Genomic DNA, 144,179 nt, shown 5'->3' with positions numbered 1-144,179 from the left:
GTATTAGCCGAGGCTGAGCAATTTAAGGTCATGCAGTGAGGTTCGAGGCTAACCAGTTTAGGGTCCTGTAGTATGGACCGAGGAGCGTAGTTTAGAGTCATGAAATATTGAGCGAGGTTGAGCAGTTTAGGGTCATCCAGTATGGTCCGAGGCTGAGCAGTATAGGGTCATGCAGTATTGATGGAGGCGGAGCAGTTTAGGGTCATTCAGTCTGGAATGATGCTGAGAAGTTTAGGGTCATCCAGTATGGACTGAGGTTGAGCAGTTTAGGGTCATGCAGTATGGACCTAGGCGGTGGCTGAGCTTTATTGGGTCATGCAGTATTGACTGAGGATGAGCAAATTTTGGTCATGCAGTGTGGATCGAGGCTGAGCAGTTAGAAGTCAAGCAATATGAACCAAGAGCGAGCAGTTTTGGGTCATTCAGTTTGGACCGAGGTTAAACAGTTTAGGGTCACATACTGTGGACGACACTGAGTAGTTTGGGGTCATGCAATATGGACCGAGACAGAGTAGTTCTGGGTCATGCATTATGGGCCGAGGCTGAAAAGTTTAGGGTCATTGAGTATGGACCGAGACTGAGCAGTTTAGGGCCTTGTAGTATGGACCGAGACAAAGCAATATAGGGTCATGCAGTATGAACCGAGGCTAACCAGTTTAGGGTCATGCAATATACACCGAGCTTGAGAAGTTTAGGGTCCCGAAGTATGGAACAAGGTAGAGCAGTTGAGGTTCATACAGTATGGACACAGGCTGAGCACTTTAGGGTCATGCAGTACAGACTGAGGCTGAGAAATTTTGGGTCATGCAATACAGACCGAGGCCGAGCAGTTTAGGGTTATGCGATATGAACCGAGGCTAAGCAGTTTGGGGTCATGTAGTATGGACCGAGGCTGAGCAGTTTAGGGTCATGCTGTACGGGTCAAGGTAGAGCAGTTTAGGGTCATGCAGTATGGGCCGAGGCTGACATGTTTAGGGGCATGCAACATGCACCAAGGCAAAGGAGTTTAGGGTCCCGTAGATGGGAATGAGGTGGAGTGGTTGGGTTTCATGCAGTATGGACCGAGGCTGAGCAAATTAGGGACATTCCGTACGGACCGAGGCTGAGCAGTTTAGGGTCATGCAGTATGGGCCGAGGCAGAGCAGTTTTGGGTCATGCAGTATGGACCGAGGCTAAGTAGTATAGGGTCATTCATTTGGGCTCGCGGCTGAACTATAATGGGCCATGCAGTATGTACCGAGGCTGTGCAGTTTAGGGTCCTGCGGTGTGGAAGGATGTAGAGCAGTTCTGGGTCATGAAGTACGGATCGAGACTGAGCTGTTTAGGGTCATACGGTATGGACCGCGGCTTAGCTATATAGGGTCATGCAGTATGGACCGAGGCAGCGCAGTTTAGGGTCATGCAGTATGGATAGCAACTAAGCAGTTTAGGGTTATGCAGTTTGGAACGAGGTGAAGAAGTTTTGGATCATGCAGTATGGATCGAGGTCAACTAGTATAGGGTGATGTAGTATGGACCAATGCTTAGCAAGTTAGGGTCATGCTGTATGGACCTATGCTGAGCTATTTAGGGTTAGGTAGTACGGACCGAGGCCCACCAATTTTGGGTCATCAAGTATGGACCGAGGCTGAGAAGTTTAGGGTCACGTAGAATGGACGAGGCTGAGCAGTTTAGGGTCATGCAATGTGGACCGAGACTAAGCAGTTATGGGTCATGCACTATCGACCGAGGCTGATCAGTTTAGGGTCATTGAGTATGGACCGAGGCATAACAGTTTAAGGTCATGGAGTACGGTCCGAGACAGAGCAATTTAGGGTCTTACAGTATGGACTGAGGCTGACCTGTTTAGGGTCATTCAATATGCATCGAGGCTGAGAAGTTTCCCGCAGAATGGAACGAGGTAGGGCAGTTGAGGTTCATACAGTATGGACTGAGGTTGAGCAGTTTAGGGTCATGCAGTACGGATCGAGGCTGAGCAATTTTTGGTCATGCAGTACAGACCAAAGCCGAGCAGTTTGAGGTTATGCAATATGAATCGAGGCTGAGCTGTTTAGGGTCATGCAGTACGGATCGATGCTGAGCAGTTCAAGGTCAAGCTATACTGACCGAGGCAGAGCAGTTTAGGGTCATGCCGTATGGACCGAGGCTAACCAGTTTAGGGTCATGCAACATGCACCGAGGCCGAGCAGTTTAGGGTCGCACAGTATGGAACGAGGTAGAGCAGATGAGCTTCATGCAATATGGACCGAGGCTGAGTTGTTTTGGGTCATTCAGTACGGATTGAGGATGAGCAGATTAGGGTCATGTAGTACGGACTGAGGCTGAGTAGGTTAGGGTCATGCGGTATGGACCGAGGCTGAGGAGGTTAGGGTCATGCAGAATGGATCGAGGCAGAGTAGTTTGGGGTGATGTTGTATGGATCGAGGCTGAGTAGTTTTGAGTCAAACAGTATTGACCGAGTCTGAGGGGTTTAGGCTCATCCAGTATGGACCGAGGCTGAGTAGTTTAGGGTCAAACGATATGAACAAGGGCTGAGCAGTTTTGGGTCATTCAGTATGGACCGAGGCTGAAGACTTTAACGTCACATAGTATGTAGGAGGCAGAGCATATTAGGGTCATGCAGAATGGACCGAGGTTGATCAGTTTAGGGTCATTGAGTATTGACCGAGGCTGAGCCATTGGCATCTAGCAGTATGTACTGAGGCTGATAGGGTCATGCAATATGTACCAAGACTGAGCAGTTTAGGATCCCTCATTAAGGACCGAGGTAGAGCAGTTGAGGTTCATGCAGTATGGACCAAGGCTGAGCAGTTTATGGTCATGCAGTACGGATCGATGCTGAGCAGTTTAGGGTCATGCACTATGGACAGCGGCTGGGCTGTATAGGGTCATGCAGTATGGACCGAAGCTGAGGAGTTATGGGTCATACGGTACGGACCAAAGCTGAGGAGTCTTGGGTCATGTTGTATGGATCGAGGCTAAACAGTTTAGGGTTATGCAATATGAACCGTTGGTTAGCAGTTTTGGGTCGTGCAGTATGGACCAAGGCTGAGCCTTTTTGGGTCATGCAGTACGGAACGAGGTAGAGTAGTTTAGGGTCATGCAGTGTGGACCGAGGCTGATCAGATTAGGTTCATGCAATATGCATCCCGTAGTATGGAACGAGGTAGAGCAGTTGAGGTTCATGCAGTATGGATCGAGGCTGAATGGTTTAGAGCCATGCCGTGCGGACCCAGGCTAAGCAGTTTAGGATCATGCAGTATGAACCGCAGCTGAGCAGTTGAGGTTCATGCAGTACTAACCGATCTTGAGCTGTTTAGCTTCATTCATTACGGACTGCGACTGAACTGTAATGGGTCATGCAGTATGTATCGAGGCTCAATAGTTTAGGGTCTTGCAGTATGGAACAAGGTAGAGCAGTTATGGGTCATGAAGTTCGGACTGAGTCTGAGCTGTTTAGGGTCGTGCGGTATGGACCGCGGCTGATCTATATAGGGTCATGCAGTATGGACTGAGGCAGGGCAGAGTATGGATAGTGACTAAGATGTTTATGGTCATGCTGTATGGACCGAGGTGAAGAAGTTTGCGATCATTCAGAATCGACTAAGGCCGAGCAAGATAGGGTCATGTAGTATGGAATGATGCTTCGCAGTTTAGGGTCATGCTGCATGGACCTATGCTGAGAAGTTTAGGGTTAGACAGTACGGACCCAGGTTGAGCAGTTTTGGGTCATCCAGTATGGATCTAGGCTGAGCAGCTTAGGGTAGTGAAGTATGGACCGAGGCTGAGAAGTTTAGGGTCCTACAGTAAGGGCCCAGGCTGACAAGTTTAAGATCACGTAGTACGGACCGAGGCTGCAAAGTATAGGGTCATGCGGTATGGAATGACGCTGAGCAGTTTCGGGTCATGCAGTATGGACGGCGGTTGAGCTGTTTAGGGTCATTTAGTAGGGAACGATGCTGAGCAGTTTAGGGTCATCCATTATGGATCGAGATTGAGTAGTTTTGGGTCATGCAGTATGGACCTACGCTGTGCAGATTAGTGTCATGCAGTAAGGACTGAGGCTGAGCTGTATGGAGTCATGCAGTATTGATCGAGGCTGAGCAGATTTTGGTCAGGCAGTATGGACCTAGGCTAAGCTACTTATGGTCTAGTAAAATGAACCGAGGCTGAGCAGTTCTGGGTCATTCAGAATGGACCGAGGCTGAACAGTTTAAGGTCACACAATATGGACGAGATTGAGCAGTTTAGGGTGACACAGTATGGACTAAGGTTTAGCATTTTAGGGTCATGCAGTATGGACCGAGGCAAACCAGGTTTTGGTGATGCAGTAAGGAATGAGGCTGAGCAGTTTCGGGTCATGTAGTATGCATCAAGGCTGAGCAGTTCAGGGTCGTTATGTATGGAACGAGCCGCAGCAGTTGAGGTTCATACAGTATGAAACGAGGCTGAGCAGTTTAGGGTCATGCAATATGGACCGCGGCTGAGCTGTAATGGGTCATGCAGTATGGACAAAGGCTGGGCATTTTAGGGTCATGCAGTATCGATCGAGCCTGAGTAGTTTAGTGTCTAATAGTATGCACCGAGGTAGAGATGTTTAGGGTCCTACAGTATGGAACGTGCCAGAGGAGTTCAGGGTCATGCAGTACGGACTGAGACTAAGCTATTTAGGGTCATGCATTACGGACTGTGACTGAGCTATATAGGGTCATACAATATGGACCGAGGCAAGGCAGTTAGGGTTATGCAGTATGGTCAGCGATTAAGCAGTATTTGGTCATGCAAAATGGATCGAGGCCGAGTCATATAGGGTGATGCAGTAAGGACCGATGCTTAGAAGTTTAGGGTAATGCTGTATGGATTTATGCTGAGCAGTTAAGGTTAGGTAGTATGGATCGAGGCTGAGCAGCTTAGACATGAAGTATGGACAAGGCTGAGCAGTTTAGGGACTTGCAGTATGGGCCCAGGCTGACAAGTTTAGGGTCACGAGGAACGTACTGAGGCTATGCAGTTTAGGGTCATGTAGTATGGACCGAGACAGAGCAGTTTACAGTCTTGCAGTGTGGACCGAGGCTGAGCAATTTAGGGTCATGTTGTAAGGATTGAGGCTAAGCAGTTTTAGGTTATGCAGTATGGATCGAGGCTAAGCATTTTAGAGCCATGCAGTATTTACAGAGGCTGAGCAATTTAGGGTCATGCGATAAGGTTCGAGGTTAAGCAATTAGGGTCCTGCAGTATGGACTGAGGCAAAGTAGTTTAGGGTCATGCAATATGGACCGAGGCTGAGCAGTTCAGGGTCATGTAGTATGGACCGAGGCTGAGCAGTATAGGGTCATCCAGTATGGACGGAGGCTGAGCGTTTTAGGGTCATTTAGTATGGAATGATGCTTAGCTGTTTAAGGTCATCTAGTACGGACCGAGGTTGAGCAGTTTAAGGTCATGTAATATGGACCTAGGGTGAGCAGTTTAGTGTCATGCAGTATGGAGGCCATCTGAGCTGTATTAGGTGATGCAGTATTGACCGAGGCTGAGCAGTATAGGGTCATGCAGTATGGACCGATCATGAGCAGTTTAGGGTCATGCAGTATGGAAAGAGGCTGAGAGGTTTAGGGTCATACAGTACGGATCGAGGCTGAGCAGTTAAGGGTTGATGGAGGTTGACCAGTTTAAGGTCATGCAGTATGGACCGAGGCTGAGAAGTTTATGGTCATGCAGTTTGGACCGTGCCTGAGCTGTATAGGGTCATGCATTATTGATCGAGGTTGAGCAGTCTTTTGTCATGCATTACAGACTGACACTGAGCAGTTTAGGGTTATGCAATATGAACCGATGCTGAGCAGTTCAGGGCCATGCAGTATGTACCGCGGCTGAGAGGTACAGGGTCATGTAGTATGGATCGAGGCAGAGTAGTTTAGCGTCACGCTATATGCACCACGGCGGAGCAGTTTAGAGTCATGCAATTTGGACCGAGGCTGAGAAATTTAAGCTCATCCAGTATGGACTGAGGTTGAGCAGTTTTGGGTCATCCAGTATGGAACGAGGTTGAGCATCTTAGGGTCATGACGTATGGACCGAGGCTGAGCAGTTTAGGGTCCTGCAGTATGGGTCTAGGCTGACCAGTTTAGGGTCACGCAAAATAGACCAAGGCTGCACATTTTGGGGTCATGCACTATTAACCGAGGCTGAGCAGTTTTCGGTCATGCAGTATGGAGGTCGTACAGTATGGACCTAGGCAGAGCATTTTCGCATCCTGCAGTATGGACTGAGGCTAAACAGTTTTGTATCATGCAATATGGACGAGCTGAGATGTTTCGGGTTGTGCAATATTGATTGAGGCCGAGCAGTTTAGGGTAATATAGTATGGACCGAGGCTGATCCGTTTACGGTCATTGAGTATGGTCCGAAGCTGAGCGATTTAGGTTCATAGAGTATGGACCGAGGCAGAGCAGTCTAGGATCAAGCAGTATGGATCGAGGCTGACCAGTTTAGGGTCATGCAGTAAGCATCGAGGCTGGGCAATTTAGGGTCATGCAGTATGAAACGAGGCAAAGCAGTTGAGGTTCATGCGGTATGGACTGAGGCTGAGGCATTAAGGGTCACGCGGTATGAACCGCTGTTTAGTATAGGGTCATGCAGTATGGACAGAGGCTCAGCAGTGTTGGGTTATGCAGTATTGACTGAGGTTAAGCAGTTTACGGTCATGCAGTATTGACCGAAGCTGAGTAGTTGAGGGTCATGCAGTATGCACTGAGTCTGAGAAGTTTTGGGTCCTGCAATAGGGATTGGGGCTGAGCAGTTTAGGTTCCTATAGTACGGAGCTAGACAGAGGCGTTTAGGGTAGTGCAACATGGTCAAAGGCTATTCAGTTTCTAGTCGTGAAGTATGGACCGAGGCTGAGCAGTATATGATTGTGCAATATTAACTTAGGTTGAGAAGCTTAGGGTCATGTATTAAGGACTGAGGCTGAGCAGTTTAGGCTCATCCAGTAAGAACTGAGGCCGAACAGTTTTGGGTCATGTAGTATGGACCGAGGGTGAGCAGCTTAGGATCATAATGTATGGAACGAGGCTGAGCGGTTTAGCGTGTTGCAGTATGGACCCAGGCTGACAAGTATTGGGTCACACAGTACTGACTTAAGCTATGCAGTTTAGGGTCATGCCGTATGGACCGAGGCTGAGCAGTTTACAGTCTTGCGATGTGGACTGATGCAAGAAGTTTAGTATGGACAAAGGCTGGGCAGTTTTAGGTCATGCATTATGGACTGAGGCTAAGGAGTTTTGGGTCCTACAGTATGGATCGAGGCAAAGTAGTTTAGGGTCAAGCGATATGGGCCGAGGCTGTGTAGGTTAGGGTCATGCAGTATAGATCGAGGCTGCACAGTACAGGGTCATGCAGTATGAATGGAGGTTGAGGAGTTTGGGATCGTGCAGTATGGAACGAGGCTGAGCAGTCTAGGGTCATCCAGTACGGTTACAGGTTGAGCACTTTAGGGTCATGCAGTATGGACCGAGATTGATCAGTTTAGTGTCGTGCAGTATGGACTATAGCTGAGCTACTTTTGGTCATGCAGTATGGATTAAGGCTGAGCAGTTTTGGGTCATGCTGTAGGGATCGAGGCTGAGCAGTTTAGGGTCCAGCATTATGAACCGAGGCCGGGTAGTTTTGGGTCATGCAGTGTGGACCGAGGCTGAGGAGTTTGAGGTCATGTAGTACGGATCGAGGCTAAGAAGTTTAAGGTCATGCAGTATGGACTGAGGCTGAGCAGTTGAGGTTCATGTAGTATGGATCGAGGATGAGCTGTTTAGGCTCATTCGGTATGGACCGAGGCTAAGCAGTTTTGGGTCATGGAGTATGGATCGAGGCTGAGCAGTTTAGGGTCATTCAATATGAACAGAGGTTGAGCAGTATAGGGTCATACAATATGGACCGAGGCTGAGTAGTTTAGTGTCATTCCGTATGGATCGAGGCTGAGTAGTTTAGGGTCACACAGTTTGGAGGAGGCTAAGCAGTTTAGGCTCATGCAGTATGAACAAAAGCTGAGAAGTTTAGGGCCATGTAGAATGGACCTAGGCTGAGCAGTTATAGGTAATGCAATATGAACCAAGGCTGAGCAGTGTAGGGTCATGCATTATGGACCGGGGCTGAGGAGTTTAGTGTCATGCAGTATAGACTGAGGCTGAGCAGTTTAGGGGCATGCAGTATGCACTGAGGCTGAGCTATTCTGGCTCATCCTGTATGGACCGAGGCCGACATGTTTTGGGTCATCCAGTATGCACCGAGGCTTAGCAGCCTAAGGTCATGAAGTATGGATCGAGGTTGAGCAATTTAAAGTCATGCAGTATGGACCTAGGCTAGGCAGTTTAGTGTCACGCTGTACGAACCAAGGCTGAACAGTTTAGAGTCATGAAGTGTGGACGGAGGCTGAGTCATTTACGGTCTTTCAGTGTGGACCGAGGTCGAGAAGTTTACAGTCATGTAGTATGGACCGAGGGTGAGAAGGTATTGATCAAGGCTAAGAAGTTTAGGGTCATGCAGTATTATTTAGGGTCATGCAGTATGGACTGAGACTGAGCAGTTTAGGGTCACGCAGTATGGACTAAGGCTGAGAAGTTGAGCATCATGCAGTACGGACTGAACCAGTGTTGTTTAGGGTCATGTAATATTGACCGAGGCTGAGCAATATAGAATCATGCAGTCAGGACGGAGGCTGAGCAGTTTAGGGTTATGCAGTATAGAAGGAGGCTGAGCTATTTAGGGTCATCCAATATGGACCGAGGTTTAGCATTTTAGTGTCATGCACTATGGATCGAGGCTGAGCAGTTTTGGGTCATGTAGTATCTATGCTGAGCAGTTTCGGGCCATGTAGTGTAGACCGAGGCTGAGCAGTTCAGCATCATGCAGTTTGGACCGTGGCTGCATAGTTTAGCATCATTCAGTACAGACCGAGGCTGCACAGTTTAGGGTCATGTAGTATGGGCCGAGGCTGAGAAGTTTATAGTCTTTCAATGTGGATCGAGGCTGAGAAGTTTAGGGCCATATAGTATGGACCGAGGGTCAGCAGTTTTGGGTCATGCAGTATGGACCGAGGCCAAGATGTTTAGGGTCATGCCGTAATGTACCGAGGATGAGTAGTTTAGGGTCATGCAGTATGGACTGATACTGAGTAGTTTAGGGTCATGCAGTATGAACTGAGGCTGAGCAGTTTAGGGTTATGCAGTGTGGACCGAGGAAGAGTAGTTTAGGGTCATTGGAATATGGACCGAAGCTGAGCAGTTTAGGGTCATGCAGTAAGGACCGAGGCTGAGCAGTATAGCATCATGCAGTAAGGACTAAGGATGAGCAGTTTAGGGTCATACAGTATGGACCGAGGCTGAGCAGTTTAGGGGCATACAATATGGACTTAATCTCAGCAGTATAGGGTCATGTAGTTTAGATCGACACTGAGTGGTTTAGCCTCATGCAGTATGGACCGAGGCTGCACAATTTACCGTCATTCAGTATTGACCAAAGCTTAACAGTTTAGGGTCATTCAGTATGGACCAAGGCGGAACAGTTTAGGGTCAAGCAGTATACATCGAGGCTGAGCAGTTTCAGGTCATGCACTATGTACCGAGGCTGAGCAGTTTAGGGTCATGCACTACAGTCCGAGGCTGAGCCATTTACGCTCATCTTGTGTGGACCGAAGTTGAGCAGGTTTGGGCCAAGAAGTATGGATCGAGGTTGAGTAAATTACAGTGATGCATTATGCATGGAGGCTGAGTAGTTTAGGGTCATGCATTAGGGACTAAGGTGAAGGAGTTCGCAAGATCGAGACTGAGGAGTTGAGGGTCATGCAGTATGGACCAAGGCTGAGACGTTTAGGGTCATGCAGTATGGACCGAGACTGAGCAGTATAGGGTCATGCGGTATCGTCCTAAGTTTAGTAACTTTGGGTCATGCAATATGTACGGAGGCTGAGCAATTTTAGAACATGCAGTACGAACCGAGGCTGAGCTGTTTAAGGTCATGCAGTACGGATCGAGGCTGAGCAGTTTAGGGTCATGTAGTACGGATCGCGGCTGAGTAGCTTAGGGTCATGAAGTACGGATCGAGGTTGAGCTGTTTGGGCTCATCTAGTATGGACCGCGACCAAGAAGTTTCGGGTCATCCAGTAAGGATTGAGGATGAGTAGCTTAGGGTCATGAAGTTAGGACCAAGGCTAAAGAGTTTGCGGTCTTTTAGTACCGACAGAGGCTGAGACATTTAGGGTCATGTAGAATGGATTGAGCGTGTTCCTTTTTTGGTCATGTAGTATGGACCGAAGCTAACCAGTTTAGGGTCATGCAGTATTGAGCGAGGCTGAGCAGTTTCAGGTCATGCAGTATGAACCATGGCTAAGCAGTTTAAGGTCCTGAAGTATGGATCGAGGCATAATAGTACGCAATATGGATCGAGTCTAAGAAGTTTAGGGTCATGCAGTATGGACCAAGGCTATGCAGTATAAGGTCATGCAGTATGGACCGTGTATGAGCAGTTTCGAGACATGCAGTATGGAATGAGGCTGAGAAGTTTAGAGTCCTGCAGTATGGATCGAGGCAGAGTAGTTTAGGGTCAAGCAATATGGACTGAGGCTAAGCAGTTTAAGGTCATGAAGCATTGACTGAGGCTGAGTAGTATTGGGTCATGCAGTATGGACTGAGGCGGAGCGGTTTAGGGTCATGCAGTACGAACTTAAGCTGAGCAGTTTGGGGTCATGCAGTATAGACCGAGACTGGGCAATATAGCATCACGCAGTATGGACCAAGGCGAAGCAGTTTAGTGTCATTTAGTATGGACCGTGGCTGAACAGTTTAGGTGCATGAAGCATGGACCGAAGCAGAGCAGTTTAGAGTCAAGCAGTATGGATCGAGGCTGAGCAGCTTAGGGGCATACAGTATGGACTTAAGCTCAGTATAGGGTCATGCAGTTTGGATCGACACTGAGCGGTTTAGCCTCATGCAGTATGGACCGAGGCTGCACAATTTACCGTCATTCATTATGGACCAAAGCTGAACAGTTTAGGGTCATTCAGTATGGACCAAGGCTGAGCAGTTTAGGGTCAAGCAATATACATCGAGGCTGAGCAGTTTCTGGTCATGCTGTATGGGCCGAGGCTGAGAAGTTTAGGGTCTTGCAGTATAGTTCGAGGATGAGCCATTTACGCTCATCTTGTGTGAACCGACGCTGAGCGGGCATGAGTCAAGAAGTTTGGACCGAGGCTAAGTAACTTACAGTGATACATTATGCACCAAGGCTGAGTAGTTTAGGGTCATGCATTAGAGACTAAGGCAAAGGAGTTTACATGCAGTATAGATCGAGACTGAGCAGTTGAGGGTCATGCAGTATGGACCAAGGCTGAGTCGTTTACGGTCATGCAGTATGGATCGTGACTGAGCAGTATAGGGTCATGCAGTATCGTCCTATGTTTAGCAGCTTCGGGTCATGCAGTATGTACCGAGGTTGAGCAGTTTTGGAACATGCATTACGAACCGAGGTTGAGTTGTCTATGGTCATGCAGTACGGACCGAGGCTGAGCAATTTAGGGTCATGCAGTACGGATCGAGGCTGAGCAGCTTAGGGTCACGAAGTATGAATCGAGGTTGAGCTGTTTGGGCTCATCTATTATGGACCGAGACCAAGACGTTTCTGGTGATCCAGTACGGACTGAGGTCGAGCAGTTTAGGGTCATGAGGTTAAGACCGAGGTTGAGGAGTTTACGCACTTTTATTACTGATAGAGGCTGAGACATTTAGGGTCATGTAGAATGGATTGAGGGTGTGCCTTTTTTGGTCATGCAGTATGGACCGAAGCTAACCAGTTTCGGGTCATGCAGTATTGAGCGAGGCTGAGAAGTTTCGGGTCTTGCAGTATGAACTGAGGCTAAGTAGTTTAAGGTCCTGAAGTATGGATCGAGGCATAATAGTATGCAACATGGATCGAGTCTAAGAAGTTTAGGGTCATGTAGTATGGACCAAGACTATGCAGTATAGGGTCATGCAGTATGGACCAAGGCTGAGCAGTTTAGGGACATGCAGTATGGAATGAGGCTGAGAAGTTTAGAGTCCTGCAGTATGGAGCTAGGCAGAGTAGTTTAAGGTTAAGCAATATGGACCGAGGCTGAGTAGTTTAAGGTCATGCAGTATTGATTGAGGCTGAGTAGTATTGGGTCATGCAGTATGGATCGAGGCTGAGTAGTTTAGGGTCATGTAGTATGGAATGAGGCTGAGAAGTTTAGGGTAATCCAGTATGGACTGAGGTTTAGCATTTTAGGGTCATGCAGAATGGACCGAGGCAGAGTGGTTTAGGGTCATGCAGTGCGGACTTAAGCTGAGCAGTTTAGGGTCATGCAGTACAGACCGAGACTGAGCAGTATAGCATCATGCAGTATGGACCAAGGCGAAGCCGTTTAGTATCATTCGGTATGGAGGCTGAACAGTTTAGGGTCATGAAGCATGGACCGAGGCAGAGTAGTTTAGGGTCAAGCAGTATGGACCGAGGCTGAGCAGTTTCGGGTCATGAAGTATGCATCGAGGCTGAGCAGTTTGGGGACCTTCAGTATGGAATGAGGCAAGGCAGTTGAGGTTCATACAGTATGGACCAAGGCTGAGCAGCTTAAGGTCACACAATATGGACCACAGCTGAGCTGCAATGGACCATGCAGTACGGACCGATACTGAGCTTTTTAGGGTCACACTATATGGACAGCGGCTGAGCTATATAGGTTCATGCAGTGTGGACCAAGCCAGAGAAGTATAGTGTTATGCATAATAGACTATGACAAAGCAGTTTACGGCCATGCAGTATGGACTGAGGTGAAGAAGTTTGGGATCATGCAGTATGGACTGAGGCCGAGCAGTATAAGGTAATGTAGTATTGACCGATGCTGAGTCGTTTAGGATCATGTTGTACGGACCTATGCTGAGTAGTTTAGGGTTATGCAGTAGGGACCGAGGCTGAGCTGTTTAAGGTCATGCAGTATGGGCCGCGGCTGAGTAGTATAGGCTCATCCAGTAAGGATCGAAGCTGAGCAGTTTTGGGTCAAGCAGTATGGACCGAGGCTGAGCAGTTTAGGGTTATGTAATATGAACTGAGGCTGAGCAGTTTTGGGTCAAGCATTATGGACCTAGGCTAATACGTTTAATAGAATGAGAAGTTTAGGGTCTTGCAGTATAGTCTGAGGCTGAGCAGTATAGGAGCAGGCTATAAGGATCGAGGTTGAGCAGCATAAGGTCATGCAGTATGGATCAATGTTGAACACTTCAGGGTCATGCAGTGTGGACCTATGCTGAGCAATTTAGGGTCATGCAGTATGAATAGAGGCAGAGCATTTTAGGGTCATGCATTATGGATCGAGTCTGAGCTATTTAGGATCATGCAGTATGGACGGAGGCTGAGCAGTTTAGGATCATGCAGTTCGGATCGAGGCTGAGTTGTTTAGGCTCATTCAGTATGGATCGAAGCTGAGCAATTTTGGGTGAAGTAGTATGGACCAAGACTGAGGAGTTTAGTGTCATGCTGTATAGATCGAGGATGAGCAATTTGGTGACATGTAGTATGAACCGAGCCTGAGCAGTTTAGGGTCATGCAGTATGGACTGAGGCTGAGCAGTATAGGGTCACGTAGTGTGGACCTAAGCTGAGCAGTTTAGGGGCATGCAGTATGGACCGAGGCTGAGCATTTTAGCTTCATCCAGTATGGACCGAGGTTGAGCAGTTTAGGGTCTTGCAGAACAGACCGAGGCAGAGATGTTTAAGGTCATGCAGTATGGACCAAGGCAAGGCAGTATAGGGTCATGTGGTATGGACATTCATGAAGCAGTTTAAAGTCATGCAGTTTGGACGAGGTTGTATGGACCTATGTTGAGTAGTTTAGGGTTAGGCAGTAGGGACTGAGGTTGACCAGTGTAGGGTCATGCAGTATGGACCGAGGCTGAACAGTTTAGGCTCATCCAGTATGAACCGAAGCTGAGCAGTTTTGGGTCTAGCAGTATGGATCGAGGCTGAGCAATATAGGGTCATGCAATATGAACAGAGGCTGAGCAGTTTAAGGTCATGCATTATTGACCTAGGCTAAGGAGTTTAGGGTCATGCAGTATAGACTGAGCAGTTTAGGGTCACGTAGTATGGTTCGAGTCCGAGCAATTTAGGGTTAGGCTATACTGATCGAGGCTGAGCAGCATAGGGTCATGTAGTATGGATAGATGCTAAGCATATCACATGCAGTGTGGACCTAAGCTGAGTAATTTAGCGTCATGTAGTCTGAACCGAGGCTAAGCAGTCTAGGTGCATGCATTATGGACCAAGTCTAAGCTGTTTAAGATCATGCAATATGGACCGAGGCTGAGCAGTTTAGATCATGCAGTTCGGATCGACGCTGAGTTGTCTAGGGTTGTACAGTATGGATTGAGGCTAAGATGTTTGGGACATGAAGTATGGACTGAGGCTGAAAAGTTTAGGGTCATGCAGTATGGACCGAGGCTGAGCAGTTTAGGGTCATGCAGTATGGACCGAGGTCGAGCAGTATAGGATCATGCAGTATGGACTGATCTTGAGCAGTTTAGGGTCATGCAGTTTGGAAAGAGGCTGAGCCATTTAGGGTCATGCAGTATGGACCGAGGCAGAGCAATAAAGGGTCATCCAGTAAGGACCGAGCTTGAGCAGTTTAGGGTCATACAGTATGGACCGAGTCTGAGATGTTAAAGGTCATGCAGTATGGACCGCAACTGAGCAGTATAGGGTCATGCAGTATGGACTGTTGCTGAGTCGTTTTGGGTCATGCAGTAAGGACCGAGGCAAAGTAGTTTAGAGTCTCGCAATATGGACTAAGGTTGAGCAGTTTAGGGTCATGTAATACGAACTGCGGCTGAGCAGTATAGGGTCATGCAATATGGACGAAGGCTGAGCAATTTAGGGTCATTCAATATGGAACGATACTGAGCAGTTTAGGGTCATCTAGTTTGGATCGAGGTTGATCAGCTTAGCGTCATGCAGTATGGACCTAGGCTGAGCAGTTTAGTGTCATGCAGTATGGATTGTGGCTGAGTTGTATTAGGTCATGCAATATTGACCGATAGATTAGGGTCATGCAGTATGAACTAAGGCTGAGGACTTTAGGGTCATGTAGTATGGATCGAGGCTGAGCAATTTCGAGTGATGCAGTATGGACTGAGGCTGAGCAATTTAGGGTCATGCAGCATGGACCTAGGCTGAGATGTTTAGGCTCATCCAGTATGCATCGAAGCTGAGCTGTTTGGGGTCATGCAGTACCGACCGACGCCGAGCAGTTTAGTGTCATACAATATGAACAGAGGTTGAGCAGTTCAGAGTCATGCAGTATGGACATAAGCTGAGCAGTATAGGGTCATGTAGTATGACCCAGGGTGAGTTGTTTAGGGTCACGCAGTACAGACGAGGCTGCACAGTTTAGGGTCATGACGTACGGACCGAGGCTGAGAAGTTTACGATCTTCCAGTGTGGACAGAGGCTGAGACGTTTAGGACCATGTAGAATGGACCGAGGGTGAACAATTTTGGGTCATGCTCTATAGACTGAGGTTAAGCAGTTTACGGTCATGTAGTATTTATCGGGGCTGTGTAGTTTAGGGTCATGCAGTTTGCACCGAGGCTGAGTAGACCGAGGTAGAGCAGTTTAGTGTCATGCAATATGAACCGAGGCTGAGCAGTTCAGAGTCATGCAGTATGGACTTAAGCTAAGCAGTACAGGGTCATGTAGTATGGACCCAAGCTGAGTTGTTTAGGGTCACACAATACGGACTGAGGCCGCATAGTTTAAGGTCATGACATATGGACCGAGGCTGAGAAGTTTACCATCTTCCAATGTGGGCCAAGGCTGAGAAGTTTAGGACCATGTAGAATTGACCGAGGGTGAGCAGTTTTGAGTCATGCTGTATGGACAGAGGCTAAGCAGTTTAGAGTCATGCAATATTCACCGAGGCTATGCAGTTTAAAGTCATGTAGTATGCACCGAGGCTAAGATGTTTAGGGTCATGCTGTATGGACCGAGTCTTAGCTATTGTATAAGGTCATGCAGTATGGACCTAGGCCGAGCAATTTAGGGTCATGCAGTATGGAACGAGGCTAAGCATTTTCAGGTCATCTTGTACGCACCGAGGTTGAGCAGTTTTGGGTCCTGCAGTATGGACCGAGGCTGAGCAGTTTAGGGTCATGCAGTATGGACTACAGTAGAGCTCTATTCGGTCATGAGGTGTAGACTGACGCTAAGCAGTTTTGGGTCATGCAGTATGGATCGAGGCTGAGCAGTTTAGTGTCAAGCAATATTAACCGAGGACAAGTAGTTTAAGGCCAACCAATATGGACGGAGGCTGAGGAGTATAGGGTCTACACTATGGATCATGGTAGAGCAGTTTAGGGTCATGCAGTATGGACTGAGGAGCAGTTGAGGCTCATCCAGTATGGACTGAGGTTGAGCAGTTTAGGGTCATGCCGTATGGACCGAGGCTGAGCAATATAGGGTCATGCAGTATGGACCGATCCTACGCAGTTTAGGGTCATGTAGTATGGAAAGTTGTTGCGCTATTTATAGTCATGCAGTATGGATCCAGGCTGAGCAGCAAAGGGTAATCCAATAAGGATCGAGGTTGAGCAGTTTATTGTGATGTAGTATGGACCGAGGCTGAGATGTTTATGGTCATGCAGTATGGAGCGCGACTGAGCTATATAGGGTCATGCAGTATGGACCGAGGCTGAGCAGTTTTGGGTCGTGCAGTTTAGGGTTATGCAATATGAACGGAGTCTGAGATGTTGAGGGTCATGTAGTACGGACCGAGACTGAGCTAGTTATGGTCACACAGTATGGACCGCGGCTGAGCTTTATAGCGTCTCGCAGTATTTTTCAAGGCTGAGAAGTTTAGGGTCACGCAGTACGGACCGAGGGTGAGCAGTTTAGGATCATGCAGGGATTGAGGGATAGTAGTTTAAGGTCATGTTGTATGGACCGAGGCTGAGTAGTTTAGGGTCATGCAGTATGGACCGAGAATGAGCAGTTTAGGTACATCCAGTATGGACCGAGGCCGAGAAGTTTTGGGTCATCTAGCATGGGCCGAGGCTACGCATCTTAAGGTCATGAAGTACGGACCGAGGCTGAACCATTTAGGGTTCTGCAGTACAGACCAATGCTAAGCAATTTACGGTCCTACAGTGTGGACCCAAGCATGTAGTTAAGGGTCATGCAATACGGACCAAGGCTGTGCAATTTAGGGTCATGCAGTATGGATCGAGGCTGAGCAGTTTACGGTCTTGCAGTGTGGACTATGGCTGAGCAGATTAGGGTCTTGTCGTATTGACCGAGGGTGAGCAATTTCGGATCATGCAGTATGGACCGAGAATAAGCAGTCTAGGGTCATGCAGTATTGGCCGAGGCTGAGTAGTTTAGGGTCATGCAGTATGGACCGAGGTTAGGCAGGTCTTGGTCATGCAATATCGACTGAGGCTAAACAGTGTCAAGTCAAGCAATTTGAGCCGAGGCTGAGCAGTTTAGGGTCATGCAGTACGAACTGAGGGTGAGCTGTTGAGGTTCATGCAGTATGGACTGAGGCTGTGCTTTTATGCTCATCCAGTATGGATCGAGGCTGAGCAGTTTTGAGACATGCAATACGGATCGAGGCTGAGCAGTTTAGGGTCATGCAATATGATCAAGGTTGAGCAGTATAGGGTCATGCGATATGGGCTGAGGTTGAGCAGTTTAGTGTCATTCAGTATGGACCGAGGCTGAACAGTTTTTGGTCACACAGTATGGATGAGGCTAAGCGGTTTAGGTCATGTAGTATGGGTCATGTAGTTTGGAAAAAGGCTGAGCAGTTTTGGAATACACAGTACGGACCGAGGTTGAGCAGTCAAGGGTAATGCAATATGAACAGAACCTGTGCAGTTTAAGGTCATGCATTACGAACCGGGACTGAGGCCTTTAGGGTCATGCAGTATGGACCGAGGCTGAGCAGTTTTGGGGCATGCAGTATGGATCGAGGCTGAGCTGTTTAGGCTCATGCAGTATGGATCGAGACCGGGACATTTTTGGTCATCATGTATGGACCGAGGCTGAGCAACCTAGGGTCATGAAGTATGGACCGAGGCTGAGCTGTTTAGAGTCATGCAGTATGGATCGAGGATGAGCAGTTTAGGGTCACGCAGAATGGATCGAGGCTGCACAGTTTAGGGTCATGAAGTATGGATCGAGGCTGAGACGTTTATGGCTTTTCAGTGTGGGCTGAGGCCGAGAAGTTTACAGTCATGTAGTATGGACTGAGGGTGAGCAGTTTTGGGTCATGCAGTATGGATCAAGGCTAAGCAGTTTAGGGTCATGCAGTATTAACTGAGGCTGAGTAGTTTGCAGTCATGCAGTATGGACCGCAGTCGAGCAGTTTGCGATCATGCAGTATGGACTAAGGCTGAGCAGTTTAACATCTTGCAGTATGGATTGAGCCAGAGTTGTTTAGGGTCATGTAATATGGACGGAGGCTGAGCAGTATAGGGTCATGCAGTAAGGGCTTAGGCTGAGCAGTTTAGGGTCATGCAGTATGGAACGAGGCTGAGCTGTTTACGGTCATCCAGTATGGACCGAGGTTTGGCATTTTAGGGTCATGCACGATGGACTGAGGCTGTGCAGTTTCGGGTCATGCAAGATGGACTTAAGCTGAGAAGTTTAGGGTCGGTCATGCAGTGTAGACCGAGGCTGAGCAGTTTAGCGTCAAGCGGTTTGGATCGAGGCAGCGCTGTTTAACGTCATTCAATACGGACCGAGGCTGCACAGTTTAGAGTCATGCAGTATGGACTAAGGCTGAGAAGTTTATGGTCCTTCAACGGGGACAGGTTAAGAAGTTTATGGTCTAAGCAATTTAGGGTCATGCAGTATTGACTGAGGTTGAGCAGTTTAGGGTCATGCAGTATTGACCGAGGCTGAGCAGTTTAGGGTCATGCAGCATGGACTGAGGCTGAGTAGTTTAGGATCATGCAGTATGGATTGAGGCTGAGTAATATAGGGTTCTGCAGTATGGACAGAGGCAGAGTAGTTTAGGGTCATGCGATATTGACAGAGGCTGAGCAGTTTCGGATCATACGGTATGGAACATGCAGTATGGACTGAGGCTGAGCAGTTTAGGATCATGCAACATGGAACGAGGCTGAGTTGTTTCGGGTCATAAGTATGGACCGAGGTTTCTCAATTTAGCAGTATAAACCGAGGCAGAGCAGTTTTTAGGCACGCAGTATGGACTGTAGCTCAGCAGTTTAGGGTCATGCAGTTTAGATCGACGCTGAGAGGTTTAGCGTCAAGCAGTATGGACTGAGGTTATGCAGTTTAGCGAGTTCAGTATTGACCAAGGCAGAACAGTTTAGGTCATGCAGTATGGACCGAGGCAGAGTAGTTTAGGCTTATGCTGTATGGATCGAGGCTGAGTAGCTTCGGGTCAAGCAGCATGGACCGAGGCTGAGTTGTTTAGGGTCGTGCACTACGGTCGGAGGCTGAGCAGTTTAGGCTTATCCTGTATCAATTTAATTTTAGAAGGTTTGGGTCAAGCAGTATGGACCAAGGCTGAGCAGTTTAGGGTGATGCATTATGCATCGAGGCTGAGTATTTTAGGATCATGCATTAAAGACCGAGGCTGAGGAGTCTAGGGTCATGCAGTATAGATCGAGACTGAGTAGTTGACGGTCATGCAATGTGTACCAAGGCTGAGACGTTTAGGGTCATGCAGTATGGATTGAGGCTGAGCAGTATAGGGTCATACAGTATCGGCCTAAGTTGAGCAGCTTAGGATCATGCAGTATGGACTGAGGCTGAGAAATTTTGAAAAATGTAGTACGGATCGAGGCTGAGATGTTTCGGGTCATGCAGTATGGACCGAGTCTGAGCAGTTTAGCGTCATACAGTAAGGACCGAGGCTGAACAATTTAGCGTCATTCAGTAAGGAATGAGGTTGAAAAGTTTAGGGTCATGCAGTATGGACCGAGGCGGAGTAGTTTAGGGCCATGCAATATGGCTTAAGGCTGAGGAGTTTAGGGCCATGCAGTATGAACCGAGGCTGACCAGTTTAAGGTCATTGAGCAAGGATTGCGGCTGAGCAGTTTACGGTCATGTAGTATGAAAAAACGGTAGAGCAGTTTAGTGTCTCATTCAATATGGACCGAGGTTGGACAGTTTAGGGTCATGCAGTATTCATCGAGGCTGAGCAGTTTAGGGTCCTGCAGTATGTAAGGAGGTAGAGCAGTTGAGCCTCATGCAGTATAGACCGAGGCCAAGCAGTTTAGGGTCATGCAGTGTGGACTGCGGCTGAGCTGTATAGGGTCATCCACTATGGACCAAGGCTGAGCATTTTTTGGCTATGTAATATGGATCGAGGCTAAGAAGATTAGAGTCATGTAGTATTGACCAAGGCTGAGCAGTTAAGGGTCATGCGGTATAGACTGACGCTAAGCAGTTTGGGTCATGCAACATGGAACGAGGTTGAGCAGTTTAGGTTCATGCAGTATGAATCGAGGCTGATCAGTTTAGGGTCATGCAGTATGGACTGCGGCTGAGTTGTATTGGGTCATGCATTTTGGACCGAGATTGAGGTGTTTAGCATCATGCAGTATGGATCGAGACTGAGAAGTTTAGGGTCATGCAGTATGAACCTTTGCTAAGTAGTTTAGTGTCAGGCAGTATGTACCGAGGCTGAGCAGTATGGACTTAAGCTGAGCAGTTTAGGGTCATGCAGTATGGACCGAGGCTGAGCAGTTTGGCTTCATTTCTATGTGGACCGAGGTTGAACAGTTTAGGGTAGTGCAGCATGGACTGGGGCTCAGTAGTTTAGGGGCAAGCAATATGGACTGAGGCTGAGCAGTATAGTGTCATACTACTTTGACATAGGCAGCGTAGTTTAGGGTCATTGAGTTGGAGTCGAGGCCGAGCAGTTCACGGTCTTGCAGTGTGGATCGAGGGAGACACATTTAGGGTCATGCAGTATGTACCGAGGCTAACTAGTTTTGCGGTATGAAACAAGGCAGCGCAATTCGAGGTCATGCAGTATGGACATAGGCAGAGCTGTTCAGGGTCTTGCAGTATGGACTGCAGCTAAGCTGTATAAGGTCATGTAGTATGGGCTGAGGTTGGGCAGTTTAGGGTCATACAGTATGGACTGCAGCGGAGCAGTAAAGGGTCATGTAGTATAGACAAAGGAGAAGACGTTTGGGATCATGCCGTATGGATCGAGGCCGAGAAATTTAGGGTCATGCAGTACAGGCCGATGCTAAGCAGTTTAGGGTCATGTTGTATGGGCCCATGCTGAGAAGTTTTGGGTCAGGCAGTATGGACCGAGGGTGAGCAGTTTAGGGTCATGCAGTTTGGACCATGGATGAGTAGTTTAGGCTCATCCAGTATGGATCGAAGCTGAGCAGTTTTGACTTAAGTAGTATGGACCGACCTTGAGAAGTTAAGGGTCACGCAGTACGGATTGTGGCAGAGCTGTATTGGGTCATGCAATGTAGACCAAGGCTGAGCAGTTTGGGTCATGCATTATGGACCGAGGCTGAGCAGTTTAGGGCCAAGCAATATGAACCGTGGCCGAGCAGTTTAGGGTCATGCAGTATGGACCAAGGCTTAGGAGTTTAGGGTCATGCAATATGGATCAAGGCTGAGCAGTTTAGGGTCATGTAGTGTGGACTGAGGCTGAGCAATTTACGGTCATGCTGTATGAACCGAGGCTGGGCAGTTTAGGCTCATCCAGTATGAACCGAGGCTTAGTAGTTTTGGGTCATGCAATATGGACTTAGGCTGAGCAGTTTAGGGTCATGCAATATGAATCCAGACTGAGCAGTTTTGGGTCATGCAGTATGGACTTAAGCTGAACATTTTACAGTCATGCAGTATGGACTAACGCTGATCAGTATACAGTAATGAAGTATGGACTAAGACCGAGTCTGAGAAGGTTAGCATCATTCAATATGAACCAAGGCTGAACAATATATGATCATGTAGCATGGACCGAGGCAGAGTAGTTTATGGTCATGCAGTGTGGATCGTGGCTGAGCAATTTAGGGCCACGCGGTATGCATCGAGGATGAGCAGTTTAGGATCATGCAGTGTGGACCAAGGCTGAGTAGTTTAAGGTCATCCATTACGGTCCGTGGCTGAGCTGTATAAGGTCATGCAGTATGGACCGAGGCTGAGCAGTTTAGTGTCATGCAATATGGAACTATGCTGAGTAGTTTAGGGTCAGGCAGTATGGACCGAGGCTTTGCAGTTTAGGGTCCTGAAGTACGGACCGAGGCTTTGCAGTTTAGGGTCCTGAAGTACGGACCGAGGCTGAGTTGTTTAGGCTCATCCAGTATGAACCGAAGCTGAACAAATTTGGGTCAAGCAGTGTGGACCAAGGCTGAGGAGTTTAGTGTCAAGCGGTATAGATCGAGGATGAACAATTTGGTATCATGCAGTATGAACAGAGCCTGAGCAGTTTAGGGTCATGCAGTATGGACTGAGGCTGAGCAGTATAGGGTTAAGTAGTATGGATCTAGGCTAAGCAGTTTAGGGTCATGTAATATGGACAGAGGCTGAGCATTTTAGCTTCATCCAGTATCGATCGAGGCTAAACTGTTTAGGGTCGTGCTGTATGGATCGAGCTTGAGCAGTTTACGGTCAAGCAATATGAACCAAGGCCGAGCATTTCGGGTCATGCAAAATGGACAGAGGCTGAGGAGTTTAGGGTCATCCAGTATGTATCGAGGCTGAGCAGTTTATCATCTTACAGTATGGATCGAGTCTGAGCAGGTTAGCATCATTCAGTATAAACCAAGGAAGAACAGTTTAAGGTCATGTAGTATGGACTGAGGTAGAGTAGTTTAGGTCAATGTAGTATGTACCGAGGTGGAGCAATTTAGCGTCCTGCAGTATGGAACGAGGCTGAGCAGTTGAGGTTCATGCAATGTTGACCGATGCTGAGCAGTTTAGGTTCATGCACTATGGATCGCGGCTGAGCTGTATAGGGTCATGCCGTATGGACCGAGGATGAGGAGTTTAGGGTAATGCAGTGTGGACCTTTGCTAAGCAGTTTAGTGTCAGGCAGTATGTATCGAGGTTGAGTAGTTTAGCGTCATGCAGTACGGACAGAGGCTGAGCAATTTAGGATCATTCAGTATGGACCGAGGCTGAGCAGTTTTGGGTCAAGCATTATGGATCGAGAGTGAGGGGATCAAGGTCACATAGTATAGATAAAGGATGACCAGTTTGGTGTCACACAGTGTCGTCCGAGGGTGAGCAGTTTAAGGTTTTGGTTCAAGCAGTATGGACCGAGGCTGAGCAGTTTTGGGTCATGCAGTATGGACCAAGGCTGAGCAGTTTAGGGTCAACAACCATGAACTGAGGCCGAGCAGTTTAGGGTCCTGTAGTATGGACTGAGGCGGACCAGTTTAGGGTCATGTTATATGAACCGAGGCTGAGCAGTTTAGGCTCAGCCAGTATGGACCAAGGCTTAGCAGTTTTTTGTCATGCAGTATGGACTGAGGATGAGCAGTTTAGGGTCATGCAATATGAATCATGACTGAGTAGTTTAGGGTCATGCAGTATGGACTTAAGCTAAACTTCTAAGGGTCATGGAGTACGGACTGAGGGTGAACAGTTTAGCATCAAGCATTATGGACCGAGTTTGAGCAAGATAGGCTCATTCAGTATGGACCAAGGTTGAACAGTTTAGGGTCATGCAGTATGGACGGAGGAAGAGTAGTTTAAGGTCATGAAGTATGGACCGAGGCTGAGCGGTTTAGGGTCATATGGTAAGAATCGAGGCTGAGCAGTTTAGGGTCCTGCAGTGTGGAACGAGGCAGAGCAGTTGCGGTTCAAGCAGTTTTGGGTCAAGCAGTACGGACCAAGGCAGAGGAGTTTAGGGTCATGCAGTATAGATCGAGGATGAGCAATTTAGTGTCCTGCAGTATGGACTGAGCCTGAACAGTTTATGGTCATGCAGTATGGACTGAGGCTAAGCTGTGTAGGGTCGTGTAGTGTGGACTTATGCTGAGCAGTTTAGGGTCATGCAGTATGGACCGTGGCTAAGCAGTTTAGCTTCATCCAGTATGGACCGAGGCTGAACTGTTGAGGGTCGTGCTGTATGGACCGACCCTGAGCAATTTACGGGCAAGAATTATGGATCGAGGCCAAGCAATTTAGGGTCATGCAGTATGGATCAAGGCTGCAGAGTTTAGGGTCTTGTTGTATGGATCGAGGATGAGCAGTTTAGGGTCATGCAGTATGTAGTGCGGCTGAGCAGTTTAGGGTCATGCAGTATGGGCCGAGGCTAAGCAGTTTATGCTCATCCAGTTTGGACCGAGACTTAGCTATCTTGGGTCATGCAGTATGGACTGAGGCTGAGAAGTTTAGGGTCGTACAATATGAACCGAGGGTTAGCAGCTTAGGGCATGCAATATGGACTTAAGCTGAGCAGTTTAGGGTCATGCAATTTGGACTTCAGCTGAGCAGCTTAGGGTCATGTAGTATGGATCGAGGCTGAGCAGTTTAGCACCATAAGTTATGGACCGAGTCTGAGCAAGATAGCATCATTCAGTATGGACCAAGGCAGAACAGTTTAGGGTCATGCAGTATGGACCAAGGAGAACCAGTTCAGGTTAATGTAGTATGGACCAAGGATGAGCAGTTTAGGGTCCGGCGGTATGGAATGAGGCTGAGTGCTTGAGGTTCATGCAGTGGAGACCAAGGCTGAGCCGTTTACGGTCATGCACTGCGGACCGCAGCTAAGTTGCATAGGGTCATGCCGTATGGACCGAGGCTGAGCAATTGTGGGTGATGCAGTTTGGACCGAGGAAGAGTAGTTTAGGGTCTTGAAATATGGACCGAGGCCAAGTAGTTTAGGGTCATACGGTAAGCATCGAGGCTGAGCAGTTCAGGGTCGTGCAGTGTGGAACGAGGCAGAGCAGTTGAGGTTCAAGCAGTTTTGGGTCAAGCAGTATGAACCAAGGCGGAGGAGTTTAGGGTCATGCGGTATAGATCGAGGATGAGCAATTGGTTGTCCTGCGGTATGGACCGAGCCTGAGTAGTTTAGGGTCATGCAATACGGACTGAGGCTAAGGTTTATAGGGTCATGTAGTATGGACCTAAGCTGAGCAGTTTAGGGTCATGCTGTATGGATCGAGGCTAAGCAGTTTAGCTTCATCTAGTATGGACCGAGGCTGAACTGTTTAGCGTCGTGCCGTATGGATCGAGCCTGAGCAATTTTCTGTCAAGAATTACAAACCGAAGCAGAGCAGTTTAGGGACATGCAGTATGGATCAAGGCTGCAGAGTTTAGGGTCATGTTGTATGGATCGAGGATGAGCAGTTTTGGGTCATGCAGTATGGACTGCGGCTGAGCAGTTTAGGGTCATGTAGTATGGACCGAGGCTAAGCTGTTTAAGTCGAGTTTTGACCTAGGATTAGCTATTTTAGGTCATGCAGTATGGATCGAGGCTGAGGAGTTTAGGGTCGTAAAATATGAACTGATGGTTAACAGTTTAGGGTCATGCAATATGGACTTACGCTGAGCAGTTTAGGGTCATGCATAAGGATCGAGGCTGAGCAGTTTAGCATCATGCAGTATGGACCGAGTATGAGTAGGTTAGCATCATTAAGTATGGACTAAGGCAAAACAGTTTAGGGTCATGCAGTTTGGACCAAGAAGAAGTAGTTTAGGTTAGTGTAGTATGGACCGAGGCTGAGTCGTTTAAGGTCTTGCAGTATGGAATGCGACTGATTAGTTGAGGTTCATGCAGTGTGGACGAGGCTAAACAGTTTACGGTCATGCACTGTGGACCGCGGCTGAGCTGCATAGAGTCACGCAGTATGACCAAGGCTGAGTAGTATGGACCTTCTCTTAGCAGTTTAGTGTCAGGCAGTATGTACAGAGGCTGAGCAGTTTTGGCTCTAGTAGTATGGACCGAGACTGAAGGGACGATGGTCATGCAGTATGGATTAAGGATGAGCAGTTTGGTGTCATGTAGTATGGACCGAGACTGACTAGTTTAGGGTCATGCAGTTTGGACTAAGGCTAAGCAGTATAGGGTCATGCAGTATGAACTTAAGCTGAGTAGTTTAGGGTCATGCAATATGGACCAAGGCTGAGCAGTTTAGAGTCATACTACTTTGACAGAGGCAGAGCAGTTTAGGGTCATTGAGTATGAACTAAGGCTGAGTAGTTCAGGGTCATGCAGTAGGGATCGAGGCAGAGCAATTTAGGGTCATGCATTATGGACAAGGCTGAGCAGTTTCGGGTTATCCAGTATGTACCATGGCTGAGTAGTTTAGGGTCCTGCAGTATGGGCAAAGGTGTAGAACTTTGGGAACATGTGGTACGGACCGCGGCTGAGACGTTTAGGGTCATGTTGTATGGGCTACTGAGCAGTTTTGGGTCAAGCAGTATGGACCGAGGCTGTGCAGTTTAGGGTCATGCAGTAAGGACCATGGATGAGCAGTTTAGGCTCATCCAGTATGGATCAAAGTTGAGCAGTTTTGGGTCAAGCCGTATGGACCGAGGCTGAGCTGCATAGGGGTCAACAAATATGAACCGAGGCTGAGTAGTTTAGACTCATGCATTATGGACCGATGTTAAGCACTTTAGGATGATACAATATGGACTTAAGTTGAGTAGTTTAGGGTTTTGCAATATCGACCGAGGCTTAACAGTTTAGCGTCATGTAGTTTTAACTGAGGCTTAGCATTTTAGCGTCATCCAGTATGGACTGAGGCTGAAGAGTTGAGGGCCAGGCAGTATGGACCGAGGCTGAGCAGTTTAGGGTCATGAAGTTTGGACCGAGGCTGAGCAGTTTAGGGTCGGACAGTATGCATCGACACTGAGCAGTTTAGGGTTCTACAGTATGGAAAGAGAGTGGGCAGTTCAGGGGCATGTAGTATGGACCGCGGCTGAGCAGTTTCGGGTCATGTAGTATGGATCACCATGTAGAAGTTTGGGATTAGGCAGTACTAACCGAGGCCGAGCTGTTTAGGGTCATGTAGTATGAACTGATGCTGAGAAGTTTAGGGTCATGTCGTAGGGGCCAATGCTAAGCTTTTTAGGGTCAGACAGTATGGACCGACGCTGAGCAAGTTAAAGTCATGCAATATGGACTAAGGCTGAGCAATTTAGGGTCATGCAGTATGACCAAGGCTGAGAAGTTTAGGCTCATACAATATGAACCGAGGCTGAGAAGTTTAGGCTCATGTTGTATACATCGAGGCTAAGTAGCTTAGGGTCATGCAGTATGGTCTGAGGATAAGCAGTTTAGGGTCATACAGTATAGACCGAGGTTGAACAGTATAGAGTCATGCAATATGGATCGATGCTAAGCACTTTAGGGTCATGCAGTATGCACCTAAGCTGAGCAGTTTTAGGTCATATAGTATGGATCGAGGGTGAGTAGTTTGGCGTTGTACAGTATTTACCGAGGTCGAGTAGTTTAGAATCATTTAGTATGGACGGAGACTGAACAGTTTAGGGCCATGCAGTATTGACCGAGGCTGAGTAGTTTAGGGCCATGCAGTATTGATCAGGGGTGAAAGGTTTATGGTCATGCTGTGTGGATCAAGGCTGAGACATTTAGGGTCATGCAATATAGACTGAGGCTAAGCATTTTAGGGTCATGTTGTATGGATTGAGGCTGAACAATTTAGGGTCAATGATAATGGACTGAGGCTAAGCAGTTTAGGGTCACGCTAAATGAATCGAGGCAGAGCAGTTTAGAGTCATGCAGTATGCAAGGAGGCTGAACAGTTTAGGGTCATGCAGTATGCACCGAGTCTGAGCAGTCTAGGGTTATGTAGTATGGAACGAGTAAGAGCAGTTAAGGGTCATGCAGTATGGACCGAAGTTGAGCTTTATGGATCACGCAGTAAGGACCGAGGCTGGGTAGTTTAGGGTCAACCAGTATGGACCGCAACAGAGCAGTTTAGGGTCATGTAGTATGGACCGAGGTGAAGAAGTATGGGATCATGCAGTACGGACCAAGGCCACGCAGTTTAGGGTCATGCAGTATGGGCCGATGCTAAGAAGTTTAGGGTCATGCACTATGGGCCTATTGAGCAGTTTAGGGTTAGGCAATATGGACCGAGGCGGAGTAGTTTAAAGTCATGCAGTATGGACCGTGGCTGGGCAGTTTAGGCTCATCCAGTATGGATCGAAGCTGAGTAGATTTGGGTCAAGCAGTATGGACCAAGGTTGAGCAGTTTACAATCATGCAATATGGACCGAGGCTGAGGAGTTTAGGGTAATGTTGTCTACATCTAGCTGAGAAGTTTAGGGTCATGCAATACGAGCAGAGGCTGAGCAGTTTAGGGTCACGCATTATGGACCGAGGTTGAGGAGTTTAGGGTCATGCTGTATACATCGAGGCTGAGCAGTGTAGGGTCATGCATTATGGTCCGAGGCTGAACAATTTAAGGTCATACAATATGGACCATGGCTGAGAAGTACAGGGTCATGCAGTATGGATCGACGCAGAGGAGTTTTGGTTCATGCAGTTTAAGGCCCTGTAGTATGGAATGAGACAAAGCAGTTCAAGGTCTTAAAGTATGGACCGAGGGTGAGCTATTCAATGTCATGCAGTTTGCATCCGCAGTATAAGGTCATGCAGTAAGAACTGAGACTTGACAGTTTAGGGTCATGCAGTATAGACCGCGGCTGAGAAGTTTAGGGTCATGCAGTATGAACCGAGGTCAAGAAGTTTGGGTTCATGCAATACGGATCGAGGCCGAGCAGTTTAGGGTCATGCAGTATGGACCGATGCTGAGAAGTTTAGGGTCATGCACTATGGGCCTATGCTGAGCAGTTAGGTTCAGGTAGTATGGACTGAGGCTGAGCAGTTTAAAGTCATGCAGTATGAACCATGGCTGAGCAGTTTAGGCTCATCCAGAATGGATCGAAGCTGACCAGTTTTAGGTCAAGCAGTATGGACCGAGGCTATGCAATTTAAGGTCATGCACTATGAACTGAGGCTGAGCAGTTTAGGGTTATGCATTATGGACCGAGGCTGAGAAGTCTAGGGTCAGGTTGTACACATCAAGGCTGAGCAATTTTGGGTCAAGCAGTATGGTCCGACACTAAGCTGTTTACAGAATGGATCGAAGCTAAGCAGCATAGGGTCATGCAGTATTTAGGGTCATCAAGTACGGACCGGGGCTGAGAAGTTTCGGGTCATTCAGTATGGACTGAGGCTGAGGAGTTTAGGGTCTTGTAGTATGGACAGAGCCAGACCAGTTGGGGTCATGCAGTATCAACCGAGGCTGAGCAGTTTAGTATCATGCAGTATTGTCCGAGGCTGAGCGTTTTAGGGTCATACAGTATGGACCGAGGTCGACCAGTATGGGGTCATGCAGTATGGATCGATGCTAAACACTTTAGGGTCATGCATTATGCACTTAAGCTGAGCAGTTTAGGGTCAGGCAATATGGACCGAGGCTGAGCAGTTTAGCATCGTGCAGTATGGACTGAGGCTGAGCAGTTTAGCATCATGTAGTAAGGACAGAGGTTGAATAGTTTAGGGCCATTTAGTTTTGACCGAGGCTGAGAAGTTTAGGGTCATGCAATATGAACCGAGCCTGAGCAGTTTAGGGTCATGTAATACGGACCGAGGCTTAGCATCATAGGGTGGTTGTGAATGGGCCGAGGCTCAACAGTTTAGCTTCATCCAGTATGGACCAAGACAAAGAAGTTTAGGGTCATGCAGTATGGACTGAGGCTAAGAAGTTTAGGGTCATGCTGTATGAACCGAGGCTAAGCAGTTTAGATTCATGAAGTATGGACCGCGGCTGAACTGTATAGGGTCATGGAGTATGGACCGAGGCTAAGCAATTTAGGCTCATGCAGTATAGACCGAGCTTGAGCAATTTACGGTCATGCACTATGAACTAAGGCCGAGCAGTTTTGAGTCATGAATTATGGACTGAGGCTTAGGAGTTTAGGGCCATGCTGTATATATCAAGGCGGAGCAGTTTAGGATCATGCAGTATGGACCATGGCTGACCAATTTAGGGTCACTCTTTATGGACCAACGTTGAGCAGTATAGGATCATTCAGTATGGATCGATGCTAAGCACATTAGGGTCATGCAGAATGGACCGAGATTGAGCAGTTTAGGGTCATGCCGTATGGACCTTGGCTGAGCTATATAGGGTCAGGCAGTATGGACCGAGGGTGAGCCATTTGGGGTCATGCATTATCGATCGAGGTTGAGCGATTGAGGGTTAGGCAGTATGGACCTATGCTGAGCAGTTTAGGTTAGGCAGTATGGATCGAGGTTGAGTAAGTTTGGGTCATGCAGTACAGGCCGAGGCTATGCAATTTAGGCTCATCCAGTATGGACCAAAGTTTAGTAGTTTTGGGTCAATCAGTATGGACCGAGCATGAGCAATTTAGGTTCATGTATTATGGACCGAGCATATAGATCATGGTTGAGCAGTTTATGCAGTACGTACCGAGGCTGAGCAGTATAGGATCATGTAGTATGGATTGAGGCAGAGCAGTATAGGGTCATTCAGTATGGACCAAAGCTGAGCAGCGTAGGTTCATGCAGTATGGACAGTGGCTGAGCAGTATAGCATCATCTTGTACGGACCAAGGCTGAAATGTTTAGGGACATGCAGCATGGACCGAGTCTAAGAAGTTTAGGGTCATGCAATATGGATAAGAAATGAGCACTTTAGGGTCATTGAGAATGAACTGAGGCTGAGTCTTGCAGTATGGATCGAGGCAGAGCAGTTTATGGTCATGCAGTACGGATCGAGGCTGAGAAGTTTAGGGTAATGCAGTATGCACCGAGGCTGACCAATTTTGGGTCATGCAGTATGGACCGAGGCTAAGCAATTTAGGGTTCTACATTATGGACCTAGGCATAGAAGTTTAGGGTCACACTGTATGTACTGAGGCTGACCTGTTTCAGGTGATGCAGTATGGGCCAAGGTTGAGCAGTTTAGGGTCATGCAGTATGGACTGAGCTTGAGTAGTTTTGGGTAATGCCGTATTGATTGAGGCTAAGCAGTTTACACCCATGCAGAATGGACCTAGGCTGAGCAGTATAGAGTCATGCAGAATGACTAAGGCTGAGCACTTTAGGGTCACGCAGTATGGATCGAGGCTGAGCAGTTTAGGGTCATGCCATATGGGCTGAAGCTGAGCTGTTTAGGATGATGAAGTATTCAGCGAGGTGGTGCCGTTTAGGATCATGCAGTATGGATCGAGGCTGAGAAGTTTGGGGCTATATATTATGGACCGAGGCTGAGTAGTTTCGGGTCATCCACTATGGATCGACGTTGAGCAGTTTTAGGTCATGTAGTATGGACTGAGGCTAAGAAATTTAGGGTCCTACATTATGGACCCAAGCATAGAAGTTTAGGGTCACACTGTATGTACCGAGCCTGACCTGTTTCAGGTCATGCAGTATGGGCCAAGGTTGAGCAGTTTAGGGTCATGCAGTATGGACTGAGGTTGAGTAGTTTTAAGTAATGCTGTATTGATCGAGGCTGAGGAGTTTACACCCATGCAGAATGGACCGAGGCTGAGCAGTATAGAGTCATGCAGAATGACCGAGGCTGAGCAGTTTAGGGTCATGCAGTATGGATCGAGGCTAAGAAGTTTAGGGTCATGCCATATGGGCCGAAGCTGAGCTGTTTAGGATGATGAAGTAGTGACCGAGGTGGAGCTGTTTAGGATCATGCAGTATGGATCGAGGCTGAGCAGTTTGGGGCTATATATTATGGGCCGAGGCTGAGTAGTTCCGGGTCATCCACTATGGACCGATGTTGAGCAGTTTCGGGTCATGTAGTATGGATCGAGGCAGAGCAATTTGAGGTCATGTAGTATGGAACGAGGCTGATCAGTATAAGGTCGCTTAGTATGGACTGAGGTTGAGCAGTTTAGGGTCATGCAGTATGGATCGAGGCTGAGCCGTTTAGGGTCATGTAGTTTGGACAAGGCTGAGCAGTTTAGCATCATGTATTATGGATTGAGGTTGAGGAGTTCAACGTCATCCAGTATGGATCAAGGCTGTATGTACCATGGCTAAGCAGTTTGGGTCAAGCAGTTAGGACCATGATTGAGTAGTTTAGGGTCATGTAGTAAGGATTCGAGCTCAGCCGTATAGAGTCAAGCAGTATCGATCGATGCTAACTACTTTAGGGTCATGCAGTATGGACCTACGATAAGCAATTGAGGGTCAGGTCGTGTGGACCAAGGATGAGCAGTTAAGCATCATGCAGTATGGACCGAGGCTGAGGACTTTAGGGTCATGCAATGTGGATCAAGGTTTAGCATTGTAGGGACATGCAGAATGGACCGATCGGAGCAGTTTAGGGTCATGCAATACGGACTTAAGCTGAGAAATTTAAGGTCATGCAGTATGGACCAAGGCTGAATAGTTTAGCATCATGCAGTAAGGACCGAGGCTGAGCAGTATAGGGTCAAGCAGTATGGATCGATGCTAACTACTTTAGGGTCATGCAGTATGGACTTAAGCTGCGCAGTTGAGGGTCAGGCAGTCTGGATCGAGGATGAACAGTTTAGCATCATGCAGTGTGGACCGAGGCTGAGCAGTTTAGGGTCATGCGAAATGGACCAAGGCTGAGTAGTTTAGGGTCATGTAGTATGGTCTAAGGCTGAGCAGTTTAGGGTCATTGAGTATGGGCCGAGGCTGAGTAGTTTGGGTTTATGCAGTATGTACTGAGGCAAAGCAGTTTAGAGTCATGAAGTTTGGATCGAGGCTGAACAATTTACGGCCATGCAGTATGCATCGAGAATGAGCAGTTTAGGGTCTTGTAGTATGGAACGAGGCAGAGCAATTTAGGGTCTTGCAATATAAACCGAGGCTGTGCAGTTTAAGGTCAGGCATTACGGACTGAGGCTGAGGAGTTTAGTGTCGTGAAGTATAGATTGAGGCTGCATAGTTTAGGGTCATGAAGTATGGACCACTGCTGAGCAGTTTAGGGTCATTAGGTATGGACCGAGGTGGAGTAGTTTTGGATTGTGCAGTATGAATCGATGGTGTCCACTTTTGGGTCATGCTATGTGGGGCTAAGCTGAGAAGTTTAGGGTTATGTAGTATGGACCGAGGCTGAGTAGTTTAGGGTCATGTAGTATGTACTGCGGCTGAGCTTTTTATGGTCATGCAGTATGGACCAAGACTGAGCAGTTTAGGGTCATGCGGAATGGACCGAGGCAGAGCAGTTTAGCGTTATGCAGTATGGACAGAGGTTGAGCAGTTTAGGGTCATGCAGTATCGACCGAGACAACAGATTTGGGGCATGCGGTATGGACCGAGGCTGAGTAATTTAGGGTCATGCAGTATGGAACAAGATTGAGCAGTTTAAGGTCATCCAGTTTGGACTGAGGTTGAGAAGTTTAGGATCATGTAGTATGGACCAAGGCAGAGCAGCTTAGTGTCATGTTTTATGGACCACGACTCAGCTGTATTGGGGCATAGAAGTTAAGGGTCATAATAGTTTAAGGTCATGCAGTTTGTACCGAGGCAGAAATTTTTAGGGTCATGCTGTATGGACCGAGGTCAAGTAGTTTAAGGTCATGCAGTATGGTCCGAGGCTGACTAGTCTTGGGTAATATGGTATAGTTTAGGATCATGTCATATTTACCGAGGCTGAGCTGTTTAGGATCATGCAGTATGGACTGGGGCTGAGCAGTTTATGATGATGTAGTATGGACCATGGCTGAGCAGTTTAGGGATGTACAGCATGGATTGAGGCTGAGTAATTGAGGGTCTTGTACTATGGACCAAGGTTGAACAGCATAAGGCCATGCAGTATAGACCGATGTTGAGAGGTTTAGTGCCATGCTGTATGGATTTAGGCTGAGGAGTTTAGGGTCATGCAATATGGAACAAGGCTAAGCAGTTTAGGGTCTTCCGGTATGAACCAAGGTTGAGCAGTTTCAGGTCAGGCAGTATAGACCATAGCTTAGCAGTTTAGCATTATGCAGCACGGACAGAGGCTGAGCAGTTTAGCATCATTCTGTATGGACTAAGGCTGAACAGTTTAGGGTCATGCAGTGTGGACCGAGGCTGAGCAGTTAAGGGGCCGGCAATATGGATCGAGGCTGAACAGTTTAGGGTCATGTAGTATGGAACGAGGCTGAGCAGTTTAGGGTCCTTGAGTATGGACCGAGGCCGAGTAGTTTAGAGTCATGCAGTATGGACCAAGAAAAAGCAGTCTAGGGTCATGCAGTATGCACCAAGGCTGAGCAGTTTAAGCTCATGCAGTATGGACCACGACAGAGCTGTATAGGGTCATGTAGTATGGACCGAGGTTGAGCAGTTTAGGGTCATGCAGTATAGATTGAAGCTGAGGAATTTGGGGTTCTGCAATACGAATTGAGGCTGAGCAGTTTAGGGTCATGCATTATGGACAAAGGTTGAGGAGTTTAACGTCATGAAGTATAGATCAAGGCTGAGCAGTTTAGGGTCAAACAATACGGACTGCGGCTGACCAGTTTAGGGTCATGCAGTACGGACCAAGGCAGAGCAGTATAAGATAACGTTGTATGGATCGATGCTAAGCACTTTAGGGTCATGCAGTATGGACCTAAGATGAGAATTTTAGGTTCATGCAGTATGGACCGAGGCTAAGCAGTTTCGGGTAATGCGGTGTGGAACGAAGCTAAGCAGTTTAGGGTCAGGCAGTATGGATCGAGGCGAAGCAGTTTGGGATAATGCAGTATGGACCGAGGCTGGGCAATCTGGTGTCCTGCAATATGGATCAAGGCTGAGCAGTTTAGGGTCATGCATGATGGTACCAGGTTGAGCAAGTTGTGGTCCCGTAGTATGGACTTAAGCATAGCAGTTTAGGGTCACACAGTATATATCGAGGCTTAGAAGATTAGAGTCATGCAGTATGGGCCAAGGATGAAAAGGTTAGGGCCATGTAGTATGGACCGAGGCGGAGCAGTTTAGGGTCAAGAAGTATGGACCGAGGCTGAGCAGTAAAGGATCATGCAATATGGATCGATGCTCAGCACTATAGGGCCATGCAGTATGGACCTAAGCTGAGATGTTCAAGGTCATGCAGTATGGACGGAGGTTGAGAAGTTTCGGGTCATGCAGTATGGACCGAGGCTAAGCAATTTAGGTCATAGAGTATGGACCGAGGCGCAGCAGTTTGAGATCATGCAGTATGGATCGAGGCTGAGCAATCTAGGGTTATACGGTGTGAACCAAGGCGGAGCAGTTTAGGGTCATGCAGTATGGAACGAGGCTAAGCGGTTTAGGGTCCTGTAGTATGGACCCAGGCAGAGCAGTTTAAGGTTATGCAGTATGTACCGTAGCTGAGAGGTTTAGGGTAGTGCAGTACGGACCGAGGATGAGCAATATAGGGTCATGCAGTAGGGACTGAGGCTGAGAAGTTTAGGGTCATGTTGTATAGATCGAGGCTGAGCAGTATTGGGCCTAACAGTATGGCCCAATGTTGAGCGGTTTAGGGTCATGCAGTGTACACCGAGACTGAGCATTTTAGGGTCAAGAAGGATGGAACGAGGCGGTGGAGTTTAGGTCATTCCGTTTGGAATGTGGTTGAGCAGTTTTGCGTTATACAATATGGATCGAGGGTGTGCAGTTTGGGGTCATGAAGTATGGAATGAGGCTGAGCAGTTTACGGTCATCTATTATGGACCAAGGTTGGGCAGTTTAGAGTCATGCAGTGTGGACCGAGGCTCAGCAGTTTAGGGTCATGCAGTATGGATCGAGGCGAAGAAGTTTGGGATCACGCAGTATTGATTGAGGTTGAGCGGTTTAGAGTCAAGCAATATGGACTGAGGCTGAGCAGTTTAGGGTCATGCAGTATTGAATGAGGTTGAGCAGTTTGTGGCTTAGTAGTATGGGCCCAGCATAGCCATTTATGGTCACGCAGTATGTACCGAGGCAGAAAAGTTTAGGGTCATGCAGTATGGGCCGTAGATGAGAAGTTTAGGGTCATGCGGTATGGATCGAGGCTGAGAGATTTAGGGGCAAGCAGTATGGACCGAGGCTGAGCCGTATAGGACTGAGGCTGCGTAGTTTAGGGTTATGTAGTATGGGCCGAGGTTAAGACGTTTCAAGGCAGGTAATATGGATCGAGGCTGAGCAATTTAGGGTCATGTACTATGGACTGAGGCTGAGCAGTATAGGGTCATACAGTATGGACCGATGTTGAGCAGTTTAGCGTCTTGTAGTATGGACCAAGACAGAGCAGTATAAGCTCATGCAGTATGGACTAAGGTAGAGTAGTTTAGGTCTTGTAGTATGGACCACGGCTGAGGTATATAGGGTCATGCAGTATGGACCGAGGCCGAGCAGTGTAGGGTCATGCAGTATGGATCGAGGCAGAGGCGTTTAGGGCGATGTAATATAGATTGGGGTTGAGCAGTTCTGGGTCATGCTGTATAGACCAAGGCTGAGAAGTTTAAGGTCATAAAGTATGGACCGAAGCTGAACAATATAGGATCATGCACTATGGATCGATGTTGAGCACTTTAGGGTCATGTAGTGTGGAAAAAAGCTAAGCAATTTACGTTCGTGCAGTATGTACCGAGGCTAAGCAGTTTAGGATGAAGCAGTATGGATCACGGCAGAGCTGTATAAGGTCATGCAGTATGGATCGAGCATGAGTAGTTTAGGGTCATGCAGTATGAACTGAGGCTGAGCAGTTTACGTTCATGAAGTATGGACTAAGGCGAAGCAGTTTGGGATCAAGCAGGCTGGATCGAGGCCGAGCAGTTTTGTGTCTGTAGTATGGATCAAGGCAGAGTAGTTTACAAACATGCATTATGGAGTAGTTTACGGTTTTGCAGTATGGTCCCAGGCATAGTAGTTTAGGGTCATGCAATATGTACGGAGGCTGAGCAGTTTAGAGTCATGCAGAATGGACCGAGGCTGAGCGGTTTAGGGTCATGTAGTGTGGACTAACGAAGAGCAGTTTAGGGTATGCCGTATGTACTGCTGCTGAGCAGTTTAGGGTCATGTATTATGAACTGAGGCTGAGCAGTATAGGATCATGTAGTATGGACCAAGGCTAATAGTTTCGGGTTGTGCTGTAGGGAACGCCGCTAAAACGTTTAGGGTCATGCAGTATGGACTGAGGTGAACCAGTTTGGGATCATGTAGTATGGACCGAGGCTGAGTAGTCTGGGATCATGTAGTATGGAAGCAGTTTAGGGTCATGCTGTATGGAACAAGGATGAGCAGTTTAGGGTCTCGTAGTATGGACCTTGGCAGAGCTGTTTAGGGTCACTCGGTATGTACTAATGCTGAGATGTTTAAGGTTATGTAGTACGAACCGAGGATGAGCAATTTAGGGTCATGAAGTATGGACCGAGGTTTAGCAGCTTAGGGTCATGAAGTATGGATCGAGGCTGAGTAGTATTAGGCCATGCACTATGGACCGATGTTGAGCAGTTTAGGGTCATGATGTATACACTGAGGCTGAGCAGTTTAGGGCCATGCAGGATGGAACGAGGTAGTGCAATATAGGGTCATTCGTTAGGAACAAGTTTGAGCAGTTTCGGGTCATGCATTATGGACCGGAGCTGAGGAGTCTAGGGTCATGCAGTATAGAACAAGGCTGAGTAGTTTGGGGACATTTATTATTGATCAAGGTTGAGCAGTTTAGGGTCATGCTATATGGACTAAGGCTGAGCAATTTAGGGTCATGTAGTATAGCCCATGGCTGAGCTGTATAGGGTAATGCAGTGTGGACCTAGGGCTAGCAGTTTAGAGTCATGCAGTATGGACGACGGCGCAGCAATTTAGGATCATGCAATATGAACCGAGGCCGAGAAGTTTAAGGACATGCATTATCGATAGAAGCTGAGGTGTTTACGGTTGTGGAGTACGGACCACGGCTGAGCAGTTTAGGGTGAGGAAGTGTGGACCAAGGCAGAGCAGTTTTTGATCGTGCAGTAATGATCGAGGTTGAGAAGTATAGCATCATGAAGAATGGACTGCGGTTCAGCTGTATATGGTCATGCAGTATGGGCCGAGGATGAGAAGTATAGGGTCACGAAGTATGGATTGAGGTTAAGCTGTTTAGGGTCATGCAGTATGGACCGAGGCGAAGTAGTTTGGGATCATGCAATACGGACCGAGGCTGAGGAGTCTAAAGCCACGCAGCATGGACCGAGGTTGAGTTGTTTAGGGCCGTACAATATAGACCGAGGCTGAACAGTTGAGGGTTATGCAGTATGGACCGAGGCTAAGCAATTTAGGGTCAAGTAGTATGGACCGAGGCTGAGCGGCTTAGGGTCATGTAGTATGGACCTAAGCTGATATGTTCGGTGTCATGCAGTATGGCCCGAGGGTGAGCAGTATCGGGTCATGCAGTATGGACCGAGGCTAAGATGTTTAGAGTCATGCAGTATGGACCACAGTGAACCTGTATGGGATCATGTAGTATGGACCGAGGCTGAGCAGTCAACGGTCATGCAGTATGGATCGAGGCTGAGGAGTTTAGGGTCAGGCAGTATGGAACGAGGCTGAGCAGTTTAGGGTCCTGTAGTATGGACCCAGGCACAGTAGTTTAGGGTCACGCAGTACGCACCGAGGCTGAGAAGTTTAGGGTCATGCAGTAGGGACCGAGGCTAAGCAGTCTAGGGTCATGCAATATGGACCGAGGCTGAGCAGTTTAGGGTCATGCAGTATGGATCGATGTTGAGCACTTTAGGGTCATGCAGTGTGGACCAAAGCTGAGCTGTTTAGGTTCATGCAACTTGTACCGAAGCTGAGCCGTTTAGGATCATGCAGTATTGACCGTGGCTGAGCTGTATAGGGTCATGCAGTATGGACCGAGGCTGAGTAGTTTAGGGTCATGCAATATGGACAGAGGCGAAGTTGTTCGGGTTCATGCAGTCTGGGTTTTGCGTCATGCAATACAGACCGAGGCTAAGCAGTTTACAGACATGCATTAAGGACCGAGGCTGAGCAGTTTATGGTTCTGCAGTATGGACCCAGGCATAGTAGTTTAGGGTCACGCAATATGTACTGAGGCGGAGCAGTTTAGATTCATGCAGAATGGACTGAGGCTGAGCAGTTTAGGGTCCTGAAGTATGGACCGAGGCAAAGGAGTTAAGGGCGATGCAGTATAGATCGGGGTTGAGCAGTTTTGGATCATGCAGTATGGACCACGAGTGAGAAGTTTGAGGTCATAAAGTTTGGATCGAAGCCGAACAATATAGGATCATGTTGTAAGGATCGATGTTGAGCACTTTAAGGTAATGTAGTGTGGACCAAAGCTGCGTTGTTTAAGTTCTTGCAATTTGTATCAAGGCTGAGCAGTTTAGGATCATCCAGTATGGACCATGGCAGAGCTGTATAGGGTCATGCAAAATGGACCGAGCATAAGAAGTTAAGGGTCATGCTGTATATGGTCATGCAGTATCGATCGAGGATGAGCAGTTTAGGGTCACGCAGTATGTACTGAGGTTAAGCTATTTAGGGTCATGCAGTATGGACCGAGGCAAAGCAGTTTTGGATCACGCAGTATAGACCGAGGCTGAGCAATCTAGGGCCATGTAGTATGGACGGAGGTTGAGCTGTTTGGGGCTGTACAATATAGACCGAGGCTGAGCAGTTTAGGATTATGCAGTATGGGCCGAGGTTAAGTAATTTAGGGCCAGGCAGTAGGGACCGAGGCTGAGCGGTTTTGGGTCAGGCAGTATGGACCATGGCTGAGCAGTATAAGGCTATGCAGTATGGACCGATGTTGAGCCGTTTAGGGTCTTACAGTATGGACCGAGGCTAAGTAGTCTAGGTTCATGCAATATGGACCGAGGCTGAGCAGTTTAGGGTAATGCAGTATGGATCGATGCTGAGCACTTTAGGGTCATGCATTGTGGACAAAAGCTGAGCTGTTTAGGTTCATGCAATTTGTACCGAGGCTGAGCCGTTTAGGATCATGCTGTATTGACCGTGGTTGAGCTGTATAAGGTCATGCAATATGGACCGAGCATGAGAAGGTTAGGGTCATGCAGTATGGACCAAGGCTGAGTAGTTTAGGGTCATGCAATATGGACCGAGGCGAAGCCGTTCGAGTTCATGCAGTCTGGGTTTTGGGTCATGCAATACAGACCGAGGCTAAGCAGTTTACAGCCATGCATTAAGGACCAAGGTTGAGCAGTTTACGGTTCTGCAGTATGGACCCAGGCATAGTAGTTTAGGGTCACGCAATATGTATTGAGGCTGAACAGTTTAGATTCATACAGAATGGACTGAGGCTGAGCAGTTTAGGGTTCTGTAGTATGGACCGAGGCAAAGGAGTTTAGGGCGATGCAGTCTAGATCGGGGTTGAGCAGTTTTGGATCATGCAGTATGGACCACCAGTGAGAAGTTTGAGGTCATAAAGTTTGGATCGAAGCTGAACAATATAGGATCATGTAGTATGGATCGATGTTGAGCACTTTAGGGTCATGTAGTGTGGACCAAAGCTGCGTTGTTTAGATTCTAGCAATTTGTATCAAGGCTGAGCAGTTTAGGATCATCCAGTATGGACCATGGGAGAGCTGTATAAGGTCATGCAAAATGGACCGGGCACAAGAAGTTAAGGGTCATGCAGTATGGACAGAGGCTGAGAAGTTTAGGGTCATGCAGTATGGACCGAGGCGAAGTTGTTCGGGTTCTTGCAGTCTGGACCGAGGTCGAGCAGTTGTGGGTCATGGAGTACGGACCAAGGTTGAGAAGTTTACAGACATGCATTATGGACCGAGGCTGAGCAGTTTACGGTTCTACAGTATGGACCCAGGCATGGGAGTTTAGGGTCACACAAAATGTACTGTGGCTGAGCAGTTTAGAGTCATGCAGAATGGACTGAGGCTGAGCTGTTTAGGGTCACGTAGTATGGACTGACGAAGAGCAGTTTAGGGTATGGTGTATGTACTGCAGCTGAGCAGTTTAGGGTCATGCAGTATGGACCGAGGCTGAGCAGCATAGGATCATGCAGTATGGACCGATGCTGAGCACTTTAGGGTCATGCAGTATGGAGCGGAGCTGAGCAGTTTCGGGTCATGCAGTGGGGATCGAGGCTAGGAAGTTTAGGGTCATGCAGTATGGACTGAGGTGAACCAGTTTGGGATCATGCAGTATGGACCGAGGCTGAGATGTCTGGGGTCATGCAGTATGGAAGCAGTTTAGGGTCATGCTGTATGGAAAGAGGCTGAGCAGTTAGGGTTCTGTAGTATGGACCCAGGCAGAGCAGTTTACGGTAACTCAGTATGTATAGAGGCTGAGAAGTTTAGGGTCATGCAGTACGGACCGAGGATGAGTAGTTTAGGGTCATGCAGTATGGACCAAGGTTTAGCAGCTTAGCGTCATGCAGTACGGATCGAGCCCAAGTAGTATTGGGCCGTGCAATATGGACCGTTGTTGTGCAGCTTAGGGTCAAGTAGTATACACCGAGACTGAGCAGTTTAGGGGCATGCAGAATGGAACGAGGTAGTGCAATATAGGGTCATTCGTTTGGAATGAGGTTGAGTTGTTTCGAGTCAAGTATTGTGGACCGAGGCTGAGGAGTTTGGGGTCATGCAGTATGGAACAAGGCTGAGTACTTTAGGGTCATCTATTATGGACCAAGGTTGAGCAGTTTAGGGTCATGCTATACGGACTAAGGCTGAGCAGATTAGGGTCATGTAGTAAGGCTCTCGGCTGAGCTGTATAGGGTCATGCAGTGTGGACCTAGGGCAGCAGTTTAGGGTCATGCAGTATGGACGAAGGCACAGAAATTTTGGGTCAAGCAATATGAACCAAGGCCAAGTAGTTTAGGGATATGCATTATCGATCGAGGCTGAGGTGTTTAGGGTCGTGTAGCATGGACCACGGCTGCGAAGTTTTGGGCGAGGAAGTATCGACCAAGGCAGAGAAGTATGGGATCATGCAGTATTGATCGAGGCTGAGAAGTTTAGCATCATGTAGAATGGACATCGGTTGAGCTGTATATGGTCATGCAGTATCTACCGAGGATGAGCAGTTTAGGGTCACGCAGTATGTACTGAGGTTAAGCTATTTAGGTTCATGCAATATGGACCGAGGCAAAGCAGTTTTGGATCATGCAGTATAGACCGAGGCTGAGCAATCTAGGGCCATGTAGTATGGACCGAGGTTGAGCTGTTTGGGGCTACACAATATGGACCGAGGTTGAGCTGTTTAGGATTATGCAGTATGGGTCGAGGCTAAGCAATTTTGGGCCAGGCAGTATGGACCGAGGCTGAGCAGTTTAGGGTCATGCAGTATGGACCGAGGCAGAGTAGTATAGGGCTATGCGGTATGGAACGATGTTGAGCAGTTTAGGGTCTTGCAGTACGGACTGAGACTGAGTAGTTTAGGGTCATGCAATATGGACCGAGGTTGAGTAGTTTTGGGTCTTGTAGTATGGACCACGGCTGAGTTAAATAGGGTCATGCAGCATGGATCGAGGCTGGGCAGTGTAGGGTAATGGCTTATGGAGCGAGGCAGAGGAGTTTAGGGAAATGAAACATAGATCGAGACTAAGCAGTTTAGGGTCATGCAGTATGGACCAAGGCTGATTTAAGGTCATAAAGTACGGATCGAAGCTGAACAATATAAGATCATGCAGTATGGATAGATGCTAAGCACCTTAGGGTCATGCAGTTTGGACAAAAGCTGAGCAGTTTAGGTTCATGCAATACGGACCAAGGCTGAGAAGTTTACGATCATGTAGTATGGACTGCGGCTGAGTTGTATATGGTCATGCATTATGGACCATCCCTGAACTGTTTAGGGTCGTGCAGTATAGACCGACATTGAGTAAATTAGGGTCATAAAGTAAGGACCGAGGTGAAGCAGTTTGGGATCATGCAGTCTAGATCGAGGCCGAGCAATTTTGGGTCATGCAGTATAGACCGAGGCTGAGCAGTTTACGAACAAGCATTATGAAATGAGGATGAGCAATTTACGGTTCTGTTGTACGAACCCAGGCATAATAGTTTAGGGTCACCCAATATGTACCGAGGCTGAGCAGTTTAGAGTCATGTAGAATGGATCGAGGCTGAGCTGTTTAGGGTCATGCAGTATGGACCGACAAAGAGCAGTTTAGGGTATGTCGTAAGTCTTGTGGCTATGCAGTTTAGTGTCATGCAGTATGGACCGAGGCTAAACAATATAGGATCATTCAGTATGGATCGATGTTGAGCACTTTAGGGTCCTACAGTATGGACCTAAGCTGAGATGTTCAGTGTCATCAATTATGGCCCGAGGCTGAGCAGTTTCGGGTCTTGCAGTATGGACAGAGGCAAAGATGGTTAGGGTCATGCAGTATGGACGGAGGTGAACCTGTTTGGGATCATGCTGTATGGATTGAGGCTTAGCAGTCTAGGGTCATGCAGTATGGATCGAGGCTGACGAGTCTAGGGTCGTGCAGTATGGAACGAGGCTGAGCAGTCTAGGTGGATCGAGGCTGAGGAGTTTAGGGTCGTGCAGTATGGAACGAGGCAAAGCAGTTAAGGGTCACGCAGTATGCACTGAGGCTGAGAAGTTTAGGGTCATGCAATATGGATCGAGGCTAAGCAGTCTAGGGTCATGCAATATGGACCGAGGTTGAGCAGTTTAGGGCCATGCAGTATGGATCGATGCTGAGCAGTTTAGGGTCATGCACTGCGGACCAAAGCTGAGCAGTTTAGTTTCATACAATTTGTATCGAGGCTGAGAAGTTTAGGATCATGCAAGATGGACCGTGGCTGAGCTGTATTGGGTAATGCAATATGGATCGAGGCTGAGCCATTTAGGATCATGCAGTATGGATCGAGGAGAAGCAGTTTGGGATCATGCTGTCAGGATCGAGGTCGAGCAATTTTGGGTCATGCAGTACTGATCGAGGCTGAGTAGTTTACGGACATGCATTATGGACAGCGGCTAAGCAGTTTATGGTTCTGCAGTATGGACCCAGGCATAATAGTTTAGGGTCACGCAATATGTATCGAGGCTGAGCAGTTTAGAGCCATGCATAATGGATCGAGGTTGAGCGATTTAGGGTCATGCAGTATGGACCGACGAAGAGCAGTTCAGGGTATGCCGTATGTACTACGGCTGAGCTGTTTAGGATCATGTTGTACGAACCAACGATGAGCAGTTTAAGGTCTTATAGTATGGACCGCAGCTGAGTTATATTGGGTCATGTAGTATGGACTGAGGCCGAGCAGTGTAGGGTCATACAGTATGGACCAAGGTAGAGGCGTTTAGGGCGATGCAGTATAGATTAGGGCTGAAACGTTTCGGGTCATGCAGTATGTACCAAGGGTGAGCAGTTTGAGGTCATGGAGTGTGGACCGAGGCTGAGCAGTATAGGATCATGCTGTATGGATCGATGCTGAGCACTTTAGGGTCATGTAGTATGGACCTAAGAAGAGATATTTAACGTCATGTAGTATGGACCGAGGCTGAGCAGTTTCGGGTCATGCAGTACAGACCGAGGCTAAGCAGTATAGGGTCATGCAGGATGGACTGAGGCTAACAGTTTGGGATCATGCGGAATGGACCGAGGCTAAGCTGTCTAGGGTCATGAAGTATTGACTGAGGCTGAGCAGTTTAGGATCATGCTGTATGGAACGAGGCTGAGAGTTTTGGGTCCTGTTGTATGGACCTAGGCGAAGCAGTTTTGGGCCACACTATATGTATCCAGGCTGAGAAGTTTAGGATCATGCAGTACGGACCGAGGATGAGTAGTTTATGGTCAAGCAATACGGACCGAGGCTGAGCAGTTTAGGGTCATGCAGTATGGATCGAGGCTGAGTAGTAATGGGCCATGCAATATGGACCGATGTTGAGCTTATGTTGATCTTTTTAGGGTCATGCAGTATACATCGAGACTTAATAGTTTAGGGTTAGGCATGATGGAACGAGGCAGTGCAATTTAGGGTCATTCCGTTTGGAAAGAGGTTGAGCAGTTTCGGGTCATGCAGTATGGATCGAGGCTGAGTAGTTTAGGGTCATCCATTATGGAACGAGGATAAGCAATTTAGGGTCATCTATTATGGACAAGGGTTGAGCAGTTTAGGGTCGTGCAGTATGGACTGCGGCTGAGCAGTTTTCAGTAAGGAAGTATGGACTAAGGCAGACCTGTATTGGATCATGCAATATGGATCGTTGCTAGCACTTTAGGGTCATGCTCAATGGACCTAAGCTGAGAAGTTTAGGGTCCTGCAGTATTGATCGAGGCTGAGCAGTTTTTTGTCATGCAGAATGGACCACGGCTGAGCCGTATATGGTCACGCAGTATGGACTTGAACGAGGTTAAGCTATTTATGGTCATGCAGTATGGACTGAGGTGAAGAACTTTGGGATCATGCAGTATGCATCGAGGCTAAGAAGTCTAGGGTCATGCTGTATGGACCGAGGCTAAGCTGTTTAGGGTCATACAGTATGGATCGAGGCTGAGGAATTTCGGGTTACGTAGTAAGGACCGTGGCTAAGCAGTTTAGTGTCAGGCAGTTTGGACCGAGGCTGAGCAGTTTAGGGTCATGTAGTAGGGATCGATGTTGAGCAGTTTAGGGTCATGCAATATGGATCTAGGCCGAGCATTCTACGGTCATGCAGTATGGATCGAGGCAAAGGAGTTTACTACGATGCAGTATAGATCGAGACTGAGAAGTTTAGAGCCATGCAGTATGGACCAAGGCTAAGCAGTTTAAGGTAATAAAGTATGGACCGAAGCTGAACAATATAGGATCATGCAGTATGGATCGTTGCTAAGCACCTTAAGGTCTTGTAGTGCGGCCCAATGCTGAGCAGTTTAGGTTCATGTAGTTTGGACAGAGGCTGCGGAGTTTAGGATCATGCAGTATGGACCGCGGCTGAGCTGCATAGGGTCATGCAGTATGGACCAAGCCTGAGCAGTTTAGGGTCATGCAGTATGGACCGAGGCTGAGCAGTTAGAGTCATGCAGTAAGGACCGAGGCGAAGCAGTTTGGGATCATGCAGTCTGGACCGAGGCCAAGCAGTTTTGGGTATGCAATATGGACCAAGGCTGAGCAGCTTACAGACATGTTTTCTTGACCGAGGCTGAGCAGTTTACGGTTTTGAAGTATGTACCCAGGCACAGTAGTTTAGGGTCACGCAATATGTATCGAGGCAGAGCAGTTTAGAGTCATGCAGAATGGATCGAGGCTGAGCTATTTAGGGTCATGCAGTATGGACCGACGAAGAGCAGTTTAGGGTAGGCCATATGTACTACGGCAGAGCAGTTAAGGGTCATGCAGTATGAATCGAGGTAGAGCAATAGAGGATAATGCAGTTTGGATTGATGCTGAGCACTTTTGGGTCCTGCAAAATGGACCTAATCAGAGATGTTCAGGGTCTTACAACATGGACCGAGGCTGCGTAGTTTCACGTCATACAATATGGACCGAGCCTAAGCTATTTAGGGTCATGCAGTATGGACGGAGGTGAACCAGTTTCGGATCATGCAGTATGGACCGAGGCTGAGCAGTTTAGGGTCATGCAGTATGGATCGAGGCTGAGCTGTTTAGGGTCCTGTTATATGTAACGGGACTGAGCAGTTTAGGGTCCTGTACTTTGGACCCAGGCAGAGCAGTTTAGGGTCACACAGTATGTACCGAGGCAAAAATATTTAGGGTCACGCAGTACGGACAGAGGTTGAGCAGCTTAGGGTCATGTAGTATGGAGCGAGGCTGAGCAGTTTAGGGTCACGCAGTATGGATCGAGGCTGAGCAGTATTGGGGCATGCAATATGGACCGATGTTGAGCAGTTTAGGGTCATGCCGTATACAGCGAGACTGAGCAATTTTGGGTCATGCAGGATGGAACAACGCCGTGCAGTTTGGGGTCATTCCGTTTGGAATGAGGTTGAGTAGTTTTGGGTCATGCAGCATGGACCGAGACTGAGCAGTTTAGGGTCGTGCAGTATGGAACGAAGCTGAGCAGTTTTGGGTCATCTATTATGGACCAAAGCTGAGAAGTTTAGGATCATGTGGTATGGACCGAGGCTAAACAGTATAGGGTCATGCAGTATGGACTGAGTCAAAGCAGTTTGGGATCATGCAGTATGGTTTGAGGCTGAGCAGTCTAGGGTAACGCAATATGGACCGAGGCTGAGCAGTTTAGGGTCTTGCAGTATGGATTGATGTTGAGCAGTTTGGGTCTTACAGTATGGAAAGAGACTGGGCAGTTTAAGTTCATGCAGTATGGAACGAGGCTGAACAGTTTAGGGTCTTCCAGTATGGAACGAGGTTGAGCAGTTTTGAGTCATGCAGTATGTAGCGAGGCTGAGCAGTTTAGGTTCATGCAGTATGGAACGCGGTAGAGCCGTTTATGGTCATCCATTACGAACCGAGGTTGAGCAGTTTAGGGTCAAGCAGTACGGACCATGGCTGAGCCATTTAGGGTCATGTATTATGCACCGTGGCTGAGCTGTACAGGCTCATGCAATACAGACCAAGGCCGAGCAGTTTAGGGTCATGTAGTATGGACCGAGGTGGAGCAATTTATGGTGATGCAATATGAACTGAGGCCGAGAAGTTTAGGGTCCTTCATTATGGACCGAGGTAGAGGAGGTTAGCATGATGCAGTATAGCTGGAGGCGGAGCAGTTTAGTGTCATGCAGTATGTAACAAGGCTGAGCAGTTTAAGGTCATAAAGTATGGAGCTATGCCGAACTGTATAAGATCATACAGTATGGATCGATGCTGATCACTTTAGGGTCATGCAGTATCGACCAAAGCTGAGCAGTTTAGGGTTATGCAGTATTGATCGAGGCTGAGCAGTTTAGGATCATGCAGTTTGGAACGCGGCTGATCTGTTTAGGGTCAAGCAGTATGGACCGCGGTTGAGTTGTTTAGGGTCATGCTGTATGGATCGAGGCTGAGCAGGTTAGGGTCATGCAGTATGGACGGAGGCTGAGCAGTTTATGGTCATGCATTATGTACCGTGGCTGAGCAGTTTACGATCCTACAGTGTGGACCCAGGCATAGTAGTTTAGGGTCACGCAATACATACCGAGGCTAAACAGTTTAGGGTTTTACAGGTTGGACCGAGGCTGAGTTGTTTTGGGTATTGCAGTATTGACCAAGGCTGAGCAGTTTACACTAATGTGGAATGGACTAAGGCTGAGCAGTATAGAGACATGCATGATGGACCGCAACTGAGCTGTTTAGGGTCCTGCAGTATGGATCGAGGAAGAGCAGTTTAGGGACCTTCCATATGTACCGAGTCTGAGCTATTTAGGGTCATGAAGTATGGACCGAGGCTGAGCAATTTTTGATCTGTAGTATGGACCGAGACTGGGCAGTTTAGGGCTGTACAGTATGGACTGTGGCTGAAAAGTATAGGGTCATGCAGTATGGATCAAGGATGAGCAATTTAGGGTCATGCAGTATTGCCCAATGTTGAGCAGTTTAGTGTCATACAGTATGGACGGAGGCTGAACAGTTTAGGGTCATGCAGAATGGAATGAGGGTGAGCGGTTTAGGGTCATCCAGTAAGGACTGAGTTTGAGCAGTTTCAACTCATGAAGTATGGACCGAGGCTGGGCGGTTTAGGATCATGCAGTATGGACCGAGGCTAAGAAGTATAGGGTCATGCAGAATGGATCGATGCTGAGTACTTTAGGGTCATGCAGTATGCACCCAAGCTGCGTAGGTTTGCATCTTACGGCATGGACGGAGGCTGAGTAGTTTAGGGTCACACAGTATGGGTCGAGGCTGAGTAACTTAACATCATGTGGTATGGACCGAGGCTTAGAGGTTTAGTGTCATCCAGTATGGATAGAGGTTGAACAGTTTAGGGCCATGCGGTACGAACCGAGGCTATCGTGTTTAAGGTCATGCAGTATGGACCAAGGCAGAGCAGTGTAGGGTCATGTAATATGGACCAGGGCTGAGAAGTTTAGCATCATTGAGTAAGGACCGAGGCTGAGGTGTTTAGGGTCATGCAGTATGGACCGAGGCAAAGCAGCTTAGGGTCATGTAGTATGGACCGAGGCTGAGCAATTTAGGGTCATGTAGTACGCACCGAGGTTGAGAAGTTTAAAGTCTTGCACTATGGACCACGACTGAGGTTTATATGGTTATGTAGTATGGACCGAGGCTGAACAGTTTAGGGTCATGCAGTATGGACTGAGGCAGAGCAGCTTAAGGCAGAACCCAGACTGAGCAGTTTAGGGTGACGTAGCATGTATCGAGGTTGAGCATTTTAGTGTCATGTTGTGGGGACCGAGGATGAGTAGTTTAAGGTCATACTTTATGGACCGAGGCTGAGCAGTTTTTTGTAATGCAGTATTGACCTAGGCTTAACAGTTTACACTCATGCAGTATGTACCAAGGCTGAGAAGTTTAGAGTCCTGCAGAAAAGATCGATGTTCAGCGGTTTAGGGTCATGCAGTATAGACAAAGGCTGAGCAGTTTAGGGTCATGCCGTAAGGTCCGAAGCGTAGCTTTTAGGATCATGCAGTAAGGATTGAGACAAAGCAAATTAGGTTCATGAAGTATGGACCGAGGCTGAGTAGTTCACGGCTGTACTGTATGGACCGAGGCTGAGCAGTTTAGGTTCATGCAGTATAGACCGAGGCTGAGCAATTTTTGGTCAGGCAGTATGGACTGAGAATGAGCAGTTTAGGGTCATGTAGTATGGATCGAGACTGAGCAATTTTGGGTCATGCAGTATGGAATGAGGCTGAGCAGTTTAGGGTCTTCCAGTATGGACCGAGGTTGGGCAATTTCGGGTCATACAGTATGGATTGAGGCTAGGCAGTTTAGGGTCACGCAGTATGGAATGAGGCTGAGAAGTTTAGGGTCATCTAATATGGATCGAGGTTAAATAGTGTAGGGTCATGCAGTATGGACCAAGGCTGAGCAGTTAAGAATTATGTAGTATGGACCAAGGCTGAGCAGTTAAGAATCATGTAGTATGGACCACGACTGAGCTGTATAGGGCCATGCAGTATAGAATGAGGCTGAATAGTTTAGTGTCATGCAGTGTGGACCGAGGTTGAGCAGTATAGGATCATGCAATATGTACCAAGACTGAGCAGGTTTGGTTATTGCAGTACTAACAGAGGCTGCTCAGTTTACGCTCATGCAGTACTGACCGAGGCTTAGTAGTTTAGAGTCATGTAGAAAGCACCGATGTTAAGCTGTTTAGGGTGATGTAGTACAGACCGAGACCGAGGCTGAGCAGTTTAGGGTCATGCCGTATGGATCGAGGCTGAGCGTTTAGGATCATGCTGTACGAACTGAGGCTGAGCAGTTTAGGATCATGCAATATGGACTGAGGCTGAGCAGTTTAGGATCATGCAATATGGACTGAGGCTGAGCGGTTTAAGGCCGTACAGTATGTATCGAGGTGGAACAGTTTCATGCAGTGTGGACCGAGGCTGAGCAGTCTAGGGTCATGCAGTATGGACCGAGGCTGAGCTGTTTAGGGTCATGTAGTATCGACCGAGGCTGAGAAGTATAGGGTCATGCAGTATGGATCCATGTTGAGCAGTTTAGAGTCATTCAGTATAGGACCGAGACTGAGTAGTTCAGGGTCATCCAGTATGGAATGAGGCTGAGCAGTTTAAGGTCATCTAGTACAGACCGAGGTAGCTGTTTCGGGTCATGCAATATGGTCCGAAGCTGAGAAGTTTACGGTCATGCTGTATGAATGAGGATGAGAAGTTTAGAGTCATCTTGTTTGGAAAGAGGTTGAACAGTTTTAGGTCATGCAGTATGGACTAAAGGTGAGCAGTTTAGGGTCATGTAGTATGGACCACGACTGAGCTGTATATAATCATGCAGTAAGGATCGGGGTCGAGCAGTTTAGGGTCATGCTGTATGGACAGAGATGGACCAATCTAGGTTCATGCAATATGAACCGAGGCCAAGCTGTTTAGGGTCATGCATTAAGGACTGAGGCTGAGGTGTTTAGGGCGATGCAGTGTGGATCGAGGCTGAGCAGTTTAGGATCATGCAGTATGGACCAAGGCTAAGCAGTTTAGGGTCATGCAGTATTGATCGAGGCTAAGCAGTATAGGATCTTGCAGTATGGATCGACGTTGAGCACTTTAGGGTCATGCAGTATGGACCAAAGCTGAGTGGTATAGGGTCTTGCAGTTTGGACTGAGGCTGAGCAGTTTAGGGTTATCCAGTATGGCCCACGGCAGAGCAGTTTAGGGTCACGCATTACATACCATGGCTGAGATGTTTAGGATCATGTAGTATGGATCAAGGAAGAGCAGTTTATCATGCAGTATGGACCGAGGCTAAGTTGTTTTTGATAATGCAGTATTGACCTAGGCTGAGAAGTTTATGCTCATGAAGAATGAATCGAGACTGAGCAGTTTAGAGTCAAGCCGAATGGACAGAGGTAGAGCTGTCTAGGGTCATGCAATATGGACCGAGCCTGAGCAGTTTGAAGTCATGCCGTACAGACTGAGGCTGAGCTGTTTAGTGCCATACAGCGTGGACCGAGGCCGAGCTATTTAAAATCATGCAATGTGGATCGAGGTTGAGCAATTTAGGGCTGTACAATATGGACCGAGACTAAGCAGTTTAGGTTCATGCAGTATGGACCGAGGCTGAGCTGTGGTCATGAAGTATGGACCGAGGCTCAGCAATTAAGGGTCATGCAGTGTAGACCGAGGTTGAGCAGTTTAGGATCATACAGTATGGACCGAGTATGAGAAAATTTAAAGCCATTCAGTATGGATCGAGACTAAGTTGTCTTTTGTAATGCAGTACTGACCGAGGCTGAGCAGTTTATGCTCATGCAGTACGAACCGAGGCTGAGCAGTTTAGAGTCATGCAAAATGGACTGAGGCTTAGCAATTTAGCAGTATGGACCGAGGCAGAGCAGTTTAGGGTCATGTCGTACGGACCAAGGCAGAGCTGTCAATGATCAAGCAATACGGACCGCGGCTGAGCAGTTTAAGATCATGCAATATGGACCGAGGTTGAGAAGTTTAGGGCTGTACAGTACGGACCGAGGCTGAGTAATTTAGGGTCATGTAGTATGGATCTAGGCTGAGCAGTTTTTGGTCATGCAGTATGGACCGAGGCTAACTAATTAAGGGTCATGCAATATGGACCGAGGCTGAGTAGTTTACGATCATGCAGAATGGACCAAGGCAGAGCAGCTTAGGACGTTACAGTTGGAACGAGAATGAGCAGCTTAGGGTCATGTAATATGTACCGAGGCTGAGAGGGTTTTGGTCATGGAGTATGGACTGAGGCTGAACACTTATTGATCATGCAGTACGAACCAAGGCTGAGCAGTTTTTAGTTATACAGTATGGACCGAGGCTGACTAATTAAGGGTCATGCAATATGGACCGAGGCTGAGAAGTTGAGGCTGAGCTATTGAGAGCCATTCAGTATGGACCGATGTTGAAGAGTTTAGGGTTATCTAGTATGGGCTGAGGCTGAGCAATTTTGGGTCAGGCAATTTGGATTGAGGCTGAGCAGTTTAATGTCATGCAGCATGGATCGAGGCTGAGCAGTTTAGCATCATCTAGTATGGACCGAGGCAGAAGAGTATAGGGCCATGCAGTATGGACCGAGGCTGAGCAGTTTGGGTCAAGCAGTATGAACCGAGGTTAAGCAGTTTAGGGTCATGCAATTTGAGCCGATGTTGAGTAGTTTAGGGTCATGCATTATGAATCGAGGATGAGGGGTTTTGGGTCATGTAGTATAGATCGAGGCTGAGCAGTTTACGGTCATGCAGTATGGATTGAGTCTACACAGTTTAGCGTCCTACAGTATGGCCCGAGGCAGAGTAGTTTAGGGTCCTGCAATATGGACCGAGGCAGAGCAGTTTAGGGTCATGCAAGATGGACCAAGGCTGACAATGTAGGGCAATGTTGTATGGACCGAGGGTGAGCAGTTTAGGGTCATGTGGTATGGAACGAGACTGAGCAGTTTAGGGTCATCCAGTATGGATCGAGGTTGAGCAGTTTCAGGTCAGGCAGTATGGAATTTGGCTAAGTAATTTAGGGTGATACAGTATCGAAAGAGGTTGAGCAGTTTAGGGTCTTCCAGAATGGATCAAGGTTAAGCAGTATGGGCTGAGGCTGAGCAGTTTAAGGTCATGTAGTATGGATCGAGACTGAGCAGTTTAGTGTCATGCAGTATGGATCGAGGATGAGCTATTTAGCGACATCCTGTATGGACCGAGGTTGAACAATTTCTAGCCATGCAGTATGGATGGAGGCTGAGTAGTTTAGGTCAATCAGTGGCAACCGAGGCTGAGCAGTTTAGGGTCGTGCAATATGAACGGAGGTTGAGTAGTTTAGGGTCTTGCATTATAGATCAAGGACGAGGAGTTTTGGGTCATGCAGTATAGATCGAGGCTGAGCAGTTTATGGTTATGCAGTATGGACCTAGGCTGAGCAATTTAGGGTCATGCAGTATGGATCGTGGTTGAGCTGTATAGGGTCTTGCATCATGGATCAATGCTGAGTACTTTAGAGTCAAGCCTTATGGACCTAAGCTTAGCAGTTTAGGGACATTCAGTATGGACCGAGGCAGAGCAGTTTAGGACTGTACAGTATGGACCGAGTCTGAGCAGTTTATTGTCATGCAGCATAGATCGAGGCTGAGCAGTATAGGGTCATGTAGTTTGGATCGATGTTGAGAAGTTTAGTGTCATGCAGTATGGACCGAGGTTGAGAAGTTTAAGGTCATGTAGTGCGGAATGAGGCTGAGCTATTTAGGTTGTTCCAGTAAGGACCGAGGTTGAGGGGTTTAGGGTCATGCAGTATGGACTGAGGCTGAGCAGGTTTGGGTCATGCAGTGTGGACCGAGGCTGAGCCGTTTAACGTCATGCAGTATGTATCAAGGCTGAGCCATTTTGTGTCATCCAGTATGGACCGAGGCTGAAGAGTTTTGAGCCACACAGTATGAACTAGGGATGAGCAGTTTGGATCAAGCAGTATGGATCGAGGATGAGCAGTTTAGGGCCATGCATTATGGATCGAGGCTGAGGGGGTTTGGGTCTTGCAGTAGACAGCGAGGCTGAGCAGTTTAGGGTTATGCAGTACGGACTGACTCAGTTTAGGGTCCTCCATTATGGCCCGAGGCTGAGTTGTTTAGGGTCGTGCAATAAGGACCGCGGCTACGCAGTTTAGGGAAATGCAAGATGGACCGAGGCTGAGCAGTGTAGGGTCATGCAATATGGACAGAGGGTGAGTAGTTTAGTGTCATGTATTATGGAACAAGACTGAGCAGTTTAGGGTCATCTAATATGGACCGAGGCTGAGCAGTTTAGGGTTCTGCAGTACAGACCCAAGCATAGTAGTTTAGGGTCACGCAATACATACCAAGGCTGAGCAGTTTAGGGTCATGCAGTATGGACAGAGGATGAGCAGTTTAGGGTCATGTAGTATAGACTGATGCTGAGTTGTTTTGGGTAATGCAGTATTAACCAAGGCTGAGCAGTTTTACGTTAATGCATTATGGACCGAGGCTGAGCAGTATAGAGTCCTGCAGAATGGATTGCGGCTGAGCTGTTTAGGGTCATGTAGTATGGACCAAGGAAGAGCAGTTTAGGGTCATGTCGTATGTACTGAGTCTGAGTTGTTTAGGATCATGAAGTATGGACCGAGGCTGAGCAGTTTTTGATCTTGCAGTATGGATCGAGACTGGGTAGTTTAGGGCTGTACAGTATGGATTGAGGCTGAGCAGTATAGGGTCATGCAGTATGGACCTAGGCGGAGCAATTTTAGGTCATGCAGTATGGCACAATGTTGAGCAGTTTACTGTCAGTTAGTATGGACCGAGGCCGAGCAGTTTCGTGTGATGCTGTGTGGACCGAGGAAGAGCAGTTGAGGGTCATACAGTATGGACGGAGGCTGAGCAGTTTTTTGTAATGCAGTATTGACCTAAGCTCAACAGTTTACACTCACGCAGTATGTACCGTGGCTGAGAAGTTTGGAATCTTACATATAGGACCGATGCTAAGCTGTTTAGGGTCATGCAGTATGGACCAAGGCTGAGCAGTTTAGGGTGATGCCGTATGGTCCGAGGCTTAGCTTTTAGGATCATGCAGTAAGGATTGAGACTGAGTAAATTAGGATCATGCAGTATGGACCGAGGCTGAGCAGTTCAGGGCCGTACAGTACGGACAGAGGCTGAGCAATTTAGGTTCATGCAGTATGGATTGAGGCTGAACGATTTTGGGTCATGCAGTATGGACCGAGAATGAGCAGTTTAGGGTCATGCAGCATGGACCGAGACAGAGCAATTTTCGGTCATGCAGTATGGAACGAGGCTGAGCAGTTTAGGGTCATCCAATATGGACCGAGGTTGGGCAGTTTCGGGTCATACAGTATGGAAAAAGGCTGAGAAGTTTAGGGTCACGTAGTACGGAAAGGGGCTGAGAAGTTTAGGGTCATCCAGTATGGATCGAGGTTAAGCAGTGCAGGGTCATGCAATATGGACCAAAGCTGAGCAGTTTAGGGTCATGTAGTATGGACCGCGGTTGAGATGTATAAGGTCACGCAATATGGAAAGAGGCAGAATAGTTTAGTGTCATGCAGTGTGGATCGAGGTTGAGCAGTATAGGATCATGCAATATGGACCGTGACAGAGCAGGTTTGGTTCTTGCAGTATTGACCGAGGCTAATCAGTTTATGCTTATGCAGTATGGACCGAGGCTTAGTAGTTTAGAGTCATGTGGAAACGACCGATGCTGAGCTGTTTAGGGTCATGCAGTATGGACCGAGGCTAAGCAGTTTAGGGTCATGCCATATGGATTGAGGCTGAGCGTTTAGGATCATGCTGTATGGACTAAGGATGAACAGTTTAGGATCGTGCAGTATGGACTGAGGCTGAGCTGTTTAAGGCTGTACAGTATGTACTGAGGAGGACCAGTTTAGGGTCATGCAGTATTGACCGAGGCTGAGCAGTCTAGGGTCACGCAATATGGACCGATGCTGAGCAGTTTAGGGTCACGAATTATTGATCGAGGCTGAGCTGTATAAGGTCATGCGGTATGGACCGATGTTGAGCAGTTTAGAGTCATGCAATATGGACTGAGACTGAGCAGTTTAGGGTCATGCAGTAAGGAACGAGGCTTAGTAGTTTAGGGTCATCTAGTATGGACCAAGGTAAAGAATTTTTGGGTCATGCAATATGGACCGAAGCTTAATAGTTTAGGGTCAAGTTGTATGGAACGAGGATGAGAAGTTTAAAGTAATCCAGTATGCACCGAGGTTGAGCAGTTTAGGGTCATGGAGTATGGTCCAATCGTGACAAGTTTAGGGTCATGTAGTATGGACCAGAGCTGAGCTGTATAAGGTCTTGTAGTGTTGACCGAGGCTGAGCAGTTTAGGGTAATGTTGTGTGGACAGAAATGGAGCAATATAGGTTCATGCAATATGAACCGAGGCCGACCCGTTTAGGTGCATGGATTATGAACCGAGGCTGAGGAGTTTATGAGGATGTAGTAGAGATCGAGGCTGAGAAGTTTAGGGTCATGCAGTATGGACCAAGGTTGAGCAGTTTAAGGTCATGTAGTATGGACTGTGGTTGAGCAGTATAGGATCATGCAGTATGGATCGATGCTGAGCACTCTAGGGACATGCAGTATGGACCAAAGCTGAGTTGTATAGGGTCTTGCAGTATGGATCGAGGCTGAGAAGTTTAGGGTTATCCAGTATGGACCGTGGCAGAGTAGTTTAGGGACACGCATAACATATCATGGTTGAGAAGTTTAGGACCATGCAGTATGGACCGAGGATGAGAATTTTCGGGTCATGAAGTATGGACTAAGGCTAAGTTATTTTTGTTAATGCAGTATTGACCGAGGTTGAGAAGTTTATGCTCGTGTACTATGAACCGAGACTAAGTAGTTTAGAGTCAGGCAGAATGAACCGAGGCTGAGCTGTCTAGAGTCATGGAGTATGGACCGAGGCTGAGCAGTTAAGGATCATGCAGTATCGACCGAGGCTGAGCAGTTTAGGGCTATACAGTTGAATCGATGCTGAGCAGTTTAGGGTTCTGTAGTATGGACCGAGGCTGAGCAGTTTTTGGTCATGCAATATGGACCGAGGCTGAACACTTAAGGGTCATGCAGTATGGACCAAGGATGAGCAGTATTGGCTCATGTAGTATGGAACGAGGCTGAGCAGTTGAGGGTCATCCATTAGGGACCGAGGTTGAGGAGTTTAGGGTCATGCAATATGAACTGAGGCTGAGCAGTTTTGTGTCGTGCAATTTGGACTGAGGCTGAGCAGTTTAATGTCATGGGGTATGGATCAAGGCTAAGCAGTTTAGCATCATCCAGTACGGACCGAGGCTGAAGCGTTTCGAGCCAAGCAATATGGACCGAGGCTGAGCAGTATGGGTTAAGTAGTATGGACCGAGGGTGAGCAGTTTAGGGTCATGCAATATGAACCAATGTTGAGTAGTTTTGGGTCGTGCATTATGGATCGAGGCTGAGGGGTTTTTGGTCATGCAGTATAGATCAAGGCTAGGCATTTTAGAGTCATGCAGTATGGATGTAGTCTAAGTAGTTTAGGGGCCTGCAGAATGGCCCAAGGCAGAGTAGTTAAAGGTCATGCAATATGGACCGAGGCTGAGCAGTTTAGGGTCATGCAAGATGGACCGAGGCTGAACAGTGTATGGTCATGCTGTATGGACCGAGGGTTAGCCGTTTAGGGTCTTGTAGTATGGAACGAGGCTGAGTAGTTTGGCGTCATCCAGTATGGACTGAGGTTGAGAAGTTTCGGGTAAGGCATGATGGAATTTGGCTAAGCAGTTTAGGGTGATGCAGTATGGAAAGAGGTTGAGAAGTTTAGCATCCAGTATGGATCGAGGTTAAGCAGTATGGACTGAGGCTGAGCCATCAAAGGTCATGTAGTATGGACCGAGGCTGAGCAGTTTTGCGTCATGCAATATGTATCAAGGATGAGCTGTTTAGCGTTATTCTGTATGGATCGAGCTTGAACAGTTTATGGCCATTCAGTATGGACGGAGGCGGAGCAGTTTAGGTCAATTAGTATGGACCGAGGCTGTGCAGTTTAGGGTCTTGCAATATGGATCGAGGTTGAGTAGTTTCAGGTCTTGCATTATGGATCGAGAATGAAGCGTTTCGGGCCGTGCAGTATAGATCGAGGCTGAGCTGTTTATGGTTATGCAGTATGGAACGAGGCTGAGCACTTTAGGGTCACACAGTGTGGACCGTGGCTGAGCTATATAGGGTCTTGCAGTATGGATCAATGTTGAGTACTTTAGGGTCATGCCATAGGGACCTAAGCTTAGATGTTTAGGGTCATTCACTGTGGATCAAGGTAGAGCAGTTTAGGACTGTATAGTATGGAGCAATTGAGGGTCATGCAGTTTGGAGCGAGGCTGAGCAGTATTGAAAAGTTTAGTGTCATGCAGTGTGGATCGAGGCTGAGCAATTTAAGGTCATGCAGTATGGACCGATGTTGAAAAGTTTAGTGTCATGCAGTATGAATCGAGGCTGAGCAATTTAAGGTCATGCAGTAGGGAACGAGGCTGAGCTGTTTAGGGTCTTTCAGTATGGACCGAGGTTGAGGAGTTTAGGGTCATGCAGTATAGACCGAGGCTGAGCGGGTTTTGGTCATGCAGTGTGGACCGAGGCTGAGCAATTTAACGTCATGCAGTATGGATCGAGGCTGAGAAATTTAGTGTCATCTCGTATGGACCGAGGCTGAAGTGTTTTGGGCCACATAGCATGCACCGAGGCCGAGTAGTTTTGGTCAAGCAGTATGGACCGAGGATGAGCAGTTTAGGGTCATGCATTATGAATCGAGGTCGAACAGTTTAGTGCCATGCGATATGGACTGAGGTTGAGCAGTTTGGGCCAATCAGTAGGGACCGAGGTTGAGCAGTTTAGGTTCATGCAATATGAACCGAGGTTGAGTAGTTTAGGATCTTCCATTATTGATCGAGGCTGAGGAGTTTCAGGTCATGCAGTATGGATCGAGGCTGAGCAGTTTATGGTCATGCAGTATGGACCTAGGTTGAGCAGTTTAGGGTCATGAAGCATGGACCGTGGCTGAGCTGTATAGGGTCATACAGTATGGACCAATGCTAACTACTTTTTGGTCCTGCACTCTTGACCTAAGTTTAGAAGTTTAGGGTCATGCATTATGGACCGAGGCCGAGAAGCTTAGGGTTGTAACTGATGGACCGAGGCTGAGCAGTTTATGATCATGCAATATGGACCGAGCTTGAGCAATTATGGGGCATGCAGTATGGACCGAGGCTGAGAAGTATAGGGTCATGCAGTATGGACAAATGTTGAGAGGTTTAGTGCCATGCAGTATGGACTGAGGCTGAGCAGTTTAAGGTCATGCAGTATGGAATGAGGATAAGCTATTTAGGGTCATCCAGTACGGATCGGGGTTGAGGCATTTAGGATAATGCAGTATGGTGCGAGGCTAAGCAGTTTAAGGTCATGCAGTATGGAACGAGGCTGAGCAGTTGAACGTCAAGCAGTATGGATCGAGGCTGAGCTGTTTAGCATCAATCAGTATGGACCGAGGCTGAAGAGATTACGGCCATGCAGTTTTGACCGAGGCTGAGCAGCTTGGGTCAAGCAGTATGGCTCGAAGATGAGTATTTTAGGGTCATGCACTATGGATTAAGGCTGAGGGGTTTTGGTTCATGTCTTATAAATCGAGGCTGAGAAGTTTAGGGTCATGCAGTATGGACTAAATGTAAGCAATTTAGGGTCCTGCTATATGGCGCGAGGCAGAGTTGTTTAGGGTCATGTACTATGGACCGAGGCTGAGTAGTTTAGGGTCATGCGAGATCGACCGAGGTTGAGCAGTGTAGGGTCGCGCAGTATGGACCGAGGCTGAGCAATTTAGGGTCAGGTGTTATGGAACGAGACTGAGCAGTTTAAGGTCATCTAGTGTGGACCGAGGTTGAGCAGTTTCAGGTCAAGCAGTAGGGACCTTGACTTAGCAGTCTAGGGTGATGCAGTATGGAAAGAGCTTGAGAAGTATAGGGTCATTCAGTAGGGTTCGAGGTTGAGCAGTGAGGGCCGAGGCTGAGCAGTTTAGAGTCATGTAGTATGGACCGAGGCTGAGCAGTTTAGCATGATGCAGTATGAATCGCGGAGGAGTTGTTTACCATCATCCTGTATGGACAGAGTTTTAACAGTTTAGGTCCTTGCAGTATGGATCGAGGTTGAGCAGTTTGGGTTTATCAGTATGGGCCAAGGCTGAGAAGTTTAGGGTCATGCAATATGAACCGAGGTTGAGTAGTTTAGGGTCTTCCATTATGGATCAAGGCTGAGGAGTTTCGGGTCATGCAGTATAAATCTAGGGTGAGCAGTTTATGGTCATGCAGTATGGACCGTGGCTGAGCTATATAGGGTCTTGTAGTGTGGATCAATGTCAAGTACTTTAAGGGCATGCACTATGGACCTAAGCTTCGCAATTAAGGGTCATGCATTATGGACCAAGGAAGAGATGTTTAGGGCTGTACAGTATGGACCGAGGCTGAGCAGTTTATGGTCATGCAGTATGGACTGAGGCTGAGCAATTAAGGGTCATGCAGTATGGACCAAGGTTGAGCAAAATAGGGTCATGCAGTATGGACCGATGTTGAGTAATTTAGTGTCATGCAGTACAGACCGAGGTAAAGCAGTTTAAGGTCATGCAGTATGGACTGAGGCTGAGCTGTTTAGGTTCATCCATTATGGATCGAGGTTGAGGAGTTTACGGTCATGCAATATGGTCTGAGGCTGAGCAGTTTAGGGTCATGTAGTATGGACCGAGGCTGAGCAGTTTAACGTCATGCAGTATGGATCGAGGCTGAGCAGTTTATCGTCATCTAGTATGGATCGAGGCTGAAGAGAATAGGGTCATGTAGTATGGACCGAGGCAGAGCAGTTTGGGTCAAGCAGTATGAATCGAACATGAGAAGTTTGGGGTCTTACATTATGGATCGAGGCTGAGGGGTTTTAGGTCATGTAGTATAGATCGAGGTTGAGCAGTTTAGGGTCATGCAGTATGGACTGAGTCTATGCAGTTTAGGGTCCTACAGTATGCTCTGAGGCAGAGCTGTTTAGGGTCACGTAATATGGACTGAGGTGGAGCAGTTTAGGGTCATGCAAGATCAATTGAGGCTGAGCAGTGTAGGGTCGTGCAGTAAGGGTCGAGGGTGAGCAGTTTAGGGTGGTCATGTATTACGGATAGAGACTGAGCAGTTTAGGGTCATACAGTATGGACCGAGGTTGAGCAATTTTAGGTTAGGCAGTATGGACCTAGACGGAGCAGTTTAAGGTGATGCAGTACGAAAAGAGGTTGAGCAGTATAGGGTCAACCAGTGTGGACCGAGGATGACCAGTAGGGACCAAGGCTGAGCAGTTTAGGGTCGTGTAGTATGGACCGACGTTGATCCATTTAGGGTCATGCAGTATGAATAAAAAATGAGCTGTTTAGAGTCATACTGTATGGACCGAAGGTTGAACAGTTTAGGGCCATGCAGTATGGACTGAGGCTGAGCAGTTTTGTTTAGTCTATAAGGACCAAGTCTAAGCATTTTAAGGTCATGCAATATGAACAGAGGTTGAGATGTTTAGGGTCTTGCATCATGGATCGAGGCTAAGGAGTTTAGAGTCATGCAGTATAGATCGAGGCTGAAGAGTTTATGGTAATGTAGTATCGACCGAGGCTGAGTAGTTTAGGGTCATGCAGTATGGACCGTCGATCAGCTATATAGGGTATTGCAGTTTGAGCCAATGCAGAGTAATTTAGGGTCATGCAGTATGGACCTAAGCAAAGCAGTTTAGCGCCATGCATGGTGGACCAAGGCAGAGCAATTTAGGCTGTACAAGATGGACCTAGGCTGAACACTTTATGGTCATGCAGTATGGATCAAGGCAGAGCTATCAAAGGTCATGCAGTATGGACGGAGGCTGAGCAGTCTAGGGTCATCCAGTATAAACCGATGTTGAGCTGTTTAGCGTCATGCAATATGGACCGAGGTTGAGCAGTTTAAGGTCATGCAGTGTGGAACGAGGCTGAGCTGTTTACGGTCATCTAGTACGAACCAAGGTTGATAAGTTATACAGTATGGACCGAGGTTGAGCACTTTAACGTCATACAGTATGGATCAAGGTTGAGCTATTTATCGTTATCCAGTATGGACCGAGGCTAAAGAGTTTAGAGGCACACAGTATGGACCGAGGCCGAACAGTTTGGGTCAAGCAGCATGGACTGAGGATGAGCAGTTTAGGGTCATGCATTATGGATCAAGACCGAGGGGTTTTGGATCAGGTAGTATAGATTGAGGCTGAGCAGTTTAGGGTCATGCAGTATGGACTGAGTCTAAGCAGTTTAGGGTCCTGCAGTATGGCCCGAGGCAGAGTAGTTTAGGTTCATGTAATATGGACCGAGGCTGAGCAGCTTAAGGTCATGTAAGATGGACAGAGGCTGAGTATTGGAGGGTCGTGCAGTATGGACCGAGGGTGAGCTGTTTAGGGTCATGTAGTATGGAATGCGACCTAAAGGTTTAGGGTCATCCAGTATGGACCGAGGTTGAACTGTTTCGGGTTAGGCAGTATGGACCTAGATTGAACAGTTTAGGGTCATGCAGTATAAAAAGAGGCTGAGGAGTTTATGGTTATCCAGTATGGACCAAGGTTGAGCAGTATGGACCAAGGAGTATGGAATGAGGCTGAGCAGTGTAACATCATGCAGTATGGATCGGGGATGAGCAGTTTAGCGTCATCCCGTATGGACCGAGGTTGACCAGTTTAGGGCCATGCAGTGTGGACCGAGGCTAAGCGGTTTGGGCCAAGCAGTATGGACCGAGGCTGAACAGTTCAGGGTCATGCAATATGAATCGAGGTTGAGTAGTTTAGGATCTTGCTTTAAGGATCGAGACAGAGGAGTTTTGGGTCATGCAGTATAGATCACGGCTGAGCAGTTTAGGGTCATGCAATATGGACTGAGGCTGCGTAGTTTAGGGTCATGCAGTATGGATCGGGGTCGACTCATACAGGGTCTTGTAGTATGGACCGAGGCCGTGCAGTTTAGGGATGTACAATATGGACCGAGGCTGAGCAGTTTAGGGTCATGCAGTATTGACCGAGGCTGAGCAGTTTATGATCAGCAGTATGGACCGATGTTGAGAAGTTTAGTGTCATGTAGTGTGGACTGAGGTTGAGCAGTTTATGGCCATGCAGTATGGAACGAGGCCGAGCTGTTTAGGGTCATCCAGTATGGTACGAGACTGAACAGTTTGGGGTCATGTAGTATGGAAAGAGGCTAAGCAATTTCGGGTCATGCAGTATGGACCGAGGTTGGGCAGTATATGGTCATGCAGTATGGACTGAGGCTAAGGAGTTTAGGGTCCTGCAGTATGGACCAAGGCTAACCTTTTTAACGTCACGCTGTAAAATCGTGGCAGAGCAGTTTAGCATCATTTAGTATGGACCAAGGTTGAGCAGTTTGGGTTAAACAGTATGGACCGAGGCTAAGCACTTTTGGGTCATGCCATATGAACCGAGGTTGAGTAGTTTGGGGTCATGCATTATGGATTGGGGCTGAGGAGTTTAAAGTCATGCTATGTAGATAGAGGCTGAGCAATTTAGGGTCATGCAGTATGGACCGAGACTGAGCAGTTTAGGGTCATGCAGTATGGACCGAGGCATAGCAGTACTGGGTTTTGCAGTATGGATCGATGTTGAGTACTTTACAGTCACGTAGTGTGGACTTAAGCTGAGGAGTATTTTGTCATGCAGTATGGATAAAGACTGTGCAGTTTAGCTTCATGCCGTACGTACCGAGGCTACGCAGTTTAGCATCATCTAGTATGGACAGAGGCTGAACAGTTTAGGGTCATGCAGTATGGACCGAGGCTGAGCTGTTTAGAGTCATGTAATATGGATCGCAGCCGATCAGTTTAGGGTCATGTAGTATGGACGAGGTGAGGAGTTTAGGGTCATTAAGTATGGACCGAGGCTGAGCAGTTTAGGGCCAGGCAGTATGCACCGAGGCAAAGCAGTTACGGTCATGCAAAATGGATAGAGGCTGAGCAGTTTAAGGTCAAGCAGTATGCACTGAGGCAGAGCAGTTTAAAGTCAAGTACTATTGACCGTGGATGAGCACTTTAGGGTCATGCATTATGGATCATGGCTGAGGGGTTTTGAATCATGCAGTATAGATCGAGGCTGAGCAGTTTAGGGTCATGCAGTATGGACTGAGTTTAAGAAGTTTAGGGTCCTGCAGTATGGCCCGAGGTAGAGTAGTGTAGGGTCATGTAATATGGACCGAGGCTGAGCAGTTTCAGGGCATACAAGATGGACCGAGGCTGAGCAGTGTAGGTTCGTGCAGTATGGATCAAGGGTGAGCTGTTTAGGGTCATGCAATATGGAACCCGACCTAGCAGTTTAAGGTCATCTAGTATGGACCGAGGTTCAACAGTTTCGGGTTAGGCAATATGGACCTAGACTGAACAGTTTAGGGTCATGTAGTATGGAAAGACGTTAAGGATTTTAGGGTCATCCTGTATGGACTGAGGTTGAGCAATATGGACAAAGGCTGAGCAGTTTAGGGTCATGTAGTGTGGATAAAGACTGACCAGTTTAACGTCCTGCAGTATGGATCGGGGATGAGCAGTTTAGCATCATCCTGTATGGACCGAGGTTGAGCAGTTTAGGGCCATGCAGTATGAAACAAGGCTGAGCTGTTTAGGGTCATCCAGTATGATACGAGACTGAACAGTTTAGGGTGGTATAGTATGGAACGAGGCTAAGCAATTTTGGGTCATGCAGTATGGACCGAGGTTGGGCAGTATATGGTCCTGCAGTATGGACTGAGGCTGAGGAGTTTAGGGTCATGCAGTATGGACCAAGGCTAAGCTTTTTAACGTCACGTCGTAAATCGTGGCAGAGTAGTTTAGCATCATCTAGTATGGACTGAGGCTGAGCAGTTTGGGTCAAACAGTATGGACCGAGGCTAAACACTTTTGAGTCATGCCATATGAACTGAGGTTGAGTATCTTGGGGTCAAGCGTTATGGATAGAGGCTGAGGAGTTTAGAGTCATGCTGTGTAGATCGAGGCTGAGAAGTTTAGGGTCATGGAGTACAGACCGAGGGTGAGCAGTTTAGGGTCATGCAGTATGGACTGATATGCAGTATGGATCGATGTTGAGTACTTTACAGTCACGTAGTGTGGACCTAAGCTGAGCAGTATCTTGTCATGTAGTATGGATAGTGGCTGTGCAGTTTAGCTTCATGCAGTACGTAACGAGGCTAAGCAGTTTAGCATCATCCAGTGTGGACCGAGGCTGAACAGTTTTGGGTCATGCAGTATGGACTTGGGTTAGCTGTTTAGGGTCATGTAATATGGACCGAAGACGATCAGTTTAGGGTCATGTAGTATGGACCGAGGCCGAGGAGTTTAGGGTCATTGAGTATGGACTGAGGCTGAGCAGTTTAGGGTCCTGCAGTATGCACCGAGGCAAAGCAGTTTAGGGTCATGCAGAATGGACCGAGGCTGAGCGGTTTAGGGTCAAGCAGTATGCATTGAGGCTGAGCAGTTTAAAGTCAATTAGTATTGACCAAGCATGAGCACTTTAGGGTCATGCATTATGGATCAAGGCTGAGGGGTTTTGGATCATGCAGTATAGATCGAGGCTGAGCAGTTTAGGGTCATGCAGTATGGACTGAGTCTAAGCAGTTTAGGGTCCTGGAGTATGGCCCCAGGCAGAGTAGTTTATGGTCATGTACTATGGACAGAGGCTAAGTAGTTTCAGGGCATACAAGATGGACCTAGGCTGAGCACTGTAGGGTCGTGCAGTACGGACCGAGGGTGAGCTATTTAGAGCCATGTAGTATGGAACCCGGTCGAGCAGTTTCGGGTTAGGCAGTATGGACCGAGGTTGAGCAGTTTCGGGTTAGGCAGTATGGACCTAGATTGAACAATTTAAGGTCATGCAGTATGGAAAGAGGCTGAGGTGTTTAGGGTCATCCTGTATGGACCGAGGTTGAGCAGTATGGACAAAGGCTGAGCAGTTTAGGGTCATGTAGTATGGATCGAGGCTGACTAGTTTAGCGTCCTGCAGTATGGATCCGGGATGAGCAGTTTAGCGTCATCCTGTATGGACCGAAGTTGAACAGTTTAGGGCCATGCAGTATGGACCGAGGCTAAGCAGTTTGGGCCAAGCAGTATGGACCGATGTTGAGCAGTTTAGGGTCAAGCAATATGAATCGAGGTTGAGTAGTTTAGGGTCTTGCATTAAGGATGAGACTGAGGAGTTTCGAGTCATGTAGTATAGATCAAGGCTGAGCAGTTTTGGGTCATGCAGTATGGACTGAGGCTGAGTAGTTTAGGGTCGTGCAGTATGGATCAGAGTTGACTTGTATACGGTCTTGTAGTATGGATCGAGGCAGAGCAGTTTAACGACGTACAATATGGACCACGGCTGAGTAGTTTCGGGGCATGCAGTACAGACCGAGGCTAAGCAGTTTATGGTCATGCAATATGGGCCGATGTTTAGAAGTTTAGTCGCATGTAGTATGGATCGAGGTTGAGCAGTTTAGGGCCATGCAGTATAGAACGAGGCTGAGTTGTTTAGGGTCATCCAGTATGGACCTAGACTAAATAGTTTAAGGGTCATGCAGTATGGAACGAGGCTGAGCAATTTCGAGTCATCCAGTATGGACCGAGGTTGGGCAGTATAAGGTCAGGCAGTATGGGCCGAGGTTGACGAGTTTAGGGTCATGCAGTATTGACCAAGGCTAAGCTTTTTAACGTCACGCAGTAAAATCGAGGCAAACCACTTTAGCGTCATCCAGTATGGACCGAGGTTGAGCAATTTGGGTCAAACAGTATGGATCGACGCTAAACGCTTTTGGGTCATGCCATATGAACCGAGGTTGAGTAGTTTAGGCTCATGCATTATGGATCGAGGCTGAGGAGTCTAGAGTCATGCAGTACAGATCGAGGCTTAGCAGTTTAGGGTCATGCAGTGTGGAACGAGGGTGAGCAGTTTTGGGTCATGCAGTATGGATCTAGGCTAAGCAGTATAGGGTCATGCAGTATGGATCGATGTTGAGTACTTTAGGGTTATGCAGTGTGGACCTAAGCTGAGCAATTTTTTGTCGTGCAGTATGGATAGAGGCTGTGCAGTTTAGCTTGATGCAGTATGTAACGAGGCTAAGCAGTTTAGAGTCATCCAGTATGTACCGGGGCTGAACAGTTTAGGGCTATGCAGTATGGACCGAGGCTGAGCTGTTTAGGGTCCTGCAATATGGACCGAAGTTGATCAGTTTTGGGTCATGTAGTATGGACCGAGGCTGAGGCGTTTAGGGTAATTCAGTATGGACCGAGCCTGAGTAATTTAGGGTCATGCAGTATGCATCGAGGCAAAGCAGTTTAGAGTCATGCAGAATGGACCGAGGCTGAGAAGTTTAGGGTCAAGCAGTGTGCACTGGGGCTGAGTAGTTTAAAGTCATGCAGTATGGACCGTAGCGAAGCTGTATAGGTCATGCCGTGTTGAAAAAGACTGAGCAGTTTTGGGTCATGCATTATGGACTGAGGCTGAGCAGTATAGCATCACGCAGTATTTACTGAGGCTGAGCAGTCTAGGGTCCACAGTGTGGACCAAGGATGAGCAGTTTAGGGTCATGCACTATTAACCGGGCCTGAGCAGTTTAGGGTAATTTAGTATTGATCGAGGCTATGTTGTTTACGCTCATGGAGTATAGAGTGAGGCTAAGCAGTTTATAGTCATGCAGAATGGATCGATGCTGAGCTGTTTAGAGTCATGCAGTATGGACCGAGGCTGAACCGTTTAGGGTCGTGCAGTATGGACCGAGGCTGAGCTTTTAGGATCATGAAGAATGGATCGAGCCTGAGCAGTTTATGGTCATGCAGTATGGACCGAGGCTGAGCAGTTTAGGGTGGTCATGCAGTATTGACCGAGGCTGAGCAGTTTAGGGTCATGCAGTATCCATAAAGCCAGTGAAGTATAGGGACATGCAGTATGGATTGATGTTGAGCAGTTTTGGGTCATGGGGTATGGACTGAGACTGAGCAGTTTAGGGTCATCCAGCATGGAACGAGGCAGAGCACTTTAAGGTCATTCAGTATGGACTGAGGTTGAGCAGTTTCAGGTCATGTGGTATACATTGACGCTAAGCAGTTTAGGGCCATGTATTAGGAAACGAGGCAGAGAAATTTAGGCTCATCCAGTATGGACCAAGGTGGAGCAGCTTAGGGTCATTCAGTATGGACCAAGGCTGAGTAGTTTAGGGTCATGCAATAAGGACCGCGGCTGAGCTGTATAGGTTCATCCAGAATGGAACGAGGCTTACCAGTTTTGGTTCATGCATTATGGACCGTGGCTGAGCAGCTTAGGGTCAAGCAGTATGCACCGAAGTTGTACGATTTAAACTCAAGCAGTATGGACCGCATCTGAGCTGTATAGGGTCATGCGGTGTTGACCGAGGCTGAGCAGTTTAGGGTCTTGCAGTATGGACCGTGGCTGACCAGTTTAGGGTCATGCATTATGGATCGAGGATGAGCAGTTTAGCATCACGCAGTATTTACCGAGGCAGAGCAGTTTTGGATCATGTAGTGTTGATCGAGGATGAGTAGTTTAGGGTCATGGAGTATGGACCGAGGCTGAGCAGTATAGGGTCATGAAATATGCATCGATGTTGGGCAGTTGAGGGTCATGGGGTATGGACTGAAACTGAGCAGTTTAGTGTCAAGCAGTATGTAACGAGGCTGACCACTTTAAGGTCATCCAGTATGGACTGAGGTGGAGTAGTTTTGGGTCATGCGGTATGGACCAAGGCTGAGCAATTTGGGGTCATGTTGTACGGAACGAGGCTGAGACGTTTAGGCTCCTCTAGTATGGAACAAGGTTGAGCAGCTTAAGGTCATGTAGTATGTACTAAGGCTGAGCAGTTTAGGATCATGCTATATGGACCGAAGCTGAGCTGTATAGGTTCATGAAGTATGGACCCAGGCGTAGAAGTTTTGGTTCAAGCAATATGGATTGTGGTTGATCAATTTAGGGTTATGCAATATGAATCGAGGTTGAGCAGTTTATGGTCAAGCAGTATGGACCGAGGCAGAGAAGTTTAAGCTCAGTCAGTATGGACCGAGGTTGAGCAGGTTTGGGACATTCAATATGGACCGAGACTGAGCGGTTTAGAGTCATGTAAAAACATAGTATAGGGTCATGCGAAACGAACCCAGGCTAAGTAGTTTAGGATCAAGCATTATGGAGGCCGAGGCTGAGAGGTTTAGCATCATTCAGAATGAACCAAGGATGAACAATTGAGGGTCATGCAGTATCAACCAAGGCTGAGTAGTTTTGGTCATACAATATGGACCTAGGCTGACCAGTCTAGAGTCATGCAGTAAGGACCGAGGTAGAGCATGTCAGGTTTATGCAGTATAGATCGAGTCTGAGCAGTTGAGGGTTATGCAATATGGACCGCCGCTGAGCAGTTTAGGGTCAGGCAGTATGGACCCCGACAGAGTAGTTTAGGGTCATGCAGTATGGACCGAGCTTAAGCAGTTTAGGGTCTGGCAGTATGGACTGAGGTGAAGCAGTTTACGATCATGCACTATGCTCCTAGGTGGAGCGGTTTAGGCTCATCCAGTATGGACAGAAGCTGAACAGTTATAGGTCAAGCAGCACAGACCTAGACTAAGTTGTTTAGGATCATGCAATCTGAACTGAGGCTGAGTAGTTAAGGGTAATGCATCATGGACCGATGCTGAGGATTTTAGGGTCATGGAGTAAAGATCCAGGTGGAGCAGTTTAGGGCCAGGGAAGATGCACCGAGGTAGAGAAATTTAGGGTCATGCCGTATGGAACGTGGCTAAGCAGTATAGGATCATATAGTATAGACCTAAGCTAAGATGTTTAGGGTCATGCAATATGGAAAGAGGCTGAGCAGTTTTGCATTATCCAGTATGGATCGAGGCCGAACTGTTTAGGGTCATGCAGTTTGGATCGAGGCTAAGAAGTTTAGGATCATGCAATATGGACTGAGGTTGAGAACTTTAGGGTCACGCAGCATGGATCGAGGCAAAGCAATTTAGGGTCATTGCGTATAAACCGAGGCTGAGCAGTTTAGGGTCATGGGGTAAGGACCGAGGCAAAGTAGTTTAGGGTCATGCAGTATGGACCGAGGCTGAGCAGTTTAGAATCATGAAGTATGCACTGAGGCTGTGAAGTTTAAGGTCATGCAATATGGATCGAGGCTGAGTTGTTTAGGGTCATACATTATACACCGCGGTCGAGCAGTATGGGGTCATGCGGTATGGATCGAGGCTGAGCAGTTATGGGTCATGCAATATGGACAGAGGATGAAGAGTTTAGGCTCATCCAGTATATACCGAGGTAAAGATGTTTTGGTTCATTCAATTTGGATGGAGGCTGACCAGTTGAAGGTCATGCAGTATGAACATAAGTTGAGCAGTTTAGCGTCATTTAACATGGATTGAGGCTCAACTATTTAAGGTCAAGCAGTATGGGCCGTGGCTGAGCATCTTATGGTTGTTCAATATGGACCGAGGTTGAGCCAGTATACGGTCATGCAATATGGACCGAGGTAGAGCCAGTATAGGGTCATGCAATATGGATCGATATTGAGCAGTTTAGGGTCATGGGGTATGGACTGAAACTGAGCAGTTTAGTTTCATGTTGTATGTAATGAGGCTTAGCACTTTAGGGTCATCCAGTATGGATCGAGGTTCAGTAGTTTCGGGTCACGCATATGGACAAAGGCTGAGCAGTTTAGGGTCATGCTGTACGGAACAAGGCTGAGACGTTTCGGCTTCTTCAGTATGGAATAAGGTTGAGCAGCTTAGGGTCATGTAGTAGGGACCAAGGCTGAGCAATTTAGGTTCATGCTATATGGAGCGTGGCTGAGCTGTATGGGTTCAAGCATTATGGACCGTGGCTGAGAAGTTTAGGTTTATGCGATATGAATCGAGGCTGAGCAGTTTATGATAATGCAGTATGGACCGGGGCTGAAGTTTTTAGGGTGAAGCAGCATGGATCGAGGCAGAGCTGTTTAGTGCCATGCAATATGGATTGAGGTTGAGCTGTTTAGGGTCATGCAGTATGGACCGAGACTGAGAAGTTTAGGCTCATTCAGTATGGACTGAAGTTGAGCAATTTTAGGACATTCAATATGGACCGAGACTAAGCAGTTTAGAGTCATGTAATATGATTCGAGGCTATGTGGTTTAGGGTCAGGCAATATGAACCAAGGCTAAGCAGTTTAGGATCATGCAGAATGGATCGAGGCAGAGAAGTTTAGCGTCATGGTGTACAGACTGAGGCTGAGGGGTTTAGCATCATTCAAAATGAACCAAGGATGAACAGTTTAGGGTCACCCAGTATGAACCAAGGCTGAGCAGTTTTGGGTCGTACAATATGGACCTTGGCTGACCAGTCTAGGGTTATGCAGTACAGACCGAGGCTGATCAATTTACGGCAATGCAGTATGGACGGAGGTAGAGCAACATTTGGTCATGCAGTATGGACCGACACTGAGCAGTCTGGTGTCATGCAGTATGCACCGAAGTTGAGAAGGTTAGGGTCCTACAGTATGAACCGAGGTCAAGCATGTCAGGTTTATGGAATATGGAACGAGTTTGAGCAGTTGAGGGTTATGCATTATGGACCGCCGCTTAGCAGTTTAGGGTCAGGCAGTAAGGACCCCGGCAGAGTAGTTGAGGGTCATGCAGTATGGATCGAGCTTGAGCAGTTTAGGGTCTTGCTGTATGGACCGAGGCTGAGCAGTTTAGGGTCATGCAGAATGCTCTAAGGCAGAGCAGTTTAGGCTCATCCAGTATGGACTGAAGCTGAACAGCTATAGGTCAAGCAGCATGGACCTAGACTAAGCAAATTAGGACCATGCAATCTGAACTGAGACGGAGTAGTTTAGGGTCATGCAATATGGACCGATGCTTAAGTGTTTAGGGTCATGCAGTAAAGAGCGAGGTGGAGCAGTTTTGGGCCATGCAAAATGCATCGAGGTCGAGCATTTTAGCGTCATGCAGTGTGGACGTTGGCTAAGCAATATAGGGTAATACAGTATGGCCCTATGTTGATATGTTTAGGGTCATGCAATATGGAAAGAAGCTGAGCAGTTTAGCGTTATCCAGTATGGATGGAGGCTGAACAGTTTAGGGCCATGCAGTCTGGACCGAGGCTAAGCAGTTTTGGGTCATGCAATATGCATTGCGGTTTAGAAGTTTAGGGTCATGCTGTATGGATCGAGGCTGAGCAATTTAGGGTCATTACGTATGAACCATGGCTGAGCAGTTTAGGGTCATGCAGTACGGACAAGGGAAAGTAGTTTAGGGTCATGTAGTATCGACCGAGGCTGAGCTGTTTAAGAATCATGCAGTATGCACCGAGGCTGAGAAGTTTAGGGTCATGCAATATGGACCGAGGCAAGGTTGTTTAGGGTCATACATTATGCACCGCAGCCGAGCTATATGAGATCACACAGTATGGATCGAGGTGAGCAGTTTTGGGTCATGCAGTATGGACCGAGGATGAAGAGTTTAGGCTTATCCAGTATGGACCTAGGTGAAGCAGTTTTCGGTCAATCAGTTTGGATGGAGGCTGACCAGTTTAAGGTCATGCTATATGGACATAAGTTGAGCAGTTTAGCATCATTTAGTATGGATTAAGGATCAAGTATTTAGGGTCAAGCAGTATGGACCGTGGCTGAGCATGTTATGGTTATTCAATATGGACCGAGGTTGAGCCAGTATAGGATCATGCAATATGGATCGATATTGAACAGTTTAGGGGTATGGACTAAAACTGAGCAGTTTAGTGTCATGCTGTATGCAATGAGGCTGAGCACTTTAGGGTCATCCAGTATGGAACGAGCTTGAGTAGTTTCGGGTCACGCGATATGGACCAAGGCTGAGCAGTTTAGGGTCGTGCTGTATGGAACAAGGCTGAGACGTTTAAGCTCCTCAAGTATGGAACAAGGTTAAACAGCTTCAGGTCATGCGGTATGGACCAAGGCTGAGTAGTTTCGGGTCATGCCATATGGACCGTGGCAGAGCTGTATAGGTTCATGAATTACGGACCGAGACTTAGAAGTTTTGGTTCAAGCATTATGGCTCGTGGCTGAGAAGTTTAGGTTTATGCAATATAAATCGAGGCTGAGAAGTTTATGGTCATGCAGTATGGACCGGGGCTGAAGTGTTTACGGTGTAGCAGCATGGTTCGAGGCAGAGCTATTTAGTGTTATGCAGTATGGACTGAGGTTGAGCAGTTTAGGGTCATGCAGTGTGTACCGAGCCTGAGAAGTTTACTCTCATTCAGTATGGATCGCAGTTGAGCAGTTTTGGGACATTCAATATGCACCGAGACTAAGCGGTTTAGTGTAATGTAATATGATTCGAGGCTATGTAGTTTAGGGTCATGCAATATGAACCGAGGCTGAGCTGTTTAGGATCATGCAGTATGGACCGAGGCAAAGAAGTTCAGCGTCATGGTGTACAGACCGAGGCTGAGGGGTTTAGCATCATTAAGAATGGACAAAGGATGAACAGTTGAGGGTCATGCACTATGAACCTTGGCTGACCAGTCTAGGGTGATACAGTACGAACCGAGGCCGATCAATTCACGGTCATGCAGTATGGATCGAGGTAGAGCAGTGTAGGGTCATGCAGTATGGACCGAGGCTGAGCAGTCTAGGGTCATGCAGTATGCACCGAGGTTGAGTAGTTTAGAGTCCTGTAGTGTGGACCGAGGTAGAGCGTGTCAGGTTTATGCAGTATGGTTCGAGTTTGAGCAGTTGAGGGTTATGCATTATGGACCACCGTTGACCAGTTTAGGGTCAGGCAGTTTGGACCCCGACATAGTAGTTTAGGGTCATGCAGTATGGACCGAGCCTGAGCAGTTTAGGGTCTGGCAATATGGACCGAGGTTGCAGTTTAGGGTCTTGCAATATGCTCTGGGGCTGAGCAGTTTAGGCTCATCCAGTATGGACCGAAGCTAGACAGTTATAGGTCAAGCAGCATGGACCTAGACTAAGCAGTTTAGGGTCATGCAATCTGAACTGAGGCTAAGTAGTTTAAGGTCATGTATTATGGACCTATGCTAAGGTGTTTAGGGTCATGCAATAAAGATCGAGGTGGAGCAGTTTTGGGCCATGCAGTATGGACCGTGGCTGAGCAGTATAGGGTCATACAGTATGGACTTATGCTGGGAAGTTTAGGGTCATGCAATATGGAAAGAGGCTGAGCAGTTTTGCCTTATCCAGTATGGATCGAGGCTTAACAGTTTAGGGTCCTGCAGTATGGACCGAGGCTAAGCAGTTTAGGGTCACGCATTATGGACGGAGGCTAAGATGTTGAGGGTCATGCTGTATGGACCGAGCCTGAGCAATTTTGGGTCATTGAGTATGAACCGAGGCTGTGCAGTTTAGGGTCTTGCAGTACGGACCAAGGCAAAGTAGTTTAGGGTCATGGAGTATGGACAGAGGCTGAGCAGTTTAGGATCATGCAGTATGCACCGAGGCTGAGAAGTTTAGGGTCATGTAATATGGACTTAGGCTGAGTTGTTTAGAGTCATCCATTATGCACCGCGACCGAGCTGTATGGGGTCATGCATTATGAATCGAGGCTGAGCAATTTTGCATCATGAAGAGTTTAGGCTTATCTAGTATGGACCGAAGTGAAGCAGTTTTCGGTCATTCAGTTTGGATGGAGGCTGACCAGTTTAAAGTCATGTAGTATGGACATAAGTTGTGCAGTTTAGCATCATTTAGTATGGATTGAGGCTCAACTATTTAGGGTCAAGCAGTATGGACCCTGGCTGAGCATGTTATGGTTATTCAATATGGATTGAGGTTGAGCCAGTATAGGATCATGCAATATGGATCGATATTGAGCAGTTTAGGGTCATGGGGTATGGACTGAAACTGAGCAGTTTAGTGTCATGATGTATGTAATGAGGCTGAGCACTTTAGGGTCATCCAGTATGGATCGAGGTTGAGTAGTTTCTTATCACGCGGTATGGACCAAGGCTGAGCAGTTTAGAGTCATGTTGTATGGAACGAGGCTGATACGTTTAGGCTCCTCCAATATGGAACAAGGTTGAATAACTTAGGGTCATGCAGTATGGACCAAGGCTGAGTAGTTTTAGGGTCATGCCATATGGACCGTGGCTGAGCTGTATAGGTTCATGAATTATGGACCGAGACTTAGAAGTTTTGGTTCAAGCATTATGGACCATGGCTGAGAAGTTTAGGTTTATGCAATATCAACGAGGCTGAGCAGTTTATGGTCATGCAGTATGGACCGGGGCTGAAGTGTTACGGTGAAGCAACATGGATCGAGGCAGAGCAATTTAGTGTCATGCAGTATGGACTGAGGTTGAGCAGTTTAGGGTCATGCAGTGTGGACCAAGGCTGAGAAGTTTAGGCTCATTCAGTATGGATCGAAGTTGACCAGTTTTGGGACATTCAATATGGACCAAGAATAAGTGGTTTAGAGTCATGTAATATGAACCGAGGTTATGAAGTTTAGGGTCAGGCAATATGAACCGAGGCTGAGCTGTTTAGAATCATGCAGTATGGACCGAGGCAGAAAAGTTTTGCGTCATGATGTATAGGCCGAGGCTGAGGGGTTTAGCATCATTCAGAATGGATCAAGGATGAACAGTTGAGGGACATGCAATGTGAACCGAGGCTGAGCCGTTTTGGGTTGTACAATATGGACCTTGGCTGACAAGTCAAGGGTCATGTAGTACGGACCGAGGCTGATCAATTTACGGTCATGCAGTATGGATCGAGGTAAAGCAGCGTAGGGTCATGCAGTATGGACCGAGGTTGAGAAGTCTGGGGCATGCTGTATGCACCGAGGTTGAGCAGTTTAGGGTCCTGCAGTATGGACCGAGGTAGAGCATGTCAGGTTTAGGCAGTATGGATAGAGTTTGAGTAGTTGTGGGTTATGCATTATGGACCACCGCTGACCAGTTTGGGGTCAGGCAGTAAGGACCCCGACAGAGTAGTTGAGGGTCATGCAGTATTGACCTAGCCAGAGTAGTTTAGGGTTTGGCAATATGAACCGAGGCTGCAGTTTAGGGTCTTGCAATATGCTCCGGAGCTGAGCAGTTTAGGCTCATCCAGTATGGACCGAAGCTGGACAGTTATAGGTCAAGCAACATGGACTTAGACTAACCAGTTTAGGATCATGCAATCTGAACTGAGGCTCAGTAGTTTAGGGTCATGCATTATGGACCTATGCAGAGGTGTTTAGGGTCATGCAGTAAAGATCGAGGTGGAGCAGTTTTATCCATGCAAAATGTACCGAGGTCGAGCAATTTAGCGTTATGCAGTATGGACTGTGGCTGAGCAGTATAGGGTCATACAGTATGGACTTAAGCTGGGAAGTTTAGGGTCATGCAATATGGAAAGAGGCTGAGCAGTTTAGCGTTATCCAGTATAGATCGAGGCTGAACAATTTAGGGTCATGCAGTATGGATCTAGGCTAAGCAGTTTAGGGTCATGCAATATGGACTGAGGCTGAGATGTTTAGGGTCTTGCTGTATGGACTAAGCCTGAGCAATTTAGGGTCATTGAGTATGAACCGAGGCTGAGCAGTTTAGGGTCTTGCAGTATGGACCAAGGCAAAGTAGTTTAAGGTCATGTAGTATGGACCAAGGCTGAGCAATTTAGGATCTCACAGTATGCACCGAGGGTGAGAAGTTTAGGGTCATGCAATTTGGACCGAGGATGTGTTGTTAGAGGTAAAGAAGTTTTGGGTCATTCAGTTTGGATGGAGGCTAAGCCGTTTAAGGTCATGCAGTATGGACATAAGTTGAGCAGTATAAAGTCAGTTAGTAACTATTTATGGGGCTGAGCATGTTACGATCATTCAATATGGATCGAGGCTAAGCAGTTTAGTGTCATGCAAGATGGACCGAGGCTGATCAGTTTAGGGTCCTTGAGTATGGATCAAGGCTGAGCAGTTTTCGGTCATGTAATATGGACCGAGGCAAAGAAGTTTAGGGTCATGCAGTATGGACCTTTGCTAAGCAGTTTAGGATCATGCAGTATGTATCAAGGCTGAGCAATTTAGGGTCCTGTAGTATGGAACGAAGCAGAGTAGTTCAGGTTCATGCAGTATCGATCGAGGCTGTACTATTTTGTGTCAAGCGATACGTACTAAGGCTGAGCAGTTTAGGGTCATGCAATATGAACCGAGACTGAGTAGTTAACGGTCATGCTTTATGGACCAATGCCGAGGCGTTTAGGGCCATGCAGTATAGATCGAGGCAGAGCAGTTTAGGGTCAAACAGTATGGGCCGAGGCTGAGTAGTTTAGGGTCATGTAATATGGACCAAGGCTGAGCAGTTTAGCGTCATTCAGTATGGACTGAGGCGACCTCTTTAGGGTCATGCAATATGGGCTGAGGCTGACCAGTTTAAGGTCATGCAATATGGACCGAGGATGAGCAATTTATGGTCATGTTTTATGGACCCAGGCTGAGCAGTTTAGGGTGATTGCGTATGAACCGAGATTGAGCAGTTTAAAGCCATGTAGTATGGACCGCGGCAAAGAAGATTAGGGTAATGTACTATGGAACGAGACAGAGCAGTTTAGGGTCACGCAGTATGCACCGAGACTGAGCAGTTTAGGGTCATGCAATATAGACCGCGGTTGAGCACCTTAGGGTCATGAATTATGGACCGCGGCTGAGCTGTCTAGGGTCATGCATTATGGACAAAGGCGGAGAAGTTTAGGGTCTAGCAGTAAGGATCGAGGCTGAGCAGTTTAGGTTCATACAGTATGGAACGAGGCTGAGCAATTTGGGATCATGCAGTACGGATCGAGACTGAGTCGTTTAGGATCATGTAGTATGGACTGAGGCTGAGCAGTTTTGGTTCGTACAGTATGGACCGAAGACAAGCAGTTTAGGGTCGTGCAGTATCAATTGAGGCTGAGCAGTTTAGGGTCTTACCAAATGGATCTAGGATGAGCAATTTAGGGTCATGCAGTATGGATCGACGCTGAGCAATTTAGGGTCATGAAGTACGGACCTAAAATGAGCAAATTAGGGTCATACAATGTGGACCGAGGCTGAGCTGTTTGGGTTCCTACAGTATGGCCCGAGGTTGAGCAGTTTAGGATCATGCATTATGGATCGAGGCTGCGTAGTTTAGGTCCGTACAGTTTGGGCCAAGGCCTTGCAATTTGAGGTCATGCAGTATGAACCGAGGCTGAGAAGTTTATGGTGAAGCAGTGTAGACCGACGTTGAGCAGTTTAGGGTCATGTAGTATGGATCGAGGCTGAGCATTATAGGGTAATGCTATATGGACTGATGCTGAGAAGTTTAGGGACATGCAGTAATGATCGAGGCAGAGCCGTTTAGGGTCATACAGCATGGGCTGAGGCTGTGCATTTTATGTGTTATAGTGTGGACCGAGGTTGAGCAGTAAAGGTCATGCAGTGTGGATCGAGTTTGACCAGTTTAGATTGATGAAGTATGGACCAAGGCCGAGCAACTTAGCTTCTTCCAGTATAGACAGAGGCTGAGCTATTTAGGGTCATACAGTATGGACAGAGGCTAAGCAGTTTACGGTCTTGCAGTAAGGACCTAGGCTGAGCAGTTTAGGTTCATATAGTATGGACCGAGGCTAAGCAGTTTAGGATCATGCAGTATATACCGAGCCGTCATTTAGAATTATGTAGTATGGACCGAGGCTGAGCAGTTTAGGTCCATACAGTATGGACCGAGGCCGAGCAGTTTAGGGTCATGTAGTATCGATTGAGGTTGAGCAGTTTAGGGTCTTACCAAATGGACCGAGGATGAGCAGTTTAGAGTCATGCAGTATGGATCGAGGATAAGCAATTAGGATCATGCAGTTTGAACTGAGGCTGAGAAGTTTATGGTGAAGCAGTATGGACTGACGCTGAGCAGTTTTGGGTCATGTAATATGGATCGAGGCTGAGCAGTATAAGGTAATGATTTATGGACCGACGCTGAGCAGTTTAGCGACATGCAGTACTGACCGAGGCAGAGCCATTTAGGGTCATGCAGTATGGGTTGAGGCTATGCAGATTGTGTTTTGCAGTGTTGACCGAGGTTGAGCAGTAAAGGTCATGCAGTACGGATCTTTTCATAGCAGTTTAGGGTGATGAAGTATGGACCAAGGCTAAGCAATTTTGCTTCTTCCAGTATAGACAAAGGCTGAGCAATTTAGGGTCATACAGTACGGACAGAGGCCGAGCAGTTTAGGGTCATGCAAGAAGGTTCGAGGTTAATACTTTTGGGGGCATTCAGTATGGATCGAGCCTGAAAAGGTTTGGGTCAAGCAGTATGCGCTGAGGCTGAGCAGTTTTAGAATATGCGGCATGGACCGAGGCTGAGCCGTTTAGGGTCATGCAGTATGGACCGAGGCTGAGTAGTTTAGAGTCATGCAGTATGGATTGAGGTTGAGTAGTATAGGGTCTTGTAGTATGGACCGATGTTGAGCAGTTTATGGTCATGCAGTATGGGCAGAGGCAGAGATGTCTAGGGTCATGCAGTATGGATCTAGGCAGAGCTGTTTAGAGTCATGCAGTATTGATCGAGGCAGAGAAGTTTAAAGCCATGCAGTATGGATCAAGGCTATGCATTTTAGGGTCTTGCAGTATGGATCGAGGCAGAGCATCTTAGGGTCATGCAATATGGAACGAGGCTTAGCAGTTTAGGGTAATGCAATATGGACCAAGGCAGAGCAAATTAGGGTCATCCAGTATGGATTGAGGCTGAGCAATTTAGGGTCATGCAGTATGGACCGAGGTAGAGCAGTTTAGCATCACGCAATATTGACCGAGGTAGAGAAGTTTAGGGCCACGTAGTATGGATCAAGGTTATGCTGTTTAGAGTCTCGCAGTATGGATCAAGGTAGAGCAGCTTAGGGTCAAGCAATATGGAACGAGGCTTAGCAGTTTAGGGTAAAGCAATATGGACCAAGGCAGAGCAGTATAGGATTCTGTGTAGACCGAGGTTGAGCAGTTTAAGGTCATGCTGTATGGCCCGAGGCAGAGCAGTTTAAGGTCATGCAACAAGGGTGATGCAGTATGGACTGGGGCAGAGATGTTTATAGGCATTCAGTATGTTTTGAGGCTGATAGTGTTAGGGTTATGCAGTTTAGTCCGAGGCTGCACTATTTAGGGACATCAAGTCTGGACCGTGGCGTCGCAGTTTAGGATCATTTTGTATGGACCAAGGCTGAGGAATTTAGGGTCATGCAGAATCGACTGAGGTGGAGCACTTTTGAGTCATATAGTATGGACCGAGGCTGAGTTATTTAGGGTCATGCAGTATGGCTCGAGGCTGAGCAGTTTAGGGGCATGCAGTACAAACAAATGCTGAAAAGTTTATGGTCATGCAGTATGGACTGAGGCTAACTAGTTTAGGGTCATGCTGTATAGACCGAGGCTAAGAGGTTTAGGGTCATGCAGTTTGGATCTAGGCTAAGCAGTTTAGGGTAATGTAGTGTGGACCGAGTCTCAGCAGTTTAGGGCTATGCAGAGTGGATAGAGGCCAAGCCGTTTAGGTTCAGTAGTATTGACCGAGGCAGAGCAGTATAGGGTAATGCTGCATGGGCAGTTGTTGAGCAGTCTTGGGTTATGCAGTATGGACCGAGGGTGAGCAGTTTAGGATCATGCAGTATTGACCGAGGCAGAGCCATTTGGGGTCATGCTGTATGGATGGAGTCTGAGCAGTTTTGGGTCATGAAGTATGGATCGAGTCTGAGCAGTTTAGGGTCATGTAGTACAGATGGAGGCTGAGCAGTTTAGAGTCATGCAATGTGGACTGAGACTAATACATTTTGGGACATGCAGTATGGAACGAGACTGAGGAGGTTAGGCTCATGCAGTATGGACTGAAGTTGAGCAGTTCAGGGCTGTATAGTATGGACCGAGGCTGAGCAGTTTCGGGTCACACAGAATGGACCGAGGCTGAGCAATTTAGGGTCATGCAGTATGGATCTAGGCTAACCTGTTTAGGGTCATGCAGTATGGATTGAGGCTGAGTAGTATAAGGTCATGCAGTATGGACCGATGTTGAGCAATTTAGGGTCATGCAGTATGGACCGAGGTAGAGCAATTTAGGGTCATGCAATATGGACCGAGGCAGTAGAGTTTAGGGTCATCCAGTATTGACCGAGGCAGAGACATTTAGAGCCATGTAATATGGATCGAGGCTATGCTGTTTAGGGTTATGTAGTATGGATCGAGGCAGAGCAACTTAGGGTCATGCACTATGGAACGAGGTTTAGTAGTTTAGGGTAATGCAATTTGGACCAAGGCAGAGCAAATTAGAGTCATTCAGTATGGACCAAGGCTGAGCAATTTAGGGTCATACACTATGGAAGGAGGCTGAACAGTTTATGGGCATTCCGTATGTACCGACGCTGAGGAGGTTAAAGTCATGCAGTTTGAACCGAGGCTGAGCGATTGTTTTGGGTCATGATGTCTGGACCGGGGATTTGGAACTTAGGATCATGTCGTATGGATCGAGGCAGAGCAATTTATGGTCATGCAGTATGGACTGTGGCGGAGAACATTTCGGTCATATAGTATGGATCGAGGCTGAGATGTTTCGGGTCATACAGAATGGACTGAAACTGAGCAGTATAGGGTCATGCAGTGTGGACCGATGCTGTGCAGTTTAGGGTCATGAAGTATGGACCCAGGCAGAGCAGTTTAGGGTCATGTAGTATGGACCGAGGTTATGCTATTTAGGGTTTTGCAGTATGGATAGAGGCAGAGCAACTCACGACCATGCAGTATGGATCGAGGATTAGTAGTTTTGGGTAATGCAGTATGGAACAAGGTAGAGCAGTTTAAGGTCATGCAGCATGGACTGAGGTTATTTAGGGTCATGCAGCATGGACCGAGGCTGAGGAGTTTACGGTCATGCAGTATGGACTGAGCCAAAGCAATTTAGGGTCATGCAGCATGGACTGAGGCGGGGCAATTTAGGGTCATGCAGTATGGACCGAGGCAGAGAAGATTATGGGCATTTAGTATGTACCGCGACTGATAGTGTTAGGGTCCTGCTGTTTAGACCGAGGCTGAGCTATTTGGGGTCATAAAGTCTGGACAGTAGCGTTGTAGTTTAGGAACATGTCGTATCGACCGAGGCTACGCAATTTAGGGTCATGCAGTATGGACTGAGGCAGAGTACTTTTGAGTCATACAGTATGGACCGAGGCTGACCTATTTAGGGTCATGCAGCAAGGACCGAGGCTGAGTAGTTTAGGGTCATGCAGTACGGACAAATGCTGAGAAGTTTAGGGTCATGCAGAATGGACAAAGGCTGACTAGTTTAAGGTCATGTTGTATGGACCGAGGCTGAGCGGTTTAGGGTCATGTAGTATGGACCGAGGCTGAGCAGTATAAGGTAATGCTGTATGGACCGATGTTGGCCAGTTTAGGGTCATGCAGTAAATCGAGGGTGATCAGTTTAGGGTCATGCAGTATTGACTGAGGCAGAGTCATTTGGGGTCATGCAGTATGGATCGAGACTTAGTAGTTTAAGATGATGAACTATGGACCGAGGCTGAGTAGTTTAGCGTCATTTATTATGAAAAGAGGCTGAGCAATTTAGGGTCATGCAGTACGGATGGAGGCTGAGTAGTTTAGGGTAATGCAGTATGGACCAAGGTAGAGTAAACTAGGGTCATCCGGTATGGACCAAGGCTAAGCAATTTGGGGTCATGCAATATGCACCGAGGCTGAGCAGTTTATGAGCATTCAGTATGTACTGACGCTGAGAAGGTTAGGGTCAGGCAGTTTGGACCGAGGCTAAGTTGTTTAGGGCCATGAAGTCTAGACCGTGGCATTGCAGTTTAGGATCATGCCGTACAGACAGAGGCTGAGCAATTTAAGGTCATGCAGTATGGACTGAGGCGAAGCACTTTTGGGTCATACAGTATATATAGAGGTTGAGCTATTTAGGGTCATGCAGTATGGACCGAGGCTGAGATGTTTAGGATCATGCAGTACAAAAAATGCAGAGAAGATTACAGTCATGCAGTATGGATCGAGCTAGAGCTGATTAGGGTCATGCAATAGGGACCGAGGCTGAGAAAATTAAGGTAATGGAGGCTAAGCAGTTTAGAGCCATACAATATGGACCGAGGCTATTAGGATTAGGGGCTTTCAGTGTGGACCGAGGCTGAGGAGGATAGAATCTACAAGCATAAACTTAGGCTGAGCAGTTAAGGGCCATGCAGTAGGGAGCGAGGTTGAGCAGTTTCGGGTCATGCAGATTGGACCGAGGCTGAGTAGTTTAGGGTCATGTAATATGGACTGAGGCTTAGCAATTTAGGGTCATGCAATATGGATTGAGACTGAGTAGTATAAGTTCATGCAGTATGGACCGATGTTGAGCAATTTAGGGTCATGCAGTATGGACCGAGTCAGAGCAGTTTAGGGTCATGCAGTATGGACCGAGGGTATGTTGTTTAGGGTTCTGTAGTATGGATCAAGGCAGAGCAGCTCAGGGCCATGCAGTATGGACCAAGGATTAACAATTTAAGGTCATCCAGTATGGACCGAGGTAGAGCAGTGTAGGGTCATGCAGTATGGGCCGAGGCAGAGCAGTTTAGGGTCATGAAACATGGACCAACGCAGAGCAGTTTAGGGTCATGCATTATGGACCGAGGCATAGATGTTTATGGGCATTTAGTATGTACCGAGGGTGATAGTGTTAGGGTCATGCAATTTAGACCAATGCTGAGCTGTATAGGGTCATGAAGTTTGGATCGTGGCATTGCAGTTTAAGATCATACCATATGAACCGAGGCTGAGCAATTTAAGGTCATGTAGTATAGACTGAGGTGGAGCACTTTTTTGTCATACAGTATGGAACAAAGCTGAGGTATTTAGGGTCATGCAGTATGGACTGAGGCTGCGCAGTTTAGGCTCATGCAGTATGGACAAATGCTGAGAAGTTTAGGGTCATGCAGCATGGACAGAGGCTGACTTGTTTAGGGTCGTGCTGTATGGACCGAGCTTGAGAAGTTTAGGGTCATGCAGTTTGGATCAAGGCTAAAAGGTTTAGGGAAATGTAGTGTGGACCGAATCTAAGCAGTTTAGGGCTATGCAGTGTGGACCGAGGCTGAGCAGTTTATGGTCATGTAGTATGGACCGAGGCTGAGCAGTATAGCGTAATGTTGTATGGACCGATGTTGAGCAGTTTAGGTCCATGTAGCATGGACCGAGGGTAAGAAGTTTAAGGTCATGCAGTATTTACCGAGGCAGAGCCGTTTGGGGTCATGCAATATGGATCGAGTATGAGCAGTTTAGGGTGATGAAGTATGGACCGAGGCTGACCAGCTTAGCATCATCCAATATGAACAAAGGCTGAGAAGTTTAAGGTCATGCAGTACGGATGGAGGCCGAGTAGTTTAGGGTCATGCAATATGGACCAAGGCTAATACGTTTAGGGACATGCAGTATGGAACGAGGCTGTGGAGGTTAGGGTCATGGAGTTTGGACTAAGGCTGAGTAGTTTAGGGCCGTATTTTATGGACCGAGTCTGAGCAGTTTCGAGTGATGCAGAATGGACTGAGGCTGAGCAGTTTAGGGTCATACACTATGGACCGAGGCTGAGCAGTTTAGGGTCTTGCAGTATAGACTGAGGCTGAGTAGTATAGGGTTATGCAGTATGCACCGATGTTTAGCAGTTTAGGGTCATGCAGTATGGACCGAGGTAGGGTAGTTTAGGGTCATGCAGTATGGAGCTAGGCAGAGCAGTTTAGGGCCATGCAGTATGGATCGAGTCTATGTTGTTTTCGGCCTTGCAGTAGGGATCGTGGCAGAGCAGCTTAGGGTCATGCAGTATAGACCGAGGCTTAGCAGTTTAGGGTAGTGCAGTATGGACCAAGGCAGAGCAGTTTAGGGTCATCCAGAATGGACCGAGGTAGTGTAGTTTAAGGCCATGCAGTATGGAGCGAGGCTATGCTGTTTCGAGTCCTGCAGTGTGGATCGAGGTAGAGCAGCTTAGGGTCATCAGTATGGAACGAGGCTTAGCAATTTAGGGTAATGCAGTATGGAACAAGGCAGAGCATATTAGGGTCATCCTATATGGACCGAGGCTGAGCAGTTTATGGGCATTCAATATTTACCGACGCTGAGGAGGTTAAGGCCATCCAGTTTGGACCGAGGCTGAGCTGTTTAGGGTCTTGAAGTCTGGACCATGGCATTGCAGTTTAGGATCATGCCGTATGGATCAAGGCTGAGCAGTTTAAGGTCATGCAGTGTGGACTGAGGTGGAGCACTATTGGGTCGTACAGTTTGGATCGAGGCTGAGCTTTTTAGGGTCATGCAGTATGGTCCGAGGCTGAGCAGTTTGGGGTCTTCCAGTCTGAATGGAGGCTGAGCCGTATAAGGTCATATAATACAGACTTAGGCTAGTACGATTAGGGGCATTCAGGATGGACCCATGCAAAGGAGGTTAGGGTCACGAGGAATGGACTTAGGCGAAGCAGTTTTGGGGCGTACAGTATGGACAGAGGCTGAGCAGTTTCGAGTCATGCAGAATAGACTGAGGCTGGGAAGTATAGGGTCATGTAGTATGGACCGATGTTGAGCAATTTGGGTCACGCAGTATGGACCCAAGCAGAGCAGTTTAGGGTCATGTAGTATGAACCAAGGCTATGATGTTTAGGGTCCTGCAGTATGGATCGAGGCAGAGCAGCTTCGGGCCATGCAGTATGGACGATTAGCTATTTAGGGTAATGCAGTATGGATCAAGGCAGAGCAGTTTAGAGTTATCCAGTATGGACCGAGGCTGAGCTTTGTAGGGTCATGCAGTATGGAAAGAGGCAGAGCAGCTTAGAGTCATGCAGCATGGACCGAGGGAGAGCAGTTTAGGGTCATGCAGTATGGACCGAGGCAGAGCAGATTAGGGTCATGCAGTATGGACCGAGGCAGAGCTGATAGTGTATCGAGGCTGATAGTGTTAAAATCATGCAGTTTAGATCGAGGCTGAGCTGTTTAGGGTCATGAAGTCCTGACCGTGGCCTTGCAGTTTAAGATCATGTCCTATGGACCGTGGATGAGCAATTTAGAGATATGTAGTAGGACTGAGGCAGAGCACTTTTGGGTCATACAGTATGGACCAAGGCTAAGCTATTTTGGGTCATGCAGTACGGACCGAGGCTGAGCAGTTTAAGGTCATGCAGTACGGATAAATCCTGAGAAGTTTAGGGTCATGCAATATGGACCCAGATAAATACTTTTAGGAACATGTAGTATGGAATGAGGCTGAGGAGGTTAGGGTCATGCCGTATGGACTGAGGCTGAGATGTTTAGGGCCGTATAATATGGATCGAGGTTGAGGAGTTTCAGGTCAGGTCAAGTCATGCAGAATGGACCGAGGCTTAGCAGTGTAGGGTCAAACAGTATGGACCGAGGCTGAGCAGTTTAGGGTCATGCAGTATGGATTGAGGCTGAGTAGCATAGGGTCAAGCAGTATGGATCGATGTTGAGCAGTTTAGGGTCATGCAGTGTGGACCAAGTCAGAGCAGTTTAGGGTCATGCAGTATGGACCGAGGCAGAGCAGTTTAGGGCCATGCGGTATGCACCGAGGCTATGCTGCTTAGGGCCTTACAGTATGGATCAAGGCAAAGCAACTTAGAGTCACGCAGTATGGACCGAGGCTTAGCAGTTTAGGGTAATACAGTATGGACCAAGGAATAGCAGTTTAGGGTCATCTAATATGGACTGAGGCTGAGCAGTTTAGGGTCATGGAATATGGACCAAGGTTGAGCAGTTCATGGGCATTCAGTATGTACCGAGGTTGAGGAGGTTAGGGTCATGCAGTTTGGACCGAGGCTGCGTTGTTTAGGGTCATGAAGTTTGGACCTTGGCATTGCAGTTTAGGATCATGACGTATGGACCGAGGCTGAGTAATTTAGGGTCAAGTAGTATGGACTGAGGCGCAGCACTTTTGGGTCATATAGTATGGATCGAGGCTGAGCAAAATACGGTAATGCCTTATGGACCGATGTTGAGCAGTTTAGGGTCATGCAGTATGGACTGAGGGTGAGCAGTTTAGGGTCATGCAGTATTAACCGAGGCAGAGCAATTTTGAGTCATGCAGTATGGACCGAGGCTGTGCCGGTTTGTGTTCTGCAGTATGGACCGAGGTTGAGCAATATACGGTCGTACAATATGGATCGAGTCCGAGCAATTTATGGTGATGAAGTATGGACTGAGGCTGAGAAGTTTAGGGTCATGCAGTTTTTATCGAGGCTAAGAAGTTTAGGGTAATGTAGTGTTGACCGAGTCTAAGCTATTTAGGGCTATGCAGTGTGGATCGAGGCTGAGCAGTTTAGGGTCATGTAGTATGGACGGAGGTTGAGCAGTATAAGGTATTGTTGTGTGGACCGATCTTGAGTAGTTTAAGGTCATATAGTATGGACCGAGGGTGAGCAGTTCAAGGTCATGCAATATCGATTAAGGCAAAGTCGTTTAGGGTCATGCAGTATGGATCGAGTCTGAATAGTTTAGGGTGATGATGTATGGACTAAGGCAGAGCAGTTTAACGTCATCCAGTATCAACAGAGGCAGAGCAGTTTAGGGTCATACAGTATGGATGAAAGCTGAACAGTTTAGGGTCATGCAATCTGGGCCGAGGCTAATAAGTTTTGGGGCATTCAGTATAGAACGAGGCTGAGGAGGTTACAGTCACGCAGTAAGGACTAAGGCTGAGCAGTTTAGGGACATACAATATGGACTGATACTGACCAGTTTCGAGTCATGCAGAATGGACCGTGGCTGAGCTGTTTAGTGTCATGCAGTACGGACCAAAGATGAGCAGTTTAGGCTCATGTAGTATGGAGTGAGGCTGAGTAGTATAGGGTCATGTAGTTTGGACGGATGTTGAGGAGTTTAGGGTCATACAGTATGGATCGAGGCAGAGCAGTTTAGGGTCATGCAGCAAGGACCGAGGCAGAGCAGTTTAGGGCCATGCAGTATGGAACGAGGCTATGCTGTTTAGGGTCCTGCAGTATGGATCGAGGCAGTGCAGCATAGGGTCATGCAGTATGGACTAAAACTTAGCAGTTTAGAATAATACAGTATGGACCAAGGCAGAGGAGTTTAGGGTCATCCAGTATGAACGGAGGCTGAGCAGTTCAGGGTTAAGCAATATGGACCAAGGCCAAGCAGTTTAGGGGCATTCGATATGTACTGAGGCTGAGGAGGTTAGAGTCATGCAGTTTGGACCGAGGCAAAGCTGTTTAGGGTCACGAAGTCTGGGTCGTAACATTGCATTTTAGAATGACGCCTTACGGACCGAGGCTCAGCAAGTTAGGGTGATGCAATATGGATTGAGGCGGAGAACTTTTGAGTCATACAGTATGGATCGAGGCTGAGCTGTCTACGAACATGCAGTATGGATCGAGGCTGGGCAGTTTAGGGTCATGCAGTATGGATCGAGGCTGACCAGCATAGGGTCGTTCTGTATGGACCGAGGCTGAGAAGTTTAGGGTCATGCAGTTCGGACCGAGGCTAAGCAGTTTAACATCATGTAGTGTGGACCTAGTCTAAACAGTTTAGGGCTATGAATGGTGGACCGAGGCTGAGCAGTTTAGGGTCATGCAGTATGGACCGAGGCTTAGCAGTTTAAGGTAAGGCAGTATGAACCGAGGCTAAGAATTTTTGGGTCATGCAGTTTGGACCGGGGTTATGCATTTTTTAGTCAAGAAGTATCGACCGAGGCTGAACAATTTACAGTCATGCGATAGGGATCAAGACTAAGCAATTTAGGCTCTTACACTATGGATCGAGGCATAATAGTACGGACCGAGGCTGAGCAGTATGGAGTGAAGATGAGAAATTTAGGGTTATCCGGTATGGACCGAGGTTGAGTAGATTAGGGACATGCAGTACAGACTAAGGTTGAGCAGTATAGGGTCATGCAGTGTGTACCGAGGCTACGTGGTTTACGGTCTTGCAATATGGACCATCACAGAGTAGTTTAGAGTCATGCAGTATGGACCGAGGCGGAGCAATATGGTGTCAAGAAGTATGGACCAATGTTGTTCTATTTATTGTCAAAGAGTATGGACCTATGTTGAGTAGTTATGGTCATTCAGTAGAGACCAAGGATGAGCAGTTGAGGGTCATCTAGTACGGACTGAAGCTGAGCAGTTTACGATCATGCAATATGGACCGAGGTTGAGAAGTTTAGGATCACGTAAAACGGACTGAGGCTGAGCCGCTTTGGGTCGTACAGCATGGACCGAGGTCGAGAAATGTTGGGTCATGCGGTATGGACCAAGGCTGAGCAGTATAGGGTTATGCAATATTGACCGATGCTGAGAAGTTTACGGCCATGCAGTATGGACCTATGCAGAGAAGTTTAGGGTCATGCAGTATGGACCGAAGCTGAGCAGTTTAGTGTCATGCAGTATGGATCGTGGCTCAGCAGTTTAGGGTCATACAGTATGGACCGAGGATGAGCAGTTTAGGGTCATGTAGTATGGACTGAGGCTGAGCAGTATAGGGTCTTGTAGTAAGGACCGATGTTGAGGAGTTTAGGGTCATGCAGTATGGATCGAGGCAGAGCAGTTTAGGGTCATGCAGTAAGGACCGAGGAAGAGCAGTTTAGGGCCATGCAATATGGACCGAGGCTATGTTGTTTAGGGTCCTGCAGTATGGATCATGGCAATGCAGCTTAGGTCATGCATAAGGTAATACAGTATGGACCAAGGCAGAGGAGTTTAGGGTCATCCAGTATGGACGGAGGCTGAGCAGTTCAGGGTTAAGCAATATGGACCAAGGCCGAGCAGTTTAGGGGCATTCGATATGTACTGAGGCTGAGGAGGTTAGAGTCATGCAGTTTGGACCGAGGCAAAGCTGTTTAGGGTCACGAAGTCTGGGCCGTAACAATGCATTTTAGAATGATGCCTTACGGACCGAGGCTGAGCAAGTTAGGGTGATGCAATATGGATTGAGGCGGAGAACTTTTGAGTCATACAGTATGGATCGAGGCTGAGCTGTCTACGAACATGCAGTATGGATCGAGGCTAAGCAGTTTAGGGTCATGCAGTACAGACAATTGCGGAAACGTTTAGGGTCATGCAGTATGGATCGAGGCTGACCAGCATAGGGTCGTTCTGTATGGACCGAGGCTGAGAAGTTTAGGGTCATGCAGTATGGATCGAGGCTGACCAGCATAGGGTCGTTTTGTATGGACTGAGGCTGAGAAGTTTAGGGTCATGTAGTTCAGATTGAGGCAAAGCAGTTTAGCATCATGTAGTGTGGATCGAGTCTAAGCAGGTTAGGGCTATGCTCGGTGGAGTTTAGGGTCATGCAGTATGGACCGAGGCTTAGCAGTTTAGGGTCAAGGCTAAGCAGTTTAGGGTCATGTAGTATAAACCGAGGCTAAGACATTTTGGGTCATGCAGTTTGGACCGGGGCTATGCAGTTTTGGGTCAAGCAGTATGGACCGAGGCTGAGCAATTTACAGTCATGCCGTATGGACTACAGTATGGATCAAGGCAGAGCAGTTTAAGGTCATGCAATATGGATCGAGGCAGAGTTGTTTAGGGTCATGCAGTATGGACAGAGGCTGGGCAGTATAGAGTCATGCAGTATGGATCGAGGCGAAGCAGTTTAGGGTCGTGAAGTATGGAACGAGGATGAGCTGTTTAGGGTTATCCAGTATGGACCGAGGCTGAGTAGCTTAGGGTCATGTTGTATGAACCAACGCAGAGCAGTATAAGGCCATGCAGTGTGTATCGAGGCTAAGAGGTTTAGGGTCACACAATATGGACCATCGCAGAGTAGTTTAGAGTCATGCAGTATGGACCGTGGTCGGGCAATATGGGGTCAAGAAGTATGGACCATTGTTGTGCTGCTTAGGGTCAAGGAGTATGAACTTATGCTAAGCAGTTAGGGTCATTCAGTATTGATCGAGGATGAGCGGTTGAGGGTCATGCAGTACAGACCGAGGCTGAGCAGTTTACGATCATGCAGTATAGACTGAGGTTGAACAGTTTTGTATTAGCAGAACGGACCGAGGCTGAGCCGTTTCAGGTTTTACAACGTGGACCGAGGTCGAGAAATGTTGGTTCATGCGATATGGACCAAGGCTGAGCAATATAGGGTTATGTAGTATGGACCGCTAATGAGCAGTTTAGGGCCATGCAGTATGGACCTACGCAGAGAAGTTTAGGGTCATGTAGTATGGACCGAAGCTGAGCAATTTAGTGTCATGCAGTATGGACTGAGGCTTAGAAGCTTAGGGTCATGCAGTATGAACCAAGGGTAAGCAGTTTTGGGTCATGCAGTTTGGACTGAGGCTAAGTATTTTTGGGTCAAGCAGTGTGGACCGAGGCGGAGCAATTTACGGTCAAGCCTTATGGATTGAGGCTGACCAGTTTAGAGTTCTGCAGTATGGACCGAGGCTGGCAAGTTTAGCATTAGGCAATATGGACCGAGGCTAAACAAAATAGGGTAATTCATTATGGATCGATGTTAAGCAGTTTAGGGCCATGCAATATGGTCTAAGGATGAGCAGTTTAGGCTCATGCTGTATTGACTGAGGCAAAGCCATTTAGGGTCACGCAGTATGGATTGAGGCTGTGCAGTTTTGCGTCCTGCAAGATGGACCGAGGTTGAGCAGTATAAGGCCTTTCAGTATGGATCGAGTCTTAGCAGTTTAGGGTGATGAAGTATGGACCGAGGCTGAGCAAATTAATGTCATCCAGTATGAAAGAGGTTGAGCGGTTTAGGGTCTTGCAGTATAGACGGAGGCTGAGCAGCTTAAGGTCATGCCATATGGACCGAGGCTAGCCAGTTTAGGGGCATTCAGTATGGACCGAGGCCGAGGAGGTTAGGGTCATGCACTATGGACTGAGCAGTTTAGGGCCAAATAGTACGGACTGAGGCTGAGCAGTTTTGGGTCATGCAGAATGGACCGCGGCTGAGCAGTTTTGGGTCATGCATTATGGACTAAGGCTGAGCAGGATAGGGTCATGCAGTATGGACCGATGTTGAGCAGTTTAGGGTCATGCAATATAGACCGAGGAAGAGTAGTCTAGGGTCACATAGTTTGGACTAAGGCATAGTTGTTTAGGGTCATGCGGTATAGACTGTGACTATGTTGTTTAGGGTCCTGCAATATGGACAGAGGTAGAGTAGCGTAGGGTCATGCAGTATGGACCGAGGCTTAGCAGTTTAGGGTAATGTAGTATGGACCGAGGCAGAGCAGTTTAGGGTCATCCAGTAGGGACCGCGGCTGAGCAGTTTAGGGTCATACAATATGGACGAGATTGTGCAGTTTATGGGCATTTAGTATGTACCGAGGCTGAGCACTTTAGGGCCATGCAGTATAGATCGAGGCTATGTTGGTTTGATCCTATGGTATGGACTGCGGCGGAGCAGCTTAGGGTCATGCAGTATGGACCGAGGCTTAGAGTTTAAGGTAATACAGTATGGATCGAGGGAGTGCAGTTTAGGGTCATCTAGTGTGGATCGAGGCTGAGCTGTTTAGGGTCATGCAATATGGACCAAGGCTATGAAGTTTATGGCCATTCAGTATGTACTGAGGCTGAGGAGGTTAGCGTCACGTAGTATGAACCGAGGCTGAGCAATATGGGGTTAAGATGTATGGACCAATGCTCTGATGTTTAGGGTCAGGGAGTATGGACGTATGCTAAGCAGTCAACGCCATGCAGCATAGACCGAGGATGAACAGTTGAGGGTCATGCAGTATGGACCGAGGTTGAACAGTTTATGATCATGCAGTATGGACCGAGGCTGAGCCGTTTAGGGTCGTACCATATGGACCAAGGCTGTGCAGTGTTGAGTCATGCAGTATGGACCGATGCTGAGCTGTTTAGGGTCGTACCGTATGGACTGAGGCTGAGCAGTGTTGAGTCATGCAATATGGACCGAGGTTGAGAAGTATAGGGTTATGCAGTATGCACCGATGCTGAGCAGTTTAGAGCCATGCAGTATGGACCTACGTAGAGAAGTTTAAGGTCATGCAATATGGACTGAAGCTAAGCAGGTTAGTGTCATTCAGTGTGGATCGTGGCTTAGCAACTTAGGGTCATGCAGTATGAACCAAGGCTAAGCAGTTTCGGGTCCTACTGTTTGGACTGAGGCTAAGAAGTTTTGGGGCAAGCAGTATGGACCGAGGCTGAACAATTTACGATCATGCCATATCGATCGTGACTGAGTAGTTTACGGTCTTGAAGTATGGACCGAGGCTGAATAGTTTAGGGTCAGGCAATATGGACTGAGGCGGAGCAGTATAGGGTCATGCAGTATGGATCGAGGTTGAGCAGTTTAGGGTCATGAAGTATGAAACGAGGCAGAGTAGTTTGGGGTCATCCAGGATGGACCGAGTCTTAGTAGTTTAGGGTCATGCTGGATAGACCGAGGCTGAGCAGTTTAGGGTCATGCAGTGTGGATCGAGGCTAAGCGGTTTAGGGTCATGCAATATGGACAGAGACCAAGATGTTTTGAGTCTTGTAATTTAGACCAAGGCTCAACAATATAGGGTCAAGCAGTATGGACTGATGCTGAGCTGTTTAGGGTCAGGTAGTATGGACCTGTGCTGAGCAGTTAGGGTCATGCAGCATATATCGAGGATGATCAGTTGACGGTCATGCAGTAGGGATAGAGGCTGAGCAGTTTATGATCATGCAGTATGGACCGAGGTTGAGCAGTTTAGGCGAATGTAATATGGAATAGAGTTGTTTAGCGCCATGGAGTACGGAACACGGCTATGCTATTTAGGGTCCTGCAGTATGGACCGAGGTAGAGCAGCTTAGGGTCATGTAGTATGGACCGAGGCATAGCAGTTTAGAGTAATGCATTATGGACCAAGGTAGAGCAGTTTAGGGTCATCCAGTATGGACTGAGGCTACGCAAGTTTAGGTCATGCAATATGGACCGAGGCTGATCAGTTTATGGGCATTCAGTATGTACCGAGGCTGAGAAAATTAGGTTCATGCAGTATGGCCAGAGGCTGAGCTGTTTAGGGTCATGCAGTTTGGACCGAGGTTGTGAAAATTAGGGTCTTACACTATACACCGAGATTGAGCAGTTTAAGGTCATGTAGTATGAACCGAGATTGAGAAGTTTAGGGTCTTGTCGAATGGATCGAGGATGAGCAGTTTCGGGCCTTGCAGTATGGACCGAGGCTGTGCAGTTTAGGGTCCAGCATTATAGACTGAGGTAGAGCCGTTTAGGGTCATGCAATATGGACTAAGGCTGTGCAGTTTTGTGTCCTGCAGTATGGACCGAGGCAGAGCAGCTTAGGGTCAGGCAGTACGGACCGAGGCAGGGCAGTTTAAGGTTATGCAATATCGACCGAATTCGAGCAGTATCAAGTCATGCAATATGGATCGAGCCTGAGCAGTTTAGGGTGACGAAGTATGGACCGAGGCTAAGCAGTTTAGCGTCATCAAGTATGGACAGAGGCTGAGCTTTTTAGGGTCATGGAATATGGACCACAGCTAATCAGTATAGGGGCATTCTGTATGGACCAGGGCTGTGGAGGTTGGTCATGCAGTATGGATTGAGACTGAGCTGTTTAGGGCCAAATATTATGGATCGAGGCGGATCAGGTTTGGGTCATGCAGAATGGACCGAGGCAGAGCAGTTTAGTGTCATGCAATTTGGACCTAGGTTGATCAGTTTTGGGTCATGCAGTATGGACTAAGGCTGAGCAGTATAGGGCCATGCAGTATGGACCGAGGCTGAGGACTTTAGGGTCATGCAGTATGGATAGAGGCTGAGCAATATAGGGTGATGCAGTAATGATCGATGTTGAGCAGTTTAGGGTCATGCAGTATGGACCGAGGAAGGGTAGTTTAAGGTCATGCAGTTTGGACAGTCGGAAAGCAGTTTAGGGCCATGCTGCATAGACTGAGGCTATGCTGTTTAGAGTTCTGCAGTATGGACCTAGAAAGAGCAGCTTAGGGTCATGCAATATGGACCGAGGCTTAGTAGTTTGGGGTAATGTAGTATGGACCGACGTAAAGCAGTTTGGGGTCATCCAGTATGGATCGCGGCTGAGCAGTTTAGGGTCATGCAATATGGATTGGGGCTATGCAGTTTATGGGCATCTAGTATGTACCCAAGCTTAGCAGTTTAGGGCCATGCGGTATATATCGAGGCTATGCTGTTTAGGGTCCTGCAGTATGGACCGAGACAGAGCAGCTTAGGGTCATGCAGTGTAGATCGAGGCTAAGCGGTTTAGGAGAATGCAATATGGACTAAGGCAAAGTAGTTTATGGTCATGCAGTATGGACCGAGGCTGAGCAATTTAGGGTCAAGCAGTACGAATTAATGCTTAGCTATTTAGAGTTAGGCAGTATGGACCTATGCTGAACAGTTGGGGTCATGTAGTATGGACCGAGGATGACCAACTGATGGTCATGCAGTAAAGACAGAGGCTGAGCAGTTTACGATCATGCAGTATGGACCGAGGCTGAGAAGTTTAGGATCATGAGTATGGACCAAGGCAGAGCAGTTTAGGGCAATGCAGTATGGACCGAGGATATGCTGTTTAGGGTCTTGCAGTATGGATCGAGGCAGAGCAGCTTAGGGGCATGTAGTATGGACCGAGGCACCGCAGTTAAGGTTAATGCAGTATGGACCAAGGCAGAGCAGTTTAGGGTCATCCAGTATGGACCGAGGCTCAGGAGTTTAGGGTCATGCAATATGGACCAAGGCTAAGCAGTTTATGGGCATTCAGTATGTACCGAGGCTGACGAGGTTAGGTTCTTGCAGTATGCACCGAGGATAAACTATTTAGGGTCTTGAAGTTTGGACAGTGGCATTGTAGTTTGGTACAATGTCGTTTGAACCGAGGCTGAGGAATTTAGGGTCATGCAGTATGGACTTAGTCGGAGCAATTTAGGGTCATACAGTAAGGACTGAGGCTTAGCTGTTTAGGGTCATGCAGTAAGAACCGAGGCTGAGCAGTTTAAGGTCATGCGGTACAGACAAAGTCTGAGAGGGTTACGGTGTTGCAGTGTGGACCAAGGCTGACCATTTCAGAGTCGTGCTGTATGGATAGAGGCTGAGAAGTTTAGGGTCATGCATTTCGGACCGAGGCAATTAGTTTAGGGTCATGCAGTATGGATCGAGGTTGAGCAGTTTAGGGTCGTATCGAATGGACCAAGGATGAGTAGTTTAGGGTCATGCAGTACGGATCGAGGTTGTGCAGTTTTGTGTCCTGCAGCACGGACCGAGGCAGAGCAGCTTAGGGTCATGCAGTATGGACCAAGGCATAACAGTTTAGGGTCATGTAATATCGACCGAGGTCGAGCAGTATAAAGTTATCCAATATGGATCAAGTCTGAGCAGTTTAGGGTGATGAAATATGGACCGAGGGTGAGTAGTTTAGCGTCATCTAGTATGAAAAGCGGCAGAGTAGTTTAGGGTCATGCAGTATAGACCGAGGCTGAGCAGTATAGGGTCATGCAGTATGGAACGAGATTGAGCAGCATAGGGTCATGAAGTATGGAATGAGGTTGAGCAGTTTAAGGTCATCCAGTATGGACCGAGGCTGAGAAGTTTAGGGTCTTGCAATGTGCATCGAGGTTGAGAAGTTTAGCATCATGAAGTGTGGATCGAGGCTAAGAAGTTTAGGGTCATGCAATATTGAATGAGGCGGAGTAGTTTAGGGGCATGCAGTGTGGACCGAGGCTGAGCAATAGGGTCAAAAATTATGGACCGACGCTATGCTGTTTAGGCTCAGGGACTATAGACCTATGCTGACCAGTTAGGGTCATGCAGTATGGATTGAGGATGAGAAGTTGAGGGTCATGCAATACGGATCGAGGCTGAGCAGTTTACGATCATGTAGTATGGACTGAGGCTGAGCGGTTTAGGATCATGCAGTATGCATCGAGGATGAACCATTTAGGGTCATACTGTGTGGATCGAGGCTGAGCAGTGTTGAGTCATGCCGTATGGACCGAGGCTGAGCTGTATAGGGTTATGCAGTACAGACTGATGCTGAGTAGTTTAGGGCCATGCACTATGGACCTATGCTGAGAATTTTAGAGTCATGCATTATAAACCGAAGCTAAGCAGTTTAGGTCATGCAGCATGGACCAACGCTTAGCAGTTTAGGGTCATGTAGTATGAACCAAGGCTAAGCAGTTTAAGGTCATGCAGTATGGTTCTAGGCTGAGCAGTTTAGGGTCATGCAGTATGGACCGAGGCTGAGCAGTTTAGGGTCATTCAGTATGGATCGAGGCTGAGCAGTATAGGGTCATGCACTATGGATCGACGCGGAGCAGTTTAAAGTCATGTGGTATAAACTTAATTTGAGCGGTATAGGGTATTGCAATATGAATGGAGGCTGAGCCGTTTAGAATCACGCAATATTGATCGTGGCTGAGAAGTTGAGCGTCATCTAGTATGGACTGAGGCTTAACAATTTAGGGTCATGCAGCATGGTCTGAGGCTGAGCAGTTTTGGGTCATGCAATATGGACCGAGGCTGAGCAGTTTCGGGTCATGCAGTGTGGACCGAGGATGATCAGTTTGGGGTCATTGAGAAATGGACCGAGACTGAGTAATTTAGGGTCATACCGTATGGACTGAGGTTGAGTAGTTTAGGATCATGTAGTATATATCGAGGTTGAGCAGTTTAGGGTCATGCAGTATGCACCGAGGCTGAGCAGTTTAGGGTCCTATAGTATAGAAAGACGCAAAGCAGTTCAGGGTCATGCAGTGTGGACCGAGGCTGAGCAGTTTAGGATCATGCAGTATGGACCGTGGCTGAGCCGTATAGGGTCCTGCGGTATGGACCGAGGCTGAGCAGTTTAGGGTGATACAGTATGGACCGAGGCTAAGCAATTTAGGGTCGTGCAGTATGGACCGAGGCGAAGAAGTTTAGGATCATGTAGGATGGATCGAGGCCCAGAGGTTTAGGGTCATGCAGTATGGACCGATGCTGAGCAGTTTATAGTCAAGCTGTATGGAGCTGTGCTGAGCAATTTAGGATTAGGCAGTATAGAGCGAGGCAGAGCAATTTAGGGCCATGCGTATGGCCGAGGTTGAGCAGTTTAGGGTCAAGCAATATGGATCGAGGCTGAGCAGTTAAGGGTCACGCAATATGAACCGAGGCTGAGCAGTTTAAGGTCATGCATTATGGACCGAGGTTGAGGAGTTTACGGTCAAGCAGTATACATCAAGGCTGAGCAGTTTAGGGTCATGCAGTATAGACCGAGGTAGAGAAGTTTAGGGTCCTATAGTATGGAACGAGGCTGAGCAGTATATGGACTTGCAGTATCGATCGATGCTGAGCACTTGTGGGTCATGCAGTATTGATCTAAGTTGAGCTGTTTAGGGTCATGCAGTATGGACCGAGGCTGAATAGTTTAGCATTATCTAGTATGGACCAAGGTTGAGCAGTTTAGGTTCATACACTATGGATCGAGACTGAGGAGTTTAGGCACCTCCAAGATGGACCGAAGCTGAGATGTTTTGGGCCAAGCAGTATGGACCGAGGCTGAGCAATTTAGGGTCACGGAATATGAACCGAGGCTGAGCAGTTTAGTGTCATGCATTATGGACCGAGGCTGAGGAGTTGAGGGTCATGCAATATAGATCGGAGCTGAGCAGTTTAGGGTCATGCAGTATGAACCAACGCTGAACAGCTTAAGATCATGCAGTATGGACCGAGGCCGAGACGTATACATGCAGTGTTGATCCATGTAGAGCAGTTTAGGGTCATGCAGTATGGATTAATGCGGAGCAGTTTAGGGTCATCCAGTATGGACCTAAGCTGAGAAGTTTTGGAGCATGCAATATGGACCAAGGCTGAGGAGTTTAGCATCATGCAGTACGGACCGTGGCTGAGCAATTTTGCGTCATCCAGTATGGACCGAGGCTAAATAGTTTAGGGTCATGCAATATGGACCGAGGTTGAGCAGTTTAGGCTCATTCAGCCGAGGCTAGGCAGTTTTGGGTCATGCAGTAAGGACCGAGGCTGAGCAGTTTGAGGTCTTGCAATATGAATCGTGGCTGAGTAGCTTAGGGACATGCAGTATAGACCAAGGCTTAGCAATTTAGGGTCATACAGTATGGACCGAGGCTAAGCAGTTTACGGTCATGCCGTAAGGATTGAGGCTAAGAAGTTAAGGGTCATGCAGTATGGATCGAGGCAGAGCAATTTAGGATCATGCAATATGAATTAAGGCGGAGCAGTAAATGGTCATGCAGTATGGATCAACGCTGACCAGTTTAGGGTTATGTAGTATGGACTTAAAGATGAGCAGTTTAAGGTATTCCAGTATGGATCGAGGCTGAGCGGTTTAACAACATGTAGTATGGACCGAGGCTGAGCAGTTTATCGTCATCCAGTATGGACCGAGACTGAGTAGTTTAGGGTCATGCAATATGGACTGAGGCTGAGCAGTTTAGGGTCATGCAGTGTGGATCGTGGCTAAGCGGTTTAGGGTCATGCAATATAGACTAAGGTTGAGCAATTAAGGGTCAAGCTGTATGAACCGATGCTGAGCTATTTAGTGTCAGGCAGTATGGACCAAGGCTGAGGAGGTGAGGGTCACGATGTATGGATCGAGGCTGCACAGTTTAGGGCTATATATTAGAGACCGAGACTGAGCAGTTTTGGGTCATGCCGTTTGGATCGAGGCTTAGCAGTTTAGCGGCTTGTGCGCAATTGTCCACCTTATGATTTTCCTCATGTTGCCCCAAACATGTGCGTACGAAGTGCCACTATAGTGCCCGCTGTACGAAATTTTTTGTACATGTGCACTGCATGCACTCCACTTAACGCATGTGATTCGCACGCCAATCATGCCGATTTTTTGTGTACAATTTTGGCAGCTTGTATGCACTTGTGCACCATAAGATTTGCCCCCATGTTCCCCCTAACACATGCAGCTTGTGCGTACTTGTGCAACGTATGATTTTCCCCATGTTCCCCCAAACACGTTCCCACGACTAAATTACCCTTCATACGATGTTTTGTGTACAGGCGCAATACACAAGCTCAACGCAATGCGTGCAATTCGCGCGCAAACCTTGTCTGTTTTTTACACACAATTATGGAAGCTTGTACGTACTTATCCACCGTACGATTTGCGCCATGTTCTCCCAAACACATGCACACGAAGTGTAACTAAATTGTCCTTCGTATGAAGTTTTGTGTACATGCGCACCGCCCGAACTCAAGGCAACGCGTGCGATTCACGCTTAAATCGTGTCGGTTTTTGCATGCAATTATGGCAGCTTATGCACAGTACAATTCACCCCACGCTTCCCTAAACACGTGCGCATGAAGTGACACTTAAGTTCCTCCATATGAAGTTTTGTGTTCATGCGCAACGCGCGCGTGCTCAACTCAATGTGTGCGAATCGCGCCCAAACCGTGCCAGTTTTTTGCTCGCAATTATGGTGGCTTGTGTGCACTTGTGAACCGTATGATTTGCCCCATGTTCCCCCAAACACGTGCATACAAAGTGCCACTAAATTGTCCTCCATACGATGTTTTGTATACATGCGCACCGCGCACGCTCAACTCAACTCAACTCATGCGATTCGAGCGAAAGCCGTGCCTTTTTTTTGCTTGCACTTATGGCATCTTGTGTACACTTGTGTATTATACGATTTGCCCCACGTTCCCCGAAATCATATATTATATGTACATAAATAAGTATGTGAGTTTATGTTAAACGGGTTACACAAAATAATATACTAATTTATTGTGATTAAGTTGCCTATTATAATTGGGTATATAATTATAATTAAATTTGTGTAAACTTATCAATATATTAATAGTACCTAGTTCGTTAATATACTATCATCAATCATTGATACTATCGTTATAAATTGTTATAAATCGTTATAATAACATAATCAAATATGGTATATATACGGATAATACAATTTAAAATTAACATGGTTTGAGCATAAATTAACCCATATATACGTTCAAACTTATACCAATATAAAACTATCACGCAAAGTGGTATCACATTTTCATAAATACCAATATGATACATTATTATCAAATATTACTAATATTATACAATTACGCAATTATAAGTGGGTCATAATTGTAATAGATTATAGTATTATATTGGGTTATTTAGTATATGACAAATTATGCATATATTAATTAATTCAGTATAGGTATTAATTGACTATAATACCTATTAAACTATACTATAGTTTCAATTATGTAGTACTTTAGTATAGGTATAATGACATTCTATAATCACGCATAATACTAATAATTATTAACATGTATACCTTATATCAATTAAACTGATATAAGGTAAGACAAGCACGCACGCGATTTGCAAACGAAAATCGCATTATTGTACCTGCGCACTAAAAACTCTAATAATTGGGAATTGAAAGAGTTATGGGTAGTACACAAAACCGTGTGCGCAAATATGGGTGAGTTCGACAAAACTCAATTGTTCAACATGTTACAACTCAAGGGGGAGGGTAATTTGTGAGTTTCCCAATTCGTTTGCGTGTGATCGAAACCGCCACTAAATCATTATGACATAGGTACCGTACGATCGTGGTGCGCATGTAACACGTGGATTGATTGTTGCTAATAACACGTATATAATTGTATCAAAGATAGTAAAACTAATTAATTAGCATAATTACTTATAATGGCAGTCATTTCATGCAACGGTTGTATCATAGTATAATGCGCAACGATACTTTTAAAAAATTGTGTCACATTATTACATGGGATGGTGATATATATTTGTTTACTTAATTATTGTCAAATAAATAATTCATAACAATTTAAGACATTTTATCAAAACTTTAACTTTACAATCAATTAATTTACGTTAATATTATTATAAATGAACATATGTTATATTTATATAATTAAACATAATCAAACATGATATCCATAATAAACTATTTGTGTCAATTATACTGTAATTACAGTTATTTGTAATCACATAATATACCATAATTACGCGCAAAATACCGGCACGGTTTGCATACATATGTTTAGTTATGATATAAACATAGTTATAACAATTCCCTTTATTACATACGTTTATTTTTACGAATTATTAATATTAATGCATAAACTTATTAGTAGTACATTTACACAAATATATGGTGATTATAAACAAATTATTATAACACCTAAATGTGCCCATGTATTAATCAATTAATTGCACAGTTACTAAATTGTATACACAATTAATTACACCATGCTATATGATTCAAGTTCAATTTTGTGTGCGCACTTACGTGCTCATAACATTATTCCCTTATCATGCACTTGTGAATATAATACTGTGTACACAAAACAATATTTAGCAATAGTACAATTTGACCATAATTGATAATTTCCATAATTATTTATATTTTAATCATGGATATTGACTAGTCTAATCATGATTCCCCCAATTCATTTATTGTATATGTTTACTAAATAATATGTATATAAATTGTAAAATAGTGGTCAATTGATATAAATTAATAATTTAGTGGTCTATTATATTATTATCACGTTGTAATAACTTGATAATATCATTATGATATTAACATGAATTAGATTACGTACTATTTGTAAATTATTATCTTGTGAAGATATATTGATCAGTCATTCCATATGGTAATATATTCAATAATAAAATGATTGTTGATAAAATTAATTATCAAATAATAATTTTTAACTATTATATATCGATAATAATAAATAACCATGGGTGGATGACGCATTGAACAGTAAACTTATTATTTGCGAGCGTACTATAATTATATGATAACGTAATGATTATATATATACACGTGTGTAATAATTGTATATATAATAAGTATACAATTAACGTATATGTAATTATAGCACTAAATTATTAATTTATATAGAATCAATTTAATTTATACCATCTAAATATCATACTATGGTTATAATAATATGGATTTAGCTATTATAATTGTATATTAATTTAATTTATACCATCTGAATATAAATATTGTTATATTATATATATTAAATTTATTTATGGTTATATATTTATACTGATAATACAAATATATTGATAAAATGAACACATATATTATTATCAAATTGTAATATACGTACAATTGTGCACGGTAATATATACGATGGTTAAAAACGCCTATCAAATAACGTTTTATCCACTATGACCCTAAAACATATAAATAATTTGAAGAATTATTATGATTCGTGTATAAATTGATATTATCGTACGGTAATAACTTAATAGTAATATTATAACAATTAATTGGGTTTATGGGCGCCATCATAATTACAATAAATTTAGTTTATTAACCATATATCCTAACCAGTGCTCATAACTAATGTTATCCCATATGTGGTAATTGCCGGTTATTAAATAATCATACCCACTATTTGTATAATGTACTTTTAAACATTAAGTTGATAACGTAGTTGGATTTTAACTAAGCATAGTTATATGGTTTAACTTGTGCTAAATTATTATCATGCTTATAATTCAAGTTAATACATTAGTACATTATATTTTAATGTACTGTTCTTTAATAATAGTATATAAATTTAACACATGGTAACATTATATCAACGTACTATACTATGTATACAATTAGAATAGTTTATATAAATTACATATAAAATAGTAAAGTGAATATAAGCAAATATATTTTTAGTTAAAGTATTTGAAATAACGAGTTGTACGTGGTAGTACATTATATACGCATTAGAATGGTAAATTAGGTATTTACTAACGTGCGCACCACGACAAATTAGATTTATACAATAGTCAATTATATTTGTGTTGTATATATTACACTATTAAATATATATCTTGTTTATTAAACTATTATCAAAAATTTTATCCTATGATAATATATTATATTTTGATTATGTAACAAATTTCATGATAGACAAATTGATATATTATGACCGTATAATCCTACTACTAATTTGTGGTATGTCAATTAAACATATGTTATACAATTGTATTGTTATAATGTCTATTTGGCCATTCCATTCTAGTACTTATAAATATACGTCGTTAATTAACCTATTATTGACCATACATAATAGGTTATACAATTTCCTCAAATTATTACAATTTACATTATATTTACAATTTGACATATAAATATTATATTACGCGCGAATCTCATAATATAGTAATTATAAATTAAATTTTAACACTAAACTACATACGCGTGAGTGTGATTAAATATACACACGTGATTATGCCATGACATTATTAGTTTCCGGTCATGTTATTATATTTTAACTAACATATAATGATTTATATTACAATATATATGAAATTACCTTTTTGCCAAACCTATTTCAAATACGTAATAGGTAATATCAAATAATTTGCCCAACTTATTTCAAATACGCAATGGGTAATATCAAATAAAGGCTCGAGTGCATTTGGCACACTTGACACCTCTTGGCATAGTTGAAAGAATCAGCAGCCATCGAAGGCCAATAATACCCCAATCTGCATATTCGCTCATAGAGCTTAGGGCCAGACTGATGCAATCCACATATGTTAGAGTGTACTTTTTTCAACGCCTTATTTGCCTCTTGTGCGTCTACACAGCTGAGAAGAATACCATCAAAGGACTGCCTGAAAAGAGCATCTCCTTCAAGGAGGGTGTACTTAGTAGACATTCATTGCACATTATTGCGAACGACATGATCTTCAGGCAGTCTACCGTGCTTTATAAAGTTAATGATGGGCTCTCTCCAATCTTCCACCTACTTGATCTCTGCACATATTGAGACGAAGAATTCTGATTGCTGTTTCTAAACGTCTGCTCCTTGACTCTGTGCCATTTCCTGCTCGGCTTTAATAACTTATTTGGCTGATGGAAGTGCCTTGAATAGATAAGGTGGGCACTTAAGGAAGAAAATTCTCTCATCATACGTATCAACTTCGGTTCTCAATTCAATGTGTCTCCACTCTGCTACCCAAATGGGCATGGACCCTCGTGAGGACAATTGAATGGTATCTTTGAGCTTTGCGAGTGCGATAACTTGTGAGTTTAACCTCCTGGGGATATGACCAAAGGACATATCATCAAGTTCAACCATATACAATTTTGCAGTATCGTGGTAAGGCTTGAGAGTGTCTTTTCTCATGTCATAAGTCTCTTTAAGTTGTCGAATAACCAACTCGGAGTCACCGAAGATATTGAGTTGTTTCAAGTCTAAATCCAAGACTATCTCTAACCCAATTATAAGGGCCTGATACTCCACCTCGTTATGGGAACCCTCTTCAATGAGAGAGAATGATAGAGGAAGTACCCCTCATTTCGGAGTCGTGAATACCACTCCGGCGCCTCCTCGATCATATTGAAAGGTTCCATCAAAGTACATCTCCCATGCATGAGCAAGTTCTGTACATAATACTTCTTCGTCAAGGAGGTCGCTTGATCAAGGAAATTCAGCCGGTACTGGATGTGCTACGAAAAAATCAGCCAAAGCTTGACCCTTGACAGCCTTTTGTGGTACATATGTGGTGTTGAATTCCATCAGCAACAATGCTCAGTTAGCAAGGTGTCCTGACAAGCATGGGCATGTCATGAGAAACTTTACAAGGTCAACTTTTGATATAAGCTTTACCTCATGACCGAGCAAGTAATGACGGAGCTTTTGTACCGCGAAGATCAAGGCCAGGCACATCTTCTCAATAGGGGGATAATTCTTCTCAGCCGCTTGCATCTTGTAGTTAAGATATTATAGCACGGGCTCTTTCCCCTTGTCATTGTTTTGCACCAATAGCGCCTCTAGTGACTTGTCAAGAGCGGTCACATACAGGATGAGAGGTTTTCCCAACACCGGTGTAGAGAGCACTGGAGGATTGAGTAAATACTGCTTGATGTCATCAAGCGCTGCTGGATATGCTTCATCCCAGATGAATGGGGTACCTTCATTAATAGATGTGTAAAAGGCTTACAGCATTCTGAGAGGTTCGAGATGAACCTATGGATATAAGCTAGCTGTCCTTGAAGGGATCGCTGCTCTCGCAATGTAGTTGGTGGCGGCATTTCCTGAATTACCTTGATCCTGACTTGCTCAATTTCCAACTCTCGATGTCTAACAATGAAGCCTAAGAACTTTCCTAAACGTATGTTGAAAGCGCATTTTAGTGGGTTCATCTTGAGCTGATGAACGCGTAACTGTTCACACACCTTTTCAAGGTCTCCCATATGAGCATCTTTCCTTTCAGACTTTACCAGCAAGTCATCCACATAACATTCCACCTCCTTGTGCATCATGTCCTTGAAGATGGTCATCATTGCTCTCTGATACGTAGCATCGGCATACTTCAACTTGAAAGGCATCATCGTGTAGCAGAAGACCCCTTTTGGAGTTAAGAATGAGGTGGCTCTCTCATCTTCTAGCACCATCCGTATCAGATTGTCCTCGGAGTATCCATCCATGAAGGAGAAGATCTAGCAATTATGAGCTATAGAATCGATCAACATCTTCGTGAATGGCAATGGGAAGTCATCTTTTGGGCAGGCAGCATTCAAGTCGCAAAAGTCAATGTAGACCCTAACTTGTCCATTTTTCTTCTTGATTGGGACAACATTTTCCAGCTATTTTGGGTATTTGACTTCAAGGATGAAGCTTGCTTACCTGAGCTTATTCACTTCCGCATCGATCTATGTCTCAAGGTCGACTTGAATCTCCTAGACTTTTGCTTTATAGGCTTGGCAGATGGATCGATGCCGAGGCGATGGACTGTGAGTTGGGGATCTAGACCAGGCATCTCATGATAATGCCAGGCAAAGACATCCCGATTTGCTTGCAAGAAGGCGATAAAACCCTCTTTTTCTTCTGGTGACATGTTTGCTAAGATGAAAGTGGGCCTGGGGTTGGCTTCATCTCTTAGATTTATCTCTTTCAGTTAATCAGTTGTGGCTAGACTTCCTTCTTCCCATTCTTCTGGGGTCTCTTGCAGCTCCTCATCATTGGCTTCAAAGAGCTTCTCACTAACCTTCAGTGAAGACACCCATACTCTTGACATTTCTTCTTCTAGCTAAGCTTTGCTATGGAACATGGCTCTTGTATCCTCATCTTGTTTGTCAATGAAAGGATCAACTTTTAGCAGAGCCAATGTATACGGTCGAGTGAATTCACTCTGAGGTACTTGGAATGATTGTGACTCAGTGATTGTACAGACAACCTCATGAGGACTTTCTCGATGTTCCCTTGTATCCACCATGGATCTAGGTGGTATGGTAGGTTGAGGGTCAGGTTTAGATGTAGGAGGCTTGTTTTGGAATGCTGGCCGAATTTTCCTTGTAGTCAGCATGGCTTGGGAGGTTTGGGTGGATTGGACAGGAAGAGTTTGCTTTGGCTGAGTGGAGGTTTGAGGTTGAGCCTCAGGACGTGGTTGGGTGTGTGGGACCAGAGGTGTCCCAGGGAACTTGAGGATGGGTGGATTGTCTGGGGTAGTTGGGCAAGGGAGGAGTGGTGGTCCAGGAAACTTCAGGACCCTTAGCCTCTGAGGTGGAGGTTGCAGTGTCTTCCCCGATCTCAAGCTCATTTGCACCGTGCTGGGTGATGCTTCCGAGATCTGCACCATGTGACAGACTTCCAAAGAATAGAAGCTTTGTCCTCTTGATTCCTTCAGCCTCTACTCAAAGTCGGGCTTAGGAGGCCACTAGGACTTCTTCAGCTTAGACCTCTTGTGCCTCCCAGTAAAATAGGATGGCTCTGACTTGGCTCGGCCTGACTGTCAAGAATCCTGCCTCCTAGGCTAGCGTCTTTCTCAACCGCCTCCAGTGCGACCTGCTTATATTGGTTCCCTCGACTTCTCTGTCAAGGGCCTAGAAGTCTGGACATTCCCGAGTTGTACCTACAGGAGACAAAGAAGAGGAAGTAGAAAAAGAAGAAGAGGAAGAAGAAGAAGAGGGGTTTGTAGGTGAGGGGATTTTAAGATCATTCCCACATCGGACTGATTTGGGTAGCTTTTTACATCATCACCAGAGTTGGACGTGTGCAGGGGATCTTTTGGGTCTTTCCCTTGCTTAGACCATTAGGGGGTGCTTTTAACGTCGTCACCCTTATTGGACGTACCCCCGGTAAAGATGGCCCAGGGATGTCTTCCTGATGAGATGAGGGAGTAAGGACGATCGTGTCGACGATGAAGTCTTGCAAGGTCTGCGATGGAGGAAGAGGCTTGAGAAATTCTTGCTCGGTCGGTGGATGGGGAATCTTGTTCTTCTGGGGATTTGCCTTTGGCACCCATCTCCTCAAAGTTTCCTTTGGAGGTTCTTGATCCATCTTGCTAGATTTATGAGCTGCCTTAGCTTTACGAATTGCCTCTCGTTTTAAGGACTTGAGTCTGCTCTGCCCGTGATAGACTCTCCATCGTTGGGAAGTCGAGGGCTTAGAGGCATCAAAAGTATCATCACGGGAGACCTGTACTGAAACACTCTCCTGGATGGGAGTACTGACTTGCAGATGTTCTTCTATGACAGCGTAAGCAATGTTACCTCTCTACACCTTCTTTGTGACTATGGCTTCAAACCCATAACATTCGCTCAGCTTGTGGCCCCATATTTGATGGTACGGGCACCAGTGATTCTCTGCTCTCTGAGCAAGGCCCCTGGGCTGCCTCGCTGGCTTTGGTGTGACGAGCCCCTGTTGAAGCATCATATTGAACAGAGGTTGAAGGAGATCTGATGCCAGCTCATCAAAAGAGAGGGGGCCTTCATCTACCTCCTGTACTGTCACAGCGTACGAGGCCTCAACTGCCACGAATGCTTTCTTAAGTTCTTCGAGCTTTATCTGACCCTTTTGGATCAAAGCCTCAATGAAGTCTTTGAGTGTGTAGCATTCCTCTATGGGGTGGTTTATCCTCTGATGGTAAGCACAATATTTTGCATGCGTATCAAGATCAGCTTGATCAGGAAACTTGATCTCGGGTAGCCCAATAATAGTCTGCTCCAGCAATAGACGGAGTAGAGTAGGAACCCATTCCTTTTTGGAAGGATAGACCATGTTCTTATGGTTGGCCCAATAGTCGTTTCGATTAAGGTTTGCAGGTGGGGTATCCGGTTGTATGACTGCTGCTATTTGCCTCCCTGAAGCGTTGTCTGTGTCTTTGTTGTTCCTACCCTTTGGAGAGGTCCAAATTTTGAGAGGTAGCCTTTTTTGGATCACTGACAGTGACGACGCACTGATTACCCCTTTCTACTGATTACCCCAGGCATTGGTCCGAGAATTACCATTGCCCCGGTTGCTTCTTGAGCTCGAAGACTGTTGACATGACCCACCATGGTAGCAAGATAGGCTCTCTATGCGAACTAACTTAGAGATCAGCTCTGACATGGAGGTCGGTTTGGAGGCCTCAACATGTAGGGCAATCTCGGGTCGCATGTTTCGTATCCTTCTCAGACATGAGAATAGAATGGTAAGCAGCTAAATCCTTCCATCTTACTATGAATTGGTCCACAGGCTTGTTTGGCTCCTAGGACAGGGTGAGAAGCTTGATGGTTTGGACTTCTTTCTCGACTTCATAGAAGCGCTGATAGAACAATCGCTCCATTTCCTCCCAAGTGTGTACTGAATTTGGGGGAAGCCGAGCATGCCACTTAAAGGCTGGGCCATCAAGAGTTTCAACAAACTGACAGAGGAGGAGCCTCCTGTCAGCCACTGTCTCTCGACATGCCGCTTGGAAATGCGTGATATGTTGGTGCAGGGATGTTGTACCATTGAACAGGGGAAGCTACCCTTTTTAGTAATCCAAGGAAATGGAACCTAATCAATCTATGAGGGGTATGACTTTTGGTATAGTGTTGTCCCATGCATTCCCGAGATCTATCTGTTCTTCAAGCTATGGGTTACCATGGCGTCGATGTTTGCCTATGAAACCATTCGAGGGACGGATCTATCTTGCGAGGCCGGTGGGAAGTTTTCTTTTGAGCTGTGTCTTCCGAGGGATGGGAATTGGTCTCATGGTGGGGTAAATTAGCTGAGGACCGCATGCTTTCCATACGGTCAATCTTCTCCATCATTGCTCGCACCATATGTTCTATCCATGCGTTCTTCTTGATTGTCGTTACGTTCGATCACAACCATAATGCTGACCATTTTTTAGAGGAGGTCAGCCTCAGGTGCAGTTGAAGGTTTTCAAGCTTGGCAAGTCATACGCGGCAGACCAGTCAGTAAGGCCTCAGCATGCCCTGACTGAACTTGAGTCTTATACGCTGACCGCGTGAGGACCGGTTCTTGACGGTTTGGGACGGTGGTTGCTGAGTGGTTGGGTCATCTTCTATGATGCTGACCACTGTGTAGGATTCTCACACCTCCTCTTCGAATCTTAGAGCCCGAAGAGGGTAGAAAGGGTTCTTGTGAAGAAGGTCATTGGAGCTGGCTTCCCCCACTATTTGAGTAGCTTCTCTAGTCAAGATTTGCAAACCCTTATCGTGCTTAACTTTGAGGCTTTGATGGACCTCAGGCCAGAACTGCAATCGGGACTACGACTGGCCAGCTTTTCTTGCACAAGATGAAGCAATGGGTGTAGACCAAGAACTGGGGTCAACCTAGGCCGGGGAGGATGAAGGACTTGACCGCCCATCGGGTCTTTGCTCAGAGCTCTCTTATGGGCTCCAAATACATGACCTGGCTGATGGGGCTCAAGTACCAGGGCTCAAGGTTCTTGCCCAAAAGAGAGTGGGCGAAGGGAGAAGGGACCGGCTCTCGATGGTGGATGGGTCGGAAGCAAGAAACAATTTGAGAAGGCCGCGTGTGTGTTCCCCTTGAAGAATGATCACGGGTGACTTGAGGGTCAGCTGGGCTCGAACAGGTGGTCTAGCCTTAGGAGGCGGAGAACTACGAGCAGGTGTTTGTAAGGGAACATGTGGAAGCCTGCCTCATTCAAAGTGCGCTAATGTGTGTTGAGAGGGAGGACGAGAGCATCATCTCCCATTACTTGGGTTGGCACGACAACGACGTTGCCCTGAGTGGTGGGATGCACATGCATGCGTACAGGTTTTGGCCCAAGGAGGCTTGATCTTCGACTCTTACTCGAGGTAACCTGAGGTGTGGCTCGAGTGGATGACCCACGAGCCTTAGGGTGTGTGCGTGAGGTGGAAGCTCCAAGTTCTCTTCCTCCATGTGTCGAGCCTCTATGCATAGAGATTCAAGGTGGTGGAGGAATGTGGGGGGTAGCCTTGTGATGACTCACAGGAGCAACGAAAACTTGTTTACCTTTTGTAGCTAGGGATTGGGTAGCCTTTCAGTGTACCTTGAGAATACAATCAGCTAGGGCGCTGCCATCGCTGCCCACAGACGTAGCTTTAGCATCTCGGTGAAGTACCTAGACGGCGAAGTGTGTTGCCACCTGTAAGAGTCTTCCTCTGCTGCGCATCTAACGTAGACGACGATACCTCTCGCAGCCCTCTAGCGGCCCTGGGAGCACCCATTTCTATCTGCGAGCTTCCTCTATGCATCCGATGCTTGTCGCCATTCTCCTATGTCCCACGCCTATCGCCGTAAGACTTAAGAGAAACCATCGCCGTGCACCTCGTTAGGAGATATTGCCATCCACAAGCGATGTGCCGCCTCCTCACGTTGTAAACCGCGATGCTTATTGACGTCTGGACTTGCCCCCTCTTTGCCACCTCACCCTCTTCTCTTCACCCCTTTTTCTTCTCACTTGACTAAGAGTAGGCTTAGATTAGCACTACCGTGCCGACCTCAATTTTGAGTAGTATTGCCACCGTGCTGGTCCTGTGAACCATGCCAGTCTTACTATCATTACGGGTCGGCAACTTCTGGCCGTCATGCTAGTCTTACCCCTCCGTCAACTTCTCTTCTCCTTTCGATCTTTCGTCTACCCATTCACTTCATCGCCTTCTCCCATGAATGTGCATTACCCTAAGACAATGGTGGGTCCCTTCGACTCACTTGTCTTACAATTAACCATAGAAATGTGTAGAAAACAAAGGTTACAGGTCATGGGAGGCGATTCCGAACTTGCTCAAGCAACTGGGGGGCTTTTTTCGTGATCTAAGAGGGCTCCCACGTGTGCCAATCAGAGTAAGTCTCGAAGCCACTTAAAATTCCTCTCTCATTAGTTGGTATACCTGCCCTTGCCCTAAAGAAAGGTTTTGAGAGAGCGATCTCAAATCTCGGGTCCTCCAGAGACTTGAGACACGTGCCACCAAATCATCTAAATCTAGAGGACGAGATCAAGGCACCTAACCAGCTTGGCGACTCCACTTGGGACTTACTAGCCCTTAGTCAGTTCGCTCTTGTTTGACCAATTTCCTTCTTTATATTCTGCACCCATTTCTATGGTTCCTGGGTTGTTCAACCTATTCATTCGAGTTGGGGACTTCCTTATCCCTGCACTTGTAACTGCCCCATCCATCCCTGTGAAAGGCAAGCAAATTGTCATCGCTCCTGAGGTTCGCTGTAATGCAAACCACTGCGCTCTTTCACTACTCCGAGCCTCCACACCCGGAGATCGGTACATAGAGGAGAAGGTCTTGAGGTCTTCACCCCTCGAACACGCTCAAAGGTTCATGATCTATCCACTCGAGCCACACCTCGGGGCGACCTTCATGTTTCCTTGAGCTCGCATCCAGGACTAGGCCTTCTCGGGCTAAACCTTCCATGCGCCCTGCATTCGCTTTCTACAGCTCGGAGTAGTGCTTGCTCTATTCCACCTCGAACATAAGAGGGTCGACCACTCGTGGGTCCCGACCTCCTCAAGTCGATCCCATTGACAGAGCTCAGGCTGACCCACAGGTCGGATGACTAACTCTAGAGGTGCACACGCACCTCGAGCTTTGGTACTCAAAGGTCTTCCCTAAGGGTACCATCTTGAGCCAGCCCTAGGTTATCCGAATACCTTGGCCTCACGAGGTAATTTGGGGCAACGGCTTGATGTCAGACAAAGGCCTCTAGCCTCTAAAACAAGAGCCTCAGCTGTGCTCCATCCTTAGATCCCACTCCCTGCTCCAGCTCATAGACGTGGCCTCGCTTGTTGAAAGAAAACAAGGCACTCCAGGTCTCCCGCACAGTTCTGAAATGAAGTTCACATCCACCTTAGGATCAGGCAGAAGAGAGGAAGCATTCAAGGCAATTGAAGTCGCCACCCCTGAGGACCTCCTGCCTTGTAATCCTTTCTTCCCTCTTCAAACTCTGAATCCTTAGCAAGTCTAAGATTATTGTTCGGTGATCACCACCCAGAAGCCACGGTCCTAAGAACGTCAAGAACCAGTCCTTAAAAGATCGACATACAAAGCCCGAGTCCAGTCGAGGCATGGTGAGCCCCTCCAAATTGACGTGCCGCTCATGACTCGCCAGGCTCGGCAGTCCGCTGCATAACCTGACTTTGACCTCTCAGAAGAAACGGTCAGTATCATGGTGATCAATGACCCGAACAACGTTCAAGAGGAGCGGATGAACAAGTTTGAGGAAATAATGCAGGCCATCCTAAGAAAGATGGAGTGCTTAGAGGCCTCCAGGGCACGTTCTACACCTGACTCCCCGACCGGTGAGGACACAGCTACTAAGCAGACTCCCTCGCCAGTTTCCCAAGACAACTCCTCTTCTGATGGGGTCTCCCAAACCGACATAGGTGCTATGGTGGCCCATAGCCTCAAGAACAAGGTCTCAGGCATGAAGGAAACGCCACTCTACAAAAATCCATATCCTTCGTACATTGACCAGGTGTCGTTTCCCCACGAACTATCAAAAAGGGAAACTCCGTCTGTTCAATGGTACCACATCTCCTCACAAGCATATGGCCTACTTTTAAGTGGCCTACTGGGGGATGGCAACTGATGGGCGTCTTCTCCTCTGCTAGTTCGTTGAAACGCTTGAAAGACCAGGCTTCCAATGGTATGCATGGTTGCCACCGAACTCGTTGAACACTTGGCAAGAAATGGGGCAATTGTTCTACCAACCCTTCTACGAAGTCTAAAGGAATGTGGAAACCATCGAGCTCCTCACCTTGATGGAAGACCCTAGTGAGCCGGTTGACAAATTCATCACCTGATGGAGAGAGTTGGCGACCTTTCCCACCACTCCCATAATTGAGAAGGAAGCAGTCTAGACCTGCATACGGAACATGCTTCCTGAGATCGCCCTACATGTCAAGTCATCCAATCCACCCTCCATGTCAAAGCTCATCTCTAAGGCGACCCCGTAGGACACCTTCAGGTCCCTCTTCTGTCTGCACAAGACGATCTCCTAACGCAATCCTAAGGAAGTGCCTAGCAAAACCCTCTCCAGGCCCTCTTTGAAGCAATGCTCCACCAGGGTCTCGTCACCCATAAGTCTGCCAAACAGTCTAAGCATCTTGCTCGGGGCACTGAAAAACTATGGCACCCCTTTTGCCAAGTGTGGGACCACGATCTCAATGAGTGCACTGGGTTGGAGGCCATAGTTGCGGAGAAATTCAAGCAAGGTCGCATCTACTATGTGATTCTTCTAAAACACGTCCAAGCCCTCACTCCCGTTCAAGGAGATGCCACGCTGCAAGCCCCTCATAAGTATGCATTGGACTCCTCAGAGCGTTCGACCTCGTAACCTTGAGAATTCTACCATGGGTGAAGTATGCTCAAGTCCCTAAGTTGCGAGGTAGTCTGCCAGGCTACCGCTGTTGGAAGGTATTTTTCATCAACATGAGGCCCCCACTCAATAAAGGCCTAGCAAGTACTGGAAATTTTGATAGTCTCAAAATAGCCTCAGAACTAGCCAAAATCTTCATGAGGTCTCTCAAAAGTATCTTACTAAGTTTCTTCACAATTCGACATGTCTAATGTAGTGCAGATTGAGAAATAGTTCTGGCAGAATCGACCTCTAGTATTCTGAAATAGACCACTATAAGTAGAGCTACATTTCTTGCATCTCAAATTGTTGTGAAAATACCATCATTGGATCCGGCATGGTTGAAAACCCTCAGGGGTCAAGTTTTGTCCCAAACAGACATTCGAAGATGAAGTTATAGGTGAAAGAGTGAAACAGGAGGAGCCACACGCTATTCCCGTGCGGCCACCCTACAACACTACACCATTAAAGGGACAATCACTACCAGTGAATTTTGATGCTCATATCTTGGCCACCCCTCATCGGATCGTGCTCAAATTTGGTGAGCATGTTCATCTAGTCAAGACGAGCGATTCGATATGTGACAAGCCCCGTGACGATAGCTAAGAAGGAAGAAAAGCTAGAGAGAAGTTGTTGATCCATGAAGAAAGTGCAGGAAATTCATCTGCATTGTTCCTCGCACGTGAGCGGAGTGAGCTCGAGTAGCCAAATCACTCCGCTGAAGAGCCTGATTGATGCGACACCAATCCCACTGCGGGCGTAAGTACTCGGGCCATCTTTAACGCGAACCCTGTATATGATGAACGATCGGATTCTGCACACGAAGCCGACAAGCAGACTTCAAATTTCATCACCAGAATCCTTGATTTCGGCAAAAATTCCAAACTTGCAAAATCTTCGTTCAGCCACGGAACCGAGCTACGTTTGGTGCCCCATGATCGTAGTGGTATGCTCAGTGTGATTCAGAGAAAAAAACACAAGAAAATGTCAAGGAATTCAGCGATCACACTATCGAGTCGAAGTTTCAAGATCTACTCAAAATTCAAGTCACATGATCGTTCTTTAAAAATATATCCGTGGCTCGAAGTTGGTATCAAATTTATCGTCATGCTAAGCCCTACAAGAAAACAATCATCTTAAGATCAACTGGGCATCAGAACGACCCAAAATCAGCCATGCAAGAACTGTAGGTCCTAGGGCAACACAGGGACTGTTATGAAATTTCACAACTTGTTCGGAAGGGGAAGTATTTTCTAATTTCTTTTAAATCAATTTAATCTTAATTTTTAGCAATTAGGGTTACTTTTGATCATCCACCGATGTTTTGGGCACACTTCTATATATACGTACCACTATTGTATGCAGAAAACAAGGGAGAAGGCAAACACGTACACACACAAGAGTGAGTTTTTACTTAATACAAGTTTTAATTTCTTACCATTGTGGTGTTATGCTTGAGAGAGAGAGTGAGTTGAGAGAAACTTTTGACCAGTACCCCCAGGGTTGCAGTAAATCTTCTCCTTCTTCTTTTTCGTTTTCTTTTCTTCTTCTCTCTCCCTTCTCCGCTCTCTGGTCCCTCTTCTTCATCTGAGTCCCTTGCGGAGGCCTGCACAGCAGTGGCAGTGCCGTGCATGCTACTCCCTTGGTTTCACAACTTGCTCATGGAGATGGCAGTACCATGGCGAGTCTCGCTCCCCTCCGTTTCGTCTGTCTCTTTCTCTTAGTGAAGTCTGTCGACGGCACTACCCATCTCCATCTGCAAACATAGCTTTGATGTCTCGGTGAAGAACCTAGACAGTAAAGTGTGTTGCCGCCTGTAGGAGTCTTCCTTTACTGTGCATCTAGCATAGACGACGATAGCTATTGCCACCTGCTAGAGGCCCTGGCAATACCCATCACCGTCTACGAGATTCCTTCTTGCGTCTGGTGCCTTTCACCGTTCCCCTGCATCCCACACCAATCATTGTGTGACCTAGGAGAAACCATTGTCATGCCTTGTCAAGAGCCAACGCCGTTCTTATGGGATGTGCTGCCTCCTTGCATTGCCCCCCATGATGTCTATCAAAGTTCGGCTTTCCCCTTCTCTTCACTATCTCGGTGTTTCCTCTCCACCTCTCTCTCTTCTCACTTAATTGGGGGTAGGCCTAGCCTAGGGACAACATGTTGACCTCATTTTCGAGTAGTATTGTCGACTTTCTAGTCCTTCAACCATGCTCGTCTTGCTATCACTCCGAGTTGACAACTTTTGGTCGTCATGCTAGTCTCGCACTTCCATCTAGTTCTCTTCTCCTTTCTACCTTTCGTCTAACCTTAAACTTCATCGCCTTCTCCCATGAACGTGCATTACCCCAAGACAAGGGGTGGGTCCTTTTCGACCCACTTGTCTTACAAATTAACCGTAGAAGTGTTGTGTAGTAAACAAGACGATTACAGGTCAAGGGAGGCAATTCCGAACCAGCTCAAGAAGCTGGGGGGCCGTCTTCATGATCTAAGAGGGCGCCCACGTGAGCCAGCCCGAGTAAGTCCCGAACACACCTAAAATTCCTCTATCATTAGTTGGTATACCTACCCTTGCCCTTGAGCAAGGTTCTGAGAGAGCGATCTCAAGTACCGAGTACACCAGAGACTCGAGACACATGCCCCCTGATCACTTATATCCGTAGGGCGTGATCGAGGAACCTAACCAACCGCCTCTCGCCAGCTTGATAGGGTGGTCCAAACACCCGCTCGAGGATCCCGAAGGAGCTGACGAACACCTAGGACAGCCCACCGAAAGAATCATCTTCCACAGCCACCAGTTGAGGAAGAATTCCTGAAGCCCCTTTCTCCGCTGCCAACCTTGCGGGACTTCATCCCAAGCACAGCTCGCCTCATCTTATGGTCCAACCAGGCACATGGCCCTGAGTCATCAATATCTCAGGAGCCGGCCAAAATGGGTGATGATGTTAAAAGCACCCCACAATGGTCAAAGTTAGGGCAAGACCTTAAATATCCCCTGCAAGCGTCCAACTTCGGTGATGAAGTAAAAAGCTGCCCATAACGTTCTAACCCTTCATCTCCTTCCCTCTCTTCTATTCCTTCTACTGGTACCACTCGGTGATGCTAGAGTTGGACTCTCTAAATAGAGAGTTCGAAGACACTAGCCTCACCATGCTGCAACAAGGATGCCTCTGAGAAATGCTGGCCCAAGGGGGAGGATTCTCGATAGCCGCCGACTCCCTGACAACCCAAGCCAAAACTGAGCCATCACCGAGCTCTTGCTCCCACAAGGCCTGCCACATGATCCAAGTGCATGAGGCTTCACTTAGCTTGGGGCAAGTACCAAGTGAGGTCATGGACCCCCGGCTTAGAACCTACCCTTCTATCGCTTGGGCAAGTCAGAGACAAGTCCTCCCCCATATTGTGCCCCTCTTAGAGACTGACATGTCGGGATCATAAGTGGCTACACTCGAGATCAAAGAAAATCCTTGCAAATCCCCTGATGAGGAACTTCAGGAAGCTCTCGATGGGAAGAGGGCTGTCAGGCCTTGACAGATGAGCTTGAAGAGATCAACTTGGGAGATGAGGCTGACCCAAGGCCAACCTTCATCACAACAAAGATGTCCCTAGAAGAGAAAGAAAACTATATCTCCCTCCTTCGAGCAAATCGGGATGTCTTTGCCTGGCATTATCATGAGATGCCCGGTTTAGACCCTCAGATTGCTGTCCAAGACCTGCGGTTCCTTCAAGAAGAGCTCACCTGCTTCGAAGGTTCATTTCAAACTTCTCAGGGCGATCCAGACTCTTTTCACAGCTCCTAAAGAAGGATACTCCCTCCCTATGGGACGAAGCCTGCCAAGATGTGCTCTAGGACATCAAGCAGTACTTGTTGAATCTACCAGTACTCTTTAAAGAAGGATACTCCCGCCCTTGACAAGTCACTCGGGGCACTCCTAATGAAGAATAACAATGGAGGGAAAGAGACAACACTCTATTATCTCAGCCGCAAATTGCAAGGGGTCAAGAAGAACTTCCCTCCCATTGAAAAGATGTGCTTAGCCTTGATCTTTGCGGTATAGAAGCTCCGCCATTACCTGCTCGGCCACGAGGTCAAGTTAATGTCCAAGGCAGATCCGGTCAAGTTCCTTATGTCCCGGTCATGTTTGTCAAGACGTTTAGCCAAGTGGGCATTATTGCTAATGGAATTTGACATAACGTATGTACCACAAAAGGCATTTACATGTCAAGCCTTAGCTGACTTCCCTACGGATCACCCAGTCCCCTCAGAATCTCCCCTGTCAAGTGATCTTCTGGATGAGCAAGTTTTCTGTATGGTGTTAACTTGATCGTGGGAGATGTACTTTGATGGAGTGTTCCAGTCAGATAGAGGGGGAACCGGAGTTGTCTTCCTGTCTCTTAATGGAGCAATGATTCCTCTATCCTTATCACTTGCTGGAGGCATTTTCTCATAATGAAGTTGAGTATCAAGCCCTCATAATCGGACTGGAGATTGCTCAGAAGCTAGACCTGGAACATCAAAACATCTTTGGTGACTCTAAGCTGGTCATTCGGCAGCTAAAGGGGATCAATGACATAAGGAAGGATACTCTCAAGCCTTACCATGACACAGTCAAAACTTACATGACCCAGTTTGATGACTTCTCCTTAACTCATATCTCTAAAAGGCTAAACTCGCAAGCTGATGTGCTCTCAAATCTCGGCACCAACATCCAATTGTCTTCATTAGGGCCCACTCCAGTCTGGGTAATCGAATGGAGACATGTTGACTTGAGAACTGAAGTTGACGCAGACGATTAAAGGGATGTCTCCCCTGAGTGCCTGCCTTACCCATTTGGGGCACTCCTCGCAGCTAAGGATGTCCTCAAGGAGAAACAAGAAGTTTCCTAGGGAAAAGAAGCCAAAGCAATGGAGCAGGAGCCTAAATTCTTCGACCTGATGTGTGAAGAGGTTGAAAAAATAGAAGATTGGAGGGAGCCCACTGTGGACTTCGAAAAGCATGGAAGGTTACCTCAAGATCGAGTGAAGGGCAACAGCATACGACGAATGTCCACCAAGTACACCCTTCTTGATGGGGATGTCCTCTTTCATCAATCATTTAACAGAATCCTCCTCAGATGCGTCGACGCACAAGAGGCATGCAAAGTACTCGAAGAAGTACACTGGGGCATATACAGGGCATCAGTTCGGTCCCAAGCTCTATGAGCGCATACGCAAACTCAGCTATTACTGGCCTTCCATGGTAGCTGATGCCCAAAACCACGCCAAAAGATGCTAGGTGTGCCAAATCCACTCAAGGCTCATTCATCAGCCCCCACATCCTCTCCATCCTACAGTCACATCATGGCCCTTTTCCCAGTGGGGTATGGACATTATAGGATCCATTGACCCTCCTTCTGCCTTCGGTCATGCCTTCATTCTGGTGGCGACAGATTGCTTTTCCAAATGGGCTGGAGAAATTCGTTTACGACAGGTTTCGGGGACCGCTGTGGCTAACTTCGTGTGGTACCACATCATATACCAGTTCGAGGTCCCGGACCGAATAATTTCTGACAATGGCCCCTAGTTCAAGAGCCACCATGTTGACCACCTAGTCAACCAGTTCGGTTTTGAGTGGAAGTACTCAACTATGTACTACCCTCAAGCCAACGGGTTAGCCGCGACATTCAATGAGACTTTGTGAAGGGTGCTCCGGAAGTCAGTTTCAAATTCAAAGAAGAACTGGCACGATAAATTGCTTGAGGCTCTGTGGGCCTATCACACTACCACTAGTAATGCTACAAACTCCACCCCTTACTCCCTGGTCTATGGGGGTGAGGCGATCCTAGCCCTCGAAATTCAAATACCCTCACTCCGTATTGCTAAGCATCAGTGACTAACTGAAGACGAGAGGGTCAGGCTCCGTTACCATGAGCTGGATGTCCTCGATGAAAAAAGACTAGAGGCCCAACAGAACCTCAACCTCAATCAACGAAGATGAAGAGAGCCTTTGACAAGTCTGTCAAGGTTCGTTCATTCGCTCGTGGGGACTTAGTCTTAGCATTCAAGAGACCGATCGTCATACACGGGCACCACAAAGGAAAGTTGAAACCTAAGTGGGAGGGTCCATTCGTAATCAAGAAGGTTACACTAAGTGGGCCTATGTACTGACAAACTCTAATGGAAAAGAGGTGAAGCCCCTTATCAATGGGCAATATTTAAAGAAGTACTATCCCTAACATGGCAATAAAGCGTGGTGTGCGTAACAAAACGATAGAAATGAAGATGAGAAACATCAAGCCAACTGAAAGGAAATTCATTTCTTTCATTGAATTAGAAAACGTTGAAAGTTGCAATCGAAGGCCCATTGTTAGGGAAGTTACAAAGCTCTTGCATCTGAGGATAAGAGGACGGTTGCAAACCAAAGCCAGTGGCGTTGCTCTTGCATTTGAGTATAAGAGGATGGTTACTAGCTAAGTGAAATGCCCTCCCCATACATAAGAAGCAAACCCACCAAAGAAATGCCTGCCCCAAGAAGAAGTGGCAAAACCACTTGGAGAAGTTAGCCTCGGTCTCGCCAAGGAGAATGGTTACAGACCAATAGAAAAAGCTAACCACTTCCGAGTCAGCTTCAATTCATTCGACAAGTATATCAAATATACAAGGTGGACTTCTCTGGCAAGGAACAGGCCTACGATGGAGAGCATACCCTATTCACAGTGGATGCCCTTCCATAGAATAATATGGACTTCACAATTCTGCTGGAGGACTTGGCTCCCAATACACCGCGGTGACCAGGCCTCCTCGTTTGCCATCACTTTTTGACCCCCACAAGACAATGTCGTCAGAAATCATCGCCATGCACTACCCAATGCCGCATCCTATTGTCACCATCGGCAGGCTCACACTGTGAGAGACTATCACTTCAAGCCTCATATCCCCAAAGGTGTCTATCATCGCGTATGACCTAGGGACATATGAAGGCGACACCAAATACGAGTTAATGTCACGCGTGACTTTGAAGCACACCAGTTCCCAATGCTCCCAATTCTCAGGGGGTATTGATGCCTCTTCGGTTCCCCCAATAGTCACCCCTCATTGATGGTCCACCTTCCTATGGCCTTTCACCTTCCCCACAATCCTTTAGGTATTCACCGGAAACATACCTCCACGCCTCAGGGATCTCCGCTCGACCATGTTCTTTCCCCTACTGGCGTGGCTTGCCAGTCAGAAACACCTTTTTTCTCAAAAGGAACCTCCCATCTGACCCTATTTTACCCCTTTCTAAAGACTAAAAATATTGCAAAAAACACAAAAAAAAACCTTCCCGCCTGCTGCTCATTCCTGGAGTTTGCGAAAAACCACCGGAAGTCCCAGAAGACTTCCCTGAGACCCTGTGGAATGCCCTTCGCCCTAGGTTTTAACCTTCAGCAGTTCACTAAAGCTCACTGAAATTCTGCTAAGTTTTCAGTGAGCTCAATGCAACCCCTTCTCCTTCTTCTCTGAAAACCAAAGAGCTAACAAAGCCCTTTGAACTTTTTTTTAACTCCCCTTCAGCATCAGAATGGCCGGAGAAGCACTCGAACTCTGGCAGAGCACCTCTGCAATTTTGCCAAGGCCCCGAGAGACCCTCTTCCTTAATCAGAAAACCTCAACACTTGCTAAAAAAATCTTCGCAATCACACTGCAAAGCTTCAAACCTCTTGAAGTTCGCTAAAAAAATCCCTAAGGACCTATCTTGGCAAGTCTTGGGCGGGAAGTGCTCGCCGAAAAACCCTCGCCAAGAGCTTTATCTCTCTCTCTCTCTAAAAAGCCCTTCTACTATTTTACCCTTCGGTAAAAGAGTACTGTGGGGTTTCTCCAACTTTTCTACCCCACAGTGTTGAGGTCTACCTTCAACAAACTCATAACGATGCTCCAGTTCCCAGCTCTTGATGGCAATAGGACCAAGTCAGGGGAAGCCAAGCTCGAGACCCGAAGTATCATTGCCGCGTGCCTCACGTCAAGAGGTTAGTGTCATGTACCACATCAAGGATTTCATCGAGCACTTCATCGGGGGGTCCTTGCCGCATGCTCCCTTCTGGGGTCATCGCCGCGTGCTCCCTTCAAGGGTCATCGCCACATGCCTCGTTAAGGGGATCATCGTCGCACGCCTCGTCAAGACCTTTGTCGAGCGCTTCGTCAGAAGGCTATTACCGCATGCCTCGTCAAAGAGTTAGCACCGTATGATTTCCTAAGGGCTACTGCTGCAAGCTCCATCAATGGACTTAACGCATTGCCTCGGCTTACTGATGCATGGGCTACCCCACACTTAGTGTCGTGCGCATGCCTCAGCACTCCCCTTCGGTCCATCTTCCCACATCCTTGGGAAGTTCATTCTCTGCACCACACTCTCGGTCCTCAGCGAGCCCAATTTCTAGAGATGACTCTATTCCCCATGGAGTCTCTTCCCGCACTACGCCACGGTCCATGCTGCAAGACCTTAAACTGCACAGCCGTGGCCTGTGCTGCTTGACCTAAACATCCGCAGCCATGGTCCGTGCTGCATGACCTTAAACAACACAGCCACGGTCCATGTTGCATAACCTTAAACTTCATAGCCATAGTCCTTGTCTCACGACTCAATACGGTCAAAACTATAGGACTTTAAACTGTAGCAGAGGTCTAATTGCACGACTTGAAACTGCAAAGTCCTTGTAACATGACCTTAAACTTACGACCATGGTTCAGCTATGTGACCTAAAACCATACTGCTTGTCTGAGGCGCATGACGTTAAAAGGCTTAGAACCATGGTCCAAACTATATGATGCTAAACTATAGTGAAGGTCTAATTGCACGACCACAAACTGCATTGTCGTAGTTGTATGACTTTAAACTGCACAGCCATGGTCCGAGCTACCAAACTCCAAAACTGTAACACACAATGTGATGAATGGTCCATACGCATAACTCCAACTAGACCCTCAACAAAGTTAGATTTATGTAAGGTTCGTACTTATCCATCATATCCAGAGAGTTAGTGACATCCTTCCTTCAACCCACGATGGGGTTCATCCATGCTCTAATCTATCAGAGTTCCATGCACACCAATATTCATCATCCCCATGGAGCCACACTGCCCTCCTAATCCCCAGTGAGGGCTCTCCTGTTAACTACCCCTCATAGGGTCACCACCTTCATCTACATCTTTTCACATGTGGATAGTCTTAACTATCTTTATCCCCAGGGAGTCAGATTACTATCCACATACCTATCCCCCCATGCAGCCCTACTGACATGGCAACCCATGCTCGATCCATGCTGAATGAACTTGAACTACATAGCCACGGTCCAAACTATATGACCATAAACTGTAGCAGAGCTCTAGTTGCACGACCTTAAATTGCACGGTCCTAGTTGCATGACTTTAAACTACGTAACCGCGGTCGAAGCTATATGACCTTAAACCATAGTGCACATCCTGGCCGCATGATGTTAAACTGCTTCGCCTAGGTTCAGGAGGCATGACCTTAAAGATGCCCCATGTACGTACACACCTCCCTTTTTGCATGCATCTTCACGGATGCCTTCCTTAACTGACCCATTGGTGTGCACATACCCTCTCCTTCTTCCTACGCACGTCTTCCCTAGCCGTCCCATTCGTGTGCTCAGGCCACCTACATCATTTCCATTACCTTGCCAGTGAGTCTATGTACTCGCACACACCCTTTATATGCATCGCCATGCACGTCTTCTCTAGCCGGCCCATTCATGTGCGCTGGCCATATTCACCATCTTTCATCTCATTTCCTAGTGAGTGTTACCCATGCTCACCAAACGGCGAGCCGTCTCGCCACCCGGTTAGTGGGTCACCATCATTCACTCACTCATCATCAACTCTTTACAGGAAAATTCATGTCGTCTCCCCAAGTGGGTCAAATTCATGACTAGACTCACTCCATGGCCTTAACAGGCTGCCATTCCTTACCACCACGGTCCAGTTATATGACCCTAAAACTATAGTGCACATCCTGACCGCATGACATTAAAAGGATTCATGTAGGTCTCGAAGGCACAACCCTAAAACACACCTTCTCTCAAAAAACTAGGCATGGTGTACACTTGGACAAGGGAACGTCATGAGTAAAAGTGATAGATGGGCATGGTTATGAAACCATGAGTAAGAGAGTTTTGCGGAAAAATAAACCCTAGCACAGTGAAAACCCCAAAAGGGCACCATGAGAAAAAATGGATGAAAAGGGTGGACATGGCCACAAAGTCATGAGTAAAAGAGCCTGGAAATAACATAAGTTGGTGAAAACCGTCTTCACGGCACCACTTCCCCTATTCAAGTGAAAACCCATGAAATGGTGCTTGGACTGACAAAGCAGGTCGATGCACTTCCATAGTCTCAGTCGACACCCCAGTCTCATGGCTCATCAAGGAGTGAGAGCACATAAGATCTCCCAAGTTTCGTGGATCATCAAGGAGTGACAGCCTCATAAGATCTCCCCGGTTTCAATGGCTCACCAGGGGGTGAGAGACACATATGATCCCCCGTGACATGGCTCATCAGGGAGTGAGAGCACATAAGATCTCCCAAGTTTCGTGGCTTATTAGGGAGTGAGAGCCTCATAAGATCTCCCCGATTTCAATGGCTCACCAGGGGGTGAGAGCTGCATAAGACCCCCGCGACATGGCTCATCCGGGAGTGTAAGATCTCCTCATTTTCATGGCTCATCAGGGAGTGAGAGCCTCATAAGATCTCCCTTGTTTCAATGGCTCATCAGGGGGTAAGAGCCGCATAAGATCCCCCGTGACATGGCTCATAAGGGAGTGAGAACTGCATAGGATCTCTCAGTGATAACAAGATTCCTTGAGGGTGAGGATGATGATTAAAAGATCCCTCCAAAAATTCTAAGAACCATCGCGAAGGCAAGAAACTACACCAAACCCCCTAGCCTACATGGGACTAGAATTTTGGGTTGGGTTATAAGCCCCCTACTGGACCCCATTAGACGACACCTACAGGAGATACCTTGAGCATCAAAAGAAAACCTGGGGTAGAAGCAAACAACACCAAGAAAAGTTTCATAGCATTTGGCTTTCACAAAAGGCCTGGTTCGGTACGAGGAGGTCCTGACAAAGGCCTCATGCTATGGAATTGTAGATAGTCTCTTAAGGGTGTGGACTTCGACAAGATCCCTCAAACTTTTTGATGATTGCACTTCTCTATTCTCTCGAGGCACAACATTTGGTGGGGCATGCTGTACGAAGGTATTTTTCATCAACATGGGGCCCCTGCTCAATAAAGACCAAGCAAGTAGTGGAAATTTTGAAAGTCTCAGAATAGTGCTAAAACTGGCCAAAATCTTTATGAGGCCTCTCCAAAGTCTCCTGCCAAGTTTTGTTGCATTTTGACATATGTAAGGTAGTGCAGACTGAGAAACAATTCTGGTGGAATCGTCCGCTAGCACCTGAAACGGACCCCTATAACTAGAGCTACATTCTCATCATTTAAAATTACTATGGAACCACCATCATTGGATCCAACATGGTTGAAAACCCTTGGGGGTCAAGTTTAAGCCCAAACGAACACTCCAGGAAGCGTTATAGGTGAAAGAGTGAAACAAGAGGATAACGCATAAGAGCTATTCCCGTGAGGCCACCCTGCAACACTACACTATTAAAGGGAAAGTCACGACTAGTAAATTTTGATGCTCATATCTCGACCATCCCATGTTGGATCGCGTACAAATTTGGTGAGCATGTTCGTCTAGTCAAGACGAGCGATTCGATATGTGGCATGCCCTGTGACGATACCTAAGCGCGAAGAAAAGTTAGAGAGAAGTTGTTGATCCGTGAAGAACATGCAGGAAATTTAGTAGCGCCATGCCCCGCTCGATCACACTGCTCATGAGCCCGATTGATGCGAGACCAATTCCATTGTGGACTTAAGGTCTTAGATCATCTCTGACCCGAACCCCGTAGGGGATAAACGGTCAGATTCTACACACGAAGCCAATGAACATACTGTAAATTCCATCGTCGGAATCCTTGATTCCAGCCAAATTTCCAAACTTACAAAATCTTCATTCGGGCACGAAATCAAGTTGTGTTTGATGCCCCGTCATCATAGCGGCATGCTCAGTGTGATTCAATGAAGAAAACACAAAAAAAAAATCAAGGAATGAACACATTATCGATCCCAAGTTTCAAGATCTATTCAAATTTCAAGTCACATGATCATGTGCCAAAAACATGATCCACGGATCGATGTTGGTATTAAATCGATTGCCATGCCGAGCCCTATAAGAAAACCATCATCTTATGATCAACCAGGCATTAGAACGAGCCTGGATCACCCATGCAAGAAAAAAAGAAAAGAAGAGGCAAACACATACACTCATGTTTGCGGCACACTTCTATATATACATACCATCATTGTACAAAGAAAAAAAATCAAAGAAGAGGCAAACACAAGTTTTCACTTAATACAAGTTTCTCTTTCTTACCATTGTGGTGTTACAGTTGAGAGAGAGGGTGAGGTGAGAGAAACTTTCGATCGGTACCCTTAAGGTTGAGGTAAATCTTCTCTCTGATCTTTTTCTTTTTTTCTTCTCTCTCCCTTCTCCCCACTGTTCTCCCTATTCTTTGTCTAAGTCCCAGCAGTAGCACCATGCGAGAGTCTTCTTCCCCGCCTCCTCATCTATCTCTTTCTCTCAGTGAAGTCAGTAGACAGCGTTGCCATCACCGCCCACGACGTAGCTTTGGTGCCTTGGTGAAGAACCTAGACGGTGAAGTGTGTTGCTGCCTGCAGGAGTCTTCCTCTGCTGCGCATCTAACGTAGACGGCGATACCTATCGCTGCCTGCTAGAGGTCTTAACAACACCCATCATCGTTCGCAAGCTTCCTCAATGCATCCGGTGCCTACACCATTCTCCCTACGTCCCACGCCTATCATCATGCGACCTAAGAGAAACCATCATCATGCACTTTGTTAAAAGATAGTGTCATCCACAAAGGACGTGTCGCCTCCTCACATTGTAAATCTTGATGCCCCCACTTTGCCGCCTCGCCCTCTTCTCTTCACCCCTTTCTCTTCTCACTTGACCGAGGGTAGGCTTAGATTAGCATTGTCACTCTAACTTCAGTTTCGAGTAGTATTGCCGCCGTGTTGGTCTTGTGAACCATGCCGATCTTGCTACTACTCCGAGCCGACAACTTATCACCGTCATGCTAGTCTCATCCCTCCATCAAGTTCTCTTCTTCTTTCTATCTTTCATCTAGCCTTGCACTTCATCACCTTCTCCCATGAACATGTGTTACCCTAAGTTAAGGGTGGGTCCCTTCGACCCACTTGTCTTACAAATTAACCATAAAAGTGTTGTGTATAAAAATAAGAGGGTTATAAGTCAAGGGAGGCGATTCCGAACTAGCTCAAGTAGTTGGGGGCACTTTCTTCGTGATCTAAGAGGGCACCCACGTGAATCAACTGAGTAAGTCCCAAACCCACCTCAAATCTTAGCTCAACCAGAGACTTGAGACACGTGCCACCTGACCACTTAGATCTGGAGGGTGACATCGAGGCACCTAACCACACTTCCTGATCAAAACTTGCAGAGAAAGGTCCTTAGGGATTTTTCTAGCGAGCTTCAAGAAGTACGATGCTTCGCAGCATGATTACGAAGAATTTTCGCAAGTGTCGAGACTTTCTCAACAAGGAAGAGGGTCTCTCGAGACCTTGACAAAATTTGCGGACATGCCCTATTGGAGTTCGAGTGCTCCTCCGGTCGTTCTGGTGTTGAAGGAGAGGTTGCAAAGAGTTCAGAGGGCTCTATCAGCTCTCTGGTTGTTGGAGGAGAGGGAGAAGGGGTTGCATTGAGCTCACCTAAAACATAGCAGAATTCGGTGAACTGCTGAAGTGGGAAACGAGGGCGAAGGACAATCTGCAGGGTCTCAAGGAAGTCTTCTGGGGACTTCCGGTTGTCTTCGCTAACTCCGGTAGCAAGTAGGAGGCAGGAAAGGGTTTTCTCGATGGATGGGAGTGGATTCATGACGAGCAGAGAAAGCACTGGTGGGAAACCAAAGGGTTGGGAGACCATAACGGTCGAGGAGGTGAGGATTCATGGGATGATGAATGGTCGCCCTTCGCACACGCGGTGACAGGCCACACCGCAAGTGTCAGACGTCGTGTTTGGATTTCATGGGACCCACGTGCGGCATGTGCCGACTGCTAGAGCTAGGCATTAATACGCCTTGGTTCGCGGGACATTGATAGTCCTTGATTGTTCGCGAGACGACGATTCCCACTTCCTGGTAGACGGTGATAGTCTTGCCTTTGACTGCGAGATGGCGATAGCGTCCTAGTGGGAAGATGGTGATAATCCTGCCCTGGTGAGCATAGTTTCTTCATGGTCGTCTAGTGCCTTTTGCTTTTGTTCTGATGGCCTATTCCAGATGTGAAGAACCTCCCGTGAGAAGGGGAGCTCAGTACTGATGCATTCACTTGCGATAGCTTGGTGAGAGGTGAACTGATCTGGCACACCTCAGCCTTATGTGAACCCAGGTGTCCTTTGAGTGTCACCTTTGTGAATGCCGCTGTTCAGTTGGTGATGAGGGAAGACAATGATGGAGCCCTGAGCATAGAGGAAGGGGTAGGCCTTCTGCATTTCCTACACCGAAATGTAGCCTCTAATGTGAACTTGGAAACCCCGGGCATGCAATGGTCCTCTTCCGGTCAGCGGGTACAAGGGGAGCACTAGGACCTAAAGGGATATTCCTCCTGGACCTTGAAAGGGCTGCTTGATTTCAAGGATATTTTGAGAGTAACTTCTTTATCGGCTGCCATCCAGTGCTTGGTGGGCTACTACGACAATTGTTCAAACACGGTCAAAGTGTTATTGGAGACTTGGAGCCATGTTAGCAATACATGGCTGCTCGGTCATGAAGAGGCAAGGATTTCACTGATTGACCTGTACGTCATTGGTGGGCTGCTGCTCTTGGGTAGTTTGTACGACGTGTTTATTCCTCCAAACGCAGTCATTTTTGAAGGAGAGAAGATAAGTAATGAAGAGCCTCCGGCTGAGCTTCGAGAATTGTTCAAGATTTATCAAAAACTCTATGATGAGCCCAAGAAGGGGCAGGTTACCTCTGCCAAGAGGGTAGCATTCTTTTATGGAGACTATACAGATGAAGCTGGTCTGTCACCGAGTAAAGAGGGGAATGAAACCCCTCCAGTTTCTGTGCTGCCGAGCTAGCGAAGAAGAAAAGGCAGGCTGCTTCACCTGAGCCAATGGAAGCGAAGAAGAAAAAGCTGGCTTCCAAGCCCGAACTAGTGAAAACAAAAAGGAAAGCTACTGAGTCTGAGCTGACATAAGGGAATAAGAAAAAGCAGGCTGCTGAGTCTGAGCCGATGAAGAAAGAAAGGCAGGTTGTTGCACTTGAGCTAACAATAAGAAAGAAGACAAAGCCAGTTGTCGTGCCCAAGCCGATGAAGGGGAAGAAGGAAGGCAAGTTACTAAGCCCAAGCCAATGAAGGGGAAGAAGGAAAAGCATGCTGCCTCAGCGACTCCTCGTGCTCCAACCAAGAAGGCAATCAAGGCCTTCGGGGGTAAAGGGCGTAGGGTCCCAGTGATTCGTGAGTCAAAAGATGGCTCCTCACTCTTGGCTTCTTCGGAGGGTTGTGTGTCTCTTGATATTTCCCCATTAGCTTCTACTCTAGCAGCCTCACCTTCTCTTTCACTCAAATGTTCTCCTAGATCTTCAGAGTCGAGAAGATTCTGTAGAGCCTACTGCCCCAATCAAAATTGCTTCAGAAAGGGAAGCGACACCGGAGGCTGAAGGGGAGCGCTTAGTCGCAATGGTGGTAGATGGGGATGATGGGACAACTTCTAACAAAGCGGTGGAGGCACAGAGGGCCGTTGGGGTGCTGACAATTGCTGAACCTACCAAGGAAATGAAAATCTCGATAGAGCTTGTGGTAATAGAAGAGACTGGGGCCAAGGAATCGAATAGGGGCCATCCGAAAAGCAAGAGGCGGCTGCCTCGAGCGATGCCTCTGTGGGGAGCACGAAAGTAAGACGCCCTAAGGGCTAGGCTTGGAGGTCAGGGGTAGCACACATGACCATAGAGGAGGCAAGCACTAAGTATGTTGCTAAAATGATTGCCATAGAAGACAAGGGCAAGGAAGGAGAGGGAGAGGGTGTCAAATCTCCCTAGGTGGGGACGGTTCAAGAAGAGGGGCCATGGGGAGTGGTCGCTGCCTTAGAGGAGGAAGCTGCTGTGGGGCATCATGAGATTGGGGTAGTGGCTAAAAGGGAATATGGTTGTGGTGTCTGTAGAGGACGAAGTGATGGTGCTTGGTCATGAAAGGGTTGAGTCTAGTGTGGTCATGACCCAGGGCCAGAGCGAGGAAGCTGTTGCTAAGGTGTCAGAGCGGCATGAGGTTGCTCCTGAATCCGGGGAGCCAGAGGCTTTGGCTGCAGTCTGGATTCCTGGTGCTGTGGTTGTTTTTGCCATGCTACCCAGGCACACTTTCAGTGGAATACCGGGTGTTTTCTTTGAAATGTTGCGAGCTTGTTTCCAAAAGCTAAAAGAGCTGCCCCTTTAAGAGATTAGCACAATGCTTTCACAGTTGAGGGGGGTCGCCATAGGAAGTGTGCCTAAAGCACCTCCTTACTTCAACAGCATTGCCAATGAGCTAGTGGGATAGAGGACGGAGGCTCTGAGGGCAGAGGAGGCTATCAAGCGACTAGAGGATTCGAAGATGGAATGGCGAGAGAATTCCCTCAATCAAGAATGAGAGTTAGTTGATGTCCATGTGAGGGAAATAGATGCTACCACCTCCTAGAGGTCCTCCCTTACCAAGAAAGTCGTGACATGCCATGGCAAGGTATAAGTCCTGAAGGTAAAAATTGTTAAATGGGCGTGAGCGCTTGAGGAGTTGGAAGAGGAGACAGCGGCCTGGGAAGCCATGGACAAGGAGTTAGGCTAGAAGCTACTGGACCTTGAGAACTCCTTGAGGAAACAGCTGGCTCTAGTGGACCTTGAGGCTAATATGGCAGCCGAATTGAGGACTGAGATTGAGCCAGTAAAGGCTTCAACCAAAGAATGTAGAGAGAGGGTTATCGACCACTTTTGACAGTGCCTTCTTTTTATTTTTCTTTTTGTAAAGGAAAGGCACTTGTAATATTCTTCCTTGATGAATGCAATGACTCTTTTCTCTTCTTATGAATTGAGTGTCTTTTACTCTTCTCTTTTCTTTTGTTTCACTGCTTCTGCCCTTTCGTAGTTTGAGACAAGAAAGAATAGCCCACTCCTTACTTCATCTTGTGGCAGCCCACTGTGGCTTCAATGACCTCCAATGGGGAAGCATTTGCTTCCTTACCCTTGAGTGTTTGATTAGAGAAGGGCTCATAATTCATAGTTCTCATGATTTGATGAGCCTGCTCATTATAAGTGCTCAAGTCTGGGGGAGCTATGGCTTCAATTCGAGGTACATTTCTTTTGAGCTCGTCGTAAGTCTTGGTCTCAGGGACAAACTCCTTTAAGTGCTATGAAGCGACGTGCATAGTCTTCAATTGATTCTGGAGGCTATGAACCTTACTCCTCAGCTCGGCCATGGGTTCTTGTTCTTGAGAGCCAAAGAGCTCACTCTTGTCGGCCTGTACTTCTTCGATGACTCTTGAGAAGTGTATGACCTCCATTTGGCTGCTGGCTATCCCCTTGTTTAGGGAGGACGGGACCTGGAGCACCTTCCGTGGAAATTGGTGTGTCCGTTTTGTCTCTAGAAGAGCAATGGGGACATGCAAAACCTTTTGATGGTCTGATGTGAAGGTGAACCTTGGCTCTAGATCATGTTTTGTTCTAACTACAGTTGGAGCAGTGCAGGGGTCCACTCCGTGTCAAAGGGGTAAACCTTGTTCTGGTGCTGGATCTAGTAGTCATTTCACTTACTGTTTTTAAGAGGTGGGACCGCATTGTAGGATTGCTGCTTATCGCCAGCCTGAGGCTTCTGTGCCTTAGAGAGGTCGAGAGTTTGAAGACCCATGCCTTTCGTGTCAGTCATGGTGATGGTCGTGCTGATCACTGCCTTTTGATTGCCTTGACTATTGGAGCGAGGGTTTGAGTTGGCAGGTAGCTGATGAGGGCTGCCATGGTGCTTGAACAATCCCTCGATACGATCTACCTTGGAGATGAGCTCTGACATGAGGGTGGATTGGATGCCTCGACACGTAGGACGATCTCTCGAAGCAAGTTCCATATGCAGATTTGGACTGCTTCCTTTTCATTCATAGGAGTAGTATGGAAAGTTGCCAACTCTCTCCAGCGGGTGATGAACTTGTCAATCGGCTCACCAGGCTCCTACATCAGAGTGAGGAGCTCGATGGTTTCCATGTTCCTTTGGATTTTGAAGAAAAGTTGGTAGAACAACTGCTTCATTTCTTCTCGCTGCACAGCCGAGCATACCACTAGAAGGCTGGCCCTTCGAGAGTCTCGATGAACTGGGGGAGGAGAAGACTTCCATCAGTTGCCATCTCCCGGTAGGCCTCTTGGAAGTGGGCCATCCTGGTGAGGAGACGTGATACCATTGAACAGGGGGAGTTTCCCTTTTTGGTAGTTTGGGGGAAATGGCACCTGGTCAATATACGAAGGATATGGCTTTTGGTAGAGTGGCATCTCCTACATACATGGGACCTTACTTTTGAGGCTATGGGCGACCATGGCATCTATGTCTTTTTGGGAGTCCCCACAAGAAGGGGAGTTGTCTTGGGATACTGGTGGGGGAGTTTGCCGAGGAGTTGTGTCCTCACCAGTTGGAGAATCAGACAAAGAAGGGGACTTAGAGGCTTTTAGGTGCTCCATCTTCCCCAGGATAGCTTGCATCATTTTCTCAAACTTGTTCATCCACTCCTCCTAAGCTTCCTTCGAATCATTGATTATTATGGCATTCAACGTTTCTTCTAGGAGGTCAGAGTCAGATGATGTAATGGACTACCAAGGCTGGCGAGTCATGCATGGCAAGTCAGTCTGGAGGGGTTCAGCTTGCTGCCACTGGACTCGAGCTTTGTATGTCGATCTTGTGAGGACTGGTTCTTGACAATCTTGGGACTGTGTCTTTTGGGTGGTGATCACCAAACAATACTCCTAGACTTGCTCAAGCTCTGGAGTTTGAAGAGGGAAAAAGGGATTACAAGGCAGGAGGTCGTCAGGGGTGGTGACTTCGACTGCCTTAGAGGCTTCCCTGGTCAGGATTTGTAGGCCTCTCTTCTGCTTGATCTTGAGGCGGCTGTGGACCTCATTCCAGAATAGAGCCTGAGACCTAGACTACCCCATTTTCTTTGAATTGGCAAGGGCCATGACTATGAGCTGGAGCAAGGAGTGGGGCCTAAGGATGGAGTGTAGCTTGGGTTCTTGTCTTTGAGACTGGAGACCTCTGTCCGACATCAACCCATTGCCCTGAATTCCTTTGTGAGGCCAAGGTGTTCGATTGACCTAGAGCTAGCTCAAGATGGTATTCTTATGGAAGACCTTCAAGTACCAGGGCTCGAGGTGCTTGCTTGGTGTCGGGAGAGTACCAGAATAAAGAGGGGTCGGCTCGTGACTCCACTTGAGTCAGGATCTGAGAGGGACTTGCAAAGATGGTGTGCGTGCACCTTTAGGGTTAGCCATCCGGGTGACTTGAGGGTCAGCCCGGGCTCGGTCAATAGGTTCGTTCAGAGAAGGCCGAGACCCATGAGCTTGTGCTTGTGAGAGACGAGGCGAGAGCTTACCTCTCACAAGGTGAAGTCATGTGTGCTGGGAGGGAGGACCAAGTGGTCGACCTTCGTATGCTCTAGGTGGCATAGACTTAGCACTACCCCGAGCTATAGAAAGTGAATGCATGGCGCATGTAGTGTTTGACCCAAGGAGGCCTAGCCCTGGATGTAAGTTCAAGGCAAGGTGAGAGTTGCCCTGAGGTGTGGCTTGAGTGGATAGACCACGAGTCCTTGAGTGTGTGTGAGGTGTGAAGCCCTCAAGGCCTGCGCCTCTGTGCACTGACCCTCCAGGTGTGGGGGCTCGGAGTAGTGTAGGAGTACGGGGGCTCGGAGTAGTGTAGGTGAACCTCAGAAGCGATGGCAGTTTGCTTGCCTTTCGCAGGGATGGATGGGGCAGCCTTCTGGCATACTGCACCAATAGGACTGACAGGTGATTTTCAAGTAACTTGGTGTGGGGCAGCAGAAGTGCTACCCATGCAAGGGGCCTTGACGGAAAGTCCACCAGAGTAAGAGAGCGAGGAGGCAGGGACCCTTAAGTCCCCTCTCGAACAGATCCAGGGGAGAACCTGAGAGCCGGACAGTGAGTTCTGACTCAGAAGAAGAGTAGGGAAGGAGGCTCGAGCGGCTCGTTTTCCTGTGAGAGCCATGAGTGCATGGATAATGAAGTCCCCAACCCGGATGAACAGGTTGATCAATCCAAGTGCCATAGAAATAGGTGCAAAAAGTAAAGAAGGAAATTGTTCAAACAACAACGAACCAACAAAGGGATAGTAATTCCCCAGTGGAGTTGCGAAGCTGGTTTGGTGCCTCGATCTCGCCCTCCGAATCTAGATGATCTGGTGGCATATGTTTCAGGTTTTTAGTAGACCCGGGATTTGAGATCGCTCTCTTGAAACCTTGCTCAAGGGCAAGGGAAGGTATACCAACCAATGAGAGAGGAATTTTAGGTGGGTTCGAGACTTACTCGGGTTGGCTGGCGTGGGCACGCTTTTAGATCACAAAGAAAGCCCCCCAGCTGCTCGAGCTGGTTCCGAATCACCTCCCTTGAACTGTAATCCTCTTATTTTTCTACACAACACTTCTATGGTTTATGTGTAAGACAAGTGGGTCCAAGGGACCCACCCTTGTCTTAGAACGATGCACGTTCACATGAGAAGGCGATGAAGTGCAAGGTTAGATGAAAGATACAAAGGAGAGGAGAGCTTGATGGAGAGGCGAGACTAGCATGACAACCAGAAGCCACCGACTCAAAGTGGTAGCAAGACAAGCATGGCTCACAGGACCAGCACCGTGACATTACTACTCGAAATCGAAGTCAGCGAGTCAGTGATGAGCTAGGTCTACCCTCAGTCAAGTGAGAAACGAAAGAGGTGAAGATGAAAGAACAAGACAACAAAGAGAAGGGGAGATCCAGAAGTCAGTAGGCATCGCGGTGGGCAATCCAAGGAAACGACGTATCCCTTGTGGACGACGCTAGCTCTTGACGAGGGACACGATGATAGTTTCTCCCAGGTGACGTGGCGATAGGCATGGGACACAGGGAGAATGGTGACGAGCACCGGGCTTGTTGACGGCGATAGGTGTTGCTCAAAACCCCTAGCGGGTGGCGATAGGCATCACCATCTACACTAGACGCGTGACAGGGAGAGGCCCCTGTGGGCGGCAACAAACCTTACCATCTGGGCTCTTCATCGAGACATCAAAGCTACGTCTGTGGCAAACGATGGGTAGCGCTATCTACATACCTTACTTGAAGGAAGAAACAGATGAGTAGAAGGGGAAGGAGACTAGCGGATGGAAGTTTTAGTGCCATTCATACCTTGTGAGACCGAGGGAGAGGTATGCACGGCACTGCCACTGCCACTGTCGTGCACAGCCTCTACAAGAAACTCTGATGAGGAAGAGGTAGAAGAGAGGGAAAGAGAGAGAGAAGAAGAAAAGAAAAAGAGGAAAGAGAGAAGGTTTACCTCAACCCCAAGAGTACTGATCGAAAGTTTCTCTCACTCACTCTCTCTCTCAAGTGTGACACCAAAATGGTAAGAAAGATAAACTTGTATTAAGTGAAAACTCTATCTTGTGTGTGTGTATGTATATGTCCTCTCTCTTCCTTTTTTAAGTACAAAGATGGTACATCTATATAGAAAGTGTGCCCGAAACATGGATGGATAATCAAAAGTAACCCTAATTTTTGAAAATTAAGATTAAATTGAATTAAAAGAGTTTAGAAAATAGGGTGCAAAGTGGCACATTTGCCCCTTACTAACAAGTTGTGGAATTTCATAATAGTCCCTGTGTTGCCGTAGGACTTGTGTGATCTTGCATGAATGATCCGGGGTCGTTCTGATGCCGAGTTGATCGTAAGATAATTTTTTTTCTTGTAGGGCTCGGCATGGCGATTGATTTGATACCAACTTCGAGCTATGGATCATGTTTTTGGCGCACGATCATGTGACTCGAATTTTGAGTAGATATGGAAACATCAAATAGATAATGTGTCCGTTCCTTGATTTTTTTCTTTGTTTTCTTCACTGAATCATACTGAACATGCCGCTACGATCACGGGGCACCAAATGTAGCTCGATTCTGTGGCCGAACAAAGATTTTGCAAGTTTGGAATTTTGGCCAGAATCAATGACTCTGGCAACAGAATTTGCAGTTTGTTTGTCGGCTTCATGTGCAGAATCTGACCGTTCATCATGTACGGGGGTTCCGGTCAAAGGTGGCCCGAGACCTTATGCATGCAATGTAACTGGTCTCATGTCGATCGAGCTTACGAACAACGTTCTTTCGCCGCTCGAGCGAGGCACGATGCTGCTAAATTTTTTGCACTTTCTTCACAGATCAGCAACTTGTCTCTAGCTTTTCTTCATGCTCTGATATCGCCTCATATCGAATCGCTCGTCTTCACTAAATTAACATGCTCACCAAATTTGAGTGCGATCTGATGTGGTTTGAATGAGATATGAGTGTTGGAAGTCACTAGTCGTGACTGTCCCTTCAATAGTGTAGTGTTGCAGTGTGGCTGCACGAGAATAGCATGCGACTCCCCTATTTCACTCTTTCGCCTGCAACTTCTTCTTGGAACGTCTGTTTGAGCTGAAATTTTATTCCTGGGGTTTTCAACCATGTTGGATCAAATGGTGATAATCCCATAACAACTTGAGACACTGAAAAATGTATCTCTAGTTATAAAGGTCCATTTCAGGGTGCTAGAGGCTGATTCTGCTGGAACTGTTTTTCAATCGCCACTGCCTTAAACATGTCGGAATGCGACGAAACTTGGCAAGAGACTTTTGAGAGACCTCATGAAGATATTGGCCAGTTTTGGGGTTGTTCTGAGACTGTCAAAATTTTCACTACTTGCTAGGCCATTATTGAGCGGGGCCCCTATGTTGATGAACCAATAGCTGCTACATTAGGTTTGCTTTGACAAGCAGGGTACCTCTGTGGGCCCCATCTTGCTGAGTCTAGTTGAAAGATTTTTGTTGGCCTATCTTAAATGTTTTGTCTGACGAGGGAGGGATTTTGGCGAGGCGGCCTTGAAAGGGCTCTACCCTAGTTGCTGGGGGCAGGTATTGACCTAATTTGATAGTTTCTTGCCCTTGAGGGATGATTTTAATTCATACACCCCGTTGGATGTATGAAGGAATGATTTTAAAGTCTACATCCTATTAGATGTATGAGTGGCATTGTTTGCTATTACACCAGACTTGCTTGACCTGGTTTGACAGTTTCTTGCCTGGACAGATCTTGTTTTTGGGTTTCGAAAACAAGGTATTTTACTGCCAAGGACTTTCTTGAAATGCCGGTTGAAGCCAGCTATGGAGGTGAGCACAACATCGATCTACGTTTTGGTCCATGCGTCCTTTCTGCTTTTCACTTGAACAGGGGAAGTGGTGCCATAGAGACGGATTTCATCACTTACCTTTTTATTCAGCTCTTTTTCCCATGACCTAATGGCCATGTCCGCCCTTTTTCTATTTTTTCTCACCATGCCCTTTACGGGTTTTCACTGTGCCTGGTTTTTATTTTATGGAATACTCTTACTCATGGTTCCGTGACCATGCCCGTCCATCATTTTTATTCATGGCGTTCCCCTTTCGATTTTACACCATTCATGTTTTTTTTTTGTGATGACATGTTTAAGGTCATGCCTCTAGGAGCTGGGCTATGATTTAAGGTCATAAAGTCTTGACCATTGTGTGAAGCAATTTACCATCATGCGGCCAGAACGTGCGCTACATTTTAAGGTCGTATAACTTGGACTGTGATAGCAAAGGATGATGGTCATTGGAGGCCATAGGGTGAGTATGGTGGTGGTTTGACTCACTTTGGGGAGATGGCACGAGACTGTTTATGTATGATGGGTGATGTTTGTGTGGAAGATGGATAAGGGGTAGCCGACTAGCTGTCGGTGAGTATGGATGATGAAATGGCTCACCAGGTTCATGAGCATAGCCCAACTCACCAGGGAATGTTGCGAGTTTATGAAGGGCAATGGAGATGGACTCACTAGAGAGGAAGTAAAGGTGGTATGCACGAGTGGACGGGCCGGCTAGGGGAAGCATGCAAGGAACGTCATGCAAAGGGAGTGAATGCAGTGGAGGGGCACACGTGTATGGAGGCATGTTTAAGGTCATGCCACCAGGACCTGGGCAAAACAGTTTAACATCATGCGGTCAGGACTTGTGCTACAGTTTAGGGTCGTGCAACCGGACTGATGTGCAAAGCATTTTAGTGTCATGCAGCCAAGACATGTGCTGCAGTTTAGGGTCATGCAATTGGATCGTGGTGTGAAGTAGTTTAATGTCATACGGTCAGGATGTATGCTACAGTTTAAGGTCATGCAACTGGACAGTGATGCGAAGCGGTTTAACATCATGCAACCAGGACATGTGCTACAGTTTAGGTCATGCAACTAGATCGTTGTGCAAAGTAGTTTTAGTGTCATGTGACCAAGACATGTGCCACAGTTTGGGCATGCAACTGAACCGTTGTGCAAAGCAGTTTAACGTCATGCGATAAGGATGTGTGATACAGTTTATGATCATGCAACTGGACCGTTGTGCAAAGAAGTTTAACATCATACGGTTAGGACGTACACTACAATTTAGGGCCGCGCAACTTGATCGTGGTACAAAACAATTTAACATCATGTGCTCAAGACGTGTGTTACAGTTTAGGGTCATGCAATTGGATCATGTATGAGCCGTCATGTATGTGGGTCGCTAATGAGATGTGGACTCACTGAGAGCTGTGAAGTGGATGAGGCTCCATGAGGAATGGGCCTGTGGATAGTGGTTTGACTCACTTGGGGATGAAAATGGTTGAGAGAAGATGAAGTTGACCCAATGAGGGATGATAAGCAGAATCTGACTCACTGAGGATTAGAGAGCGAATGTGGCTCCCTGGTGATTATAGTGGACACATGTGATCGGAAGTATGAATATAATTCGAGTGGGGATGGAAAGGTTTTTGAGGGTCAAACCTTGGTCGATGCACACATGAACAGGCTGGCTAAGGGAGGCATGTGTGGAGGTGAATGCAAAAGGCATGGGTGCATAGGTAAAAGGGGTGGGCTCAGCAATGAAAATTGGCTCAGCAGTGGAAGGGTCGTGCTCAGCAGTAATTGTGCACGATGGTGGACACGTGCTATAGAGAACATGCACAACATAGACATTGCACATCGGTGAGCACGCACAGCGGTGAATGCGCACAACATTGAACTTGCACGTTGGTGAACATGCATGGCAGTGAACATGAACGGCAGTGAACGAGCACAGCAGTGAACGAGCATGGAGGTGAATGTGCACGGTGGTGAACACGCACGGTGGTGGTTGCATGCATAACGGTGAGATGGAGAGTTGTTTACGGTGGGCTGAGTTGAAGAAAAACATTCAGGTTTGAGCTCAGGCCAAAGCTTGTTTGGCCCGGTCAATTATCTTTTTTGCTTCTGGACTCTATCATCATTCCTATTTTATGAGGGATAGAACTGGGACACATGGGGGCATAAGAAGGGGGTAAAATCCCTTTACCGTTTTATTAAAGGTAAAAATGGCTAAGGCTTGGTGTGAGGGAACTTTCGGCAACAAAAAGGGAGAGGTTTTGGCAAGGATTCCGGGTTGTTTGCAGGCATTTTTTTCAGTAAAGGGGAATGTGTCGGGACTTTAGTTATTCCGGTAGGGTGTTTCCAATGATTTGCGTAAATTTTCCGGTAGTGAAGGCAAAAGGCTTGTAGAGGTTTTCAGTAAGAGAATGCACAAAGATTTTTTATAGGGTATTGATGGGTTAGTGTTGGTCACTGCCTCAGAGACTTGCACCATGTGGCATGCTTCATGAGAATGGAAACTCTGCCCTCTTGACTCTTTCTATCGTTGCTCGAATTCAGGCTCAAGAGGTCATTGGGGTTTCCTAAGCTTGGGATTCTTGTGTCTCTTGAGGAGTTCCTCAATTGTGGGAGGATGCTTTGCATTGGCTCAAGATTCTAAGGTGTCTGGGACTGTCTGAACCAAGCTGCTTATGCCGTCATTTTCTTCAGCTGTTTACGATGCCGCCTACTAATGTTGCAATTTTTCAACTCTTTGTTAAGAGCCTCAAAGTCTGGGCATTTGAGAGTCAAACATGCAAAAGTCGTGTTAGAAAAATAATAAGAAGGTTTAGAAGAGTCAGGGATACAAGATGAGAGAGATTTTAAGGTCGTCACTTAGATTGGACCGATCCGAGTAGCTTTTAGCATCATCATCAAAATTGGACATTTGCAAGAAATCCTTTTGGTCTTCACCCAACTTAGACTGTTGAGGTTGCTTTTTATGTCATCACCTTTATCGGACATGTTGGGAACCTAAACAGAGGAAGGATCAGGAATGCTTCTTGACTGGATTACAGGTCTTCAGTGAAAGCGACTGACTTAGGAAAGAAATCCTACAGGGATGGCAATGGAGGAAGGGCTTGAGGAATTCAACCTCAGTCTGGGGTTGAGGGAGTTTCCTCTTTCGGTGGGTAGACTTTGGTGGTCGTCTTCTTCTATCATTTTTGTGAACGGGCCTATGTTAACCAAGTTCACGTGGCCGAGGGGCTGACCTTGCTTGGTGAAAAACCTCCCTCTTCATGGATTTCATTCAGTTTCTCCCTCGATAGACTTGCCATGGTTGGGAATTGGAGGGTTCGTCAAGATCTGAAGGCTCGGGTAGTGCACTTTCACAAGATCTGTGTTTGGGTGACCTCTTGTGTTGGCAGCCCAGTGGTTCGAACATCATCGCCGGAGATAGTGCCAACGACATGTCCTCCTTGGACTTTCTCTATATGGCTTGGAATATAAAGCCCTCCAAGTCGTGACCTTGCATCTGGTGATAAGGGCACCAGAGGATTTCCGTCCCACGAGCGAGATGCTTAGGCTGTCTTGATGGCTCTGGTGCGATGATCCCTACTTGAAGCATCATACAAAACAGAGCCTGAAGAAGGTCTGGTGGTAGTTCATCAAGATGATACTCTTGATTGCCTTCTTCTTGAACTGTCACCACGTGAGATGCTTTAGCTGCCCCGAATTCTTGCTTGAGACTATCAAGCTGTATCTACCCCTTCTGGATTAAAGCCTCATTGTGATCTTTAAGTGTGAAGCAATCCTAAACAGGGTGCCCCATCATTCTATGAAAGGTACAATAACTCTTATGGGTGACAAAGTCAGCATCGTCTGCCCTTTTCATCTCAGGCAAGGTGATCATTTGTTTCTCAATCAACATTCGGAGTAACGTCTGGACGCACTCCCTGTCGAAGCTATAGACTTTCTTTTTCTGCTCCTCCCAATAGTTTTTTCCGTAGAGGTTTCGAGATGGAGGTACCTTATTGTAGGACTGGGGTTTCTGCTGACTCGCGTGAGGCATCCCTTGAGCATTTGCAGGGTTCACCCCCATAGAGAAGTCTAGAGTTTGTCGTGAGGCCTTCTTACGGTCTGATACAATGGCAGCAGCACTGAGCACTCCTTTCTATCGATTGCCCGAAGAATTCGGACAAACATTCATATCTACCTATGACCTTTAGGTCGGGAGCTTGGAGTCATCTGGTAGGGTGGGGCCGGTGTGCCTCTTGCAAAAGGGTTCTGGGTGACTTGGGGATCAACTCGAGCTCGAGCAGTAAGTCTGGCCTTAGGAGGACGAATACCATGAGCATGTGTTTGTGAGGGTATGGCCTTGTGACCAGCCCTCCCCAAGTGACGAGGCATGTGCTGGGAGGGACGACAAGGGGGTCGTCTCATGTGTACTCCGCTAAGCAACACCAGAGGGCTGCCATGAGTAGGGCAATATGTATGCAAAAGGAACATAAGGCCAGGTCCAAGAAGACCTAAGCCCGGACAGTGGTTCAAGGCAACCTGATGGTTGCCCCCAAGTGTGGCCCAAGTGGATGGACCATGAGCTCTGATTCATGTGTGGGAGGTGGGGGCCTTAGGGCCTCCTCCTTGATGTATTGAGCCTCTTTCTACAGGGTCCCGATGTGATAGAAAGTGTGGGGTAGCCGTATGGCAACCCGCATGAGCACTGATAGCCGGACTGCCTTGTGTAGAAAAGGAAGGGAGGGTGCATGTGGTGTGCGGTGGCTAGTGCGCCACCAATGCAAGGTGCATTGGTTGAGGGTCCATCAAGGCTAAGAGATGGGGAGTGAGGGACGTTTAGGTCCCTCCTTGCACCAGTCCAAGTCAGGACCTGGGAGGATGACACAGGGTCGATGCTTAGGAGAAAGGTCGGAAACGAGGTTCACAGAGCCTATTCCCAAAGCCTACTCACGATTACGGGGATCAAAAAATACCCGACTCAGATAAAGGAGCTGACCAACCTCGAAGACATGTGTGTATAAGTGAGCAGGAAATAAAAGAAAGAAGAGCCAAATGAGGATGATCCGACTATGGGGTAACGTGTCCTTAGTGGAGTCGTTAAGCTGGTTAGATGCCTCAATCTCGCCCTCTAGGTCGGGACGACCTGGTGGCATGACTCTGAGTTCGAGATGGACCCAAAACCTGAGACCTCTCTCTCGTGAACCACGTAAAGGAGACACGGGCAGGAATACCAACCAGTGAGAGGAATTTGGGTTATGAGGCGGGACTCACCTCACGTGGGTTCGTGACACACTCGGGCTGCTCGTGTGAGCACCCTCTTAGATCAAGTGGAATGCCCCGTTGGCCAGTGGCTGGTTTGGAATCGTATCCCTTGACCTCTTTCTTCTTACATGCAACAACACACATACATTAGAATACAGACAAGTGGGTCTGAGGACCCCACCTTATCATAGGGTGAGTGCACATGTGCGTTTGTACTCAAAGGAAAATTGAAGAATTAACATAATGGAGTTCGTGTCAATTCAATAGCTTACGGCGTCTTCTTGACGAGGGACTCTTAGTGCATATTTTATAGTAAAGAGAAAGGGAAAAGAGAAATTAGAGAGAAGAGAATATTAGTCCTCTTTTCCTCAAAGGCAAGAGCAACACTGGGGTCAGCCATTCTCTTTTCCTCAGATGCAAGAGCAATGCTTCGGTACAACTACTCTCTTTTCTCTGATGTGAAAGCAATGCTGTGTAATATATTTGTAACCTCCCTAATAATAGGATTTTTGGCTTGCCTCCCATTCTAGATCAATAAAAGAGTTTAACTTCCATTCGAACCATCTTGGTCCCTTTCTTTCTCTCTTTTTTTTTTTTTCTTTTTATTCGTATTCCCTTCTTACCATGTATTAAGCTCATCGTCATCCATGTTCTCTGTCTCTCTCCCTTCTCTGTCAGGGATGGTGGAGGCACATAGCCATCCATGTTCTCTTTTCTCCTTCTCTCTCTTCAGTCATGAGCGACGGGACCTCATCTCCGTTCATGTTTTCTTCTCTCTCCTCTGTCATGGACGACGGAAGCCCATCGCCGTCCATGTTCTCTTTTTTTGTTCTTTATCCTCAGTCATGAGTGAT

This window comes from Amborella trichopoda, chromosome 2, assembly GCF_054954075.1.
Source record: "Amborella trichopoda isolate Santa Cruz 75 chromosome 2, AtrichopodaSantaCruz75HAP2 v2.0, whole genome shotgun sequence".
Taxonomy (NCBI): Eukaryota; Viridiplantae; Streptophyta; class Magnoliopsida; order Amborellales; family Amborellaceae; genus Amborella; species Amborella trichopoda.
The sequence above is the reverse complement of the archived record's forward strand: the minus strand, read 5'-3'. Positions refer to the sequence as shown.